Here is a 144179-nt window from a genome sequence, read left to right as displayed (position 1 = left end):
GAGAAGGAGATGCCAGCTGCTCTAATGTCCTTTAGGCCAGCAATCCATAGTGAGGTCACTAATCTATAGAGGGGCCATAACAAAAAGCAATCCTAGCAAGCTGATGTCAAAAAGGACTCTTAATCTGTCTTTTCCCATGCATAAGTAACTGCACACAGCACATCAATGAGTTTTCCCTAAGCAGCCAAGTCACTGAAAACCATTTATGTGATGCTGGGTTTGTATTCTAATGGTTTTAGTCTAAAGGTCAAGCAATGCACAGAAAAGCAGCCAGGAACCAGGCCAACAGCTCAGGCAGCTAACTGAGCGTGCAAAAGCACTCGCCACTGTAGTGACTAGTCATCTTTTTGTTTATTTCTCTACTGCGTGGTGTGGAAGTTGGTGTTTTTTATTTTTTCTTCTCTATCTATGTTAGAAATCAGCCATCAAGATAAGGATTTCTAGAAATAATATTACTGTTGGTGATAACGTATCAGCAGAAGTTGGGCTTTCACTTGGGAAAAGAGAGTCAGGGAGACACTGGTATCAGTTTCTAAACTAAACCTCAGGTATCCCAGTGAATATTGGAATAAAACAAAACTGAATATTGGAACAAAACCATTAAAAATATGGAAATCCCCAACTTCCAGTTCCAGTTTGGAGACCTGGTTGACCAGATTGTTGGGGAAATCTTTTATAATTTATTTCAGTGTCTGCCTGCAGAAGATGGTGATTCCCCTCCATCTAGCCATCTGTCTGGTCCCTTCACCCAAAAAGCATATATTTAGCACGTAAATAGTAGTGACAGTAATGAGTAGCTAGAATTTAATTTATTCCTCATTGTCACAGAAACCAAACTCATTGACTTATATATTTTAGCTCCTTCAGAATGCTCCCAGCAGATCACAATTTACTAAAGGTTATCCCAAACCAGTGTCTTACAGGCCCCATGTAGAAGAGCTCTGTGAAGTGAAAGTCACTCAGTCATGTCCGACTCTGTAACTTTATGGACTGTGGCCTGCCAGGCTCCTCTGTCCATGGAATTCTCCTGGCCAGAATACTGGAGAGGGTAGCCGTTTGCTTCTCCAGGGGATCTTCCCAACCCAGGGGTTGAACCCAGGTCTCCTGCACTGCAGGTGGATTCTTTACCAGCTGAGCTACCAGGGAAGCCCAGAAGGGCTCTCTACATGTGAACAAAAGAGAAAAGCTGGGTGATAAACAGCCAAGACAAGGAAAACATGTCATTGAAGAACTAATGGATGGGAACGATTCTTCTCCTCAGACTCAGAGGTCAGATGAGCTTGTCTTCATTAAATTATCTCAGAGCACGCACACTGAAGAAGTATCAGCCCAGCCTGAAAAGGCCTTCTAACTATTGAATGGTCCAGGAAGAGAAGCAGAGAGGTACTCATTGACCTGTGGATCCATATTTTGGAAGAATCTTTGCTGGGGAGATTCTCTGTCTCTCTTTCTCATTTCCTCCCTTCATGGCAGGTTGGTGGCCAGGACCCAGGCTGCGTTTCACTCCAGTCTCTAAAGCTTTGTCCCAAGGCCCCCTCCACTGGCTTGCACAGCGACTGGATATGCAACGCCCAGAAATGGATAAGGATATTCCTGGAAGTGCCCACTGTTTTGCTCTGGTCCCACTGCTCTGGTCAGGTGTTGCCAGAACAACCAGCCTCAGAATAGATGAGAAAGATAGAAGAGTCTGCCTAACTAGCCAGAAAATCTCGCCTCTTCTGCTACCCCCGTCCCATATACTCCCTCTTGCAGGGTGCAGGCCTCTGGCAGGCTGACTGTTCTGCTGGGACCCTTTGCCCTACTTCCTTCATTCACTCTGCTACAGAGCCACAAAAACAAGCAAAAAAATGCTTGTCAAACCGGGACAGATGAGAACACTAAGTCCTAATTCCCTCAAATTTCCATGTGCGGGTAAGGGAAACACAGGATGACACACTAGAGCCAGAGAAATGCCCCTAGGTAAGGCCTGAGCCCGACAGTAGTTTGGTACCTAAACTCTCAGTACTTCTCTGAGATAAAAGTGAATGCCATTAAGAAATGGGGGCAAAGACAGAGAAAGAAGTGTGGACTTTTATTATCAGTTATTGCTGAATATTTGCATCCTATGTATCACTGATTGTTGGCTATGAAAAAACCGGGTTAAGACATTTGGCCACCTGAGTGTCTGGGGCTTTCGATCAATAACAAGCAAGCCTATCAGAGGGCCCCATTTCTGACTGCTCAGACTGAGACAAAGTTCCTTTGTAAATGTAATGCCCCAGAGCGCAGGCTTAGAGCTGTGTTGGTGCAAGCCAAAGGAACAGGGAGACAGAAAAGGAAAAGAAAATCTTTTGCTTTTCTCAGTAGAAACTTAATATTGAGAGCAGAGACTTTATAAAGGAAAAGGCTGTTGGGGAATGATGAGAATCCGGATATGCTAACATCTTTTACAGATTTCCTCCCTGGGTTGATGATACAGGTTTTTAATAAAGCTGTATAAAGTGCAGAGCTGGATATTAATGTCCAAGTATGCCAGTTTGATGTACCTTTGCTGCTGTCTTCTCTCGGATCTGGAGAGGTTACCTACCTTTCTTATTCCTTTTATTTTTTTGGAGGGGAACTGAGTAGAAGGGAAGAAAGAAGCCAAATGGGTGCATGTTCAAAATAAACCCAGGACTCTAAAGATCGTTTTTAGTCTGGAGAGAGAATAATTCTTTTGTAGAATAATTAGTTTTCACTTACATAGATTTCCCTGATTTGGGGATTCCCCAAAGTGCAAATCATTTGCTGGGGACACTTAATTGTGCCATTCAGGGTCTACTTTTATCTCTGATTGAATGGGTTGTCCGGAATAAAAACAGAGCAGTCAAGTTCAGGCCAAAGAATTAGGAGCAAATATGAGAATTTAGGAACTATAGTCTCTAACCATGAGTGTAAAAGCTAAGCTGGATTCAGCTTCATTCTCTCATCATTTTTATTCAGTTCAGTTCAGTTGCTCGGTCGTGTCTGACTTTTTGTGACCCCATGGACTGCAGCATGCCAGGCTTCCCTGTCCTTTGCCAGCTCCCAGAGCTTGCTCAAACCATCAAGTCGGTGATGCCATCCAATCATCTCATCCTCTGTCGCCCTCTTCTCCTCCTGCCTTCAATCTTTCCCAGTATCAGGGTCTTTTCCAGTGACTCAGTTCTTCGCATCAGGTGGCCAAAGTTTGGAGTTTCAGCTTCAGCATTAGTCCTTTGATGAATATTCAGGACTGATTCCCTTTAGGATTGACTGGTTTGATCTCCTTGTAGTTCAAGGGACTCTCACGAGTCTTCTCCAGCACCACAGTTCAAAAGCATCAATTCTTTGGTGCTCAGCTTTCTTTATGGTCCAACTCTCACATCCATACATGACTACTGGAAAAACCATATTTTTGGCTATAACCTTTGTTGGCAAAGTAATGTCTCTGCTTTTTAATATGCTATCTAGGTTTGTCATAGCTTTTCTTCCAAGGAGGAAGCGTCTCTTAATTTCATGGCTGCAGTCACCATCTGCAGTGATTTTGGACCCCCCCCAAAATAAAGTCTGTCAGTGTTTCCATTGTTTCCTCATCTATTTGCCATGAAGTGATGGGACCAGATGCCATGATCTTTGTTGAGTTTTAAGCCAGTTTTTTCACTCTCCTCTTTCACTTTCATCAAAAGGCTTTTAAGTTTCTTTTTGCTTTCTGCCATAAGGGTGGTGTCATCTGCAATATCTGAGGTTATTGATATTTCTCCCGGCAATCTTGATTCTAACTTGTGCTTCATGCAGCCCAGCATTTCACATGATGTACTCTGCATAGAAGTTAAATAAGCAAGGTGACAATATACAGCCTTGACGTACTCCTTTCCCAATTTGGAACCAGTCCATTGTTCCATGTCTGGTTCTAACTGTTTGTTCCTTGACCTGCATACAGATTTCTCAGGAGGCAGGCAAGGTGGTCTGGTGTTCCCATCTCTTTAAGAATTTTCCACATTATTTTGTGATCCACACAAAGCCTTTGGCGTAGTCAATAAAGCAGAAGTAGATGTTTTTCTGGAATACTCTTGGTTTTTCTATGATCCCGTGGATGCTGGCAATTTGATCTCTGGTTCTTCTGCTTTTTCTAAATCCATCTTGAACATCTGGAAGTTCTTGGTTCACATACTGTTGAAGCCTCGCTTGGAGAATTTTCAGCATTACTTTACTAGCGTGTGAGATGAGTCTTGCAATTGTTCAGTAGTTTGAACTTTCTTTGGGATTGGAATGAAAACTGACCTTTTCCAGTCGTATAGCCACTGCTGAGTTTTCCAAATTTGCTGGCATATTGAGTGTAGCACTTTCGTAGCGTGATCTTTCAGGATCGTTTTTATTAACACCATGCTATAGTGAAGGAGGAAGTCTGGTGTGCTGCAGTCCATGGAGTTGCAAAGAGCCAGACACAACTGAGTGACTGAACAACAACATTTCCTGGGAATAATCTGCAATGAGAAGAAATGGGAGGTTTCAGAGCTTTTTTTTCTCAGGGTCATCAGTGGAGCTGGAAACACTGATTCCATGTGACACTGGACCAAGTGGAGGGAAGAAGCCCAAAGGAAAGGCTCGGGTAGTGTTAACCAGGAGAGGATCACGAGTAGGCTGATTTGGGGGCTGCAGGAAGGTGGGAAAGAAGCCCACCTGCGAAGCTACCTTGGAGTCTCCAATAAGGGCAGCAACATGGATTCAAGTCTCCTTGTATTAATTAGTCACTCAAATCATCACCCACTGGACTGTTCCCCAGAATGAGTACCAGGCATTTCTTTTACTCAAAAACTCTAACCCTAGTATAGCTTTTAAATTCACATAGTATAACTAAAGTTAGCCATCCTCTGCCACACGTCAACCCCTGGAGGCTTCTTTCTCCCCAGAGGCAACCACCCTTACTCAATCAGCTCCTGCCTCTTCCCGACACCCCTGTATTTGTGTAATATAGGTAACTACACAAGGTAGCATGCTTACCTTGCTGTTTCTTATTTATTCATTTTAAGCATTATTTATTGGATTCCTGAAAAGAAGATGGGAACGTTGCTCTTTTACACACACACACATATCCACTTTCTTTCTCCCCTCACCCCCAAATAGCAATACTATAATATTGTTTCTTTAACAGTGAGTAGTCAGTGTTCCCTTTAGATGGTGCAAACATGGCTCACCATTGAGCCAAGCAATACCTTGAGCTAATGCCGAGGTGCACCCTTCATATCTCCCAAATGACTGCCTTTGGGAACTCTGCTAAATTCCTGGAGAAGAAATGTCCAGTTTAGTCTCTCCATTAACTCATAAACATGACTGTCCACTCCCAGCATGCTGCCTTAATTTGCATTGGTCCGCTGCCTTCTCTCTATCCTTTCAACTCCCAACTGTAAAGACACCTCCTGGACCATTTTCTCCAAGAAGCTTGAATCCCACTCGCCCCTGTTGATTTCTGTTGCTTCTAAACAGCCAGGACTAAACAGAGTTCTAAACGCAATCTGGACTACACAGAGGGGAACCAGACACCCCAGGTAAGAGGGAGCCCATGTTCCTCTGTCACTGTGGGGGCTGGAGCTGGGCTGCCGGCTGAGGCCCCCAGGTCTTCCTTGACATCTGGACTACACGATTGAGCTGTTAATTAAATTTGTTCTTATAATATCTGATGCCATTTTTTATGTTGTTCTTGCCTCCCCAACTGTAAGTCCTCTGAAGGTAGGTCTTCTTTTGTCTTGTACCTCCTGTGTATCTACCCACCTCGGGAAAGTCCTTCCATAGCGTAGTCCTCAATACTTTCTCTAAGGGTACTTCTCAGACATCACTGAATTCTTTCTTTGGGGAATCATTATTTTTGCAACCATGAGTTCTTGACGAATTCTTCATGGCAATCAGTTTTCTCTTAAGCCCTCCTCCCTAAATAGAAATGGTTTGACCACAGCCCCGGGGGGCATTACGACCAAGGTAAAAATCCTCAGATGTGGCCTGACAGTGCGTTCTGCCTTACTTAGTCCACATCTAATCAGCTACGGTTTTACTGCTGTAGTCCTGTCTCATTTTGTTCCTACTGCCTCTTTCTGGTCCCACCCCCATCTCCCACCCCCCAGTTCGGGCTTTCGTTTCCTGTTGTCTGCACTGTTGGATTAGCTTCCTGAATCACCTCCCCCTTCCTGTCTTTCACCTCTAAACCCATCTGCCAGATCAATTCTTCTGCAGCGCGGTTCATCTCTGCAGCGGTTTCCCATTGCTGTCCTGTCCTACGGTCTAGCCTCCCTGCCTGGCATGTATAACCTTTCATTCAGCCTAAGCTCTTGTTCCTCTCATGGCATTCTCTACATTGCTTCCAACTGAGGATTCACTGTTTTGCAAACATAGTTCCGTGCTTTTTGGCCTTCGCATATGTTGTTCACCATCGGAATGACCTATCATCATGCCTGCTATCACCTCCATCATGAAGCCTTCCCTTTTCCCCTCAGCTCAGCAAGATTCTGCTTGACTCTAGATTTTTATAACTTTTTATTGCTGTCTTTCTAGAGGAGGTTGTTACATTCCACTTTTTAAAAATTGAAGTACAGTTGATTAACAGTGTTGTGTTAATTACTGCTCTACAGCAAAATGATTCAGTTATATACACACATATATATGTATACACACACACACACATTCTTTTTTAGAATATTCTTTTCCATTATGGTTTATCTTGGAATATCGAATATAATTCTCTGTGCTATACAGTAAGATCTTACAGTAAGATCTTGTGTCTCTATTCTATTTACATCTTCTAACCCCAAACTCAAACTCCATCCCTTCCCTAACCCCCTCCTTGGCAACCACTAATCTGTTCTCTATGTCCATGATTCTGTTTCTGTTTCATAGATAGGTTCTGCTGCTGCTGCTGCTGCTAAGTCGCTTCAGTCGTGTCCGACTCTGTGTGACCCCATAGACGGCAGCCCACCAGGCTCCTCCATCCTGGGGTTCTCCAGGCAAGAACACTGGAGTGGGTGCCATTGCCTTCTCCAATGCATGAAAGCTGAAAGTGAAAGTGAAGTCCCTCAGTTGTGTCCGACTCTCAGCAACCCCATGGACTGCAGCCCCCAGGCTCCTCAGTCCCTGGGATTCTCCAGGCAGGAGTACTGGAGTGGGCGCCATTGCCTTCTCTGATAGATAGATTCATTTGTGTCATATTTTAGATTCCACATACAGATGATATATATTTGCTTTTCTCTTTCTGACCTATTTCACTTAGTATAATGATACCTAGTTGTAACATTCCATTTTTTATTATCATTATTTGTGGATCTGCTGATTTCCATGACAAGTATGAAAGATCATGGAAGGCCTCGAATTGATCACTTAATGTTCTGTTTCTCTACAAACATGGCAAATTGCACAGATTAGGAGACACTAGGATTGAATAAATGTTTCTTAAGCAAGTGAATAAATGAAGTAAAACCACATTCTACTCTCTTGAACCTATAGGTGCTTCAAAAGGTCATTCTAGTACTCTTTACTCTCTCTCTGGTAAGTGGCAGAGACGTTTCAGAACCCTACTTCCAGTGAGTGGAAGGGTCTAGCTAAATACAGTGCTTGCCAGAAAATAATGTTCTAGTGTTAAGTCAAGTGCCTTCTACTCTTACGCGTGGCCCAAGAGGTCATGCTATTTCCCAACCCAAAGAACCTCTTGGGGATGGGGTTTAAATTCAGAGAGACTATAATTCAGAGCTGTCAACACTCACCCCACTTGCCTCAACCTCACAACTCAGCTCTAACTACAAAGCAGCGCTCTCCCCATCTGTAAGTGGAAAAGGAAGTTTCTGTCTATTTTTACAGGATTGAGGGGGAGGCAAGAGGAAGCATTTCATTTAATTTCTATTTCTTGTCTTGGCCTCTAACTCTCTGGCCAGGGTTTTCTATTTCCAAAGCTTTGTATTATGTAAACATAGGAGGGCCCTTCTCAAAAACAGAAGCAAGCTCTGCTAGTTTCCAGTCTCCCTTCTGGCATTCTCAGGAGTCCTTCTAAGCACCTTGATCCGCAGAAAATACGTCTTTGGCTACAAGTCACTTGTAATGGCCAACTGTGGATTAAGAGATCCAACTGACTCCATGTACCCATGATATTTGCAGTACTCTCTTGGATGAAAACTTTCCTAGAGAAAAAATGATACTGCCCATCACTTTTCTCTTAGGCTGTTTCACACAAAGCCAAACATGCTTCCATTTGTTCCTTTGAACAGAGTCTGCCAAAGCCAAGAATAATTCTTAAGGAAGCTGCTTGTAACCCATTCCAAAATTACACCAATAATTCAGGCAAAATGTGACTGGAGAACTACATTATCCCTGTCTTGATGCTGTATAGAATATGTAGCCTGAACTCGTTCTATCCCTACCCACCTCCCATGTGAAGGAGAAGAGGCTGAGGGTAGAAAAACACACAGGTGCAAACTCCAATGAGGACTATGTCATTTTTAAAATGTTCCAACACAAACATGCCTTTGAGGTTGCTACCAAAGCTGGACAATCTTCATAGCTCTGTGCCAAGCACGGAGTACTGGGCCAATGCCCAAAAGAGGTGAGATAAAACATTAGGGAGCTCACCTTGATGCAGCAATGAACCAGATGAAATTATAAGAAAATAAGAATGATTTTTATTTTCCCTACCTTTATCCCACATCACTCTTTTACCCTCAGGGAAAGAATTTCTGGAGCCAAGATAATAATGCTGATGAGGTACATTAGATGGCTTAGAACTATTCTAGACTCTCCATCTTCCAGTCTGCAAAGGGTGGTAGCAGATGGCACAGGACCCAGCCTGTTTTCAGACGTTGCATTTGTAAGTGGAAACAGGCCCTTTGGATAGATTCCAGCTGGTAGATTCAATGAAGAATAACATAAGCCTCAGATTCCCCGCCGGTAAAACAAAGGAGATTGGGTGAGATATTCTCTCCAGGCCCTTCCAGCTCTAATATTTTATGATTCTCAGTGGTAAAAATGCAAGGATTTGGAATGACCAGTCTCATTTCTCCCATTAAGCTCTGGGTGAACTGAGGGCCAGTATTACATTGCATCATCTCGTGTACAGTAATATGTGAATGACATTACACAATGCCCTCTTTTATTAATGGGAACAGTCTTCCAGCAATAATGCAATATGCTTGAGCTCATTCTGGCCTTCTTTGTTAGTACCCAACCCAGCTGCATTGTCAGGAGCTACAAGAACATGACATAGAGGCTGGAAGTAGGAACACTTGAAGAAGGCAGGGATATCAGGGAATGACACAGACTAACAGCCTGTAGCTCACAGTGGATTCTCAGTGAATGCCTGGTGACTAAGAGTGAGTAATATAGAAACACTAGTAGATTTGTTAGCTGCCCAGAGTCAACACCTTAGCACCTTGCTAGTTTCCTGGGGCTGAGTCTTGCTGGGGGTGGAAAGGAGGGAATTCACATTTGGGAGTGCTTTTGAAGTTCCCCTATGTAGGGGACTCTCATTCATGAGAGTTCCATCTCCTAATTATATAGGATGGGATCTCATTAGATAGACGTGCCATTCCGAAAAGGCTTGGCACAGGCACATGTTGAGTGAAACCTACACGCTTCATTCCTGAGTTGGGCTACTGTCCTAAGGCTCTGACACAGGGTACACTGGAATGAAAATCAGAGTTAAAGTAGCTCATCATGTCCCTTTCTGGAATGAGTCTAAGTAGTTCTCCTTGCTTTCTTCCCTTGAAAGCCCTCTGGTCCCATAAATCTCTCAACACTCCTGGCAAAGGGCAAAGACCTGAAGCGTCTGAAATTAAAGAAGGAGCAGTCAACATGCTAAGACAGTACAACCCTTTTTCTTCTCTTTACAAATGTCTCACCTGCCTGACCCTGACCTTGATAAGGTGTTGAGCTCAGCATTGTCCTTAAATAGTCCTGTTATGCCATTTGGCTTTGGGAAACACGGGTAGCCAACACCTATCCTATGAATAATACTTTTCTCAAAGAGAGATTAATCCTCTATAGAGCCATTTTCACAAGCCCTTTCCTTGAGCTCTTTACTGAAGTTAATCCATTATTGTTTCCTGGAACCATCCATTCTTTCTCCTTTGGTCCCTGAGTGCCAGAGAACAGAATAACGTTAAGAACAAGGTCAGGGGCTGTAGGGCCAAATAAAACAACTGGCCACATAGAAATTATGTTTGAGGCGTAATAAACTTTGATAATCAGTTTATTTGCTATATGGAATAAGAAGAATGTTAGACTGGACTAAGTGTTCAGTCCATTTGGCCCTACTGTCTCTCCAAATCTTATCACATTCATAATGTCAGAGGAAGAGCTAGTTAACATTTATAAAGTGTGACTACTCAGCACAGCTCCTTCCTCTGAGATTCTGACTGATTTCTCTCTGTGCTCAATCCTTCTTTGTGGGTGTTCTTCTCTTGTCAACTTATATTTTACTGTTTTCCCTTTAAATATGTTGAACAGGTTGATATTCCTCATGCTGTAAAGGTGTGGGGTGCATTTGGCCTTGGACAAGGTTGGAGGACTTTTCCTTTACAGGGAACTTAAAGTTGACACCTTCCATCAAGCCAGCCATTCTTTCAGGAAACCTTTCACGTCTCTTGCAATTGAAAAGGAGCTAACACTGAAGTCTCTGCTTAGAAGTCCTTACAGATTGCCTCATTAAGAGAGATTTGAATTCCTACATGGCTAGAAATTTAAATAATTTCCAAGAAGTAGAAATATAAAACCTAGAATGGCCACTTGGGTGATGAGGCTGAGATGAAAGCACCCAGATGAGAATTTTTATAATTTTAAAGGTTGTACAAATTCTTAGAAATTCCACAGAAGTATTGAATAAATGGACCTTGATAGATCCTGTAGTGAATATCTAAGGCACATGTTATGATTATCTTTCAAACTACTGGGCCATGCAGAGAGAGCTGGGTTGGGGTTACTGGTATTCTCCAGGAGGTCTGGAGGTCTTGTTACCGTCTTTGGACATTTGGTCTGTTTTACCCACAAATAGTTTTTAGAATCATCTCCAGGAAATGTCAAGTGTGTGTGATCATCCAGGCTCCTAGATGTGACTGTGAGGTGAGGTTCCAGGACCTAACCATGTTATGAGGAAGGTTGTTCAGCCAACTTGTGCTTAAAGTCATCTAACGTATCTGATAGAGCTTTTTTTTTTTTTTTTGATTAAAGAATTCTTCATTCTAATACGACTCAAAAACAAACTATTAAACGTTTTGGTGTGTCTTCTTACCAAGGAAGATGTACTACACACCTCCTCATCCCATTCCTCAGGCTCACCACTTCCCTGAACCTTACCCCGTCGTTGTCCCTCACGTCTTTCCTGTATCCCTAGGTAAGGCTTAAGTGTGGTGAGATTCTGACAAAATAGGACCAGTGATAATGTGTAACATGAGGCTATGGAGGGGATGCTATTTTTATTTGGTAACAAAATATAGAGATGTCTGTTGCAAAAATAACTTGCTAATAGAAAGCAAGGCTTTTTCATTTTTTGCTACAGCCAAAAGGGCACCATTAAGACACTCTGCTTCATGCCACACAACGTGAACACAACACTGATTAAATAACAGCAGTGTTCAGAACCAGCACTTTGTGACAACAAAACCCAATGTCCAGGCAACCGTCCCTTCCCCACACCACCCGCCTGCAGGAGCGTTAGCAAGGCAATCAAAAGCCCTGCTTCTCTTCCCAGATTGTGGATGGATGGAAATATATTGACACTAAAGTCTATTTTGTTATGGATGAAAGTTAGTCTGAGGGTTATGAATTAACTGTACAGCCACAGTGGTTTTTTAATTTATGCCTGAGTGAATCAGACTTACCCACCCAGACACTGGTGGAGCCGGACAACCTGAAGCTCATAGCCCCAGACAGACTCAGGTGCTTCACCTCAAGGAAGAGTAGAAAACAAGTTTGACCTGAGGACAGGCTTTTCTGAGAATGTGAGGGAAAAGACACACCATCCTGCTGCTACTGCTGCTGCTAAGTCGCTTCAGTCGTGTCCGACTCTGTGCAACCCCACAGACGGCAGCTCACCAGGCTCTGCCGTCCCTGGGATTCTCCAGGCAAGAACGCTGGAGTGGGTTGCCATTTCCTTCTCCAATGCATGAAAGTGAAAAGTGAAAGTGAAGTCGCTCAGTAAGTGTCTGACTTTTTGTGACCCCATGGACTACAGCCTACCAGGCTCCTCCATCCATGGGATTTGCCAGGCAAGAGTACTGGAGTGGGGTGCCATTGCCTTCTCTGACACACCATCCTAACAGTACACAAAAGAAAGCTGAAGTGGCCATATTTGTATCACAAAACTGGTATCAAGTTAAGGAATATTTCCAGGGATAAAAAAGGTCTTTCATAAGTATAAAATGGTCAATTCATCAGAGGATGTAACAATCCTAAACATTTATGTACCTAATCGGTTCAGTTCAGTCCAGTCGCGTCCGACTCTTTGCAACCCCATGGACTGTAGCACGCCAGGCTTCCCTGTCCATCACTAACCCCTAGAGCTTACCCAGACTCATGTCCATTGAGTTGGTGGTGCCATCCAACCATCTCATCCTCCATCGTCCCCTTCTCCTACCACCGTCAATCTTTCCCAGCATCAGGGTTTTTTCAAATTAGTCAGTTCTTCACATCAGGTGGCCAAAGTATTGGAGTTTCAGCTTCAATATCAGTCATTCCAATGAACACTCAGGACTGATCTCCCTTAGGATGGACTTATTGGATCTCCTTGCAGTCCAGTGGACTCTCAAAAGTCTTCTCCAACTCCACAGTTCAAAAGCATCAACTCTTAGGCATTCAGCCCTCTTCATAGTCCAACTCTCACATCCATACATAACTACTGGAAAAACCATAGGCTTGACTAGACGGACCTCTAGAGTTTCAAATTTACATGAAGTGAAAACTGACAGAATTGAAAGGAGATAGACAAATCTACAATTATAGTTGGGTATTATAACATTCATCTCTCAATAACTGATAGAACATGTAGACTGAAAATCAGTAAGGATATAAAGCAGGGGTCACTACACTCTGAACATTGGTCCAAATTAAGCTCATGGTGCATCAAATACAGTCATATCTGTTGAAGCTCTGACTCAATAGAACTTCAACTTTGAGTAATTGTGACAAGGAATGTATGGTCCACAAAACTGAAAATATTTACTATCTGGCTCTTTACAGAAAAACTTTATAAACCTCTAGATCTTTGATGTACAAGATAATATTATCAACCAACTTGTCATAATTGACTTTTTGTTGAACACTCCATGGTATAGAAGAAAATACCTTCTTTTCAAGTACACATGGGACATCAAACAAGATACACCATATTTGAGCCCTAAAACAAGTCTCAGTAAGTTTTAAAGGATTCAAGTATGCAAAGTATATTGGAAGTAAATTACAAATCAATAACAGAAAGATCTCTGGGAAATTCCCAAATATTTGAAAACTAAAAAGCTCACTTCAAATATTTCACGAGTCAAGGAATCAAAAGGAAAATTAGAACATATTTTGAGTTAAATATGCAAATTAAATACATGCAAAAATACAAACAATGGTAGGCTACTGCTAACACAATACTTAGGAGAATATATATTGCACAAAATACATAATAGAAATAGAAATTAAAATTTAGTAGAAATTTTTAAAGATCTCAGCTTTCACATTAAAGAGCTACAAAAAAGGAATATTAAATTGATTCTAAATCAAATGGAAAGAAAGATTGGGTCAGAAAGAAATAAAATGCAAAATCAAAAAATAATTTTTGTAAAATGAAAATGTTCTTTGAGGAAATCAATAAAGTTGATATATTTCTAGCCCAGTTCAGTTCAGTTCAGTCACTCAGTCGTGTCCGACTCTTTGCGACCCCATGAATCGCAGCACGCCAGGCCTCCCTGTCCATCACCATCTCCCGGAGTTCACTCAGACTCATGTCCATTGAGTCCGTGATGCCATCCAGCCAGCTCATCCTCGGTCGTCCCCTTCTCCTCCTACCCCCAATCACTCCCAGCATCAGAGTCTTTCCAGTGAGTCAACTCTTCGCATGAGGTGGCCAAAGTACTGGAGTTTCAGCTTTAGCATCATTCCTTCCAAAGGAATCCCAGGGCTGATCTCCTTCAGAATGGACTGGTTGGATCTCCTTGCAGTCCAAGGGACTCTCAAGAGTCTTCTCCCTCCAACACCACAGTTTAAAAGCATCAATTCTTCGGCGCTCAGCCTTCTTCACAGTCCAACTCTCACATCCATACATGACCACTGGAAAAACCATAGCCTTGACTAGACAGACCTTAGTCGGCAAAGTAATGTCTCTGCTTTTGAATATACTATGTAGGTTGGTCATAACTTTTCTTCCAAGGAGTAAGCGTCTTTTAATTTCATGGCTGCAGTCACCATCTGCAGTGATTTTGGAGCCCAAAAAATAAAGTCTGACACTGTTTCCATTGTTTCCCCAGCTATTTCCCATGAAGTGATGGGACCGGATGCCATGATCTTCGTTTTCTGAATGTTGAGCTTTAAGCCAACTTTTTCGCTCTCCTCTTTCACTTTCCTCAAGAGGCTTTTTAGCTCCTCTTCACTTTCTGCCATAAGGGTGGTGTCATCTGCATATCTGAGGTTATTGATATTTCTCCCGGCAATCTTGATTCCAGCTTGTGTTTCTTCCAGTCCAGCGTTTCTATTTCTAGCCCAACTTATAAGAAAAAAAAAAGACACCAATTACTAGTTTTAGGAATGAGAGGAGTGACATCACTCTGGATTTTATATGTATTAAGAAGATAATAAGGGAGTATTATAAACAACTTTATACCTATCAATTTAATAACTTAAGGTGCAAAAATCCCTTGAAAGATACAAAATCCACAACTTAAGAAGTTGAATAATAATCTATAATCTAAATAATCAATAATCTAAATATCCCTAAATCTATTAGAAAATTTAATTTTAGTTTAAAACTTTACCCAAAGAAATCTCCAGGCTCAATTGACTTCACTAGTGGATTCTATCAAATATTTAAGGAAGAAATAATACCAATTCTATATAAGCTCTTCCAGAAAACTGAACTAACTTCCTAATTCATTCTACAAGACTAGTCTTACCATGACACCAAAACAGACAAAAATATTACAAGGAAAACAACAACATCTACAGACCAATAACCTTCATGAGTATAATTACAAAAATTCTAAACAGAAGTTTAACAAATTCAATACAGTGATATATAAAAAGAACAATATATTTGACCTAGTGAAGTTTATCCCAGAGAGGTAAGACTGATTTAACATTCAAAAATTAATCCATAGTTCACCATATTAATGAACTGAAAAAGTAAAATGATATTGTTATCTCAATAGATACAGAAAAAGCATTTGACAGGATTTGATATAAATTTCTATTGAAAAATTTTTAACAAACTAGAAGTAGAAGGGAAATTCTCTAGTCTTATAAAGGGAACTCATGACAATCTACAGCTAACATCATACTGAACATCATGCTGAAATCAGGAATAAGTTAAAGATATCCACTTTACTTCTTTATGACATTGTATTGGAGGTACCAGCCAGATCAATAAGGCCAGAGAAAGAAATAAAGCATCTAGATTGCAAAAGAAGTAAAACTGTGTTAATTCATAGATGGCATAATCATGTATAGTAAATTGTATGGAATCTGTAACAGAACTCCTGAAACCAGTAAGTTTTGCAAGGTGATGGAAGGCAAGATGAACACACAAAATCAGTTGTAGTTCTATAAACTAGAAACAAACAATCAGAAATTGTATTTAATAATATTATTTACAACAGCATTAAAAATATGGAAGTCTAATAAAAGATGTATAAGCCCTGAACATCAAAAACTATCGGGAGGTGGGAAGGAGGTTCAAAAGGGAGGGGACATACCTATACTGATGGCTGAGTCATGTTGATATATGGCAGAAACCAACACAATGTAGTAAAGCAATTATCCTCCAATTAAAAATAATTAAATTAAAAATATATCACTGAGGGAAATTAAAGAAGACAAATAAATGGAGGAATATACTTTGTTCATAGGCACAAGTCCTAATATTGTTGAAATAAATTTTTCTATGATTGATCTATAAATTAAATGCAAACACAGTAAGAAAAAAACACACACAAAAGAAACCCAGCAGGCTTCTTTTATCTTTCTTTTTAGAAATTGACCAGCTGATTCTTATTTTTCTAAATTAATTTTTTGTTGGAGTATAGTTGATTTACAATGTTGTGTTAGCTATACACACACATATATCTACTCTTTTAAAAATTCTATTCCCATATAGGTCATTTCAGAGTACTGAAAAGAGTTCCCTGTGCTACTTAATAGATTCTTGTCAATTGTCTATTCTATGTATGGTGGTGTGTATACGTCAATCCTAATTTATCCCTGCCCCCTTTTCCATTCTAATAACCACAAATTTGTTTCCTACATCTGTGACTCAACTTCTATTTTGTAAACAGTTTCATTTGTACCATTTCTTTAGGTTTCACATATAAGTGATATCATATATTTGTCTTTCTCTGACTTACTTCACTCAATATGGCAATCTCTAAATCCATCCATGTCACTCTACATGGCATTATTTCATTCTTTTTATGGCTTAGTAATATTTCACTGGGCTTCCCAGGTAGTGCTAGTGGTAAAGAATCTGCTTGCCAATGCAGGATACATAAGAGATGTGGAAATCACTCCAGTATTCTTGCCTGAAAATTCCCATGGACAGAGAAGCCTGGTAAGCTACAGTCCTAGGGTCATGAAGAGCTGGACATGACTGAAATGATTTAGCATGCTTGCACACACAGTATTTCATTGGGTATAGACCACATCTTCTTTATCTGTTCCTCTGTTGAATGATATCTAGGTTGCTTCCGTGCTTTGGCTATTGTAAATAGTGCTGCAGTGAATATTAGGGTGCATATATACTTTCGAATTATGGTTTCCTCTGGATATATGCCCAGAGGTAGGATTGCTGGACATAAGGCAGTTCTACTTTTAGTTTTTTCAGGAATCTCCATACTATTCTCCATAGTGACTGTACCAATTCACATTCTCACCAACAGTGTAGGAGTATTCCCTGTTTTCCACACTCTCTCCAGCATTTTATGATTTTTTGTAGTTTTTTTTTATGATGACCATTCTAATTGGTGTGAGGTGATATCTCATAGTTTTGATTTTCATTTCTCTAATAATTAGTGATGCTGACCATATTTTCGTGTGCCTTTTTGGCCATCTGTATGTCTTCTTTGGAGAAATGTCTATTTAGATCTTCTGCCTGTTTTTTGATTGGTTTTTTTTTTTATTTTTTGACAGTTGTATGTGCTGTTTGCATATTTTAGAGTTTAATCCCCTGTTGGTTGATTTGTTTGAGAGTATTTTCTCCCACGCTGTTGGTTTTCTATTTTGTTGATGGTTTTCCTTTGCTAAGGAAAAGCTGACTCTAAAGTCCATGTGGAATTTAAAAAATCTAGAATAGCCAAAACAATTTTTGAAAAAAGATGAAGTTGGACAGCTGACACTACCTGATTTCAAGACTTGTATACTAATCAAAACAGTGGTATCAACATAATGATAGGCATCTGGGGTCAGTGGAATAAGACTAAAAGTGTAGAAACACATCCATACATAATTTTCAGCAAAGATGAAAAGACAGTTCAATGGAGAAAGGATAGTGCTTTCAACAAACAGTATTTTTTTCAACAAAGAGTGTTATCTATCACATTTAATCCTAAGAAGTCTGTGAGGTCAGAGGTATTATTATTCCCATTTTCAGATGAGGAAACTGAGGTCAAGTTAACTTGCCCAATATTTCAAACAAGTAAGTGGTGGAATTGGGATATGAACTCTCTTTGACCCCGTAGTCCATGCTCTTAATCACGCCACCATATGTCGTAATGTTCTCTCTAGGAAAACAAAACACCATATGCCCGCAAAACCATTTTTAAGACATCTGATTATTTACTAAGTAATTTAATATTTTTAAATTATAGAGATGAAGATTTAAAAATAACTTTCAACACTCTGGAAGCACCTACATATTTCAGTCATTCATTCATGAAATATTTATTGGGTATAAAGGACAAGACGATGCTTCTTTATGCCCTAGTAACTGCTTACGTACCAACAAGTGATATGTGACCATCAGATCATTGAGATCGTCACTTAGAAACAAAACTTTCACATTTGGCATAAGCTATTTCATGCACTTTGGAGTAATAAAATGGCATTTCTTTGTTTTTAAAAAATCCATTTATTTTATAACCTCAAATTGGCTTTCTCCCATTCTTTCAATTACTTTCGAGCTCTGATGTACAAGATTGCATAAGATGCAGTCTTAATGTAATAAAACATAATGCTGGCTAAGTCATAGGGAAGAACTCTTTCTGCCCAACTCATTGGACATTATCACAGCTTTGTGCTTAGTTTAAAAATATATAGAATTTAGTATGTCAGAAACAGAGCTTGAGGCATTGAAGTGTAACATACTTCACAGAGTAATAGTAACTTTAAATTTCTAAAACCCTACTCTATATTATAGAGTAATATGCAATAGAAGATTTTTTAACCAACCTCTACTTTAACCAGCTCACCGAACTAACTCATGATCTCTACAAAACACACTGCTAGACAACTCCGCAGTACGCACTTCTAATTAAGTTGTCTGCACTGAGACTTAATTGTATTTTTCCCCAAATCTATTTACACTGGTTCTATTTGTTCCTTGTTATGTAATTTAATCAAGTAGTTTAGAAGTCCTTATGAGTACAAGAAGAGAATTGTTTTTATAAAAACTTAGTTCAATGAATTACTTTTGAGTCAAGTGGATAAGCTAAGTGGAAAATTTTAGTTTTTCATAAAATTATAGATTCTAAAAGAATTCTGTACACATCAGACAGTTTTGCAAATATCTAAATTCCTTAAAGAACTCACTAAAGTTAATGAAACTTGAAAAGTAGATGAAGTATTATAAGTGTGGTTTTTGCAAGAAAGATGACAGGAAACTCACATAAGCCAAGGTGCAGAGTCCAAGAGGAGGCCATGACTGCATAAAAGATTGACTAAACAGTTCATGTTTATACATCTGAAGTTTAAATAAAATAGTGAAAGTTTCCACATGTATTGTTATTATTCCTTACTCACTTTTAAATTTCACCCACCAATCACTGGTTTTAAGAGCACAGAATAAGAACACTTCTACTTAACAGATTCTCCCTGGGCCAGTTCTAAATCAAATTGTAAATTAGGAGAATTTTTCCTTTGCTCTTAGAATCACACTTCATCTAACCTGCCTGCTTCTCTCCCCAACCCTGCTCCCATTGGCAATCAGTACTATGGGGTCTAATTTAGTGGTGTCAAAACTAGATTGAGAATCAGGATTATCTGCGGAGCTTTCGAAATAAAGATTTCTCCAGGAGCCAGTCTCCAAAGGTATGCTTTTAGATGGAAGATAAGGTCCAGAGATCTGCTATTTATAAAGCTTTTTAGATGATTCTCAATACCAGCCAGGTTTGGGGGATGCTGCCCAATTGCACTGAAGAATAAGTGACAACAAATTGAGTGAAGTAAATCAAAGACAGTATCATATGATATTCCACTTATATACAACATCTAAAAAGAATTGATACGAATGAACTTACGTACAAAGACCTTATTTACAGAAACACATTTACAGACTTAGAGAATGAATTTTTGGTTACCAGGGAGGGAAGTGGAGGGATAGGATAGTTGGGGAATGTGGGCCTGATATACACATACTGCTTTATTTAAAATGAATAACCAGCCAGGGCCTATTGAATAGCACAGATAACTCTGCTCAGTATCATGTAACAACCTAAATGGGGAAAGAATTTGAAAAAGAATAGGTACATGTATTTGTATAACTCAGTCTCTCTGCTGCATCTCTGATTAAGAATGTATCACAACATTCTTAATCAACTATATTCCAATATAAAATAAAGAATTTTAAAAAAGAATAAATGACAAAGAGTAGCTTTAAAAGTTACCTGGTGGGACAAAATGCCAGAAGAACTGCAGATATGTATGACTGACATTTCATCATAAAATGTTAGTGCTTTAAAAAGACAACAACAACAACAACAAAACTTCATAGAGAGGGGAAAAAAGAGCCTGGAAGGAAAAAATAAGCCTCTTAACTCACATTTTAAGATGGTGCTCAACAAAAGTTAAAGTGCATTTTCTTTAAAGCAAATAGATTCTTTAAGGAATTTAGACATTTGCAAAGCTGTCTAATGAGTACAGAATTTTTAGAACCTATAATTTTATGAAAAACTAAAATTTCCACTTCGCTTATCCATTTGACTTTAAGGCAATTCAAACGTTCAAACAAATTTTAATAAAAACAATTCTCGTTTTATACTCACGTGGTTGTTGTTGTGTTTTAAATTCCCAATTATTTAAAATTTTTTTCATTTTATATTAGACTATAGTTGATCTCTATATCCCTTCTCCTGTATCTCTGGGTATCTCTCACATTCATATGCCTGAAGAATCTTATTGTGTTGCCCAGTCAGCATTCAGTATGCTGTGTCTTTGGGGGCAAGCTCTTGTATCAAGTTATCTTACGGGTTACAGGTCAAGTGTAAATTATAGATAAGTGAGCATCTTTGAGTCATTTGCCACTCCCTAGAATATTTTGTTAATGGTACCAGGGTAATGAGGTCATGTGATATAAAGTACAGCGACATATTCCTAGGGAATCACTTTACATTGCTTTTTTCAGAGCTGGATTATGCATGGCGGATCCTCAGGTTATTGTGATAGTACATTGGAATATCAGAATCAATCAATAAATACAAATTTAAGCTGGAATATATAAAAATAATTATAATACAGTTGCTTATATAAACTTATCTGAGTTTATACTAATAACATGACCAAATTTGAGTGAAAGGATAAAATAGGAGGAAAAGCATAGATGTATAATTGTAAGTTTTTGAATGGATAGAGATTCCTCCCTTTAAGTCATCATTGCAACATGAATAGCTTTTAAAATATGTACTCACTTAAAAGGAGTCTCTCTCCATTTATTCCTACTCTTTCCATCTATTTCCAAAAATCCAACTATTTTTGAAACAAAGCAAAAAATTTACAAGCACACATTATGAAATATGAAGAATCCTGGGACTAACTGACCGCTTCAGTGATTATGAAGACTGTAAACTATTTTTAAAAGCAGATTTTTCACTGTTCTTCATTAAGGTCTGATTACCTCGCCCATTAGCATTTGGCTCTTTTATTATTATGATTGTGAAATACTGTAGATGTTACCACTAATGGGTAAAGAAAGTTGACATGGTGATCTTGATTAACTCATCAATAATCATTTGGAATAATTTTTCTTCATTCAGTGAGTGAATGGATCATTCGCATGCCCTATAATAATTGTGTACATTGAGGTGCAGGAAATTAGCATAAAATTATCTACCCTGGAGAGCTAGTTTCCACTTCTAATACCACTAAAATTTGGTTCAGACTAACATTTGAAAGCTTTATCAAATGAGTGAAATAAAGAGATGATGCCTTGGCCATTTTCTCGTAATGCTGTGATTAGTACAGCCTTTCATTTTTAGGGTTCCACACTAATTAAGAGCAAGATTAGATGTGTAACAGAACACCTAAATCTTCTTTCTTGCTACTTTGTTTTTGATAAGGGGAAAATATCTAGAGGTCTTATAAAACAATATAATAAGGACTCTCTATAAATAAAAAAATGAAATAAGGAAATCATTCCACTCTTCTTCCACTGATTAAGAATAAAAATGGTGGCTTTTCAATTCCAATTCTTAGAATGGAATTGAGATTCTTAAGGGGGTTTAATGTAGTTTAGCCTTCATGTCTCAGCTACTGCCAAATAACTTAGAAATGCAAACTTGGTGCTGCTGCTGCTGCTAAGTCGCTTCAGTCATGTCCGACTCTGTGCGACCCCATAGACGGCAGCCCACCAGGCTCGTCTGTCCCTGGGATTCTCCAGGCAAGAACACTGGAGTGGGTTGCCATTTCCTTCTCCAATGCATGTAAGTGAAAAGTGAAAGTGAAATTGCTCAGTTGTGTCCGACTCTCAGTGACCCCATGGACTGTAGCCCACCAGGCTCCTCTGTCTATGGGACTTTCCAGGTAAGAGTACTGGAGTGGGTTGCCATTGCCTTCTGGGAAACTTGGTTCTACAAGTGTCTTAACAATCACCTAATCTAATCCGGAATGGAAAACTGAGAGACTGATTTACCCACAGTCATTTATTCAGTAGACAGCAAGATGGAACCTCTTACCCAGATCTTCTAAGACGTCATTGCCACGAACACCTTGAATCTGGCATGAACCCAGACAAGAAGATAGTATGGAAAAGTTGGCTAGGGGACACAGGGAGAGATGTCCACATTGTTTTCCCCTTCATAGCAATCTCTCCTTAATCAGCTCAGGAATGTATTGATTCTGGCTCCTCTGTTCTTTTTCAGGAACTTAGACAATGACTTCAGCTGTTATCTTATCTCATTAAGATCTTGGCACTATACATCCATTTGTTTTCAGGTACAGGTGAGCATATAGATACTGACTGACATAATCTGCAGGATTTGATTTCTGGTTATCCTTCCAGTCATGATTTCCCTCGGTTGGTTCAAGCAAATTATAACCAGTCTGGGGTCACTGGTGCCATTCCTCTATGACAGGCTGTATTTTGTTTCGTGGCCACAGACTGGACTTTGAACTCTCGCCAGGCATCTCACAAAGAGATGGCCTACTCTACAATGTGGGGAGGGTGTGAGGGGATCAGTGACTTACAAACAACTTGATGTTCATTACATGACAATTGGCATTGATTTGAGTGCTGCCATATATAACTAGATACAGATACCCTATGGCATTTTGGCAAAATGCATATTACCAGGACTTTGGGACAAGTGATGGGCAACAGAAATATAGTGCAGGCAACAGATAATTTAAAATGTGTTAGTTGCCACATTAAAAAAAAATAGTTTTTACTATTTTTACAGGAAATAGATGAATTGATATTAATAATAAATTTTATTTAACCCATTATGTCCAAGATGTTATAATGTCAACATGCAATCAACATAAAAGTTATTGAGATATTCTTATATTCATACTGTCTTCAAAATCTAGTATAGATTTTATATTTACAGAATATCATGTCAATGTATGCATAATATTTACAATTAAAAAAGATTCCTATACCCAAGCTGTTCCAAATGTACTTAAAAGCTTTACAACAACTTAATCAATTATCTAAAAATCATTTCCTTTAATATTTTACATCTACATTGACAAAACTGCTTTTTAAGAAGACTTAATTTGACTTTGAAGCAAAAGCATATCAGTTTCAAAGCTACATCTGTCCAAGATAAATTGACTCCTTCCTATATCCTTTCAGGATTATTAACATCCCATTCAAAAAAGTATTTAATAAATTGAAATACAACTTTAAATTTATCATGTGTTTAAATTTTTTTTTTACTTTTGGCAGCCAGTTTTCATGAAAATACTCTACATATTGATTCATGTTATTAAAAATCATCATTAATTTATATTATGAAAAGTTTTCATTTCAACATAAATTGTTCTGTCTAGCTTGAATTTTCCTTTTTATTGGAGTTTCAAATTTAACTCATTCATATGCACTGTAATAACAGGGAGAAAATGTAAATTCCACTGGCCATTTTTTCCTTTGATTATTGAATACTTGGAAAGCATTCCTTTTTTCCAAGACAATCAGAGTTAATACAGTAAATGTGTAAAGCTCATCCACAACTCAACCAGTGAGCATTGGCAAAGAACATAAGATCATTAAACTCATTGTCTTCTATTTCTTTCAACAGTTTCATAAACCTCTGATGATTCATAGCATTTGCACATATATTAAAAGATTTTAACAACTATATCGGTAACAGTCATAGAGTCTGCCTCAGTAAACCGAGTACATGAATTTTCAATAGATATCTTACATGTCGTGTAAGGAAAATTTTAGTCACTTGTTTTAAAATTCCAATAAATTCAAATTTTTTACCTAATGCAATTGGAGCACCATCCAGTATGATTAAAATGTAATTTTTTTTTTTCTAAATCTAGCTGAAACTCCTCTTTGACAGATATAGAACACTCAAAGATGTACATCATGAGTTTGATTTTAGGTCACAAACTGACAACATTTCCTTAAGAAAAATGTAACTGCAGAATTAACTGGGCAGTATCTCTCATGTAGCATGGTATTTTAAGTTAAAGAAAAACATTTGCAGCTTTTCAAAATTTGAATCAAATGATCTTATTGTTAGAATGTTCACATTTGGGCATCTATTTGGCATCGTAATTAAAGATCTCTCACCTTTTGTAAAATATTGTTTTTAGTCTTTTCCTTATTCTATCAAAGTCCCCATAACTGAAATAATAATTTTTTACTATTGATCTATTGTATGTGTGTGTATGCACATGCGTTTGAATGTGTTCAAGAACCTAAGCAGTTTTACAGCTGGCCAAAGTTAAAGCTCAGGTTTAAAAAACTTTATCAGGCAACTTATTTCATCAAGCTATTTGACTGCTAAGAGGAAACTTCTTATCAATTTCACTACAGTTTGCTAAAAATATCTCTGAATACTGTCCATTTTATAATCTTAAAAAGTAATTTTTTACACAAACAGCAGCTTTTTCACTTTGCTTTGCCATAGCAAATAGCAAATGCCTTTCACTGTGAAAATATGTAACTTACCTTCTTCCAGTCTTTTTTTTTTCTTCACTGTTGTACTGCTTCTGCATCTCCACTCAGTTCCCCAGCACTATGCCTTAATTTTAAAGTTGGTCCACATTTATTAATTGTTGTTGTTCAGTTGCTCAGTTGTATCCGACTCTTTGCAACCCTGTGGACTGCAGCACGCCAGGTTTACCTGTCCTTTGCCATCTCCCGGAGTTTGCTCAAACTCATGTCCATTGAGTCAGTGATCCTATCCAACCATCTCATCCTCAGTTGCCCTCTTCTCCTCCAGCCCTCAATCTTTCCCAGCATCAGGGTCTTTTCTAGTCAGTCAGCTGTTCTCATCAAATGGCCAAAGTATTGGCGCTTCAGCTTCAGCATCAGTCCTTCCAGTGAATACTTGAGGTTGATTTCCTTTAAGATTGACTGGTTTGATCTCCTTACTGTCTCAAGAGTCTTCTCCAGCACCACAGTTCAGAAGCATCAGTTCTTCGGTGCTCAGCCTTCTTCACAGTCCAACTCTCACATCCATGCATGACTACTGGAAAAACCATACCTTTGACTAGATGGACCTTTGTCGACAAAGTAATATCTCTGCTTTTTAACAAGCTGTCTAGGTTTATTATAGCTTTTCTTCCAAGGAGCAAACTTCTTTTGATTTCATGGCTGCAGTCATCATCCACAGTGACTTTGGAGCCCAGGAAAATAAAGTCTGTCACTGTTATCATTGTTTTCCCATTTGTTTGATCTATTTGCCATGAAGTGATGGGACCAGATGCCATGATCTTCATTTTTCCAGTGTTGAGTTGTAAGCCAATTTTTTCAGTCTCCTCTTTCACCTTCATCAAGAGGCTCTTTAATTCCTCTTCACTTTCTGCCATAAGTGTGGTGTCATCTGCATATCTGAAGTTGATATTTTCACCTAGAAAATTAATTTAGTTATATTACAATTAAAATAGTAAGCATTTCAGTTTGTATCCCTGTAATGTGCAATCTGAATACAATAATCAAAGAAATGTGTTATTGTGTTACATTGATGCATAGAAAAAATAATTTTAATCAATCCTTTGATTATGCGTTTATGTATAACACTAGGGAGGACACATGTGCTCAACAAATCCACTATAACACAGTTAATACATGATACAAGAAAGTAGAATAAAGTCCTACCAAAACAAAAGTATTTTGCACTGCTTCATTTTTAAAATTAAAGGTAATTAAAACCAATCACTTAAACATTCACTTCCTAAGTCATCCTAGCCACATATGTCTAGTGGTTACCATAATGGACAGCATAACTGTGGAACTTTGTGGACTGTATCCAGTTTGTAAATTTACCCATGTTTGTCGTGTTTGTTTGTCTTTGTTATTTCAAATTTCAGGTTACATTTTAGAGGTCCTAAACTCTTTCCTACTGACCTTGCTCGCTTCTCTAGAAACTGTTGCTTGTTGAGGATTAAGCAGTAATGAGACAATAGACATGGCATTCAGGCTTTCACAGCAGAAATGGAAAGGAATGAGAAAACATTTACATTCTCACCTGTACTTTCAATTTTTAAGAACATTCAGAATTCGTTATATTTTCTTTAAAACCTGCGGGGATAAAAACCGGAAAAGATTTTTTTAATGTAAGGATACTTTTTTTGTTAAATTAGTAAAAACCTTTTTATTTTTCTATAATTTCCATTCCTACCTATTTCTAATTCATTCATAGTCCTTCCTTGCAAGTAAATAAGTTAACCGTTTTTATACCTAGGTCCCTTTAAGGAGTCAAGCCTTCACCATTTCTGGCATTTTGAAATCATCAGATAGACACAGGTCAAAAAATATTTAGGTGGATTTTTCCACAGTATCTTAACATCTCTGTTCTATGTACATAATGAGATATTGAGAATTACAAGTATAATATGTCATTTCCCAATAATGATGCTTCTTATGAGTCTAGGCTGGACAGTCAAAGCAAAGAAGCATCTTTTAAAATGACCAAGTCCCCAGTTCCATGTGGGTTCCTAACCTCCCAGAAGCCCAATGTGATATCCATATTGAAGAAAATCCTCTCTGCTGTGGATCAGCTCTTATCGAGGACCTCAGTTCTTGGCCTCTGTGGTCTGCCTCCTTCTCTCTACTTTTCTCTCAGGTCTCTCCATACAGAATAGACTGGTATCTTCTTCTCCTTTACAAGATTCATCTCATGACTCAAAGAAGTTTCTCAGCCAAAGGACCCTGCTATACCACTTTAATCAAGGCCTCAGAAATTAGTTAATGAGGACATGAGTAGATAATAAAGGACAATAAAGATATTACATCATTTGACAACAGGATGCCAGCCCTCAAGGAGGTCACAGACCAATTAAGAAAGACAAAGGACATCCTTGTGACCTGTCTTAAGAAAACTTACGTATCAGCAAGCACAAAGTAGGGTGTAGAATGGACTAAATTTTCAAAACGCCGAGGGAGACGAGATAAAGGTGTAAAGGCTCAATACCAAAAAACTTTAACTGGGGACATTGAAGCTGGCCTTATGCACAGATGTTTTTTCCATAGAACAAGTTCAGGGAAATAGATGTTTACTCCATGTCCCTCTCCTCTGGATACTTCTTTTAAAAATACAATTTTTAAAGATTATGCTCCATTTATAGTTATCACAAAATGTTGGCAATATTTCCTGTGTTGTACAATCCATCCTTGTAGTCTTACACCCAATAGTTTATACCTCCTTACTTCCCCGCTCCCCTACTGCCATTCCCCTGCACTAGTAACCACTACTTTGCTCTCTGTTTCTGTGAGTCTGCTTCCTTGTTTGTTCTATTCACTAGTTTGTTGTATTTTTAACTTTCTTTTTAAATATGTATTTATTTATTTACTGCACTGGGTCTTAGCTGCAGTCCATAGGACCTTTGATCTTCACTGGGGCATGCAGATCCTTTTTTTTTTTTTTTTTTGCAGCATGTGGAATCTTTTAGTGGGGGCATTTGAACTCTTTAGTTGCTGCATGCTAACTCTTAGTTACTGCATATAGGATCTAGTTACCTGAGCAATGACCAAACCCAGGCCACCTGCATTGGGAGCACAGTCTTAGCCACTGGACCACCAGGAAGTCCTTGCTGTATTTTTTAGATTCTACATATAGAATACAGTATTTGTCTATTTCTGACTTATTTCACTTAGTGAGCATACTACCTGCCCAACTTTCCCAGATAAATAATTCCTCTGAGCTGAAGTGCTGAAGGGTGCTATTTAATTAGAAATGTTAATAGACAAGATTAACGTGTTGTTTTGTTACCACCAATGATATAATTGGATTATTAGATTAGTTGACCAGTCAGCTGGTTCTGAGGGAATGGGACCCAAAGGGAAGCATTTTGACAGGAGAGTGAGGTGAGACAATGGAACCCTGGTCTGCAGGGTGCTCAGGATGGAAAGACAGCTCAGGACTCAGAGCTGAGGGAGGAGCCAAAAGACCTACAGTGCTACAAGGCAAGGCCATCAACTGGTGGGCAAGGCAGGGAAGAACGGAAAAGCATGTCCCAGCCTGCTAGAGGCCTTTGGAGTTCACAGGGCCACTCATTCGCCACCCCAATTAAAGATGCTCTGCTCCCTGCCTGGCCTTGCTGTGGTTTTCCCAAACAAAAGCAGCTTTGTTATTGGGTGAGGACCGGGGCCTGGAAGCAGCTGTGAGTGTGTGGACTTCCTGGTTGCAGCCTTTCTCCTCTGAATGCCTCGCTGGGACCTCTTGGTCCCAAGCCTTTCATCTCCCGTGTTTCATCTGATTCTCATTGGGTATATTCTGTAATTTGCTTTGTCAACTGCCTCTCCCAAGGAACTATTCCCTCTTGATCTTTCCCTCTACAGTCCCTTTTTTTGTTGGGTTCAAAATGTAGTTTTCAATTAATCTTTTAGCTTAAACACTTATCAAAAGTCAAAGACTCTAAAACGTTTGTCACTAGGAAGAGCAGTTCCTTGCCTTTCCCACGTCACCCACATGCAATTATATCTTTTAGTGATTTTTTTCCCTCTAATTGACCCCCAAATTGTTACATAACATAAATATACTGTTACTTAATTCTTCAATTATGGGCATTGTCTATTGGCTTCTTATTATAGTGCAGGAAGGCTTAGCTCTCTCTTTCATATCCTTCTCCTCCCTCATCCTCTCCATTAGATACATGATAATGTTTGGGTATTAATGTATTTTAAGTATTTTAGCTACTATGATTAAGCAAATACTGCTTACTGATAAGCCACACAGTACATACTAGGGTTACATTCCTGATGTAATTTTGTATCTCTCCTGGAGTTAATAATTACTTCATTTTTTAAATTTGCTTAGTTTAAAAATATGACCTGTTTCATGAATTTGCATGTCCCTTTGGGCAAGGACTATGTTGAGCTGCTTCTTGTCTTTTCAGTTGTGATACACATGCTTCCAAAGTAAATACTTTCATGCTGCTTTGAGTCTTGATGGCTGTTTCTCTTTTATTCAAAACCCCATAAAACCTTGTCCTTGATGACAAAAGTTACCCCAGATCACAGGACCAAAACCAAGCTGTACACACAACTGATGCTACATAAATATTCCCATTTCATTTGTTGTCCGTGATTTTGTCTATATTCAGCTCCTGCCAACACCTTTGCATATTGTAACAAACCAAATTTTACTTCTCAGTGTTGCACACAATGAGGCAAAAGTCACACAGCTCCTGTGAAGTGAGACCAGCCCTTTACACTGACTCTCATAGCCCTCAAGATGCAGTATAATTCTAGCAACTGGAGATAAGACTTGTGGAAACCTCATCCTTTGGAAGATAATCTTAAAGTTAGGAGCAAACAGGTAGCATCTTAGAACCTACAGAGGAAAACAGCTTGTCCCAAAGTGTGGGCCCTCACTCAGAGCTTATTGGATCTCATTTGGCACACAGTTTTATAGGAGACATGGTTATTTCATAGTCTTAAGTAAGTTAAAAGTAGTGACAAACTAAAAAGAGGTGTTAATAGAGATAGACACAAGAGCAGCAGGAGAAAGAAAGTTGCTTGACCTTAAAGAAAGGAGGTGACTGCAGCCATGAAATTATGGAGATCAGCCCTGGATGTTCTTTGGAAGAAATGATGCTAAAGCTGAAACTCCAGTACTTTGGCCACCTCATGCGAAGAGTTGACTCATTGGAAAAGTCTCTGATGCTGGGAGGGATCGGGGGCAGGAGGAGAAGGGGACGACCGAGGATGAGACGGCTGGATGGCATCACCGACTCGATGGACATGAGTTTGAGTGAACTCCGGGAGTTGGTGATGGACAGGGAGGCCTGGCGTGCTGCAATTCATGGGGTCGCAAAGAGTCAGACACGACTGAGCGACTGAATTGAACTGAACTGAAAGAAAGAATAACAAAGAAAACAAAACAAAGAAAAACCAAAAAGTGAAAATCAGAATTGCGTTTAGTTAGTATCTAAGCAGATGTTTGTAATTATGACTTCCGTATCATTCAAAAGGCATTCTAGACATATTTCTCAAATATGAAGTCCTGGTACTAGAGTGCATATGTATTATCTAGAAATACGTGTAATATTTCACCCTTTGTGATGTCAAATAAACAGGTAGGTTAAGTTCCATTTGACCTTAATTTAGTGGCAATGCTAATGGCAAACTTCTATGGCCTGGAAAAGACCTTCTTTTTTTAATATAAATTTTGGAGGCTAATTACTTTACAATATTGTATTGGTTTTGCCATACATCGACATGAATCTGCCACGGGTGTACACGTGTTTCCCATCCTGAATCCCCCTCCCATCTCCCTCCCCATACCTTCCCTCTGGGTCATCCCAGTGCACCAGCCCTGAGCATCCTGTATCATGCATCGAACCTGGAATGGCAATTCATTTCACATATGATAATATACATGTTTCAGTGCCATTCTCCCAAATCAACCCACCCTCTCCTACAGAGTCCAAAAGACTGTTCTATACATCTGTGTCTCTCTTGCTGTCTCGCATACAGGGTTATCTTACTATCTTTCTAAATTCCATATATATGTGTTAGTATACTGTATTGGTGTTTTTCTTTCTGGCTTACTTCACTCTGTATAATAGGCTCCAGTTTCATCCACCTCATTAGAACTGATCCAAATGTATTCTTTTTAGTGGCTGAGTATAGTTCTCAGAAACTTTACCTACAGGATTATAAGAAATACATTTGAGTAAAACCAAAGGGATTTGTTTTACTCTTTGTCAACAGAACCTGCAATAAAAATTTTGTTTGATAGTGGCATCCTCTCCTGAGCTTTCATGTAATGAATAAAAATGTCTAATATCTTAGCAGTTTGTGAAGTAATCAGAACAGACCTTCAGTTACAGAAAGCTGATGGCTATATATTATATCCCTCTTTCCAACCAAAAAATCAGAACCCATCAGTAGAGGAGGAAGTGACTACTTTGGAACCGAGTTAGAAATGGAGAGTCACAGTCTCATGGTCACACTTGGCCACCAAAACCGGGTTGGAAATACTCCACATTAAAAAATCTATCTGGAGTGAAGTTCAGAAAAAACTTTGCTTTCCCTAAGGAGTTTACATTTTCTTGTCCAAACTGAAAAACACATGTGTGATTATGTTTTTCGTCCCTCTTGACTATCAGTTTCATGGTGTAGAGAATGTATCTGCTCATTATATCCTTAGAACTTAGTACAGTGCTTGATATCTAATAGACACTTAATAAGCTGCTATGGAATTAATGCTATTGAATGATATTTCTTTTTCATGTCATCGCCAGGAAACTCTGGGCTAAATGTATAACTTACCACTACTGTGTTAATAGGTTGAATGGTGTTCAGTTCTCTATTTTTTCATTGTCCTTACTTCCTATTTTAATATTAATTCCCCCTGACATATGTTTTTATCTTTGGTTATTTTATTGCATGTTTTTCACCTACAAGCCACCTTAAATCAAGTGTTGAACAGAGCATAAAATAATTTTTATTATTAAGAATGAGTTATTTGCTACTACCAATAGAAACATTCTAGTAAGTCTGATAAGAATTGCCTAATTCTAAAAAGACTAATTATAATTACTGTCATCTAATTTTTCCTAGATTAAAATACTGAGAAGGACTTGAGATTTTCCTTGGAACTTATACCCACTTACTCTAATGGTAGCCAACAGTTACTAAATATTAGTCTCTATGCCAGACATCTCACTTGTACTAACTCATTTAATCTTCACAACTCCTCTCAGGCACTAAGAATGTGTCTCAAAGAAGGAAAGACAGTGTTACTAAAATTGGATGATTATCTGATTTATCAATAAGGAATTTATCAGTCCATAACACAGTATAACAAAAGTCCATTACAATAGCAGATTGGATAAGTAAAGGCTTATTTTTCTTTGGCCAAAAAAAAAAAAAAATCAACTGGAAGGTATTTCAAAGTTGGCAAAGAAAATCTACAGTGCTGTCAGACTCTTATCTTTCCATTAAGCATCTTTTGTACATCATCATGCCCTTTGCTTCATGGTCCAAGATGGCAGCACTATCTCTGCTCTTACATCTGCAGTCTGGTAAGAAGAAAGGGAAAGGCAAGAAGCAAAATGTGTTTGCTAGCTGAGTGTGTTTCCTTTAACACAAGAACAACAGCTTTTCCTAGATGCCTCACCAGATGACTTTCACTTATCTCATTGGCCAGAATGAGGCCACATCACTATTCCTTTTGCTTATAAGAGAAGTTGGGAAACGTGGTTTGACACAGAGGTAAAGAATTTGCTGCCAGTGTTGGAGACATGGGTTTGATCCCTGGGTTGGGAAGATCACCTGGAATAGGAAATGGCAACCCATTCAGTATTCTAGCCTTGGGAACCCTCTGGACAGAGGAGCCTGGCAGACAAGACTGAGTGACTGAGCACAGATGGGAAATGTGTTTCTAGGCAAGGCATATTGCTATCCCAAGTAGAATCAAAGTCCTGCGTCTCCCCTCTCCCTCGCCCCTCTCCTCCCGCCTCTCTCCCTTCCCTTCCCTTCCCTTCCCTCCCCATTTTCAACCTCCTAACAGGAATCTCTGGAGAACTCCTCTCTCCCCTCTCCCCTCTCCCCCTCTATCAACGGTATCTCTAATGTTCTCAAATATGAGTAAGCAATAGTAATATATCACGGAAATTAAAAGAAGGTCAGACTGTATAGAAATAATAGAGTTGAGTCTATTTTTACTTAAGCATAAGAAAAAATTTTGGTTTTCACTGTGCTAAAGGTGTATAACCAATGTCTTACATATGATCATATATGTTATAATGTCTCTGTGCATTGAGATATCACCAGATATTCTCTACTAAGAGAATTTTTGATGTGCCTTGCAGATATCCTCATCCAAAAAGGCTTAAAATTCATCAATGTATTTAAATCTTCACACACACACAAAGACAAAAAAAAAAAAAGTAGTGTTAAGCAGTCAGGACTCAAGTAAGTGAAGAACATTTAGTGATAATCAGGATTAATTTTGAGGAAGATGATACTGTTGGGGTTTTAGAAAGAATAAACAACAGACATAATGAAATATCTGCAGCATTTTTTTTTTCCCACTTATGTGGAGGGAGTTGTTTTCCCAACAAGATGTGATATCTTGTTATATAAATATTAAATATAATTCTTATAATGACAATGGGGAAGAAAACTTCAAACACTCTATAGCTTAAATTAAGTTTATCTCCTTCATCCAAATCCCTCTTTAGCTAGATACTGCTGCTGCTGCTAAGTCACTTCAGTCATGTCTGACTCTGTGAGACCCCAGGATGGCAGCCTACCAGGCTCCCCCATCCAAATTCTAAAAGATTGGAATCTAAGAATGGGTTGAAGAAGTTTTTTTTGAATGACATCGTGATGCAATATAAGTGCTCAGTAATATTCTCTATAGAAAAATAACTTAAAATACATAAATGTTAACAAATAACTTTCAAATTGTCAGACCTAGATAGCTGAAATAAAGGCATTGGGTCTCTTAGAAGATGTTAATTGCATTCTGCTTTTCATTTTATCTTCCTTGGGTGTGATTGGTTTTTACAGGAGCATGGTTTGACGGAGAATTCTAGGTATTTGGTTTCTGTGAGGCCAGCAGTTCTGTGCTTTTATCACGTCCCAATCAGGATGCCTTCTCTCCCTTGTTGAAAACCTGTCTTCTTCAAGCCTGCACCTTCAGAATCTTCCCTGATACCTTCTGTCTACCCCTCTTCCCTTCCCTATATCTAGTTGAGTTCATCATGGTGTTGTCTGTATCATGAACTTTTAATTTATCATACAAACTAGGACTATTAAATATTATGCTAGCTCAACAAAAGTCAATCAGGAGTAACCCAGACAACCTAGATGTGTGGTCACCCTACTTAGTTGGTCCAGAAACCTCTGACATCCATAAGGGAAATATTCCTGTAACTGTCAAGAGGTCAAAATCATGAAAGTGGGTTCATAGTTCTTCTGGAAAGTTCCTTCTCAGTCATGTCTGACTCTTTGTGACCCATGGACTGTAGCCTACCAGGCCCCTCTATCCATGGGATTTCCCAGGCAAGAATACTGGAATGGATTGCCATTTCCTTCTCTCAGGGATCTTCACAATCTGGAGACCGAACCCAGGTGTCCTGCATTGTAGGTTGGTACTTCACCCACTGAGCCACAAGAGTTGTCTCCTAAATTCTATTTGCATTTAGACACATACCTGTCTGGACATCACCTGTACACTAAGAAAACTTCCTTTTTGAGTTTTGTCTCTCATTTGATGGCCATGTCTTCACCAAAAAACAAAACAAAACACCTTTAAAGACTTCACATGACAGGGTGTGGGAGAGGATTTTGGTCTGTCTGCTGGGTTCACAAACCAGCTAAGAGGTGAACCCCCTCTTGGTAGCACCAGGAACACAGTTAAAATTCCTACCTCAGCAAAGTCCCGAATTGATGTCATGATCCTCCTTGTCATTTCTCACAAGGTAAATCATGAATGTTGAATGTATAGTAATTATACAGTGCCTGGATTCTTTGAGATTCAAAATGTCATGGTTTCAGTGAAGTCCTTGTTCAAGCATTTGAGCTGCTGTCCTGCTAGTTCTTAGAGAGAAGCTGTAGACTAGTCTGCAGGAATCCCAGTGACCCATTTCCTCAAAGAGATAGAGTGGCTTTTTTCTATGTGTTAATATTTAAGACTATTTATGCCCAGGACTCCAACTTTCTCCTCACCACCAAATTTCTGGAAGACTTGTCTACACTCTTGCTGTACATTTCTCACTCCACAACCTTCTGGCTCCCTCACCCTCTGTACCATGAAAACTGTTCTGACAAGGGCCAGCCGTGCTTGGGAAAGTCACTAGAAACTTTTTAAGGTTTTATTTTATATGAACTCTTCCCACTGACCAATTTCTCTTTGATGTTTTCTTCCTTTGGCTTCTGGCATGTCCCTTTCTTCTGGTTTTTGGTCTTATCTACTGACCTTCTTGGAGAAGGCAATGGCACCCCACTCCAGTACTCTTGCCTGAAAATCCCATGGATGGAGGAGTATGGTAGGCTGCAGTCCATGGGGTTGCTAGGAGTTGGACATGACTAAGCGACTTCCCTTTCACTTTTCACTTTCATGCATTGGAGAAGGAAATGGCAACCTACTCCAGTGTTTTTGGCTGGAGAATCCCAGGGATGGCGGAGCCTGGTGGGCTGCCATCTATGGGGTGGCACAGAGTCAAACATGACTGAAGTGACTTAGCAACTGACCTTCTATCTTCAGTCACCTCTTGAGCATCAGTGTTCTCCAGGTTCTGTTTGGGGCTATCTTTTCTCCCCACCCTCACATTCTTCCTTGGCAAACACAGTGATTCCTACAGCTTCAACCACTACTAAAAAACCAGTGATGATGAGTTGTAGATTTTCTAAACAGCACAAAATTAATCCACTTTACTTCTATTGTAAAAATTGCTCTCATTATACAGGTAAATGGGATTTAATTTTTAGAATTTCATGGAATTTCTCCCATGAATATCAGACCCCCCTGTCTGCATAACCTGTCACATTGTCCTTTGTGTATGAATTTTTGGTTAGGTAATTTATCTGAGTTCAAATCTCAACTCTACCACTTACTAGTATGAACTTGGACAATGAATTATGTAACCTCTCTGTGCCTCTCTGGCTTCCTTGCCCTGTAAAATGGGGTTAATAATAGGAAATCCTACCTCGTGTAGTTATAGGGAAGATTACAAGAGCTAAACTGAATGCAAAGTATTTGGAACATGCCTAGCACTTGAAGTCCTGCTAGCTGTTGTTATTTTATGTGGTCACCTTACCTATATAGTGAAGACTCCTATGATTTTGTGTGAGATCTATCATCTTTTATGAGCATTAAATGACCTGTTCACATGGAGATCCCATAGATACCTCAACTGCAACATGTCAAATCAACACTGAATTTGTCCTTTTTTTCCCAATTGGCCCCCTCTTCTTTTCCTTGTTTGCATGAATGGTATCAGTTATCACTCTCTACCCAGTCATGAAATATCAGTTTTACTCTTGACTGCTTGCTTTCTCCATCTAATTGGTCATGTTGCTTCTGCCTTCCAAATTGCAGAGACTGGACCCATTTCTCCTCTGTCACTCATCATCTCCCTTCCTTTTCTAATTCAACATACTTCAGGTCAGTAGGCTGCTCACATTGTTGTTGTTGTTGTTTCAGTCGCTAAGTCATGTCTAACTCTTTGCAACTCCATAAACGGCAGCACTCCAGGCTTCCCTATCCTTCACTATCTCCTGAAGTTTGCTCAAACTCCTGTCCATTGAGTTGGTGATGCCTTCCAACCATCTCATTCTCTGCCACCGCCTTTTCCTCCTGCCTTCAATCTTTCTCAGTATCAGGGTCTTTTCCAGTGAGTCAGGTCTTTACATCAGGTGGCCAAAGTATTTGAGCATCAGCTTTAGCATCAATCTTTCCAATGAATATTCAGAGTTGATTTCCTTTAAGATTGACTGGTTTGATCTCGTTGCACTCCAAGGTCACATTACTCCGCTGTTAACAGTCTTTCAAGGCACTCCGCTGTCTGTAACAGGGCTATGCAATATAATTTTCTGCAGTGATGTTAATCTGTGCTCTCCAGTACGGTGGCCACTAGACACATGTGGTTACTGAGTACTTGAAATGTGGCTCACAGAACGGAGGAGATGAATTTTTAATTATGTTTAATTTTGATTAGTTTAAACATAAGTAACCTCCAAAACGTGTGGCTACCAAATTGGACAGCAGAGCTCTAGAGGATAGAGTTCACCCAACCTGGCTTGGAAAACCTATATTTCCCATCCCCTATACCCTACCCCAATAGTCTGCTTATTTTGTGCTTTTATACATCTGTGGTTTTGTGTATGTTGTGCCCTTTGTCTACCAGGTCTTTCTTACCTTCTCAATCTGATGAACTTTTTTTTTTTTTTGACAAACCTGATGTTAATTTGCTAATGATTTTTACCAAACTTTTAAGTTTTAGTTTATGAGACAAGATCATAATTACTTTCCTCCATTACTAATACCCTGACTACTTCAAATTCCAAAAATGGAAGTCCAAAATATCATGCTGTAGAGTTTCTTAGGAGTTAGCTTCTATAGTGTTTTTCTGCAAAGGAGCCAGGATAATCCCCAAATGCCTCTCTTCATGCTGCAGCTGCTGCTGCTAAGTCGCTTCATTCATGTCTGACTCTGGGTGACCCCATCATCGGCAGCCCACCAGGCTCCACCATCCCTGGGATTCTCCAGGCAAGAACACTGGAGTGAATTGCCATTTCCTTCTCCAATGCATGAAAGTGAAAAGTGAAAGTGAAGTCACTTAGTCCTGTCCGACCCTCAGCGACCCCATGGACTGCACCCTCCAGGCTCCTCCGTCCATGGGATTTTCCAGGCAAGAGTACTGGAGTGGGGTGCCATTGCCTTCTCTGCTCTTCATTCATAGAGCCATACAAATTATATATTTCACTAAACAAAGCTAGTGGAGGTGATGGAATTCCAGTAGAGCTATTTCAAATCCTGAAAGATGATGCTATGAAAGTGCTGCACTCTATATGCCAGCAAATTTGGAAAACTCAGCAGTGACCACAGGACTGGAAAAGGTCAGTTTTCATTCCAATTCCAAAGAAAGGCAATGCCAAAGAATGCTCAAACTACCACACAAGTGCACTCATCTCACATGCTAATAAAGTAATGCTCAAAATTCTCCAAGCCAGGCTTCAGCAATACATGAACCGTGAATTTCCTGATGTTCAAGCTGGTTTTAGAAAAGGCAGAGGAACCAGAGATCAAATTGTCAACATCCGCTGGATCATCAAAAAAGCAAGAGTGTTCCAGAAAAACGTCTATTTCTACTTTATTGACTATACCAAAGCCTTTGACTGTGTGGAGCACAATAAATTGTGGGAAATTCTGAAAGAGATGGGAATACCAGACCACCTAACCTGCCTCTTGAGAAATCTGTATGCAGGTCAGAAAGCAATTGTTAGAACTGGACATGGAACAACAGACTGGTTCCATATAGGAAAAGGAGTACGTCAAGGCTGTATATTGTCACCCTGCTTATTTAACTTCTATGCAGAGTACCTCATGAGAAACGCTGGACTGGAAGAAACACAAGCTGGAATCAAGATTGCCGGGAGAAATATTAATAACCTCAGATATACAGATGACACCACACTTATGGCAGAAAGTGAAGAGGAACTAAAAAGCCTCTTGAGGAAACTGAAAGAGGAGAGTGAAAAAGTTGGCTTAAAGCTCAACATTCAGAAAACGAAGATCATGGCATCCGGTCCCATCACTTCATGGGAAATAGATGGAGAAACAGTGGAAACAGTGTCAGACTTTATGTTTTGGGGCTCCAAAATCACTGCAGATGGTGACTGCAGCCATGAAATTAAAAGACGCTTACTCCTTAGAAGAAAAGTTATGACCAACCTAGATAGCATAATCAAAAGCAGAGACATTACTTTGCCGACTAAGGTCCGTCTAATCAAGGCTATGGTTTTTCCTGTGGTCATGTATGGATGTGAGAGTTGGACTGTGAAGAAGGCTGAGCGCCGAAGAGTTGATGCTTTTAAACTGTGGTGTTGGAGGGAGAAGACTCTTGAGAGTCCCTTGGACTGCAAGGAGATCCAACCAGTCTATTCTGAAGGAGATCAGCCCTGGGCTTTCTTTGGAAGGAATGATGCTAAAGCTGAAACTCCAGTACTTTGGCCACCTCATGCGAAGAGTTGACTCATTGGAAAAAGACTTTGATGCTGGGAGGGATTGGGGGCAGGAGGAGAAGGGGATGACCGAGGATGAGATGGCTGGATGGCATCACTGACTCGAAGGACACGAGCCTGAGTGAACTCTGGGAGTTGGTGATGGACAGGGAGGCCTGGTGTGCTGCGATTCATGGAGTCACAAAGAGTCGGACATGACTGAGCGACTGAACTGAACTGATGGACAAGATCTGGTACCAAGTAATGAATGCTCTGACTCCTTCTGAGGGCTTGCTGGGTCTTTGTGGATGAGATGTCAGTAGTGATCTGCTCATTCACCAGCTGGATGTTGTTCCAGTGTTTCCACAGCACATCAGGTTCATAGTAGAATTTCTGAGCATCATTTCTAGCCCTAGTAATACATAAGAGCTCATAGTTTCCCACAATTTGGGTGAAATCCTCATTCTTCCACAGATCGAGAACACCAAAGGACTCTGATGTATCTGCCACATACAGCAACATTACCTTTGGAACACCTTTTGGTTTTGGCCCCAGGGATTTCTTTTGACTAAAATCTTGACTTTGTTAAGCTCACTTCCTCTTCCATTCAGGTCTTTCTAGCACAGATGAACTTTACTGGGGATCATAGCTACTAGCCTCCAGTTTTTCTTGGTGGAGTCTGAGCACCTTAGCAGTCTCTAGTCACTCCTTCTGAAGACTTTTCTGTGTTTCCACTTCCACTCACTTTAAGTTCTTAGTAGCCAGTGATCTGATGAACTCTTATTCAGCTTTGCAAAGTAGATAAAATGTCACTTTCTCTCAGAAGCCTTTTCTGACATCAAATACAGAGGCACACAGATTTACTTTTTCTTCTGTGCTCCTTTGCACTTTGCACTTATCACTGTTGTAATAGTTTTACCACATTATGTTTTAGCTATTTCTCTTCTCCTGAAAAAATTGTTGATCCTTGTAAAACAGTCCCTAACTCAGTATCTCAGACTTATTAAACATGCAAATATGCTGCTGGTTAATCACTTAGTTGTGTCTGATTCTTTGCCACTGCATGGACTGCAGCCTGCCAGGCTCCTCTGTCCATGGGATTTCCCAGGCAAGAATACTGGAACGGGTTGCCATTTCCTTCTCCAGCCAACACAGGGATTGAACCCATGTCTCCTGCTTGGCAGGTGGATTCTTTACCACTGAGCCACTTGGGAAGCCCTATTACACATGTGTTGAATGCATAAATAAATGAAATATTGAAAACTATACCTAAACTTTGGGTTCCTGGGCATTAGCAGTCTCGTATTTTTCTCATCTTTAATCTCCTTCAGTCATTGGTACAGTGCCTGTCAAAATACCAGTTGAAACAACTGATTTTGAAATGGGTTGGCCAGCACTCCAGTGTTCACAACAGCACTATTTACAAAATTACAAAAACCAAGGCATAGAAGAAACCTTAGTGTCTGTCAACAGATGATGGATAAGGAAGATATGGTATATATACACAATGGAATATTTCCTCAGCCAAGAAAAACAATGAAATAATGCCATTTACAGCAACATGGATGGATTTAGAGATTATAATACTAAGTGAAGTAAGTTAGACAGAGAAAGACAAATATCATATGATACCACTTGAGTGTGGAATCTAAAAATATGATACAAATGAACTTATCTATAAAGCAGAAATAGACTTACAGATATAGAAAATAAGTTTATGGTTGCCACAGGGTGGGGAAAGTAAGGAGAGAATGATAAATTGGAAGATTAGGATTAAAATGTATACACTACTATGTATAAAATAGATAGCAAGGACCTCCTGCATAGCACAGGAAACTATACTCAATATCTTGTGTATATGTATGTATGTATGTGTCTGTGGGGGTTTAACTGAGTCATTTTGCCATACAACTGAAACTAATACAACATGAAAATGAATTATATTTCAATAAAAAAATTTTAAATGAATTGGTGAAAGATTTATGAGTAATTCTGACTCTAGATTCGGAAGGCTCTAATTCTTTACTAAATCAGATCATCAGAAAGGCATGTGTCTAACTTTTTCAGAAATATTAATACTAAGGACTACAATGTAATACTATGCCTTCGTCTTTGTTGTTGTTACAGTAAGAAACGATCATGCTGATAAAAACTGTTGTTGTTCAGTTACTAAGTTGTGTCCAACTCTTTGTGACCTCATGGACTGCAGCATGCCAGGCTTCTCTGTCCTTCACTATCTCCTGGAGTTTGCTCACACTTATATCCCTTGAGTCGGTGACGCCATCCAACCATTTCATCCTCTGTCACCCCCTTCTCCTCTTGACTTCCATCTTCCCCAGCATCAGGATCTTTTCTAATGAGTCAGTTCTTTGCATCAGGTGGCCAAAGTCTTGGAGCTTCAGCATCAGTCCTTCCAATGAATATTCAGGGTTGATTTCCTTTATGATTGACTGGTTTGATCTCCTTGCTGTCCAAAGGACTCTCAAGAGTCTTCTCTAACACCACAGTTCAAAAGCCTCAATTATTCAGCACTCAGCCTTCTTTATAGTCCAACTCTCACATTCATACATGACTACTGGAAAAACCATAGCTTTGACTATATGGACCTTTGTTGGCAAAGTGAGGCCTCTGTTTTTAATATGCTATCTAGGTTTGTCATAGCTTCTCTTCCAAGGAGCAAGCATCTTTTAATTTCATGGTTTCAGCCACTATCTGCGGTGATTTTGGAGATCAAGAAAACAAAGTCTGTCACTGTTTCCATTTTTTCCCCATCTATTTGCCATGAAGTGATGGGACTGAATGCCATCACCTGCTTTTTTGATGTTGAGTTTTAAGCCAACTTTTTCACTCTCCTTTTTCAGCTTGATCAAGAAGCTCTTTAGTTCCTCTTCACTTTCTGCCACTAAAGTGGTATCACCTGCCTATCTGAGGTTGTTGTTATTTCTCCCAGCAGTCTTGATTCCAGCTTGTGCTTCATCCAGCCCAGCGTTTCTCATGATGTACTCTGTATAGAAGTTAAATAAGCAGGATGACAATATATAGCCTTGACATACTCCTTTTCCAATTTTGAACCTGTTGGTTGTTCCATGTCCAGTTCTAACTGTTGCTTCTTGCCCTGCATACAGGTTTCTCAGGAGGCAAGTAAGGTGGTCTGGTATACCCATCTCTTTAAGAAATTTCCAGTTTGTTGTGATCCACACAGTCAAAGACTTTAGCATAGTCAGTGAAGCAGAAGTAGATGTTTTTCTGGAATTTCCTTGCTTTCTCCATGATCCAGTGAACATTGATGATTTGATTTCTCATTTCCCTGCCTTTTCTAAATCCAGCTTGAACATCTGGAAGTTCTTGGTGCACATACCGCTGAAGCCTAGCTTGAAGGATTTTAAGCATAATCTTGCTAGCATGTGAAATGAGTGCAGTTGTATGGCAGCTTGAACATTCTTTGACATTATCTTTCTTTGGGATTGGAATAAAAACTGACCTTTTCCAGTCCTGTGGCCATTGTTGAGTTTTCCAAATTTGCTGTCCTATTGAGTGCAGCGCTTTAACAGCATCATCTTTTAGGATTTGAAATAGTTCAGCTGGAACTCCATCACTTCCACTAGTTTTGTTCCTAGTAATGTTTCCACTTGACTTCAGACTCCAGAATTTCTGGCTCTAGGTGAGTGATCACACCATCATGATTATCTGGGTCATTAAGACCTTTTTTGTTCAGGTAAAAACTACTATATATAAAATAAACAGCAAAGTCCTACTGAATAGCACAGGGAACTATATTTAATAACCTATAATAAACCATAATTTAAAATAATATGGAAAAGAATATGTATAACTGAATCAGTTTGCTGTATACCAGAAACTAATGCAACATTGTGTATCAACTGTGCTTCAGTTTAAAAAAAACAAAGAAAAAGAAATTGTAATGCAAAGACAGGATTTTCAAGAAAATTCTATTGAAGACTTTGTTCTGTGGTTCAAGACTTCTTAGAGAATCATACGTGTGAGGATTCTTCTGCTAATATAATACTGGAAAGATTTGATCCTTCGTAACATACTTACACACATCCTTTCATTAGTTAATGACAGCTACATGGCACTTCACATTTCATTCTGGCTGCCAAAAAGCTCAGAATTAAGTCATATGTATCATAATTAGTAACCTCGATATTTTTAGTTTAAGCTCAAAGTAAATTCCATTCTTCAATCTCTATCTTAGCGGTTTTTGGACCTGTGCTATTTGTTGTTAGTCGTCTCAGATCCTTTTGTATTATTAATATTCTTTTACATATTATAATATTAAACAAAACATACAAGGTTTCCAATTTTAAATGGTCTGTTTGTATGTATCTGAATCTTCTGTCCAGCTGGTCATTTTCTTAGAGATAGGAACTCACTTTTTCTCCTCTGCTCCATCCTCTCTGTGGCTGTCACAGTTCTACAGCCAGTCAGGGCTCAATAAATAGTTGTTGATTAACAGTATCTAAGCTAATTAATTCAGCCAAAACAAGAGTGTTGTGATCTAATTCTAATACTAAAAAGACTACTTGTAAAGCTGAGTTACTATATCAATAAATCTTAAGACTGAAAACAAACACATGAAATTATGTTCAACCTCATTAACAATCAAAGAATACAAATCAAAACACTGAACCACTGTTCTTGGACAATCTTATTAGCAAAAAAATATTGAATGATAAGTTACTGGCAAGCATCCTGAGAAATAAGTGGAATTCTAATCACTAGAGGTGAGAGTGAATAACCTTTCTAGAAGGAAATTTGGCAATATGGGTGAAATCTTCAAACATGCTTATATTTTTGATACTGCAATTGTATTTACCCTATAAAAACGGTAGGTATGAAAAAATCATGTTCAAAGATCTTTTTATAATATAAGTTACGATAGTAAAAAAACTGAAATAACTGTCAGACAATAGAAAAGTGAAAATTGGTATAAATGTTATAATTTGGCAACCTTTATAGATACCTTCCATCTAGAAATCATTTTTCTATGAATTTACCCAAAAATAATATGTGAAATGACATATATGAAAGGATATTTATTTCAGCATTATTAAAAATCTTCAGCTCTGTGGAACTGGATAAGTAAAGCATGGAACCTCTGTGACAGAAGACTAGGCATCTTTCAACTTGCTGTTGTCAAAGGAAATTTATTGACATAGGAAAATGAACACAGTACATTGAGATACAAATGTAGTTTTCAAAACAGCATTTATAGGATGTAATCATTTTTTAAAATAAAAGCTATGTTAACATTTAGATATGCCATTGTGCTTTTATATATTTTTCAAATGGTCTACAATGAACAAATAGTACTTGTTTAAAATTGAAAAACCTAGTGGAGGCAAGTATGCATTTGTGATTTTAAAAAATTCAGTTGGAAGCGGCACACCATAAAATGGCACACCCTTCTGAAGAAAGCAGTTCTCTAGCTGTCGGTCAGGCACTTTATACTGTCTGGACTTAGGCACATTCATAGAAGCTCGATTAGGGCTTTCTGAAGTGCACCGCCTAATCATCTGAACTGTGTTAGGAAGCTGGGGTTACGGAGGCAGAAGGCTTCCATCACCTCAGAGCCTGGACACCAACCAGATGCTGCTCTCCTAATCACTGTGGGGTCCAGCATACCATATATGGTTTCTCCACTGTAGAAGCTCATAGCTAGAAGCCTCTCTCCAAAAAAGAGCCTGGCCTCTAGGACTAAGGCAGGAGGACGCAAGAGAAAATGGCCTCATCACACTTTCTGTTTGGTTGCTGCATCCCCGTAAGTGGGCCTCCACCTTACAAAAAAAAAAAAAAGTGTAAAACATTATGTTTTGTTTTCTAGCCAATTTTGTAAATTAGTGTTTTGATGTACAGGGTAGTACTAAGAGATCTGAAAAGAGTTAACATTGCCAGTAAAGTCCCAAACCTAATCCCTTTTAAAAATTTATTTTTACTTATTTATTTGACTGTGTTGGGTCTTAGTTACAGCCTGCAAACTCTCAGTTGTGGCATGTGGTAACTAGGGATTCCCCTAGTTCCCTACCCAGGGATTGAACCAGGGCCCCCTGCATTGGGTCCAGTCTTAGCCACTGGACCCCCCAGGGAAGTTCTCCAAATCTAATCTCTTGTTCATTTTAATTCAGTTTGGAAAATGTTATTGAGCACCTTAACAGTTCAGGGACCCATACTAAATGATGCAGAGAATACAAAAAGCAAAATCCCATTCAGTGAGCACCTACCTTGAAGTTACGGGCCGAACTTGGACTTCATATTCTTGATCTCTTGTATATTCCCAATTACGCTGAAAGGGAAAGTCAAGTGAACATCAAGTTGCTCAGTCGTGTCCAATTCTTTGCAATCCCATGGACTATACAGTCCTTGGAATTCTCTAGGCCAGAATACTGGAGCAGGTAGCCTTTCTCTTTTCCAGGGGATCTTCCTGACACAGGGATTGAACACAGGTCTCCAGCATAGCAGGCAGATTCTTTAACAACTGAGCAGCAGGGAAGCCCAAGAATACTGGAGTGGATAGCCTATCCCTTCTCTAGAAGATCTCCCCAACCCAGGAACTGAACCAAGGTCTCCTGCATTGCAGGCGGATTCTTTGCCAGCTGAGCTATCAGGGAAACCCCACTGATAATCACCCCTCTGGAGATCATTAATTTGATCCTCATTTAACAGATGACATAGAGGAACAGAGCAGATACAGAATTTGCCCAAGCCAAATACTAGCTGGTGAAGCTAAAATCTGAGCTCAGATCAAGCTGATCCCAAAGCCCACATTTCCCCCACTATTTATCAATATATCAGCATCTACTTTAGAGATTTACAAGTCATGCACGCAAATATCTTTTAAAAAAGTGGTTAGGCAGGAGGAAGGAATGTCCTATAAGCTCATTTCAAACATCTAAAGTAAGACAAAGGAAAGAGAGCACCCCTTCAGGGATACTGAATGAATGAACATCTTCACAAAAGGGAACAGCAGCATATAAGCCAGACAGTGGAGTTTCCTTAAGATTCTGGCAGGATGGTATCGAAATGTCTTAGCAGCTCATAACAGCAAGAGCACAGGCACAGAGATGGGACCTAGGAGCTCTGCCTGAGAAATGGTGTCTGTGGGGTACGTGGAGGCAACAGGTGGAGACACAGCTGGGAAGGCAGTTCTGAGCCAAGCCTTAGAGAGGCCTGAATTTATCCTATGGACAGATTTTGAGCAGAGGAACAGCATACTCAGAACTGTACTTCAGAATGTTTACTTAGAAATATTTGGTCCAGTTGATGTTTTCCCCCTTTTTAATTTCATAAGGCAATTCTGATTGTTGGAGAGCAAATAATGGCCATCTTGAAAGGTTGGGCTTTTTTTTTTTTTTTGGTCCTTTTCTGCTTTTTAGTATGTAGATTTCCTTAGGGAAGTTCTTAACGACAGTGTAAATTTAAGAACTCACTGTCTGAACCTCACATATTAGTCTTTCATCATAGACCAGTGTTATTTTCCCATTCACCAAATTACTTCAATACAGCAAATGTGGATTGGTTGCCAAGATATTTCAATCAGCTCCACTTGGTTAATAAAGACTATGAATGCTGATAGATAAGTAAGCCCATCAGTGTCCCCTCTAGAGGCTGTCATTATAACCTCACCTCTCATTGAAATCAGCTCAAGTAGATCCAAGTTTTAGGATGGGAAGCCAAGTTAACTGGCCAAAACCAATAGAGACTTAATTTGGAAGCAGGAAAAAAAGAATTCTAGAGATGAATAAAAAGCTAGAGATGAATGTGGTCCTCTTTTTTGTTGTAACTCTTCAGTGAGTGCTACCTGACAATCTATTCAATTTAATGTAACCCCCTGGGAAGCCCACTTTCTTCCTAAGCAGGAAACTGTAAAATGTCAGAAATACATAAAAGGTAGCTTATATCTGGAAGAGGAAAGACAGGTACACTTCTAGAAGAAACACCTGTGAGATGAACCCTGAAAATTAGGCAGTTGGCACTGCTCGTCTATTACCTTTTCTTTATTCCCTGCACAAAGACTGCAGCTTAGGGATCTGTTGAAAAGTCCTCACTCAGTTTTCCAAAGGAGATTGTGAGCACCGCTGGTAGAAATGAAAATCAAGGAGCAGAAGAAGGTATAATGATCAGTTCTGGAAAACACATGGGAAGTAGGACAGTGACTGTTTCCTCTCTCTTCCCTCTACTTGCCCCTCCATCCCAGGCTGAGATGCACCATCTCACACCTGAATTCTTTCACAATCGCTGCTTTCTCACCATCCCTGACTGTGACAGCCCTCTACTTTCCAATGCTCCGGATTTTCAAGCAGCTAACTAAAGGAAAACCTAAGTACTGTGGACAAGCCTCAAGGGTAGGGAAAGGGGTATGGCATTTACCAGGTGGGTCCCAGACCCACTCCTCCACTTCAGCCAGAACTAATCATTTTCATCGATTTTGTTCACTGAGCTTCCACTTAAGATTTCTTAATAAGAAAATGGTTTCACTCTGCGCTTTCACTGCCAAGGGCACTGGTTTGATCCCTGGTCAGGAAAGTAAGATCCTGCAAGCCATGTGGTGCAGCCAAAAGTAAATAAGTAAAAAGAATAAAGTTTGGAAGTTTCCTGGTGGTCCAGCAGTTAAGACTCTGTGCTCCCAATGTAGGGGGCCCCGGTTCAATCCCTGGTTAGGGAACTAGATCCCATAAGCCACAATTAAGACCTGGTGCAGCCTAATTAATTGATTAATTAAAATAAATTTTTAAATACTTTAAAAAAACAAAACAAAACCTAGTGTTCTAATGGGCTCCAAAATTACTGCAGATGGTGACTGCAGCCATGAAATTAAAAGGTACTTACTCCTTGGAAGGAAAATTATGACCAACTTAGCATATTAAAAAGCAGAGACATTACTTTGCCAACAAAGTTCCGTCTAGATGTATGGATGTGAGAGTTGGACTATAAAGAAAGCTGAGCACTGAAGAATTGATGCTTTTGAACTGTGGTGTTGGAGAAGATTCTTGAGAGTCCCTTGGACTACAAGGAGATCCAACCAGTCTATCCTAAAGGAGATCAGTCCTGAGTGTTCATTGGAAGGACTGATGTTAAAGCTGAAACTCCAATACTTTGGCCACCTGATGTGAAGAACTAACTTATTTGAAAAGGCCCTGATGCTGGGAAAGATTGAAGGCGGGAGGAGAAGGGGATGACAGAGGAAAATGAGATGGTTGGATGGCATCACCAACTCAATGGACATGAGTTTGGGTAAGCTCCAGGAGTTGGTGATGGACAGGGAAGCCTGGCATGCTGCAGTCCATGGGGTCGCAAAGAGTCGGACACGACTGAGTGACTGAACTGAACTGAACTCAATGAGCGACTGAACTGAACTGAACTGTATGTTCAAATGCTTAAAAGAAAGAAGGAAGGAAAATGCTTTCATTACCAAAATAACTTTAAGAACAATGGTTGTATATCACTGCAAGCCTGGGTTCACACTTTTCATCATCTGACCCCACTGGCTGTACCAGCCTCATTTTGAAACCATTCTCCTGCCCATCATTTCTCAGTACAGTCATTCTCTTCCAAACTCCCTCCAAGTCATAAATAACTCTTAAGACATATCTTTGACTTCTGGCCATGTCTTGCCTTGCATCTGTCTCAGAAGCATTTTCATCTCTGTGTGTCTCGTCTGCCCAGTGGACCAGAGGCTTGGCGTCAGGGGGGTCCCATCTACAGAGACGCTGAGCACTCACACATGCATCCTCATCCTTGGCTCCTTCCTACCTCCCTGCCCTTGCTGAAACCCTCCTCCACCCCAGTTTAGCTACCCATTCCAGAGATTGAGCCCTCCTTTCTTGAAGCTCACCTCTTGCCTCTCTCATTTCTGAAGTTCCAGTCTGTTCCAACCTCTTCTTCTCAGATCAAATGCCCATCTAGTCAGCACCCCGTGATTTAGCTAGCACTCATTACCTGCCTTGAATTATTCTCTGGTTGTTTCAGGTTTTGTATTTGTCTCCCTCAACCTAGCTGCAGGCTCAGAGAGGCAATGGGTTGGCCCTTAACACTTCTTGATATGGGCAAATATCATGTTTTGCTTTTAGCAAACGACACTCAAAAGTCAGTGGATGAGTCGACTTCTCCTTAATTCCAATAGAAAGGAATTTTCTCTGTCTGTTTTAAAAGGCTAGTCCTGCTTTCATATTTAATGCTGCAATCACTGCTGTAAAAGTCATGACCATGTATAAAATTTTCTAAAAGGAGAACCATAGCACTCTTAACCTGATTTCCATCCTGATCAGCCTTTTGTAGTTACAAATAATGCAAGTGTAGTCACACCAGGCAAACAAGTAGCAAGGTGTTTGTAAGGATTCAGGGAAGTACACAGAATCCGCAAACAGCAAGTGAAGTGACATCTGGACCCAACCCTCACCCCCTGCCCACTGCAGAACCAGAACTGTGAAGTAGAAATGGACTCTCCTGCCCACTCCTTGCATCCTCGCAGAGATAGAAGAGTTGACTTTTCAAGCCAGGGCAGCTTCTTTGTTTCCTCAAGGCTTCTAAAATGACTTCTTATGACTCCACAACATTATATAGACACATATGTCTTCCCACAGTCCCAAATGCTGAGAAACCTTTCAGTTAACATCTGCAACTCTCTTTCCCAGGTCCCTCTGTTCTCATCTGAAGAGAGAAATCTGATTGACTCAGCCCAGTTGTGGGCTGGGATTCCTCATCTGTTAGGTGTCCAGTAGGGAAGAAGGAGGCATGTTGTACAAAAATGAACAACCTAGGAAATCTGGGGGAAAGAAATAATATTGAAGAGGAATGACTGAGAGACAAGGACTGACCTTTAGGGATGTTTATTATTACTTGTAACACATTAAAATGTGCCATTGGCTCCCTCTGATTTTACCTCTTCTGTTTTTCAAATATGCTTGTTCCTTGAAAAGTGTCCTTAATTTCAAAGTGCACAAATAGAAGGAAATCAGCAACCTGGAACCCACCTGGGTTAGCCTGAGTGTGTCTGATCGGTCAAAATGAAAACCAGCAGGGTTTGTCTCAAAGAAGCCACTGTGTCAACCCTCTTTAAAAATCCCCTAAATCTATTTATTTTATTATTATTATTTTTTTTTTACTTTACAATTCTGTATTGGTTTTGCCATACATTGACATGAATCCACCATGGGTGTACATGTGTTCCCAAACACGAACCCCCCTCCCACCCCCTTCCCCACAACATCTCTCTGGGTCATCCCCGTGTACCAGCCCCAAGCATGCCGTGTCCTGCATCGGACATAGACTGGCGATTCGATTCTTACATGATATACATGTTTCAATGCCATTCTCCCAAATCATCTCACCCTCTCCCTCTCCCTCTGAGTTCAAAAGTCCGCTACACACATCTGTGTCTTTTTTGCTGTCCTAAAAAAAATCCCCTAAATTTAAATAGACTCAATTTTGTATCCAAATTGGAACACTCTCTTGTGCTAAAAGATTGCATTCTATTTTTGTATTTGAGTCCATTAGAAATGGTCTTCCCTGGTGGCTCAGACGGTAAAGAAGCCACCTGCAATTCAGGAGACCTGGGTTCTATCCTTGTGTCAGTAAGATTCCCTGACGAAGGGAATGGTTATCCACTCCAGTAATCTTGCCTGGAGAATTCCATGGACAGAGGAGCCTGGTGAGCTACAGTCCATGGGATTGCAAAGCGTGAGACAAAACTGAGTGACTAACACATACTTTCATTAAAAATGAAATTTATATGTATACATAAAAATATTTTTATGTATATGTGTTCCATGAACTTTCCCCAGGGAATATCATTATATCATGGAATTTTTGACTGCTGAACAACATAGTGTTTGTTGTTCAACAAAGAATACTTTAACATGAGCTTAGTGTCTGAAAATCAGCACTTTTTTTTTTCAGATGAGGACTTCAAGGAAGCATTTTTTTTTAAACTTATGTCAGGTTTTGAGGTTACCAATATTGTTTTCATTTTAAAAGTAAGATAGAAAACTTGTTGCCATATAATATTATTATCAGTCTATGGTTCTCCACTCTGCAATTTTTAACATAGAAAATTTTCCCATAAGACCAAAAATAAACGAGAATTCCCAGCAGACCTCCAACAAAAACATAGTCAAGTAGTAAACTTCAGAAATAAGAAACTTAATTAATTCTCCAGGAGAGAATTATGGAGACACAGCTAGCATTATATGGACTAAAGGTGTATAACACCAAAACAAAACTAAACATTTTTGAGACTACTTTTACCTTCAGTGATAACAAATTATTGAATTTTCTGCCAAAGGAAAGACTTATAGAACCTGCAAGACTCAGATTTAACAGAAAACAAATCAGTATTATTGGACATTAATGATTTTTGAGTCTTTGAGATGGATTTTATAGTCAACAACAATGATTCTGTCTTCCTCACATTGAATCATGTAGGAAGAAGGAATTTTGAAATTGGCATTTCCCACACAATTTATTGCCTACAACTAAAGGCAAACACTGGTTTCTCCTGGTATCTCTCAACTTCACCATCACTATTTCTGCATAAGAGCAGAACTCCTTTAACAAGGTTTGTGGGTGAAATCAGAACTCTGCTATAGGGAAGAAGCTCCTCAGATCCTTCCCACTACCACTTTCTTCCTGAGCCTGTAGATATGCTTTGCTGGATACAATATTGTCTTTGTTGATATTCTCCCTGATAATCTGCTTGATGCAATATACACATGACAGGATTGTTATTTTTAGCAGACAAGCAGATCCTTTTTTTCAGATTCTGAATTAGAGGTAACACATTATCTAAGAATTAATTGCTCCCTCCTCTGTGCTGCCACAGCCAAGGATATTTCTGTTCTAACATAAGTAATGTAACCAGTGCGTGTTAGTCACCCAATCATGTCTGACTCTTTGCGACCCCGTGGACTGTAGCCCGCCAGGCTCCTCTGTCCATGGCATTTTCCAGGCAAGAGTACTGGAGTGGGTTGCCACGCCCTCCTTCAGGGGATCTTCCCAACCCAGGGATGAAACCCAGGGCTCCTGCCTTGTAGGCAGATTCTTTACTGTCTGAGCCACCAGGGAAGCTTGAGCAATGTAAGTTGCATTATATATGAGTAGCTCATCAAACCACAAATATCTCCCTTAATTGTATTCCTTGAGGGAAAAAAAAGTGTCTCCATCATCATCGTATCTCCCAGGGTCCTTGGTATAGTATTTGGTGGAACCAAGGGACAGCTTGCGGACGTTCATTGTCCCATTCTCAGCCATCTCAAATAAACGCATTATTCAAGGGAAGTTTCACTGAACAAATGTATTAAGATAATTTCTCTAGTCCACTCCTCTTCCTCCTCCAACCTGATTGCATAACCTAAGCATCCTTCCTAAATAGAATTTGAACTGCCTGTCACTTAGGAGAAAGGAGTAGGAAAGAGGGAGATCAGGAGATAAAGAGAGAGAGGAGACAGAAGAAGAGAGACAGTTAACACTTTTTGAGCCCCATCTGCCTGGAATGATGTGAAATACTTCACCTTGTCTCATTTAATCCTAACAGCCCTGAAAGGGGAATATTATTATTATGCTATTTTTCAACCTAGAAAATTTAAAAGGTTAAACAACTACCCAGAGTCACCAGTAAAGAAGCAAAGCCAAGTACTCAGAAATTGTTAGAGGCCTGAGTAAATGATCTTATCACTGAGCATCACCTTCCCCCGACACTTCAATGGGAGCAGTTGAAAACTGGAGTAAGATAAAAGCAGCCCATCGTTTCACTCCATAGCATTTCAGGAACAGACATGTCCACCCACCTATCAGATTGAATGAAGTCTGTAGTGTACTTAGGCAAGGATGCAGACAATTGTTGGAAGAATGGAGGCCACAGAGACAGGGGCAGGTCAAGCATAGCTCCAGTGTATCTTCTTATGGTTCTTAGAACGGCCAACAGGATCCCAGCCAGGTGTTGGTGAAAGAGCATCTACAGAAAGTAAGATCTAATATAACCTGGAAAGCCCAGTTTTTGCTACACTATAGCCTTCCATACTTAGAATTCCAGACAAACTGTGTGCCTGCAAGCTGTGTGCGTGCATTCAGGGAATGTTTACAAATATTGAGTACCTCTGGTTCTTTTTTTTTAGTTGGATTATAGTTGCTTTACAATGTTGTGTTAGTTTCTGCTGTATAATGCAGTGAATCAGCTATATGTGTACATATATCCCGTCCCTCTTGTACCTCCCTCTGACTTCCCCAACCCCACCACACTAGGTAATCACAGAGCATCAAGCTGAGCTCCCTGTGCTATACAGCAGGTTCTCACTAGTTATCAGTTTTACACATGGTAGTTATATATGTCAATCCTAATCTCCCAATTCATCCCACTCTCCCTTTCAAATTCAGCTTTAGCAAGGCCACACATTTCTCCAGAAAGAGAAAACAGTTCAAGAAACCAGAAACAAACACCATGCTTAAGTGCCCTGAACAATCTCTTGGCTTCCAGCTTCCCCAGATGGGGCAGCCAGTTCCCTGCACCCTCAATAAACCTCAAAAAAAAAAAAAAAAAAAAAGAATTCTAGTTTACTATTTTGAGAAGTGTGCCCCAGTGTAAACCATCACAATATTGTAAAGTAATTATCCTCCAATTAAAATAAATAAAATTTAAAATTTTTCTTGGTACATTTGTTGGAAAAGCTCCTGTCTCACCCACCATGGACCTACTGAATCAGAATATTTAGGACTGGAAAAGAAATCAGCATTGTTAACAAGCTCTCAAGGAAAGTCTCATTTATGTGAGAATAACCTTCCATTTAAAACATTCAAAACCCATTAGTGTGGCAAACTTTTCATTCCAGTGTCTGGCTTTGTAGAAGCAGCAGGGGGCCTCAAGTTTCAAGCTTTCTTGAAATTATACTCATTAAACCTCATGTTAATCATGGATCAGGGAGTGCACATAATAAAACCCATTAAGCTTTTGTGTGTTCCTGGAAGACTGCATATTGTATAAAAATACAAATGATCCAGTGGTTAAAGTCATTGGCTATGAGGAAAAGCAAAATTAATTATCAATGACCACATTGCTTACCCAGTTGACCTAAATCATTAGCAAATGTAATGGATAGCATAAAAGTAAGACATATTTGGCTTTTATAAGCACTTTAAAGTGCTCCACAAGCATCTACCATAGTCCCCAGATCTTGTTGCCAGCTTGGAGGATAGTTATGGGAGACTGCGTATGTGAGGTCAGTGATGGTCCTCTAGAGAAAATTCACTATGAATTCATGATGACATAATCTGTTATGATAACCTGGATTTATCATGGAGCAGGAAGGAAACTGTTCCCTTTTTTCAGTGAAATTAACTCTTTTGTACCAAGACCACCAAGATGTCTTCTTATTTAGCTAAATCAGCATTTCCACCAGTGTGTTCCATGGAACACCAACCCTAAGAGATGTTGGCAGGGAGATGGAAAGGGGTGTGGAGATGGATCTTCTGGAGCAAACACTTTTGGAAAATGGCACACTCTTGAGTGCCTTTTGGAGAATCACAATGCAAACTAGAACTTTAAGGTTCTGAGAGTCCAGCAGTAAAGAAACTCACATAAGTTTTGCATTACTCAATGACCTAGGCTGTAGGAAGTAGGATGGACTCTGCTTATCATAAGTAGAAAAGGGAGTCAGAAAATATGAAGTAGCCTCCAGAATATATGCAAAGCTGGAAAACTAAGGATGTTAAGTACAGAAAAACACTGGAAAAATCTGTCTCAGGCACTGCCATGGCTGCCATGAATCATCTCATTTATTCCTTTGACTTTGTGTCATTCCCCAGATGAACCATTTTAAGAGGAAGCATCTAGACAGACAAGCCTGAGGCAGAGAAAATTATTATCTGTCCTGTCAGATTCCTTGTAGAGCATAATAAAGGCCCTCATTTCAGGATTTACACATAGACAGTACCCTCTTCCAGACTGACATATATCTAGTAATACTTGTCTAGCTCAACTTTGCTTAACCCAGCACTTTCCCAAATTATTCTATACCATTTCTTCACATAGCACCTATTAATAATAGAACACACTTTTGGAAATGGAGGTAAATAGTAGTAAATAGCATGTTATTTGGGGTATGTGATTAATATGTATCATACATGATTAGGGTATCTCATCATTAGTCTCACCTAATGATGAGGGGCTTTCCCAGGTGGCGCTAATGGTAAAGAATATGCCTGCCAATGCAGGGGGTGCAAGAGATGTGGGTTCAATCCCTGGGTCAGAGAGATCCCCTGTAGCGGGAAATGGTACCCACAACAGTATTCTTGCCTGGAAAATCCCATGGACAGAGGAGCCAGGTGGGTTACAGTCTTTGGGATCACAAAGAGTAGGACACGACGGAGCATAGTTCAAGAGCAACTGAGCACCCATCATTAATCATTAGCATGGTTAATTTTGAAGATACACTGATCTGTCATTTATGTTTGCAATAGGACTCTGAACAGGTCACCCCTGGAAAGGAATAGGTTCTGAGGCAAGTCATTCTAAATGTTTCAGTCCCCCCATTTTTGTTAACCTACATGAACTTTGGTTAAAATAAACCCCAAGAGCAGCCTAGATGGAAAGAAAGTAACAAAAGGGCAACTTGCAGTCTCTGGGTAGGTTGAAGGGGGTCAGTACCTCATCATCTCAGTAACAGTGGTGAATACAGTGTTTTTGTTGTTTTTCTCCCCATTAATACAATAATCTGTAGGGCACTTTGTATTTCACAGCATGCTTCCACCCACCTTACCTCATTGATAATAAAAGCTCAAAGCTGATAGTTCTCATATGAGCCCAGGATCCTCTGAACTCCAGCACATAGACCTTCCTCCCTCCCAGAGTCACTGTCTAGAAGTGGCTCTGACTATGAAGTCACTGCAACAAGACCACATTCCAGGTCTTGTATGATACTAAGCGAGGGCAAGACGCTACTCTCTGCCCCTGAGCACTGAGGCTTCACTTGTTTGTGTCTTCAGTTTTCCCACACTTTGGAGTCCAGAGTATTCACAGTCAGATTGATCCCATGGGAGTAAATGAGCTCAATGCAGGGAAAATGAGGACCAGTAAGGACGCAGCTGGCCCACACATGACAGAGAGAGAGGAGCAAAGCTGGGTCTCACAAGTGTGGATGTTAGAGAGTCATCCAGCTGCTTTCAGCCCTAGAGAAGAGAGATGTCCTGCATATCGTTCTGCCTTAATTGTGTCTTAAAGAGGCATGGGTTAGGTCGACTCTGCTTGTTTCTGCCTGGGTCCAGCCTATGTCAGACACTAAAAGCCTAACCCTTGCAGACCCAGCTGTGCCAAAGCCGTGAGTACCTGCTCTGGAAGCATGCTAGCTGCTCCTCCCCACCAGTGATCAGGGTTCATACACTGACCTGGAACTAACTCCATTAGTGACCCTGACTGGTCAGCCAGGTGTTGGCCAGGAAGCTAATACTTCCGCTACAGTTTCTCAGCCAGATGAGACACAAGCCCCATGTCCCATGTCTCTGGGTTTGACCCATTTTTCCTGTACCTTCTCAATAACTCTAATGAACTGCTCTATCAGATAGGATTAGATTTGGCTGCACCTAACAGAAGACCCAGAATGCGTGCATGCTAAATCTCTAAGTTGCATCCAGCTCTTTACAACTCTACACATTGTAGGCCACCAGGCTCCTCTGTCCATGGGTTTTCCCAGACAAGAATACTGGAGTGGGTTATCATCTCCCCCTCCAGGGAATCGTACCAACCCAGAGATCAGACTTGAGTCTTTTATGTATCCTACGTTGACAGGCAGGTTCTTTACCATTAGTGCCAAATGGGAACCAGAATAAAGTGACTTAAACCCAGAAAATTTGTTTCTTTGGGTAAAAGAAGTCCAAACATAAGTGGTCCAGTACTGGTTAATTGGCTTCACAAAGTCATCAGGGAACATTGGAAAAGACAGAGGAACACTCATCTTTCTGCTCCTCAGAGACTCTCATGATCTGGAAGAGCCCTTGTAGCTCCATCCATCGCTTTTACATTTCAAACAGCAGGAAGTGAAAAGGAAGGGATACTCAAGGGCCTTTCTCCAGCTGTCTATGTTTCTTGCAGTGAAACTTCAGAATTCTTTCATAATCTTGACTATTTCAGTGGCTAGAACTTAGACATATTGCCATGTACAGCTTCAAGGGAGGCTAGAAAACACAGCTTTATTACTGAAAGCATTGCCACACCCAATAATATAGGGGGTTTGTTAATATATTAGTGTATTAAGTTTACATTAATGTAAGCAGTCCAAGGTTGGTTTCATGGTTGCACAATTACCAGGATCTCAGGTTCCTTTTACCTTTTGGTTCTACCATCTTTAACATGGGATTTCTATGTTGTCTTAATCAGTTTGGGCTGCTATAACAGAATACCATGGACTTGGTGCTTAACCAACTGACATTTATTTCTCAAAGTTCTGGAGGCTGGGAAGCAAGAGGAGTTCTGGAGGCTGCTAGCAGGTTTGGCTCTTGGCGACTGCCCTCTTCCTGACTTGCAGGTGGTCACCATCTTGCAATGCACTCACAGGGTCTTCTGTGTGTATACAGAAAGAGAGAGCTCTGATCTCTTTCCCTCTTATTATCGGAACACTAATCCTAGGATGGGGGCTCCACCCTCATGACCTTATCTAAAACTTCCTAAAGTCAGCTCTTCTAATCCCATCACAGTAGAGTTAGGGCTTCGACATATGAATTTTAGGGGATACAAACATCCAGTCCATAACACACTACAGATGCCCCCTTTTCAGCATTCATATCTTTAGTGCAACTAGCTAGAAGAAAGAGAAGCTGGAGACCTTAAAGACACTTTCTGACAGTTCCATGTATCTCTCTGCTCACATACCATTAACTAGATCGTAGTCACATGGGCACACTTTGCTGAAAAGGAGGCTGAGAAATACATTCTAGGTGGCTATTACCAGCTAATTTGGGTGCAATTCTAATTCTTGAAGATGAGGAAATGCATATTAGAGATAATTATCCAATTATATCACCATCTACAAGTAAGAAAGACATAAAGAATATTGGATAAGCAAATAATAATACCTATATGACTTCCCTAACTCCCCTGGGATGTCTTCTAGATGGTGAGACGTGGACTGGCTGAGCTCTGTCACAGCCCTGACCCGTGTCTAATTCTTGCTGTATTGGACCAGATTTTGCCTAGACCAGATTTCCCTTGAATTTGAAGTGATGGTGTCACCTTCAGTTCAGTTCAGTTCAGTCGCTCAGTTGTGTCTGACTCTGCGACCCCATGAATTGCAGCATGCCAGGCCTCCCTGTCCATCACCAACTCCCGGAGTTCACTCAGACTCGCATCCATTGAGTCAGTGATGCCATCCAGCCATCTCATCCTCTGTCGTCCCCTTCTCCTCCTGCCTCCTCTGATGCCAATCCCTCCCAGCATCAGAGTCTTTTCCAATGAGTCAACTCTTTGCATGAGGTGGCCAAAGTACTGGAGTTTCAGCTTTAGCATCATTCCTTCCAAAGATATCCCAGGGCTGATCTTCAGAATGGACTGGTTGGATCTCCTTGCAGTCCAAGGGACTCTCAAGAGTCTTCTCCAACACCACGGTTCAAAAGCATCAATTCTTCAGCGCTCAGCCTTCTTCACAGTCCAACTCTCACATCCATACATGACCACAGGAAAAACCATAGCCTTGACTAGACGGACCTTAGTCAGCAAAGTAATGCTTGCCAAATCATTATATCCTATCTGCCCTTACCCTCCTCCTTAACCCTGTCTAAGAGCTCCTAGTATGTTTATGCTATAGGTTAAGCCAGTTTTAACCAAAAAAAAAAAAACAAACAAGAATTCTTGGTTACTTTAAAAAACTGTTTTCTACCCATATCTGATCATAGTGTAGGTCTAGTACCTACCTCTTTGCAAATGGACCTTTTGACAGAACCAGATGGATTTGTATTTGTAACTAGAGGCATGCATATGAATGGGTGACTGAAGTGAGGCTTTAGCTTTGACTCAACCACTGAGCATTCATACTTGTCCTCTGCAAGATAATACAGGAAGAAACTAACCAATTTTAACCAATAAAATTATGAGTTCAGCCCACCATCTGGAAATAAAAAATTAGCCATTTTCAAATAGGCATGCCAAGAGTAATAGTTATTTTTGTCAAGTTCAGGGAAACTTTATAGAAGTTTAGAGTTTATAGGCATGTCTAGCTGGTCCAGCATGAGGTCCACAGATCTTGGCATTAGACTCAGGAAAGTTGGCACTACCATGAAAGTGAAAGTGAAAGTGAAGTCGTGTCCGACTCTTAGTGACCCCATGGACTGTAGCCCACCGGGCTCCTCCATCCATGGGATTTTCCAGGCAGGAGTAATGGAGTGGGTTGCCATTGCCTTCTCCAGGGGCATCTTCCCCACCCAGGGATTGAACCCATGTCTCCCACATTGCAGGCAGATGCTTTTACCATTTAAGCCACCAGGGAAGTCCAACCTGGACTACCATAATGGTACCCAAATTCCCAGCACCCTGACTACAAGAGTATCGACTTCACAATAAGGAAATCTGGTGACATAATTTTAGCACTGTTAAAACTTAGTAACTCTAGGCAAGTTTCTTTACCTTGAAGAGCCTCAGATTATTATTTCTAATGAAGATACAAGTAGTCAGTTGTTAGAAGATTGAGTACATCTGAAGAAGCTAACACAGAAGATGGTCAGTAAATGGACTCTGAATCTGAATTTAAGTAGAGAAAAATTTCAGTGCTGTTAATTAAATATTGCGCACTTTTTTTAAGTGGACTTGAATCTCATTCTAAATTTCTCATTTTTGAAAAACAAACTGAATAGTTTCAAAGCTCTGTATAGTATTTAGTACAATGAGCTAGTCAATTATTTTTCATTAAAAAATATAAAAGCTTGTATTGGAAATTATACCCATAAAGTCCATTTAGTTTTACAACTTAATTATATGTAGTAAAAATTTACTGCCACATTTAACAGGTATTAACCTAATTCTTTTCAAGCAAAAGCAATATTTGACTGGAAGTGAACCCTAAGGTGAGGGAGGGAAAGGGACTCCCTTAAATATTTCCTTAATATTTATTTTTCAAGAAAGGTCAACTCACCTAATGCATGAGTTTGCTTAATGTCTTATTTGCGTTATCTCAGTATTTTTAGTAAAACAAATTTGTTACCATGGTGTTGAATTTTAGCATTACTGTGAAATAGGCCAATATCAGGAGGGCAAAACCAACTGTGAGTTTTGCAATAACAAATTTTAGTCAGCTGAGTTTATACCTTGGTTAAAACAATTTTTAAAACTCAAGGAATACCTAGGAAAGACGAGTCTTTCAGATTAATCTCTTCCTGTATTCTGGAGAATTTGTCTCTTTCTTTTATAATGAAAACAAAAAAGAAAATGAATCTGCCCAAGTGCACATTATTTTTTATATTAATATACTTCAGAGTGAAATCTTACTAGAATTTCCATCTTATTTAATGTGTGGATGTATAAAATAAAATATTCTTTAATGTTGTCAATAAAAATCCATGACACCATAAATATTCTGTATGAAACCCCAATATGTTTCATACAGAATATTTACATCTCATAGCTTCACAAAGTGTCAGCATTCATGTGCATAAGTAATAATACAGACTTCTTGGGTTATTATCTGAAATTCAATTAGATTCTACAACTATTCTTTAACTGGTGTATAACCAGAGTTAAGTTTATATAATGAATGAGATTCATACTTCATATCAGCATCACCAACTACCACTTGTGAAGCCCCTTACAGATATTTATCCATGTGGTAGTTTGTACAGATATAAAGATATGTAAAAATACAGCCCCAAGAAGTATATATTTATTATACATTATTGTATTATTCTTAATGTTGATAATGCCAGCACATTACATTTGTATAGTGCTTATAAAATTGTCAAATATAGTTATATCCATTATTTCACTTAACACCCTCAATATCCTTGTAAGGTAGTTGTGGAGCAGGTAAAATCATTTCCATTTCATAAATTAAGTGAGCCCCAGCAATTAGGCAACCTGCCCAAGGTCACAAAGCTAGCCTGATGGCAAAAGTAAGATTAGAACCACATTTACATCTAAGGACTTTTCCACTTAATTAACTTCTTCAAAACATTTATTTAGGAAGACCAGACATATTTATAAGATTTATAAAACACCTGGGCAGTGTGATTCATGGCAAATAGATGGGGGAAAATTGAATTCAGTGACAGACTTTATTTTCTTGGGCTCCAAAATCACTGCAGATGGTGATTGCAGCCATGAAATTAAAAGATGCACACTTCTTGGAAGAAAAGCTATGACCAACCTAGACAGCATATTTAAAAGCAGAGATATCACTTTGCTGATAAAGGTCCGTATAGTCAAATCTGTGGTTTTTTCCAGTAGTCATGTATGGATGTGAGAGTTGGACCATGAAGAAGGCTGAGAGCCAAAGAATTGATGCTTTTGAACTGTGGTGTTGGAGAAGACTCTTGAGAGTCCCTTGGACTGCATGGAGATCAAGCCAGTCAATCAACCCTAAATATTTATTGGAAAGACTGATGTTGGAGCTGAAGCTCCAATACTTTGGCCACCTGATGCAAAGAACTGACTTGTTGGAAAGACCCTGATGCTGGGAAGGATTGAAGGCAGGAGGAGAAGGGGACGACAGAGGATGAGACGGTTGGATGGCGTCATTGACTCAATGGACATAAGTTTGAGCAAATTCCAGGAGACAGAGAAGAACAGGGAAGCCTGGCATGCTGCAGTCCATGGGGTTGCGAAGAGTCAGAAACAACTGAGCGACTGAACAACAATAGCTAGCATCTAGTGAGATGAGACCAGGGGTACTGCTAAACATACTGAAATGTGCAGGAATGCATTTGAAAAAGAAACCCCAATAAGACAGAATTATCCCTTCTAAACAGACAAGGCGATGGCACCCCACTCCAGTGTTTTTGCCTGGAAAATCCCATGGACGGAGGAGCCTGGTGGGCTGCCGTCTATGGGGTCGCACAGAGTCAGACATGACTGAGGTTTACTTTCACTTTTCACTTTCATGCATTGGAGGAGGAAATGGCAACCCACTCCAGTGTTCTTGCCTGGAGAATCCCATGGATGGAGGAGCCTGGTGGGCTGCTGTCTATGGGGTTGCACAAGTAGGACACGACTGAAGCAACTTAGCAGCAGCAGCAGCAGCAGCATCCCTTCTAACATTTCAGTAGTGCTGAGGTTGAGAAATTTTATTTTATAAGTGCTAATAAAGATTTTGGTTTAGTGCTGGAGATGTTTCAGTTTCAAAACAGACTTATTATAGATAATAATAATTATAAATGGTATATACTATGGAAAAAAATTAGGAAATATCATGAAAAAAATTATTGGGAAATTCTAGATACCTATTGTTTCTGAGCAGGAAGAGATAATGGTCATTTCCAGAGAACAGCATTCTGGAAAATCTCAGGCAAACTAATTAGAAACCCAAAGACATCAGAAACCCAAAGATAGATTTGGTACCTTTCTGAGAAAACAATTTCAGTGCCTAAGGCAATTGTTGTGCTATTTTCCCTCTGAAATGTGGTATCATCATCTCCAACAACACTGTCAGCGTAAAGAAATTAAAAATAAATAGGATAGTGTTTAAGACTCAGATTCTCATGTTCTTTAAAATACAAATTTTAAAAAATAGAGAATTATTTGGGTTTAAAATGAGGTATCTTTCTGGGCTACCTTTCTTGGAGTCAGCCCTTCTCCATTTCTTCACATTCTGGGAGACTGACAATTAAGGACTCTCTTGTCTCCTCCGCTGGAGTGGTCACATGACACAAGCTGGACCAATCAGATTCTTTTGGGAACTCAGAGCAAGGACAATGAAGTAAGTTCATTTGGTGTCTCACCCTGAAGAACTTGTCTATGCATTCCTGCAAACGTGATTCCCAGGGCTACTGTGACACTTGTTTTCCACAGCCCTTGTTATTCATCTGTCTTTGGCTCCTTGGAGGAACTCCAGCATTCTCCAGATAACTCGTTTTCTTTTTCTTCAGACTTTTTGAGTCAAAACCCTGGCTTCACCACTTACATCATGAGTAAACTTACAAAATCATTTAACATCTCTGTGCCTTAGTTTTCTCACTTGAGAAACAGGGATAAAAAAATAACCCATCTCTCAAAGTTGTGGGGAGTAAATGAAACAGTATAGGTAGAACTCTTAAAACGGTCCCTGAAAGAGAGTAAATGTCATCTTTGCTTGAACCAACAAACCCCAAGTGATATAATTGGGTATTTTGTTTTAGGAATGGTTAGTGGCTCAGAGAGGGAAGTAAGAAGAACAAGAGCCTTCTTTTTTCTAATCACTCATCCGTCCTTCCAACTTCAGCAGCATCACACTTGCCCTGGAAACCTTCACTGACCATTTCCATGCAGGCTCACTCTCAGTAGATAATGTTGCCTGAAATGACCAACATTTGTTTAACATGTGTTGTCTTTGACAGCTAGTGTCTTTTCCTAGTCTCTATGGCCCTATGAAAGCAGGACCACACTTGGTATTTCTTCCTATCTGTCACACTGACAATATTCAATTAGGAATTGTTAAATGAATATCTGTGGAAGTCAGTCTCCAAGATGCCACCAATTCTCACCTCTTGGTGTTCATGTCCTTGTATAGTCCTCTCCCAAACTAAACAGGGCTAACTTGTATGTAAAATAGGATATTGTGTAAATGAAACATTATGACTGGTTTTAATTGAAGTGCAGTTTATTTATAATGTTGTGCCAATGTCTGCTGTACAGCAAAGTGACTCAGCTACACACATAGATATTCTTTTTTAATATTCTTTCCATTATGGTTTATTCCAGAAGATGAGATATACTTCTCTGTACTTTGTTTATTCCTTCTAAATGTAATAGTTTGCACCAACCCTAAATCTCTAGTCCGTCTCTCTCCCTCCACCCCTCCCCCTTGGCTAACACTAGTCTGATCTCTATGCTGTGAGTCTGTCTCTATTTTGTAAATAGGTTCTTTTGCGCCATATTTTAGATTCTACATATAAGTGATATCGTATAGTATTTGTCTTCCTCATTCTGACTACTTCACTTAATATGATTATCTCAAAAAAATATGATTATCTCTAGTTGCATTCATTCTGCTGCAAATAGCATTATTTTATCCTTTTTAATGGCCAAGTAGTATTCTTAATGGCCGAGTAGTATTCCATTGTATATATATACCACATCTTCTTTATCTGTTCATCAGTCAATGGACATTTAGGTTTTTTCCATGCCTTGGCTATTGTGAATAGTGCTGCTATGAACATAAGGGTGCATGTATCCTTTTCAATTATAGTTTTGTCTGAGTATATGCCCAGGAGTGGGATTGCTGGATCATATGATAGTTCTAGTTTTAGTTTTCTGGGTAACTGAAGGTTTGTAACTTCTGAGACTAGATCCATAAAAGATGTTTGAGTTCCTGTCTCATTGTCTCTTAGATCACTGTATCTGGGAGAAGCCTGTAACAGCGTCATGTGAACACTTTAGTAGCCTTGTAGAGAGGCCCCGATGGTAAGAAGTTAAGTCTCTTGCCTACAGCTAGCACTTACTTGCCATTTTGAACCATCTTGCAATTGAATCCTCCAACCCCAGTCAAGGTTTCACATGACTGGTACCCTAGACAACATCTAACTCTAACCTCATGAGAAATCCTGAGCCAGAACCATCTCAACAAGCCACTTCCAAAATTTCTGACCCACAGAAACAGTGAGATAATAAATGTTTGTTGTTATTTTCAGCCACTAAGTTTTGGGATAATTTAATACAGAGCAAAAGATAACTAAAACAATAATTGATTCTCTCCTGGGAGAAATGCACACTCCACATTTATTTGAACTATAATAATTAAAGAAGGGGTGACAAATTTATTTGTTTCCTTGATGAAACTGTTCCTATAGATAAAATCACTTTAATGTATGGTGACTCAGTTCCACTTGGAGCCTGAAGGCAAAACCGAAAACAACTTGCATATTGTAACAACTGTAATTCTTAACATGTCAAATACTTAATAATACTACCTTTTTAGGTACTTAGCTACTAAGAGATGAACAGAGTGGATTACTCATACAGAAAAATCTTCCTCAAAAGATGCTGGAGGAAAAAAAATAACAATATAGTCACCAGGTTTTCTGATCCCAAAGTAGAAAATATAGTTGGTTTTTATGAAAACAAGGAACTAGTGAAACCAAGATAGTCTTAGAAAATTCGAGAGATATGATCTCACTACTGAGCCTGCACTGGATGCTTAAATTGTGCTAAAGACTGAACTTAAACCATGGAATTAGACAGCTACTATTTAAAGATTTATTCACAATATTTTGATTTGTCTGTGAGAAGAATAGCAGCTTTGAAAAGACCTTGTACCATCCTGAGAAGGCTAATTGATTTTAAAAAGTAATACTGACTAGGGAAAATCCTGTTAGATAATGAAGAAAATAAGTGAGTCATATGCACTTAGAAAATCAAGGTATAGTATTTCTTCTCAGAGTCAAGATTTTGATAAACCAGAAGACCTGAATATTAAGTCTCAATAACTATATTTTCTTGTTTCTTTTTGACAGATAATAGAATATAAACTTGAATCTATCTAGCAAGTCCCCCACAATTTACTCTTTATGTAGAGATATTACAGGTTTTTAGCTTATATGTACGTGTGTATATGTACATATGAGCCTGAATGCTCATTCACTTGGTCCGTGTTCTAGTCTTTGTGACCACATGGACTGTAGCCCGCCAGGCTCCTCTGTCCATGGAACTTTCCAGGCAAGAATACTGGAGTGGGTTGCCACTTCCCACTCCAGGGACCTTCCCAACCCTGGCACTGAACTTGTGTCTCTCTCATCTCCTTCATTGGCAGGTGGATTCTTTACCACTGTGGCACCTGGGAAACCCCATATATATACATACATATATGTGGTGTGTATTTCCATAACTGGAATATTTCTATACACACTGCATCTAGAATAAGATTCCAAGCTCTGGACCTGCCACAGTGCCTACCACTCACAACTGTTTTATGCAAGCCTGCCTTTCTCATTTACTTTATTGACCTCAACTCTGTAGACATTGGAGTTTAAGACTCCTAGTTAAACCCTTCACTAAGATACCTTTTTCCTCTAAATTAGATGAATCTGTATGCCTTCAGTGATAAAATCCCATGAGTTAAGTTTCCAAAGATACTATCAAGGAACCAGAATCACAATTGTTTCTCCCAAGTTTCCCTAAAGCCTTTGGGACAGTGAATGCATATGAGGTACACAACACTTGGAAAGAGGGGGATCAGGGCTTCCGGAAAAGCGTGACAGCCTTCACTCCGATCTTCGTTCCTTATCACTGCAAGGTCCAAGTGTTCTCGGGATTTAAAACAGAATGATGGAGTGGCACATCATTAGACCACAGTGTTCAAGGCTAATTCTGTGAGCCTCTGCATTAACAGGGTGATATTGTGTTTGGCTTTATTCTATTAATATTTATAGAGTACTCATTGCCATAGCAACTAAGTGCTTTCCACAGAGAACTGATCAAATTATTAAGAAGAGGTGAACAGGAGAGGCGAGGACCGCTGCAGGAGTTGAAAAGAAGCTTCTGATCTCCCTCTAAAGAACGCTTTTTCTGTGACCTACCTGAGAAAGTGAGTGTTCATAGAGAATGGGTTCCATGCGTTCCCTCTCAGAATCCCAGAAACGTCCAGTCTTGATCTCCTGCAAACCTGCCACGTGACGTGTTGGGCTCATCTCTGGCAAAAACGACAAAACAGAGGTAGTTCATTTTCAACCCTATCCTGCCTCTCTGTGCCCCTTTTCCCCTGACAGGGATGCAGTAAAGCATAGTGTTTCAGAGCCAGGCTTTGAAATTGAATTGTTTGTTTGGTTTTGACTTTTTTAACCTATTCATTTATTTCTGTCTGCGCTGAGTCTTCCTTGGTGTACAGGCTTTTCGTTGCTGCACTCGGGCTTTCCCTAGCTGGGGTGAGCAGGGGCTGCTCTCTAGTTGTTGTGTGTGGGCATTGCAGTGGCTTCTTCTGCTGCAGCACAGGCTCCAGGGCGTGTGCGCTTCAGTAGCGGCAGCACGTGCGTTCGTTCAGTAGTTGCAGTGCACAGGCTTAGTTGCCCTTTGGCATGCAGGATCTTTCTGGACCAGGGATCAAACCGAACCCATGTCCCCTGCGTCGGCAGATAGATTCCTGACCACCGGGGAAGTCCCAAATTGTCTAAGCTTGAATTCCAGCCTTTCCACTCACTAACAAGGTCTCCTTTGGCAAGTTATTTAATGGTTCTGCCCTTTGGTTTTCTCATCTATAAAATGGGGATAGAAAGAAAAACTTCATAGGGTTACAATGGGAATCAAAGAAACTAGTAAATATTAAGCACACTAAAGAGTTCCTGGTACATAGTAAATGCTCAATAAATGTTAGCTTAATTTCAACATATCCTCATCTTTTATTCCCAGTCACCAGAGTGCCCATGCTGTCCTGCTCTTCCTGGTTTTCAGCGACTGAACAAAAGTTTTTTCTAAGATGAGATTCCTCTCAGACGTTACATAGCGGAGTGGAGGAGGAAAGTCGCCCCTGTTTGGCCAGATCAATTGGGCAGATCAGAAATGCTTAGACTTCTGCCACTGAAGACTGATGTCTCTCTGTGAAGCAATTCCTTTATGAGTTTGTTCTCCTGCTGGATTTAACGTTCATGATGGAAAGGAGCATGCTTCAGTCATTTGCCTCCAAATACAGAGCCACATCCCCCCTCACATCCTATTCATACTCTGGTATGAATGAATAATTTGCTATCCTTCTCTGAAAACATGTGCACAAGTATGCATAAAGTCATAGCAACCCTACTAGTTCAGGCTCTACAACAGGGAGTAGGGGCTAACAAACAATGATGGATGCATGCTGCTTGCTTTCAGGAAAGTTAGATCCAGCAGGAGAAAATACTAGTACAGGACATGTTTTAGCCAAAAAGTAATGAGTGTCCACAGTGAAATTTGAGGCACTGATTCAGGAGGAATGTAGTGGGGTCTTTGTGACCACATGATGGAAAAGTCCACCAAGCCTAGCAGACGTAAGCCCAGCCCCAGTGTGAAGTCAGATGGCATTCCTCTCCTTGGAGGTTTTCCTGCCTGGTGAGGCGTGGCAGCGCTGATCAATGCTACTGACTCATCTTTACACAATCACAGAGAGACTATCTCAAAGTCGGAAGCATCAACACCCAAACCCAAGAGTTAAGATTTCAGATAAGCACCCTTGAAACTTGGAAGAGGTCATTGTAGGATAAATAAAGGGACACATTCCTTTACACTGTGGGTAGTAAATGTATTGCCCCATCTGCAACTTGTTACTGCAAGAGCCTATATAAACCATAAAATTAGGTTCAAGAAGGTTGAGATAAATGCATAAATGAAGAGTTACAAAGAAACTCTTGAAGTGCAGGAGGTTTCAGTTCCATAAGAATCTACTAAGGATCTACTTCTATGTACTAACCACTACTTTGGACACACACCTGATTTTCTGAAGGTCCCACTCTCTTTCATCAAATGATCCTTGGTGTCAGTCCTGAAGCAGGGGTCTGGAGTGAAAACAGCTTGGTAACCATGGGAAATTTCCTATATCCTAATACTCTTTATTAGCACCATTTGCTTACCAGGTCTTAATCAATACAAGTCCCCTTTCTCCCTAATTCACACCTTGGATAATTGCTCACAAAGGACAATGATTCAACTCCAGAAGAACAATTAGAAATTCCAGTCTGAGCACTAGAAAAAACAAAGCGAAACCACATCTGCTCAAGTTTTCAACAGTTTGCTTTTCCGAAGTTGAAATACTCTGGCTAATTAAAGTTCTGGGCTCCTTAGTACCCTTTTGCCTCAACTCGTTGACAAATGCACCCAAGTACTAGTGGATCATGGCTTGGTCTCTTAAGGTCAGTGTTTCTTGAACTGTATCATACATCAGAAATACCTGGAGGGCTTGTTATAATAGATTGCCAGCTCCCATCTCTCAGTTTCTGCTTCAGTAGGTTTGTGTTAGGGCTCTAAAACTGCATTTCTAATGATTCCTAAGTGATGCCAGCACTGCTGGTCAAGGGACCACACTTTGGGAACCACCACTCCAGTTCATGATGTCCAGTCAAAAGCAATCTTCACCTGAGACAGATCACACTCAAGCTGTCATCAGCCTCATACATACAAGGGTGGAGAAAGTCTCCAAGAGGGGGTAGATGGGGGAAGAGGATTAGAAGGTCAGGAGGGAACACAGAGGCTTGTGTACAGTACTTTGCTGTTTTCCCAGAGGAGGAATCTGGGCTGCTCCTTGAACTTACCCCTGCCCCTCACACACCTGGCTACTCTTGACCCATTTTCTTCAAGAACCCATCCTCCACCACAGGACTCTCAGCTACCACCTCCCAGACTGGCAGCTCAGCATGGCTGTCACTCTTGTCTAGTTCCCTGTCAGGCAACATCTGCTCCCAGTTCTCAGAACCAGCCTGTCAAGAAGTGAGTGGCTGAGGCTGTGAATTGCAAATCGCCCCAGTACCGGCCCAAGTTCCATGCCCAAGAGGCAGCTGTATCCTGGAGGAGGGGCCCTCCCCATTTTATACACACAGACAAAGAAACCCCTTCCCCACTTCACACACACACACACACACACACACACGCACACACACATATACCATGCGCACCAGCAGGCCACTGTTTACTCCACCTACACAGAAATCCTTCCGATATTGCTCCTGGGCTCCAAAAACCAAGCTCAGCCTCAGACCAAGAGAGCATAGATTGAAGGGAAATTTTCAGTCACCAGCAAAATGTGGCAAAGGGGAGGGAGGGTGCAAAAAAGATCATTTGTTACCCAAAGTAAGTAAGTATTTGGTTCTAGAATCTCAATATATTTAGTCTCCTCTACCCAGACATGTCAGTTGAGAGAAACTCCACTTTAGGAGAGGATGAAAACAAAGAATAAATCCATAAAGCAGAATCTGGAATCTCTGAATAATTTGCCCACAGGAGTAAGAATGAAATGAGTAATTCTCTCTGAGTCCACTTATCCTTCTACTCACACTGATCAGCTAAGAAGTGAACAAAAAAAAGTTCACACACACTCAGACTCTTTTTCACTCTCCACTGAAGGACTTATTCCTCTGGTTCTGGAAACCCTGCCTGCTCACTGGGAAATCACATAATAATAATTATGTGATTGCATAATAATTAGAAAATGCATATTAATTGGTGGGGAGGTTGGTCGGGCTGGAAGCAGGTTGAAGGACACTCCACCTTCCTCCCCACCTCCCTGGGTCTCTTACTTCCCTCCACCAGTCAAAAGTGTGCTGACTTCCTCACTGCTTGCATTTTGCCACCACAAAAAAGACACCCCTGCTTTCTACAGAGCCCAAGTCTCTTTGGAAAATTTTGTAGCATGTCCATTCTTTTCAACACTTTTTTTTTTAATGGAAGCAGTCATCTTTAAACCATACAACTGAAATTTTTGTTGGCAGAGATATTTTTTCCTAAATAAATAACATAAAAGTGTAATACTGCACCAAGTTAAATACCAACATTATCCATCTTGTGGCTGTCAAAAACATTAAATATATTACTTCAGTGAGAAGTGATTGCTGATACACCATTAGATAGCTCATCTTCCACAGAGTTATTTTTAGGCATTTAAGTTGGCATGAACGTGCATCTTAATGCCTTAAATGTAAAATTATAATAATGGTAAGACTGTAAGCAAGTTGTGATTCTAAAGGTGCTTTAGCTGAAAACAGTGTCTCAGGGGACACTTTTAAAAGACCCACCCAAATGTTCTTTGTGCAATTAAGTTTATTTCCCAGGTTTATAAAATTCAATTGCATTTCTGCAAAGGAAAAAGAATTCACTGGCTTCCCTTCCTTGTGACAAAACCCCAGCAGCAAGTCATTATCTCTTCTGACTAATCAGAGAGAAACCACCTGCAGGAATACTCCCCTTTCTGTTGACTCCCAGCAGAAGCTTCCACATGATGATTAATCACTGAATAAACGGCGGAATTGACAACAGCATAATGACAAAGAGAAAGCAGAGACGGGGCCTGAACGGTGGGTGCATGTGGTCCAGCCCCAGTGGGTGGAAGGGCCGAAGAAGATGGATGACCCTGTAAGCGCTTGACACTTGAGTATCTTGTCTTTTACAAGGGGGTCACTTCTGCCAAATTCAACAAATAAGGCAGCAGGCGTCAAGTGGACATGCTTCCTATGACTGTCGGAAGCAAGGAGGAACACCTCAAAAATTAAACTAAGGAGCTTAAATTGACATCCTAAGCTCAGATGATAACAGAAATAATAGATACTACAAATGACAGCCTAATCCATTATTGTGGAAGGCATTTAGAAGGTTTTACTGATTACAGACTCAGATTACCCTAACCATGTCCGTACTAATTTGAAAAATGATGAATCACTGAGTTCAAACAGGGCTCAGAAGAGTCAATTATACTAAGTTGTACTAAGCAGTGATATCAAAAGCTCATATTTTCTACTCTAAGGAATAAAACATGTTATGCCTAGTAATAAACAGAAATGAAGTCTATTACCCACTCTCAGTTGACCAAATCATTAGTAATAAGAATGTTTCTCTAATTTTTCAATATTCTTTTCAGGATACATACTCCCTGCCCCCAAGGAATCCTACTAGCCAAAGTTTATTAACATGAAAAATATTTGTAGTAAATGAAATATTGGTTTGCAACCAGCTTAATGTCCTTCAGATACTGTCAGTTTTCAGGCTCTCTGTGCTCAAAAAAAAAAAAAGAACAGTTACTGGCCAGACTCATTATTTCCCAGTTATCCTCAATATCATCATCCATTTCATCAGGATAATCTTCATCTTTATCAATTTTTCTTTCTGTAAAATACAGAGAATTTAAGTTCACAAAAGAGAGTCATTTACATCTTTTCATTGGTTCTAACTTAAACAAATACCCCTGGTCAGTACCCTATTCCACCTACATGACACTCTTTGACACTTATCAATTCTGTCCTATCTCATGGACCACTTTCCATATTAATTCATAGCAACGGAAAGTATCTTGTTGTGTGGCTGTGATATCATGTATCAAGATTTCCCTGTTTGTCTAGTTAGACTTTTTTCTGCATATGTCTTGTTCTCAGCCATGTCTAGAACAAACCTTCGCGTGTTATAGATGCTCAGCAAATCTCTGTTAAGTGACTATCTTCTGATTCTTTTTTCCAGATTCAACCAATACGATACCCTTTATGTGAGATCTTTGAAATCCTTTCCAAGGAGAGTTCTCAAGCATGCAGGTTTCATTCAGACCTTAGTAAACCAGTCTCATTTAAACAGCAGAGGAATCTGGAATAGATGATTATAGATGGACTTTGAAATAGTCAGTGAACAACCCCATTTCTCACTACTTATCATATGGCTGCATTGAGAATTTATTTTTCCCATCAAAATCCAATCGTACCATCCTCCAATGGCTGGAGAGGTTAATCTCATATTCAAAATCTGACTTCAGATTCAAACTCTTTGGTCTGGTTTTCAAGTCTTTACCGAAACTCACAGCAGTGCTTGCTTAGCTAAGTTCCCCCACCACCTCCATACTTACCTGTCACACCACACACACACACACGCACACACTTACACACGACTCACCAAGTTCAGTCCTGCCTTTGCCTCCCCGCGTCGACAGGCATGATCTCCCTTTCCTCTACTCTTCACACTTTCCACTTTCTCATTCTTCTTCACTTCCCTACCCTTCTCTGGACCACTTCTAAAATATTACAGTCTTGCCTTAGATTCTTTGGGAGGCTATAGCCGGTACCGCTAGCATGAGAGAGTATGGAATTTGGGGTCATCAAGCCATTCCAAGTTCTCCATTTACTCACTACTTGACCTCAGGCAAGTTGCTTAAATTTTCAAAGACCATTCTTACATCTCTGAAATAGGGATAAAGATATATACCTTAGCGTATTATTGAAAAAAATTAAATGAAACAGTGTTTGGAAATGCCTGGCCTAAATACTGCAAAGACTATGTCATTCATTTCTGAATCCTCAGTATAAAGCCTTGAGCCTGACATATTATAGTAAATTTTATTCAATGTTGAATGAAAAGTGAGCAGACACAAAGAGGAATAAAATACATACACACAAGATTCAAAGTTTTTAATTTAATAAAATGTGACGGCTTTGTTTTATTCATCTTTTCATTTATATTTAAATCATTTTATCTTTATTCTTTTAATCCCCTATTTCTCATATCTACTCAATAGACAAGTTAAATATTAGATACCATTCATTAATGAGCACCAGAAACCAAATGTTTAAATTTTTATCCTAGTGTGGAGTTCCAGTTTTTCTTCTCTACTCCTCCCACAGCTCCAAAGGGACACCAGGGAGCAGGGAGCCAGGGAGCTCCTATATACATGACAACTATGAATTTGCTGAAGGCCAGGAAGCACAAGACTCTCCCCACTATTTCCTCTCTGCTGGGGAGATGAGAGGCTTAAAATCAAAAAGGACACAGAGGTCCCCCTGAAGGCAACTAAAGGGAATAGGTACTTAGGTCAAATATTAGGGAAAAATGCCACAGAAATTACTAAGTCATTAGACAAGTAATAAGTAGAAGAAAACTAAATATGAAATGAAGGAAAATAAAAGAATAAGACAAGGTAGGTTTAATTTGATAGATTTAAGAAATTCTCAGGAATTTTTGGGGTTTTTTTTTTTTGTGTGTGTATGTATGTTTTTGTTATTTTTTCCCCCAACAATCATATTTTTTATCCAGAGCAATCTGTTAAAGTTAATGAATAACTACAAAAAGGAATTAAATATAAGTTCTTAGAGTAAAATAGCAAAATAAGTCAGAAAAAGATACTTCTTTCTAAACACTTTTCTGGGAGAATTTCTTTGTCCCATATCTTTCTAGATTTTTCACTTTGGATTTAATCTCCAGGAACACGCAAAACATGACCACTTTATAAACAAAACCAAATTGCGCAAAATGCATCTTTTGTTCCTAAACTAAGTAAGTTCAGATTTATAAATGGTGCTTTTAGCGACTGTAACATCAGTATCTATATTCTACAGTTCTCAACTCTTTCTCTTCTCGCCTTATCTTCAAGAAAACAGGTTTCCCCCCTCACTATTATTTATCATTTTAAGTTCATATCTTGGGAGTAGGTTTGTCATGTAAAGTTTTGCACCACCTGTTAGATATCTGGATTTGGCCCTGCACATAGTATATCAGTAAAATGTATTTCATTATTCTCGAGTGTTCAGTGGAAGAGAGAATAATATTCCTCTTGACTTCTTACTATTGCATTTTACTGTCCAATGCTCCAGACAAAGCAGAGCCGTAACTCCAGGCTGCCTGCATGCAATCTAGGAGCAGTCTGGGAGTGGACTAGGCCTTCTCCCTGAGGGCCCACGCCTCCGGAATGTTCTTCCCTTCCTGATCAGACACAGGCTGATATCTATGAACTTGTCTGCTTGGTCAGGCATTTTCCTGAAGCCTGTGGGTGGACTGGGATCAGAGATTAAAGTGGTTCAAGTCTTTATTTATTATTACCACAGAGTAGTCTACCCAAGCCATCCACTTATAGGGACGGGAGATGCTCCTATAACTGCAAAGAACATCATTAGTGTTTTATTTCCTCTCCCAACTACCTGGGTATGGTTGTTATGCCAGCTTTGACCCAATCGGGGCCCAGAAAGAGTTCCCTGGCCTAGGGGATGAAATGTGAGGTCGCTCATCTCCCAGGCAAGGCTGGACACAACGAGACAGCATGGTCCAGTGACCCGAGCAACGGGCTGGAAATTCCAGACTAATTATGCCTCGTTCTGCATCAGACTTGCTGTGTGGTGCCAGGTGAAACACCTGCCTTCTCTGGACCTCTATCTGAATTTGTTTGAATCATGATGGGAATAGCTGCTATAAGATAACATGCAACTACAGCCTTTCTGAGCCTGGGTTGCTTCATTTATAAGACAGGAATGACTAGCTAGTGACTTCCTTACCTCACAGAGTCAGTGTAAGGCAAAAACATAACTAAAAATTCAAGTAATTTGTACAGTGCTGAACAACTTGGTTCTTCCTAGTGCCATTATTTAACAACAGGGCAAGTCTCAGACTCAAACCCAGATTGCTCATTCTTATTCCAGGATCCAGCATAATCTACATGGACTAAACCTCCTTTTCTTTCAGTGAACATCCAACAAATATTAGACCCAATGGACTATGGTTTCATGACACAAATGTCCCTGCAAGGGTTGGAGCAGGTTCCAATAGTGGCTAAATTGAGAAATATTTTGATGCCAGCAACCTCTTAGGAGTGTGATGGCAGCTGTTAGGTTGAAACCAAAAAAAACATGGTGTAACAATTTTATTTAAAGCAGATGTCAAAGTGAGCCACACTTCTAAATTCTCAAATGTATAGAAAGTTTTCACTTGAGGATAGAAACAGGATGGCAAGACTACTTCCCTCTGGGCTGAATCACACTTGGCCCTCCCTCATTATATCCCTAGTTAATTCTTCAGTAATTGGGGAGCTATGGTCTTTGCAAATGTCACAGTTTTACCACAGTGTATTTACTTCTGGGTGGATTAGCATGAATGTGTCGATTGTCTTGGATTGCCAATTTTGTGGGAGTGATTTGAAAGCCTGCAGAATAAACTGTTATTTAACTTGGGGAAATGGGAAGGAAAAAAATGGAAGTGCCTAATGTTTTGCTCCCTTCGGTTCATATTTGCAAAAAGTCCTCATAACCCAAAGCAGCTGGACTCCCAAGGATAATGATAACATTGGTAGTGAGAGATTTGGACCTGGCTGGAAGGTGGGGCTTGTGTAGGAGGCAAATTTTCCATGCAGATGTAAAGCATAAGAAATATTTATTTATAAAGATTGCATATGAGGATCAGAAAAATGGACTTGTTTCTGAGGAACCTTGTTCACAGTATGAGCCAAAATTATTCAGCTAACTTGGTCTCCTTGTAAAGATGGTGCCTATCAGATCCACCTGCAAACATTTGTCATTCTGTAGGGCATTTGCTTGTCACTCTTTATCTAGAAGAAACTCTTGTTTGGAGCACCAATGCAACTAGATTATTTCTAAAAATCGGTTAACTCCAAGTTGACAGAAATGACTCTCTTTTTTCTGAAATCACCTGAATTAAGGGTGGGATAATTAGTGAAACTGATATAAAGAGACTGTTGAGTTTTCACACCCAGGCCCTGCTAACTAGCATCCTGTGTGCTTCTGTCTCTGGATAAACAAGCCGAGGGCGTTACTCTTCTCCTTGGCTCACATGTATCCTTTCTGCCTTGCTCCTCTGTCCTGTTTAGTCTCTTGAACAAGTTAGTAATGATCTCTATTATGACATAATGTTCATTGGCAAGCAGAGACACACAAACACCAAAACGGTGGCCACCCCACCTTACTGCTGCATATGACTTTTGGCCATAGCCTATTGGTGAAGCCTGGATTCTGATAAATTGCCCCCCTACCCCTGCCCCCCGGAGAACAGGACATCACTGCTGGATTGGCCAGGGGGTTATGTGAGCTTGATTAAGCAGAATCTAAATTACAAGAATGACCAATGATTATTGTTGTTTGTCACCTTTTTTGTTTTTCAAGGAGAAAATAGAAAAACATGATGAAAGTGTACTATAGTAAAAGAAGTACTTTGGGGCTAAGAGACTAGAAACTTGGTCAATAGTCCCAAGGCCGCTTCTGTAAGTTCAGAGTTTGAGCATGTCACTTATCTCTGTGGGCCTCAGTTTTCCAATCTGAAAGTGAGTGGATTGAACTAGACATATAAACTTTTTCAGCTTTTAACCTCAATGATTCTGTTTTACCAATGTTCATTTCTTAGTAACTATTTTCCTTATTACTCAAGCAGTTTATGTCCACTATGTAGTTATAACAAATAAGTAAGCTGAGTTGCTTCAGTCATGCCCAAATCTTTGCAACCCTATGAACTAGCCTACCAGGCTCTTTTGTCCATGGGATTCCCCTGGCAAGAATACTGGAGTGGATTGCCATGCCCTCTTCTAGGGGATCTTCCCTACCCGGGGATCGAACCTGCATCTCTTGAGTCTCCTGCACTGGCGGGTAGGTTCTTTACCACTGTTGCCACCTGGGGAACCAATTAAAATCATCTGCTACCTTACTACTCTGAGATAACTGGATTTGCAAATATATCGTGATGAACCTATACCAAATATAGTGAAATATATTAAACATTAAAAATATATTAAAGCAAGCAGATACCGAAGTTTTTTCCCCCAAAAGTTAACACTAAGCTTCTTTCTTATTCCTGGGACATACTTGGACCCATTCTCTTTTACTTCCTCTGTCTGATGCTGCAGTCCTGGATATGAGCTCATATTGGAATGATGATGTCCCTGGCCATCAGAAAGAAAGCATAGAACTATAAAAGAGCACTCAAAGGAATCATAAAAATTATTTGGAACTACCCCTTCATTTTAAAGGGAAGATAGTTGAGTCAGAAAGAGCCTAACTTAGTTGTCACACATCATAGCATTCACTGGCTGGCAGAGGCAAGGCTAGAACAATGATCTCCTATCCACAGTTTTAAAACTCTTTGCAAAGGGAGGGAATATATGTATAATTATGGCAGATTTGAGTTGTTGTATGGTAGAAACCAACACAACATTGTAAAGCAATTTCCTTCTAATTAAAAAATAAATAAAATGCTTGCACTCCTTTATTATTCTTGTTTCAGGCTTCTTGGGTGGTGCAGCAGTAAAGAATTTACCTTCCGATGCAGGAGACACAAGAGATCCAGGTTCCATCCCTGGGTAGGAAGATCCCCTGGAGAAGAAAATGGCAACTCACTCCAGTATTCTTGCCTGGAAAATTCCGTGGACAGAGGAGCCTGGTGGGCTACAGTTCATGGGATCGCAAAGAGTCAGACACAACTGAGCACACACACTACATTATTCTTATTTCAGGTTTTATTTTTTTTTTAATTTAAACAGCAGAGTCAAAACCATTTTTTTTCCTGATTGGACTTTGTTTAATAACAAAACTTAATCTAACCAATTTTCCTAGTTAATTGAGGTCTCCCATTACCACAACCTGTCCTCATAGCTGGTCACAGACAGGCTGCAAGAACTGCCTGGAAGGGCAGGAATGTGTCATGATGAGAATTGTGTTTAGTAGAAAAAACAGTACTGAGCCCATATCCCTACTACCCCTCCCAGTAATATGAGACAAGCAGTAGAATCTTAATTTTCCTTTAACTTGTTGAGTTTTCCTTGGGCTAAATGAAGGGACCATCCCTACACATGCCTTAAAAAAAAACAATGTCAGATACTTAATAAATATTTGTTTACTGATGGTGCTTGCTCCAATCAAAGGCAGTGGCTTTCCTGGTGTTCCTGTTATACGATGAGATGGGGAAATAACACCCACCCACGCCTATCTCACGGAGAAGCTAAGGGAGTAAAAGAGACAATGGAGATCAGATCCTTGGAAGAAAAGTACTGTGTTTATTCAGATCTTGTTTCTATTAACCATCCAGCCGAAGCACTTGGTCCCTGGGAGGCTACTTCTCCAGCAATGAGTCTATAGGGCTAATTTTCAGTCTACAAATGGCCCCATTCCCCAGATCATTCCACCTAACCTTGAAAACTCTTCATTCACAATTCTCCACCCAGTCTGCTTCCCTAGACCATACCTGGTCCTGGCCAAAGTCAGTTGACAGACCTCAAGTCCAGCTGTCTTTCCTTTCTCTCTTCCCCACACCCCCCCCCCCCCTTTCCTCTCTCTGTTGTTGTTCTCTCAATCCCAGCTCATGGAAAGGATATAGTACTTTTCTAAAGACAAGGTGGGAGAGACATTTCCTTGTTTTGAATAAAACCTTCTAGATGATTTTGATATGCCCACCACCTCTTAATTTCTGGATGAATCTCTGATTCTGGTTCAGCTACAGAAACCATGATCCAGAGAATGAAGATGGTATGTTCAGGGTTTCATCACTGGTTAGAGGAAGCAGAGGGGTGATCTCTTTCTGATTTTAACTTTTGATGATCCTTTTTTTCCCTAGGCTCCTGTGTTGTCAATCATGACATTTCATTTTATTTCAGAGTATATATCTTGTTACCTCCCTACACAATCAAGCAAAGTGATTTTTATATTCATTACTATTGACTAATTTTTGGCTGAGTCTTCATTCCTGCACGAGGTCTTTCTCTAGTTTAGCAAGCAGGAGCTACTCTCAAGTTGCGATGCTCGGGGTTCTCATTGCAGTGCCTTCTTTCATTGCAGAGCACTGGCTCTAGGGTGCATGGGCTTTTGTAGTAGTGGCACATAGGCTCACTAGTTGTGGTTCCTGGGCTCCAGAGCACAGGCTCAGTAGTTGTGCGCACTGACTTAACTGCTCCGCAGCTTGTGGGATCTTCCCAGACCAGAGATCAAACCCATGTCTCCTGCACTGGCAGGCTGATTCTTAACCACTGGACTACCAGGCAAGTCCTATAGTAGATTCTGAATAAATACATGAAGGAATTAATTAATCCCAAACTCATTTTTTTTCTTGCTAGTCTTTATTCAGTTTTTAGTACTTATCTAGACAAGAGTCTCTTTCAGTTCAGTTCAGTTCAGTCGCTCAGTCGTGTTCGACTCTTTGTGACCCCATGAATCGCAGCACGCCAGGCTTCCCTGTCCATCACCAACTCCTGGAGTTCACTCAGACTCGTCCATCGAGTCAGTGATGCCATCCAGCCATCTCATCCTCTGTCGTCCCCTTCTCCTCCTGCCCCCAATCCCTCCCAGCATCAGAGTCTTTTCCAATGAGTCAACTCTTCTCATGAGGTGGCCAAAGTACTGGAGTTTCAGCTTTAGCATCATTCCTTCCAAAGAAATCCAGGGCTGATCTCCTTCAGAATGGACTGGTAGCGGGTATCAAATGTAAGCACACATCAGAATCACTTGGGGGGTTTGTTAAACAGATTGCAGGGCCCCACGCTCAGTTGGTTTTTGTTTTTTTGTTTTGTTTTTTAAACAGGACAGATATAGCCTGATAACTTATATTTCTAACAAGTTGCCAGGTGATGCTAATGCTGCTGGCCCAAGAACTGCACTTTGAGGACCACTGATCTATCTTATTCAAGGACTGCCTTCTCTAAAAAGATTGGTTTTCAGCTACTTAAGTATTCCATGCATACTTTCCACTACGCTTGAGCATATTCCTAATCAGTGGTCTGATTTGCTTATCAAGGATTTCCCTGGTGACCCAATGGTTAAGGCTCCATGCTTCCAATGCAGGGTTCGATTCCTGGTCAGGGAACTAAGTTCTCACATGCTGCAGGGCACCGCTAAAAAATATTTTTTAAGTTGATTTGCTTATCAATTTTATTAAGTAACACCATCAGTGGTAATCTGAAATACTATTAAATACATGTATATACACACTTATATTAATCTTTCTGTCAAAAATTTAGTCTGGAATTTTTTTTTCTTTTCTGTTATTATCTTTTCCTATACATATAAATGATGTTCATTATCAGTGGCCCATGTCTTCATCCTCACCTAAAAGAAATTAGTACTAGCACAGTATTTTGACCATTACTTGTAATAATATTTTGGGGCTTCCCAAGCGGCTCAGGGAGTAAAGAATCTGCCTGCAATGAGGAGCCCTGGGTTCAATCTCTGGATCAGGAAGATCCCCTGGAGAAGGGAATGGCTACCCATTCCAGTATTCTTACCTGGAGAATTGCATGGACAGAGGAGCATGGGGGGCTACAGTCCATGGGGTTGCAAAGAGTTGGACATGACTGAGTGACTAACACTTTAATAGTATTTGTTATAGATGATCATCAAGTTTAGAACTGGAATAGGATACAGAGTCAAGCACCAATCCACTTAATAGCTGAAAATACTGAAACCCATGAAGTGAGTTTTCCCAGATTTAACAGTTACATTGTAACACAGCCAAGACAAGACTCTAGCTCTCCTTTCTTTTTTTTTAAGCCTACCAAGATGTCTCTTTGACATTGTGTATCAAGCTATAATTGTGTGCAAGGCTAAACTGCCTAATTCTGTACTTTTTTTCATGCCTCTATCAATGGAAGTCTTCCAATAGTTAATAATAATTCCTCCAGTGATCTAGATTTTTTACAAATAAGCTTGCAAAAAAAATATTCTCTATTTCCAGGAATATCTCATTGTTCTCAGGTATCGTGCTAAGTACTTTGGATGAAATACTCCATTTAATCCTAGAATGAATTCTAGGGTTATGTACAATGCCAGTTTTTTGACGTAAAAATTCATATTCAGATGTAAAAAGACACAAGAGGTTCCTTGCCCATACTACTGGGATTAGAACTTATTACTGCCATTTTCTCTATCTTTACTAGGCAATGAACTTTGTAAGGACAAAGACTATATGTGTTTAATTACTATTTCCAACCCAGTGCAGAGATCATAGAAAGAATTCAGTAAATATTTGTTGAGTGAATGAATAGATGAAAATCTCTTTTACTATTTTTGGCCTTACCTGCTGCTTCTGCACTTCTTGTTCTACCATGGGGTACATTTAATAATAAAAAATTACAGGGACTTCACTGGCAGTCCAGTGGTTATGACTCTGTGCTTCTACTGCAGGGGGCCCAGGTTCAGTCCCTGGTCAGGGAACTAAGATCATACATTCTGAGTGGAGTGGCAGAGTAAATAAATAAAAGCTCTCAGTTATCCTGGAATGATGTATTCAAGCTTGAAGGATGTATTTCCTTGTACAGCAAAATCTACAGTTTATTATTACGGCCTTGAAATGTGTACACTACCAATTTTTTCCCAACTGTTTTAGCAAAATTGGGCTCCCATGGAAGCCCTTGCTTGCAAAGGGATTTTTAGTTATTCACAATTAATAGTCTCAATGGTAAAAGTGACTCACCATCTCATCATTCCCATTGAACAGAGGGAAACACATAATCAAGTCACAGCCAAGGTCAAAGTCAGATGAATGGAGGAGTCATGACGGAACCAGTGACCCTGGCCCTGAGTCTAGTTAGTTGTGCCTCCGGCTCCTGGTTTCTTCCAAGATTTCTACACAGTTCCAACCTCTCCCCACTTGCCAGATGTTTACTGCGTCTTTCAAGTGGAAGCAAGTCCTTTCAATTAGGCTCACCAGGGGAAACCCACTGTACTCTTCTGAAAGAGGAACGGCAGAACCAGTTCGTCTAAAATAAGAACTGACGTGATTCTTTGTCTGAATTCTGAAGCTGTTCGGACAGCATTTTCTTGTTGGCTAAGGTCCACCAGTAATGAACTGGAATATAAAAACAAAGACTGTTCTCATGTCATTTCCCAACCAAAGAGGGCTAAGCCCTGGGTGAATATTGTAGTGCCGGCATATTTATCTGAGTCTTGAGCTTGACTTTTTCCTACCTAAATATTCCATCAAATTCCCACCAGGATGTGCTCACACAAAAACTGTGTTTCCATGTCTCTAAAAGAGTCCCAGAAAACAAACCAATTTCTACAGTCATTTAACAATTTCATCCCTGCTATCTCCAGGTTTTGTTTTCTCTTGAGGGAATAAGGGAGCAACTGAAAATAAAATCAATGAAAACTTCACTTTAAGTTAAATTTAAATGCTATGACTTGTCTTTATTCCCAATTTCATAATCTAATTTCATGCCTATACTAGCATTTTAAGGGTGCCACATGTGTGTAGTTCCTTTGAAATTTTCATAATCTCATTAATTAAAGAACTGCAGAACATAAAAGGTGAGAGAAATAAGGTCACACAAGAACAAGAGCATAGCTCAAGACTTGGATATTTAATTAGATTCACTATTAAGCTGTTCCTTCTGGAGTGATCAGGTACTGTGGATCTAGTCTAAGAAGTAACTAATAAAAGTTCCTTGCAGCAGTCTTTCCAAGTTTTCCCAAGCCCTTCAGAATTTGAGACAGCAAACCTCAAACCCCAAAATATGTCTCTGGAGAGATTTCCAGGTTAAAGTGGGAACCACAAATAATTAGAGCAAGCTGAATTGTGGACAGTAGCTGCTCTGGCAAATTTACCACAAGGGCATTCCTTGGCATCCTTAGTGAGCTGGCTCCCAGGCAAGAGGAAGAGTCTCCACTCCCATATCAGTGCCTTGCTTGCCTCCTGCCTGTACTTTCTTCCCCAGCTCTCACCTACAAAATAGGGAAAGTGAAACAAAGAAAGTGAAGTCACTCAGTCATGCCTGACTCTTTGCGACCCCATGGATAGTAGCCTGCACCAAGCTCCTCTGTCCATGGGATTTTCAAGGCAAGAGTACTGGAATGGGTTGCCATTTTCTTCTCCAGGGAATCTTCCCAACCCAGGGATCAAACCCAGGTCTCTCACATTGTAGACAGACACTTTATACTGCCTGAGCCACCAGGGAAGGCACAAAATAGGGAAGATCTCCAAAACTCTAGCCCTGACTGCTTCAAACTGGTTAAGGAATCACAATCCAATCAAACGTATATTTCAATGGGGAAGAGGATTTCAGCTAATATTCTACACTCTGTGCTTCTCTAATTCAGCTGGATTTTTTTTTCTCCTTTGCTGCTTATGTCAAAGACAGAGCTTAAGTTAGAACAAGGCTTCAAAATTCAGTTATTTGCAGGAGAGAGGCATATAACATAAGATCTAAAGCAGAGAGGGTATAAGAAGCACACATCCCACCTAGCCTAGATTTAGTATTATTTTTTACTGTGCTGGGTCTTTGTTGCTGCACACGGGCTTTCCCTACTGGCCAGCAGGGGCTGCTTTCAAGTTGTAGTGTGCAGGCTTCTCATTGTGGCAGCCTCTCTAGTTGTGAAGAACAGGCTCTAGAGCCCGTGGGCTTCAGAGTTGCAGCTCTCGGGCTCCAGAAGACAGGTTCAGTAGTTGCGGTGCACAGGTTTGTTGGCCCGGGGCATGTGGGATCTTCCCGGTCCGTGTCCCCTGCATTGGCAGGCAGCTTCTTAACCACTGGACCACCAGGAAAGTCCTGTATTCTTTAAAAGAAAACATGGATATAAGGAATAGATTTTATTTTTTAACTTTACTATCTGAAAATAACATTCCAAGAAACATGGTAAATGGCAACTGATATTAGGCCTCAGAGTTGGCAGTAGAGAATCATGGGCAAAATAGGAAGACAATAAGCCCGTATGAAAGTGTTAGCCATTGCACACCTCCAGCAACTTGCTGACGTGCTGCATTTCGGGGCGCAGGGTTGCCAAACTGAGGTTTCAGGAGAAACCAGATATCTGGACTTTTCCCAAGTTGGCGACTTAGTCTGGATTTTTTTGTTGTTGTTTGTTTTACTTTTCTTAAGAAGCCCTGTTCCAGGTAATACCATGTGGTCCAAAAAACCCAAACAAACAACAAAACAAAAAAACCTGTGTACACCCTGTGTGTTCAGGTTCTGAGATCACAGTGAGGTTGGCCCCATAGTTTTTACTATCTGTATCTCTCTATATCACCCACTCAGCCCTCATCCTTTGTGCACAGCCCTCACTTTTGACTAAATCTAAATTCAGTACACCACTTTGGGATCAGCAAAGATAGCATTTGCTTACTTCTGCTTCCTAAATGAGGTTAATGGTGAATAGGACACACATTTTGAGATTTTTCTTTCAATTGTAGCAACTAGTGTGCCTTTATCTATGTGCAATCTCTGCTGTGAGTAGCACTTTGTATTAAAAGAAAATCTGTTTTTGTGAGGAGTCACATCCATGGACATGAAGTGTAACAGTGCCAATTGGCCCACATTGAGTTGAACCCCAGATACTCAGGAACAAGTTAATTAAACAATGAGAGCAAAAAATATGTCATAGCAGTAATACTGAAACTGTTAAAAGCAGAGGATCATTCAGATGTGGAAATAGCCCTAACCATAAGCTCACTTCAATCCATTCATTTTACACCAGAAAGAACTGAGACCCAGAGAGATTCAATATTTAAGGGTGGCCAGAGACCTAGCTACCTGGTCAAGAAACTGGATCTAGGACCCGAGTCTCCAGTTTCCACATTCAATGTGTCTTTTGTTACTATCCATTAGCAATTCGAACAAGACTATATGTGCCTGGAAATTTTATTCACCAAGTTGAAAATGAGCAAAATAGTAGCGTACCTTTTGTGAGTCACACTCATAGACTTGGGGATCTACTTTTGGATGCATGTCACATAGCTCTTTAGCTCCAGAGGGGGTAGAATGATCATATTATTTCATTTTTAATTTCTTTTTAGTTAGCAGTAAATCAAGGTTTCCTATTCAACCACCTTGCTACTCTTCCTGTGATTAGCAGGTTCCACTGTTCTACACAGAAGAGCAGTGTACAAATGAACTCAGCACATTATGACTCAGCTCTGAATATGTTTTTTTTCCCCTGAAATTACTCAGTCAGAAGATGACAGTACCTCACTCTCAGAAATACACAATTAAATATTTTCTACAGGCAGACTGGAAGTGGAAGGTTGGAGTGGTCCCTTGAAGCCATTGTTTCTAGCCCTCGAGATTCCAGGGTAGATGTGGCCCCAAGTATCTCAGCTTATGAAAAGAGGTTCTACCCCAAGATTCCTATAGCATGAAAGCATAGCATTATAGGAAAAGCAGTGGGCCCCAGCAGTAAAGAGTACTGGCAGTAGGTATGTCTACTCTGGAATTCAGTTTTCTCATCCTTAAAGTGACAGGATTGAACAAGATGATTCCACAAGTCTCCAAGTTTCAACATATGCTGCTTTTAGCACAGCAAGTAGACTTATTTGAGGTTTTCTGATGGAAACACATCCACACAACACACACATAATTGGTGCTTTTAGGGCTGCCATATTGTACAGTGTCATTTGCTTCCGTGGTCAAGCATATAGCCCAACCTGATATAAAATATCTGAATTTTTGTTGCGTTTCTGCTTCTACTGCTGAATATTTAAATTTTTTTATATTATCTTTATATGCCAGATATGTGTTTATAAACTTTCTAGAGTTTCTGCCTTCATAATTTGGCAATTTGTTAAACACACACACAAAAATGAAGATTTTTGTTTAAGCCTTAATCTTTTAAGAGACACAGAAGCAAAAGGGGAGGAAATACTTGCAATTTGTTGACTTTTGTCTCAAGAGGGAAACCTTTTTCATTTTTTAAAAATCTTTGATTTTTTTTTTTTCAAAACTAACATCATAGGAAGGAGAGGAAATCGTAGCAGAGACACTAAAAAGTCCATACACTGCATTTCCACCCATCCTTTCAACATTTCTACATCTTGTGGTGCTTCTTTAACAATTAGTTGAAGATTGATGCTTTTCAAGATAATGAACCATGGAACTACCTTAGAGACATACAGTTCCTTTTCAGCTTCTTCTCTGCATGGGCCAGGATATTGGAGAAAATCAGCAGATTTCTGAGTGTTAATGTTCAACCAGGTACAGTAATGGGTATAAAGCACAGAAGGCAAGACAGATTCTTTTGACAGATCCACCACTCCAGTCTATTGAAGTTGGCATGTACTAGCCTTGTACCTTGCCTTGTCTAATTAGCTGCTGAGCTGGGCCCTGGCTCCTCACTCCTGATGGAAACTTAGTGGGAAAACTCCTGTCACCAGGCATGATGAAGTGGTGCTTGATTGTGCTACAAGATGTCCTGTGGCTGCAGTCCAGACGGTTTTGACTAATCATCAACTTTGCAGATTCCAACATCAGGGCTTGTCTACCAGGGCAGGAGCTTTGCAAAGTCAGCCTGAATGATCTGTAGCTGCAGAAAGAGCATAAGGAATTGCTTTGTTTTATATATTTTTAAAGGACTGACTGAAATAGGCAGCACCATGAGTGTACCTGAGAAACTGGGGGTCCACTTCCATGTAAAGACTCCCCACAGCTTAATAAGAGGGGAGCAGCACCAGCGTTTGCCATCTGCTAATCAGACTGGTTTCAAATAGGAAAAGGCGTATGTCAAGGCTGTATATTGTCACCCTGCTTATTTAACTTCTATGCAAAGTACATCATGAGAAATGCTGGGCTGGAGGAAGCACAAGCTGGAATCAAGATGGCCGGGAGAAATATCAATAGCCTCAGATATGCCGATGACACCACCCTTCTGGCAGAAAGTGAAGAGGAACTAAAAAGCCTCTTGATGAAAGTGAAAGAGGAGAGTGAAAAGGTTGGCTTAAAGTTCAACATTCAGAAAACAAAGATCATGGCATCTGGTCCCATCACTTCATGGGAAATAGATGGGGAAACAGTGGAAACAGTGACAGACTTTATTTTTGGGGGCTCCAAAATCACTGCAGATGGTGACTGCAGCCATGAAATTAAAAGATGCTTACTCCTTGGAAGGAAAATTATGACCAACCTAGATAGCATATTGCAAAGCATAGACATTACTTTGCCAACAAAAGTCCATCTAGTCAAGACTATGGTTTTTCCAGTGGTCATGTATGGATGTGAGAGTTGGACTGTGAAGAAAGCTGAGCGCCAAAGAATTGATGCTTTTGAACTGTGGTGTTGGAGAAGACTCTTGAGAGTCCCTTGGCCTGCAAGGAGATCTAACCAGTCCATTCTAAACGAGATCAGCCCTGGGTGTTCTTTGGAAGGAATGAGGCTGAAGCTGAAAGTCCAGTACTTTGGCCACCTCATGCGAAGAGCTGACTCATTGGAAAAGACTCTGATGCTGGGAGGGATTGGGGGCAGGAGGAGCAGGGGACGACAGAGGATGAGATGGCTGGATGGCATCACAGACTCGATGGACGTGAGTCTGAGTGAACTCCGGGAGTTGGTGATGGACAGGGAGGCCTGGCGTGCTGCGATTCTGGGGTCGCAGAGAATCAGACACGACTGAGCAACTGAACTGAACTGAACTGAACTGAACGGCCACATCTATCACTGCCTTCAAGTCATTTTATAACTATGTAACTATTCAGTTAACTCCTCACTTTCTTCCCCTGAATAGGAGTTTACATTCCATTTGCATAACATAGTTGCAGCTCTGTGCCTTTGAACAAATTACTTATCCTTTCCTGGTCTCAGTTTCCCAATCTAAAAGAGCTTACAACAGTGCCTGACACATGGTGGGAGGTCATTAATGTTAGCTGCTTATATTATTATTTTTATGGTATTTGAACCCATCATTCTAAAAGTAAACATGATAAAACAACATCTGTTGATAAGCATCATCTCTACGTTGTAGATTCTAAAATTAACTACGTTTTTCAAATGATAGTTAAGAGTTTAACTAGAATCATCTTTAGAGGATTTCAATAACTTTGTAATAACAAGACTTCCAATGCAGCTTTCCTAGCTGGCTACAAAAGGAGCAGGCTGTCTGTTTCTCTACCAGTTGGTTAGCATTATCACACCTTGGTGCTGACAAAGGTCATCCCAAGCAGTGTATTCAAGGACAGAAGCATATGCCCATTAGGGGTAAAAATAGACCTGAATGTTCATACTTAACATTTTGAATGTCTGTCACTAGCACACAATTATAACTAATCCCAGAAGAATTACCCCCTGTCAAAAATGCAGCTTTTAGCTCAGGAAACAAAGATAGAGGATATAAAATTTGGACAGGGACGGGACCAAATGAGGCCCAATCCACCCAAGCTCCCACTTTTCAAATGGGAAACCTGATACCCAGAGAGGTGACCTGCTCATTTATGTCAGAGCCAGATTCCTACCTGATCTGGGCAGAATAAGGAGCTCAGGTTGTTTCTGAGCATGGGATGAGTTTCCTCTTCGGGTATGGTCAGAAGGGTCAGCTCAAGTCAGACATTCAACTAGGTGAGCCTCAAATTGAGGTTTTCCTCCAGTGTATCTACTGTGTCTGAAGGAGACTTCCTGAAATACAGCCTAGTATGAAAGAGCAAACCCTATTTCACAGAGTGATATAATAGTTAAAAATAGGCATGTCCAATTTTTAAAAAGAAGATTCATATATATATATGCGTGGAAAGACACTCAAAACATATTTTAAGTGAAAAAATAAGTTGCAAAACATTCTATGTAATATGCATAACAGTCCATTGAGGGGTTGTGTGTGTGTGTGTATGTGTGTATACATACTTGTACATAAATGCATAGAAAAAAAGCTTGGAAAGATATGCACCAAATCGTTAGCAATCCTCGGAAGAAAGGAATCGGGATTGAGGAAAGTAAAATAAGTAGAAGGTAGAAGGACTCTTTATTCTACCTACTTCAGCACTGTTGAACTGTTATTACAGCAATAATTTTTTTACAATAAGTTAGCTTGTATAAATGGGCTTCCCTGGTGGCTCAGATGGTAAAGAATCTGCCTACAATTCAAGAGACCTGGGTTTAATCCCTGGGTTGGGAAGGTCCCCTGAAGAAGGGAATGGCAACTCACTCCAGTATTCTTGCCCGGAGAATCCTATGGATAGAGGAGCTTGGCGGGCTACAGTCCACAGGGTCGTAAAGAGTCGGACACAACTGGGACGACTAAGCACAGCACAGCTTGTATAAATATAAACTTGTTTAATGTGTTCAGTGTATTAGCCATGGTCTATCAACGTCTAAAGCATCCCCAAAGCTTTTTGCAAAACCTGTTATAAGAAAAAGGAACATCTGGCTTGTGAAGTTATTTAATTCGCTTCTGTTCTCAAACCAAGGCATGGTGTAGTGAAAGTGCATCTCTGCTGTGGTCTGGTAATAATATACCAATCTTAATTTGGTTATTAGTGGTGCCAGTAATATAAATACTATCTTAGAATATTGATTGTTTCTATAGCATTTTAGAGACTTCATAAAAATATAAATCCATCAGTATACTGATTTTTTAAGGTTTGCCCATAAACATAAAAACCTCCTCTCCTATTTGTACAGATAAATTTTGTTATTTTAAGAATTAACCATAAGCTATGCTTTCTTTACTTAGAAATTCCATCAGAGAAGAATTTTAATTGATGACAACTTTACTCCTCTCCCCCAATTCCATGGTTAGTCCAATCATTAGCAACAAACTAAAAATCAAGTTCATTAACCTTTTCCAGCAAAATTATCTTCTAATCCTACTTTTACTTTTCTCTAGGAAATACTAGATTATTTCACATTAAGGAATTTTCTTCACATTAAGAAAATTTTATACAATGGTGCTTATCTTTGACTGTCAATGGAAATTTTAAAGTTCTTAAATTTTAGGTCAAATTTTCCCATAAAGCAGTAATAAAAGATGCAAACTGTTTTGTTGCTTATGTAGGGAAATCATCAGAGAACACGACTGAAACTTCTGCTCGCACTAATAATGACTAGGTAGCCGTCATTTTTAAAAACAGTGTCACAAAAGCTATTTCGATGCTGTCATGCTTAAGAATAATTAGTTTCCATCAAAGCAACAGATTATCTGTTCATGTTGTCCACTGGGTCATTACAATGAACAACCAATACAGATAAATGATATCTAATCTTTTCTGCTCTTCTATTGGGCTGATGGATGGTTATAACATCTCCAATATTATAAGGCAGAAAAATTATGCTGACATTTAGAAGCAAAAGCACGGAAAGATAAAACTAAGTACAAAGCATGCCCAACAGTGTTGGGGTAAAGAAGAAATATCTAAAGACAGATAGAACTGAAAGCAGAATGGCAATTAGGCCAAAGGAGAATTATGGGAGAGAATGACTATACCTTGTGGGTGGCAGGCAGCTCAATTAATTATATAACAAGAAGGGGGAACCCAGGCATTTCCGTTAAGACACATTATTAAAAGGAATATTGACTTAAGCGTCTTTTAAATTTTATGCCCTAAAAGAAGACAAAAGGGTTTCCCTAGTATTGATCTGCCCCTGAATCAGGTTGACTTTAAGGGATCATATAGTGAGAAATGGTTGGGCAGCAAATGAGACTAAGAAAGAACTGCAATTACTTACAACTCACATTTACTGAGTTCAATAGATTACAGCTTTTCCATGTCGCTTTGTGTCCATGTTTTATTTGTCAAGTAGATGGAAAAGAACCATTCAGCTGGCCCTAAATATGAAACAGCAGTTTAGGACTGTACCTTTAGTCCACTCCATTAGCATTTATTTAAAAACTATGAAATGATGGCCTAGACTGAGAGTCAAGACAAAAGCTGTCTTTGGACTATTTATTTTTCAGAGATTTAAAAACTATGTATCATTACAGCTATTTTTGCCTTGGAGAGTGTCAATTCCACTTTCTATTTTAAGCAGAAATAAGGGAACTTTTTAGCTCAGTGAGTGTTACTCCAGATAAACATCCTACTTAGAAAACGAAGGAGGAAATGGCTACCCACTCCAGTATTCCTGCCTGAAGAATCCCATAGACAGAGGAGCCTAGTGGGTTACTGTCTGTGGGGTCACAAAGTTGGACAATCCTGAGCAACTGAACATGAGCATGTAGAAAATTATGCTCACTGTCAGCATCTGAGAATCAGCAGTTTTCAGAATAAATTCTATTCTTTTCATGAAAAACAAACAAAAAAGCAAACTACGCTCTCTTTAAATGCAATGACTGATCCCGGATTGGACTCTGGAGCAGGAAACAAAGGTTTATTGGAAAATTACCATGATTATATGATGTCAATATAGGACGAAATTGGGAGGCATATGTACAGGAATATTCTGTACCATCTTTGTGACTCCTCTATCAATCTAAAATTATTTCAAAGGAAAAAATGCTTCCCAGGGACCAATCCCCTACCTCTATCACACTTCAGAATTAACAGTAAACAGGCAAGTGAGCGGATGCACACACAATGGCGTCATTGTAGTCCGTCGGCAAGCATTCATAGCAAGATAGAAGAGTTATTAAAAAAAAGTCCTAAACTTTGTGAATGTTGTTCCTTAACATGCACACACACACATGCGTGCATGCATACTAAAATAAAATAATAAAATACCAGGTATGATCTTTTCTTTAAACAATCGGTTCTCAACTGTCGCTGATTTTGCTCCCCAAGGGGACATTTAGCAACTGGGAAGCATCTGGCGGGTAGAGGCCAGGGATCATGCTAAATATCCCACAATTCACAGCAAAGCCTCCACAACAAAGAATTATCTTGCCCTTTTGTCACTAGTGCTCAGACTGAGAAACTCTGCTTTAAGCAATTAAGATTCAAAAGCAAAATGGATGAGAAGAAATCAGACTTACACCAGACTTTATTGTTTTTAAAAGAATAATAAAGGTGGGAGAGGTCCCAGTAAGGAATAAGTAATCAGAGTAGCCACACAGGTAACCGTACCACAATTTCTCCAAGCAGGACATCACACTGGCAGGATCTCTCTTCCTGGAATCTCTACACGTCTTGGGGCTCATCCAAATCGACTCCTTCTTTAGCAAGTTAGCTCAAGTCTGACCTTAGCAGTCCTTTATAACCTCACTGACTTGAGTCACAGATTTCTCCAGCGGTTTTTCCATTTTCCAAATTCATAGAATTGCTTCTAAGGATTATGTTTGATAATGCTTTATAAGCATCCATCCCACCCTTTACCTGGTCCATGGTAAATATTGTTTTAAATGTTGCATATCATCACTTACCACCATATTTCATTGAATCTGAGACACCATCAGTTATGAGATACACCATTATTTAATATGCCACTAAAAAATGAAAAGATACTGTCAATGACTAAGTAAGTCACTACTGATTATTAGGTACATCCCAATAATGTAGACATAAAATGTGAAAAATTCTTTGGAGTAATGTCATATAGTTTTATCACCCCTTTAGTTCTGTATATTTTATTACTGTGTATTTTCACTATTATTACATGGAAACATCTCCTTAAGCAGTTGGAAATCCCCATTTTTCTTTTATTTCTATGTTCATCCTCAGCACCAAGATCAATACCTATAGCAGTGGAATCAGTACTAGAAAAATAGAAATAATAATACACCATTACATCCCACACACTCATGCTACACTGTACATTCTTTTTTTTTTTTTTTTTTTAGAAATTTCACACATTGTATTTATCAGAAGACACAAAAGCTGAGTATCTGGATCAAAACTAGCATGTGGCAATCTTAAAGGTAAGACTAGCTCATTTCTTCCAGGAGTGGAAAGTGGAGTTTTCAGGCCTTCAGGTAAATAAGACTCTACACGGCCAAATAAGCCCACAGTTCCGGTTGTACATTAGTCCCCTGCCTTCTCATCCCCAACTCTCATGGGGATCCCTGTCTGCTGAGACCCATAAAGATATCAGTCCTGTTTCCACAGCAGTTATATTGCTGCAAGGAGTAGGGAGGATAGCCAGTAAAGTCCTATAGACGTGAAGTTGCAAGAAATGTCTATCCACAAATATTTACTACTTTGTTTTTTCCCTTTTTTTTGGCTGTGGCATATGGGATCTTAGTGCTCTGATCAGGGATCAAACCTGGGCCCCCTGCAGTGGAAGCACAGAGTCTCAACCACTGGACCACCAGGAAAGTTCCTTACCCTTCTTAATTACACAAAACATTCTAGAGGACTTGCATGAATTCTTATAATGAATGATATAGATAAAATTAAGATCTTATAATATGGTCAACTAGTATTTGTTAAGGGAGCCAAGAACATATAATGGAGAAAGGGTTGTCTCCTCAACAAATGGTGTTAAGAAAACTGAACACAGCAGAAAAATGAAACAAACGCCTTGTCTTAAATCACACACAAAAAGCAACCCGAAGGGGGTCAGACTTAAATGTGAGACCTGAAACTGTCAAACTCCTAGCAGAAAATATAAGGAGGAAGCCTCTCAACATTGCTCTTGGCAGGAATTTTAGGATTTGACACCTAAAGCACAAGAAAGAGAAAAAAATCAACACGTGGGGCTACATCAAGTTTAAAAGTTCCTGCACTGCAAAAGGAACAATCAACAAAACGAAAAGGCAACCTACAGAATGGGAGAAATGTCTGTACAACCACGGACAGATCTCCCCTACTTCTTGAAGATTTGCTTTATGTGATTTTAAGCCACTTTGCTTTTACAAAAGGCCTATATTAGTATCTGATTTTCCTAACTGAAAGGAATCAAGTTTTTCATTTTTATGGAAAAAGATAAAAAGCAGAGGCAGCATTCAGTATTTGTTTTGCTGCAAGACGTCCTAGGGGCATTGTCACCTCAAGAGCAAGATTGGCGTCACCAGGCCCCTCCCCCGGGAGCTACACTCTAGCATCTCGGCACCCCCACTCTATGGCTTTGCACTGTCTCTGAGCATTTGTGCTTTATCCCCATCTATCTGGACATTTACGAGCAACATGTGTCCTGAGGTAACTACTGCACTGTGCTCCGTTTTGGCTTTCAGAAGGTTTCATAGGAAAGCTCTGCTTTCAGAGAGTGGGGGAAATCTGTATCAGATAAGAGGTTAACGCCCCAAAATAGATAAAGAACTGACATAATTCCATAAAGAAAAAAACGAACAGTCCAATTTTAAAATAGGCAGAGAAACGAAATAGACATTTTTCCAAGGAAGACTTTCAAATGGCCAGCAGGTACATGAGAAATGCTCAACATCACTAATCGTTGTTGCTTTTTGTTGTCTAGTCGCCAAGTTGTGTCGGACTCTTTTGCGATCCCATGGACTGTAGCCCACCTCTGTCCATGGGATTTCCTAGGCAAGGATACTGGGAGTGGGTTGCTATTTCCTTCTCCATACATTCTTATAAGTGTTCTATCATTCAAAGAATGCTCTGAAGTAGTACTGTTATTATCCACATGTAGTAGATGAAGAAAGCAAGGTGATGAGCATGCCCAAGGTCACCTAGTTAGTATGCAGCAGAATCTCAGAATATTCAGCTTTTTGCATTGCAAAGCTAAGGTTCCCAACTCCAATTCCTCTCTGCCCTCATGAAACTTACAAATCACTGTGAGCTACAAAGGGCGAGTTTAGGGTGGGCAGGACCAACCATAATATGCTTTTAGGTCAACACTCCACATGAACAGTAATTTTACAATAAATGTCATTGCCTTCAAAAACAGAAACATTAGCAACAGTAACCAAATAATTAAATCAAATTTGTCTCTTTCCAACTGTAAGCCACTAGAGGGCAAGAATTAACAGCCTTCAGTCGTAAACAAAAGAACATCTAACAACATGGTGACGTTTTTGCTCGTCCCATGAGAAATTCTTTTCAGATTTTTCTTAGGACGAAATCATGGCACTCTTTGGGTTAAAGACCTGTAAGGTTTTAATTTTAATGTCACTGACAAGATATTCACCTTAAGAAACATTTCAGTAAAAGAGCAGCACAGTAAATTCTATTTGCCTAACCTCCTCCAAATTCTAAAGTCATAGTTCCATTCCCATAAGCTTGTTTATTTTATATGCTTTTGTACATGGATCAATTCGTATTCTGTTCTTTCACATGATATATTGTAAGCATCTTTCTATACCAACCTTATCAACTAGCATGTTAATCCAGGATAATATTTCTACAAATGTGTGAGAGCTCAGTTGCTTTAGTCATGTCCGACTCTTTGCAACTGTATGGACTGTAGCCCGCCAGGCTCCTCTGTTCATGATGTTATCCCAGCAAGAATACTGGAGTGGGTTGCCATTTCCTCCTCTAGGGGATCTTCCCGACCCAGGCATCAAACCTGCATCTCTCACCTTGGCAGGTGGATTCTTTACCCCTGAACCACCTGGGAAGCCCATTTCTAAATATATTTGGTTCTTAAGGCATTTCCCTAATATTAAATATTCAGATAGTTTCCACTTTCTTATTTTAGTTGAGCTTCCTCCAACTAGCTAACTAAAATAACACCATACTGAAACGGGGAGAGAGATTTTTCTTTTACTTCTGCAGAATTATTGATTTAGGATTCATCTCTGAGTTTGGGATTATTGAATCAAAGGATTGAATATCATTATGATATGATTTATCAGTGGTTCAATAGTATAAAACAGATATCCCCACATTGAACTCTTTCATTGTTCTGAAAAAAGGGAAAGTAAAAAATAGAATAATTGTACTTCAGTTCAGTTCAGTCGCTCAGTCGTGTCTGACTCTTTGTGACTCTTTGTGACTCTTTGCGACCCCATGAATCGCAGCACACCAGGTCTCCCTGTCCATCACCATCTCCCGGAGTTCACTCAGACTCACGTCTATCGAGTCTGTGATGCCATCCAGCCATTTCATCCTGGGTCGTCCCCTTCTCCTCCTGCCCCCAATCCCTCCCAGCATCAGTCTTTTCCAGTGAGTCAGCTTTTCGCATGAGGTGGCCAAAATACCGGAGTTTCAGCTTTAGCATCATTCCTTCCAAAGAAATCCTAGGGTTGCTCTCCCTCAGAATGGACTGGTTGGATCTCCTTGTAGTCCAAGGGACTCTCAAGAGTCTTCTCCAACACCACAGTTCAAACCATCAATTATTCAGCGCTCAGCCTTCTTCACAGTCCAACTCTCACATCCATACATGACCATGGGAAAAACCATAGCCTTGACTAGACGGACCTTAGTCGGCAAAGTAATGTCTCTGCTTTTGAATATACTATCTAGGTTGGTCATAACTTTTCTTCCAAGGAGTAAGCATCTTTTAATTTCATGGCTGCAGTCACCATCTGCAGTGATTTAGGAGCCCCAAAAAATAAAGTTTGACTCTGTTTCTACTGTTTCCCCATCTATTTCCCATGAAGTGATGGGACCGGATGCCATGATCTTCATTTTCTGAATGTTGAGCTTTAAGCCAACTTTTTCGCTCTCCTCTTTCATTTTCATCAAGAGGCTTTTTAGCTCCTCTTCACTTTCTGCCATAACGGTGGTGTCGTCTGCATATCTGAGGTTATTGATATTTCTCCCGGCCATCTTGATTCCAGCTTGTGTTTCTTCCAGTCCAGCGTTTCTCATGAGGTACTCTGCATTAAGTTAAATAAGCAGGGTGACAATATACAGCCTTGACATACTCCTTTTCCTATAGCATTAACAAAATGCCGTATACTTATCAAGGTGCTTTCTTTTTTAATTTTCCTTTTATATTGGAGTATAGCTGATTAACGATTGTGTTAGTTTCAAACAAATAGCAAAGTGATTCAGTTATACATAAACTACATGTATCTATACTTTTTCAAATTCTTTTATCTAGGTTATTACAGAGTATTGAGCAGAGTTCCCTGTGCTATACAGTAGGTCTTTGTTGGATATCTATTTTAAGTATAGCATTGTGTATATTTCAGTCCCAAACTTTCAATCTATCCCTCCCCCACCCCAACACTTCCCCCCTGGATCAAAGTGTTTTCACAAATGAAACAAAATGCTCTCCAAGCTATGAGGACTTGACTGCCTCAGAAACACCATCAGTGATGGAGTTCACCAATAAATGAAGTGTGTTTGAGAGAGAATATTACAAGATAAACTAATGTTTGTTACATTAAGAGACAAAACAAAGTCTGCCAGGGAGAAAAACAGCTACCTTTAGATTCTTCAAGTGAAATATTGATCTTACTGATCATAGACATGCTAAAGGCAAAATTACATCTATCATGTAAACCTCACTTAGTTCATAAAGTATTGAACAGGAATAATCATTGTTTTCCTGTTAATGAGGCTGTAGACTATGCTTTCAGAGTGACTTGTTTATTATTTAGTTTATTTCTAAATAAAGGGTGGCTCATCAGCATTCAGCTAAATTAGACAGATTACCACCACCACTTCCAATCTCCAAAGCTGGGCTCCTATCCAAAATGTGCAATGGAACAGTCACCAGGAACAAAAACCACAGAATTCTTTGAGTCATAAGAAGGCCAAACTGTACTCAAACCCACAAGGTACTGTTTCCCTTGACTTGATTTTTATAACATAATCCACAACTTAAAGTCATCCTAATAGAAGGGCTTTTAAGTAGGATGATAAAATTAACCAGATAAATTAGTGAATCCTAACCAGGATATTACATATCTATCTCCAGGCAAGACATACAAGATGACACAGTATAATGATAGACGTGTCACCGGAGTAACAGGATCCGCACTGTGGTTTTGGAATGAGCCTCCAGAATGAAGGCTGACTCTTATCTGTCAGCATCCACACACCACTCTATACGCCACTCACAGGTTTCCAAAGAACCTTGCTCTCATCACTTTGTACCTTTCCAAGTTCTGCTGCTGCTGCTACTGCTGCTAAGTCACTTCAGTCATGTCCGACTCTGTGTGACCCCATAGACGGCAGCCCACCAGGCTCCCCCGTCCCTGGGATTCTCCAGGCAAGAACACTGGAGTGGGTTGCCATTTCCTTCTCCAATGCATGAAAGTGAAAAGTGAAAGGGAAGTCGCTCAGTCATGTCCAACTCTTAGCGACGCCATGGACTGCAGCCTACCAGGCTCCTCCATCCATGAGATTTTCCAGGCAAGAGTACTGGAGTGGGTTGCCATCACCTTCTCCAAGTTCTAGTCTATCTTATTAAAATACCTATTGCTGCCCAACTTGGAAACAACCAAGATGTTCATTAGGTGAATGGATAAATAAGTTGTGGCATATTCAGATAATAAATTATTATTGAGTGCCAAAAAGAAATGAGTTATGAGGCTGTGAAAAGACCCAGAAGAACTTTAAATGCATATTACTAAGTGAAAGAAGCCATTCTGAAGACTACATATTGCATGATTCCAACTATATATGACATCCTGGAAAATGCAAAACTGTGAAAGCAGTGAAAGGATCACTGGCTTCCAGGTGCTGGATGTGGGGGCAGAGGGAAGGGATGAACAGGCAAAGCACAGGGGATTTTTAGGGCAGTGAAATTACTTTGTATAACGCTATAATGATGAATGCACGCCATTAGACATTCGTCTAACCCCACAGAATATACAACAGCAAGTGTGAACCCTAATGCGCACTGTGGACATTGGGTGAGAATGATGTGTCAGTGTAGGTTCATGCTGGCGTTGCTGTTCAGTGGCCAAGTCATATCCAGCTCTTTGCGACCACATGGACGGCATACACCAGGCTTCCCTCCCTATCTCCTGGAGTTTGCCCAGGTTCCTGTCCATTGAGTAGGTGATGCTATCCAACCATCTCATTCTCTGTTGCCTGCTTCTCCTCTTACCCTCCTCAATCTTTCCCAGCATCAGGGTGTTTTCCAAAGAGTTGGATCTTCACATCAGGTGGCCAGAGGATTGGAGCTTCACCTTCAGCATCAGTCCTTCCAGTGAGTATTCAGGGTTGATTTCCTTTACGATTGACTGGTTTGACCTCTTTGCTGTCCAAGGGACTCTCAAGAGTCTTCTCTACCACCACAATCTGAAAGCATTAATGTAGGTTCACGGATTATAACGGATGCAGTACTCCTGGTGGGAAATATTGATAGCAGGGAAGGTTTATGTATGTGGGGACAGGGGGCATTTTGGAAATCTCTGTACCTTATGCTCATTTTGCTGTGAACTGAAAACTGCTCTAAACAATAAAGTCTAAGGACTTCCCTGACAGTCCACTGGTTAAGACTTTGCATTTCAATGCAGGGTGTGTAGGTTTGATCTGGTCAGGGACCTCAGATACCACATACCTTGCAGCCCAAAAAGTAAAAAAAACATAAAATACAAAATAGAAACAATATTGTAACAAATTCAATAAAAGACTTTAAAAATGGAAGTCTTTAAAAAAAAAAAAAGAAAAACCCTACCCTCCTCACTCTTTTTCACCTAGGACTGCCTGATGCAGCAGGCCACCTATTGCACTCGTTCATTTTGTCATACCTCCCCTTGACTTCCAGCCACTGAAGAACCAGGACTTCATCTTTGCACAGCACACAGTAGAAGTGCAATAAAGTGCTGGCTGAACGAATGTGTTAGAGGAGAAATTTTTCCCAACCAGCTCGTTTTTCAAAGAAAATATCTTGGCTCCCTTTTATAATTAGCCAACATGCAGAGGTGCATTAGAAAAGAACAGAAAATCTGCCTAAGCTGAAAGACCACCCAGAATTCTGCCATCTTCCAGAAGTGCTGTGGGGTCATTTCAGCCATAATTTTAAGTGTTAAAATCCAAGCATCTTATTACAGTTTTGTTTTTTTTTTAATAAAACAACTGTTTGAATTCTGTTTTCACTTCAAGCCTCATAAGGATTAAAAGAAAGGGGAAATCAAAGCTCTTGTTTAAACCAGGTGAAAAGTGTATTTAAGAGTTCCTTCTGCCCTGTTTTCTGCCCACACAGTGCCGAAGTGTGTCGAGTGCCAGATTGTGGAGAATGTCTCACTGTGGTTCCAACCACAGAGAAAAAAGAAACTCTCCAGGCTCTGATTTACACAGTCACAAAACAAAACCCAACTTTACAGGCATAAGGGGCATATACATGGAGGAGAATAAGAGCCTGAGAAGGCAGTTGGCAAAGCAGCGTCCGCCTAATGCAGGGTTAGAAGTGAGTAATTTGCAGTGAAGAGGTGGCACTCTCATGGAAGGCCCCAGCTATAGTTTTCCTCCTGCTTCTCCAGATAATAATTTTTTAAATGCCTCTAGTTTGGAGCAGTCTAGCATACACAGAGGCAAACAACTGGTTCCTGAAAAAGAGCTTTCTAGTTTCGTCTGGATGCCAAGCTAGTGAGAATTGCTTAATTGTATGTAGACAAGCAACACGGGATTCATTTCTCATCAGTGCTTTCCTCTATTTATTATCTTTCCTGTCCGAAACATCCATCACCTCACCCCTCAGAGGACATTATTGCTGAGAGGAATTTAGGGTAGACTTAGCAGTCATCTTTTCATTCTCTAACCATGGCACCTTTTTTGCAGGTTGTTGTAAGTATTCAAGGTAATGTTGTAAAGTGTAGGAGAGAGAACTGGGCACGTAGAAGGTGCAAGTTGCAGGTGTGTAAGATGAAAGACAACGCCTGGGGGTGCGGTGGGTGGTGGCAGTTTGACCATGGGCCCAGGTCTCACATTCACTAAAGACCTCCAATTTAGACTTCTAAAGTTATCTCCAAATAAGAGTATACGTACAAATTACAAAAGCAAATCAAGAAATGGAAAGAAGTCCCTTTACTAGCTTTCAAATTGTCCTCTATAACTGGACCACATTACCCTAACTGCTCTGCTTTTTGTAGACCTTATAATTATCTTATGGCTGGTACAGCTCATTACATTGCAATATGTGTGTGTGGTTAGCCACTCAGTCGTGTCCAACTCTTTGCGACCCCATGGACTGCAGCCCACTAGGCTCCTCTGACCATGGGGACTCTCCAGGCAAGAATAGTGGAGTGGGTTGCCATGCTCTCCTTGAGAGGATCTTCCCAACCCAGGGGTCAAATCCAGGTCTACCTCATTGCAAGCAGATTCTTTACCATCTGAACCACCAGCAAGCCCACATTGCAATGTATTTTACATTAAAAGCAAAAGAATCCATCTGCCAATGCAGGAGTCTTGGGTTCAATCCCTGGATCGGGAAGCTCCCCTGAAGAAAGAAATGGCAACCCACTCCAGTATTCTTGCCTGGGAAATTCCACTGACAGAGGAGCCTGGAGGGCTAAAAAGTCACAAGAAAAATATAAAACCGTTTGTGTAACCCTACCTTTGGCATTTCTCTTTTTTTTAAATTTACTAAGAATTTTAAAAAGATGGAAGCAGCTTGGGTCACCTTTGATCTCTGAGATACAGACTGGAGAAGTCCATATTTGGGGTCTTTCTTGGGAAGAATTAGCAAAATGCACAGTCAACAACCTGTCTAGTCAGCAATGTCCCATAGAACTATAACCCAAGCTGTAAATAGGAGCTACACATGTGATCTGATTTGATTTTACTTTCTAATATTTATTTATTTATTTGGCTGTTCAGGGCCTTTGTTGCATCATGCAGGATCCTTTAGTTGTAGCATGTAACATCTAGTTCCTTGACCAGGAATCGAACCTAGGCCCTCTGCATTGGAAGTGCTTTAGCCACCGGACCACCAAGGAAGTCCCTATACCTGTGATTTTAAATTGCCTCATAGTCATACCTTAAAGCCAGAAATTAATTTTAATAATATACCTTAACTCAATAGCATTAAGATAGCATTTCAATTGATATAAAAATTGGCTTGGGTTTTTTTTTTTTTTCCTTCTTTTTTGGCTGTGCCACATGGCATATGGGATGCAGGACTTAGTTCCTCAGTCAGTGAGGGAACCCATGCCCCCTGCATTCAAAGTGCAGAATCTTAACCATTGGGCCACCAGGGAAGTCCCAATTAATATAAAAACGGTTAAGGAGATATTTTTACATTCTTTTTTTTTTTTTTTACTGAGTCTACTAAATCAATTGTGTACCTTATACTTTAAGCATATCCTTTTTAAAATTTGTGTTTAATTGGAAGATAATTGTTTTACAATATTGTGTTGGTTTCTGCCACACATCAGCATGAATCAGCCATCAGTATACATATGTCCCCTACCTCTTGAACTTCCCTCCCACCACCCACCCCTCCCCACCCCTCTAGGCTGTCACAGAGCACCAGATTGAGCTCCCTGCATCAAACAGCTAATTCCCACTGGCTATCTGTTTTACACATGACGGTGCATATGTTTGCATGCTACTCTTTCAATTCATCCTGCCTTCCCTTTCCCTCATCTTAATTTAAACTTGCTACTTTTCAAGTGCTCAGTGGTAGCCTCACATGGCTGATGATCACTACTTTGGACAGCACAGCTCTAGAAGCCACATCTTCAAGACCCTTCCCTTCAGGTTTGTTTGGATAAAGTGATATCTGGACAGTTGCCATTTTGATGGTTAACAGTGATATTTATCAGAGAAGGCAATGGCATCCCACTCCAGTACTTTTGCCTGGAAAATCCCATGGACGGAGGAGCCTGGTAGGCTGCAGTCCAAGGGGTCGCTAGAGTCAGACACGACTGAGAGACTTCACTTTCACTTTTCACTTTCATGCATTGGAGAAGGAAATGGCAACCCACTCCAGTGTTCTCACGTGGAGAATCCCAGGGACTGAGAAGCCTAGTGGCCTGCCGTCTATGGGGTCGCACAGAGCTGGACACAACTGAAGCAACTTAGCAGCAGCAGCAGCAGCAGTGATATTTATAAGAAGCAGGTTTAAAAAGATGTAAGAGATGGCAACTGACATCTAGTGGACCGAAATTGAACATTTTTAGCAAGAAAATCAATTAGTAAAGTAAGTAGTCCCTAATTTAACAAAAATTTGAGGACTAGAAATCATTTAGCATTTCTGATAGTTTTCCCAGGCAATGTCTTTCTCCTTTGGAAATGCCCCATGAACATGCCTGCAATAAGAAACCTACTTTGAAAAATCACAGAGGTTCTAAAGGAATTGTAACTGTGAGATACAAAGGATAAATACAATTTCATGAGCAAATTAGGGTGTCCTTCATCAGAGGGAGCCATGGACTTGGGTTTCTCACCATGATTTCATGAAAGCAATCTACTTCTATCTGTCTCAAATGTAAAGTTCCTGCATAAAAGTTTGTTTGAAGAAAAAATGTTCTTAGTGGAGGGGAAAATAGATTGAAATTCATTGATAAAAGTTATCTCTTGGTTAAATGAAAGAAGTCAGACTTGAAAACTATATACTATATATTTGCATTTATAGAACATTCTGGCAAAGGGAAAACTATAGTAGTCATATACAGATGTGAGAGTTGGACCATAAAGAAAGCTGACCACCAAAGAATTGATGCTTTCAAACTGTGGTGCTGGAGAAGACTCTTGAGAGTCCCTTGGATAGCAAAGAGATCAAACCAGTCGATTGTAAAGGAAATCAACCCTGAATATTCATTGGAAGAACTGATGCAAAGAGCTGACTCACTGGAAAAGACCCTGAGGCTGGGAAAGATTGAGGGCAGGAGGAGAAGGGGGTGACAGAGGGTGAGATGGTTGGATGGCATCATTGACTCAATGGACTTGAGTTTGAGCAAACTCTGGGAGAGAGTGAAGGACAGGAAAGCCTAGTATGCTGCAGTCCATGGGGTCTCAATGGGTCAGACACAACTCAGCAACTGAACAGCAACAACAATAGGGACAGAAATTAAACCAGTGTTTGCTGAGGGTTGGGGTTGGAGCTAGGGATGAGGAAAGGGACATGATGGAAATTTTTGGAACAAAGGGAACATTTCGTTTTTTTTTTTTTTTTTCTTTTTTTGTATATTTTTAAAATTGGATTTTTTATTTCTTTTTTTGGAGGGGGGTCTGGAGATCTTTTATATTTTGCTAACAGTGTTCTATACCTTAAAAAGATGAGTTTACTGTATGTAAATTACACCACAGTATACCTTATACTTTAAAATACCTCTGTTAAGCCTTTTTTGGGATTTCCCTGGTGGTTCAGCAGTAGAGAATCCGCCTGCAATGCAGGAGACATGGGTTTGATCCCTGGATCAGGAAGATCCCCTGGAGAAGGAAACGACTACCCTCTTGAATATTCTTACCTGGGAAATCCCATGGACAGAGGAGCCTGGCTACAGAGGGGTATAGTTCATGGGGTCACAAGAGTCAGACACGACTTAGAGACTAAACCAACACCAGTAAGTCTCCTTTGTCTGACTGTTATAGTTCATGGTTCTCAGGAAGAATGTGTGAAAAGTAATTTGGATATTCAAACTATCATTCCTTACTGTTTAAACTCTGTAGACTTCCCTGTTGGCTCAGTGGTAAAGAATCTACCTGCCAAGCAGAAGATGCAGGAGACACAGATTCGATCCCTGTGTCGGGAAGATTCCCTGAAGAAGGAAATGGCAACCCCCTCCAGTATTCTTGCCTGGGAAATCCCATGGACAGAGGAGCTTGGCAGGCTACAGTCCATGGGGTCTCAGAAGAGTCAACATGACTTAGCAACTGAACAATGACGTGAAAGGGAAGAGCAATATCTCTACAAGAAATATGAGTTGGTTTCTGTCATCTAGGTCTCCAAAGTAGCCCTGGATTGTCTTTTTTATTATGTTTCGTAGCCTACTCTTTAATTTCTGTACAGAATCTGCATAATGGCTCATCCAACATTATCTTTAAGCCTATCTGCATGTACTATAGATGCTGGAAATTAAGACATCGTTTCCCAGATGCATTTGCAGCTAGAGTTCTATGTGCTATGACCCAGCATGCCCTCTTCCAGATATGTTCCCAAGGGAAATGAGAGCACTCACCTACCCAAAGACATGGACAGAAATGTTTGTGGCAGCTTTATCATAATAGCAAAAAATTAGATAAAGCCAGAATATCTACGAACAATAGAATAGATAAACAAATGTCCTATATTTGATATATTCATATAATGGAACATTATATAACAATAATAAGAATAAATTATTTCTATACTCAGCGGCACTGGAGTTGCTGTGAGAAGCTACCCCACGTTCAAGGGCAAAGGAGAAGCCCCAGTAAGACAGTAGGAGGGGCAGAATTGTGTTTAGAATCAAATCCCATGCCCACCAGGGATGCTCAGAGTTGTGTGTACCAGGATGCAGAGACCCCACAGAGACTGAGATAGAACTGTGTTTGGGTGTCTCCTGAGGAGGTACGGGTCGGCAGTGGACTGCTGAGGGGGCAGGGGCTCTGGGTGTAGTAGACCTGCATATGGCATAAGCCTTCTTGGAAGGGTTGCCATTAACCCCACCATAGAGCTGCCAGAACTTACACAGGACTGGGGAAACAGACTCTTGGAGGGCACAAACAGAACCTGGTGCATACCAGGACCCAGGAGAAAGGAGCAGTGACCCCACAAGAAACTGACCCAGACTTGCCTGTGAGTGTCCAGGAGTCTCTGGCAGAGACATGGGTCAACAGGGGCCTGCTGCAGGGTTGGGGGCACTGAGTATAGCAGTGCATGCATGGGACATTTTGAAAGAGGTCGCCATTATCTTCATTACCTCCACCATAGTTTGGCCTCAGGTCAAAAAACAGGGAAGGAACACAGCCCCACCAGTCAACAGAAAATTAGACTAAAGATTTACTGAACATGACCCCACCCATCAGATCAAGACCCAGTTTTCCCCTCAGTCAGTCTCTTCCATCAGGAAGCTTCCATAAGCCTCTTATACTTCTCTCTCAGAGGGCAGACAGACTCAAAACCACAATCCCAGAAAACTAACTAATCTGATCACATTGAACACAGTGTTGTCTAACTCAATGAAACTATGAGCCATGCCGTGTAGGGCCACCCAAGATGGACAGGTCATGGTGGAGAGTGCTGACAAAATGTGGTCACTGGAGAAGGGAATGGCAAAACACTCAGTATTCTTGCCTTGAGAACCCTGTGAACAGTATGAAAAGGCAAAAACATAGGACACTGAAAGATGAACTCCCCAGGTCAATAGGTGCCCAATACCCTACTGGAGATCAGTGGAGAGATAACTCCAGAAAGAATGAAGAGACAGAGCCAAAGCAAAAATAACACCCAGTTGTGGATGTGACTGGTCATGGAAGTAAAGTCTGATGCTGTAAAGAACAATATTGCATAGGAACCTGGAATATTAGGTCCATGAATCAAGGCAAATTGGAAGTGGTCAAACAGGAGATGGCAAGAGTGAACACTGACATTTTATTTACTTATTTATTTTATTTATTTCAATTGGAGGCTAACTACTTTACAATATTGTGGTGGTTTTTGCCATACATTGACATGAATCAGCCATGGGTCTACATGTGTTCCCCATCCTGACCCTCCCCATCCCATCCCTCAGGGTCATCCCAGTGCACCAGCCCTGAGCACCCTGTCTCATGCATCAAACCTGGACTGGCGATCTATTTCACATTTGATAATATACACAACATTGACATTTTAGGAATCAGAGAACAAAAATACACTGGAATGGGTGAATTTAACTCAGATGACCATTATATCTACTACTGTGGGCAAGAATCCCTTAGAAGAAATGGAGAAGCCATCATAGTCAACAAAAGAGTCCAAAATGCAGTACTTGGATGCAATCTCAAAAATGACAGAATGATCTCTGTTCAGTTCCCAAGGTAAATCATTCAGTATCACAGTAATGCAAGCCTATACCCCAACCACTAATGCTGAAGAAGCTGAAGTTGAATGGTTCTATGAAGACCTACAAGATCTTCTAGAACTAACACCCAAAAAAGATGTCCTTTTCATTATAGGGGACTTGGAATGCAAAAGTGGGAAGTCAAGAAATACTTGGAGTAATAGGCAAGTTTAGCCTTGGAGTACAGAATGAAGCAGGGCAAAGGCTAATAGAGTTTTGCCAAGAGAATGCACTGGTTATGGCAAACATCCTCTTCCAACAACACAAGAAAAGACTCTATACATGGACATCGCCATATGGTCAATACCAAAACCAGATTGATTGTATTCTCTGCAGCCAAAGATGGAAAAGTTCTATACAGTCAGCTTAAACAAGACTGGGAGCTGACTGTGGCTCAGATCATGAACTCCTTATTGCCAAATTCAGACTGAACTTGAAGAAAGTAGGGAAAACCACTAGACCATTCAGGTATGACCTAAATCAAATCCCTTATGATTATATAATCAAGGTGACAAATAGATTCAAGGGATTAGATCTGATAGAGTGCCTGAAGAACTATGGATGGAGGTTCGTGACATTATACAGGAGACAGGGATCAAGACCATCCCCAAGAAAAAGAAATGCAAAAAGGCAAAATGGTTGTCTTAGGAGGCCTTCCACACAGCTATGAAAAGAAGAGAAGTAAAAGGCAAAGGAGCAAAGGAAAGATATACCCATCTGAATGCAGAGTTCCAAAGAATAGCAAGGAAAGATAAAGCCTCCTCAGTGATCAATGGAAAGAAGTAGAGGAAAACAATAGAATGGGAAAGTCTAGAGATCTCTTCAAGAAAATTAGAGATACCAAAGGGACATTTCATGCAAAGATGGGCACAATAAAGGACAGAAACGGTATGGACCTAAGAGAAACAGAAGATATTAAGAGGTGGCAACAATACACAGAAGAACTGTACAAAAAAGATCTTCACAACCCAGATTATCATAATGGTGTGATCACTCACCTGGAGCCAGACATCCTGGAATACGAAGTCAAGTGGGCCTTAGAAAGCATCACTACGAATAAAGCTAGTGGAGGTGATGGAATTCCAGTTGAGCTATTTCAAATCCTGAAAGATGATGCTGTGAAAGTGCTGAGCTCAATATGCCAGCAAATTTGGAAAACTCAGCAGTGGCCACAGGACTGGAATGGTCAGTCTTCAGTCCGATCCCAAAGAAAGGCAATCCCAAAGAACGCTCAAACTACTGCACAATTGCACTCATCTCACATGCTAGTAAAGTAATGCTCAAAATTCTCCAAGCCAGGCTTCAGCAATACATGAACCGTGAACTTCCAGATGTTCAAGCTAGATTTAGAAAAGACAGAGGAACCAGAGATCAAATTGCCAGCATCCACTGGATCATTGAAAAAGCAAGTTCCAGAAAAAACATCTGCTTTATTGCCTGTGCCAAAGCCTTTGATTGTGTGGAACACATCAGACTGTGGAGAATTCTTCCAGAGATGGGAATATCAGACCACCTAACCTGCCTCCTGAGAAATCTGTATGTAGGTTAAGAAGCAACAGTTAGAACTGAACCATGGAGCAATAGACTGGTTCCAAATCAGGAAAGGAGTACGTCAAGGCTGTATATTGTCATCTTGCTTATTCAACTTATATGCAGAATACATCATGAGAAATGCCAGGCTGTATGAAGCACAAACTGGAATCAAGTCTGGGAGAAATATCAATAACCTCAGATATGCAGTTGACACCACCCTTATGGCAGAAAGCAAAGAAGAACTAAAGAGCCTCCTGATGAAAGTGAAAGAGGAGAGTGAAAAGGTTGGCTTGAAACACAGCATTCAGAAAACTAAGATCATGGCATCTGGTCCCATCACTTTATGTCAAATAGACAGGGAAACAGTGAAAACAGTGACAGACTTTATTTTGGGATGCTCTGAAATCTCTGCAGATGGTGACTGCAGCCATGAAATTAAAAGATGCTTGCTCCTTGGAAGAAAAGTTATGACCAACCTAGACAGCATATTAAAAAGCAGAGACATTACTTTGCCAACAAAGGCCCTTCTAGTCAAAGCTATGGTTTTTCCAGTAGTCATGTATGAATGTGAGTGTTGGACTGTAAAGAAAGCCGAGTGCCAAAGAATTGGTACTTTTGAACCGTGGTGTTGGAGAAGACTCTTGAGAGTCCCATGGACAGCAAGGGGATCCAACCAGTCCATTCTAAAGGAGATCAGTCCTAAATTTTTACTGGAAGTTCTGATGCTGAAGCTGAAGCTGAAGGTCCAATACTTTGGCCACCTGATGCAAAGAACTGACTCATTTGAAAAGACCCTGATGCTGGAAAAGATTGAAGGTGAGAGAAGGGGATGACAGAGGATGAGATGGTTGGATGGCATCATCGACTCAATGGACAGGAGTTTTAGTTAGCTTCGGGAGTTGGTGATGCACAGGGAGGCCTGGCATGCTGCAGTCGATGGGGTTGCAAAAGTCGGATACGAGTGAGCGACTGAACTGAACTGAACTGATAGTCAATAACTTGGATGAATTCAAAGATATAATGTTGGGAGAAAAAAGTCAGACACAAAAGAATATATACCACATGATTCTATCTATGTGAAGTTTAAGAACAAGCCAAATAAATCTATAGTGATAGAAATCAGAAGGTTCCTCTCTTCCTTGAGCTGGCCTGCTGTTCTAACATTATCTCCTACTCTAATAAACTTTATTCTCCTCTTAAAAAAGAAAAAAAAAAAGAAATCAGAAGTGTGGTTACCTGTAGAAGGGTCGAGTGTTTACTAAGAAGAGGCCCAAGGACACATTCTGGTGTGTTGGAAGTGTTCTGTATCTTGACCTGGGAGGAAATATATGAAAAATCATCAGGCTGTGAAGTAATTATTAGTGCATTTCAGATATGTTGTGGTTTAGTTGCTGAGTCATGTCCAACTCTTGCTACCCCATGGACAGTAGCCTACTGGGCTCCTCTGTTCATGGGATTCTCCAGCCAAGAATACTGGAGTGGGTTGCCGCTTCCTTCTCCAGGGGATATCCCAACCCAGGAATTGAACCACAGTCTCCCACGTTGCAGGCGGATTCTTTACCAACTGAGCTACGTGTGACTAAATAGGGGGAAAGAATTCTAAGAAGCTTACAGTCTAGCTGGACAACCAAGGAGCTTAGATGGCAATGACATTCAAGGAAGGTCACTTTGGGCTAGTCTGTGAATGGCCTTGATTACTACGACAATAAAAATGCTTTTTTTAAAACCATAACATGTGGCCTGCAGGATATTAGTTCCCCAGGTAGGTATGGAACCCACACCCTTTGCAGTGTAAGTGAGGAGTCTTAACCACTGGACCACCAGGGAAGTCCCCTGTCCTTTTTTTTTTTGAAACAGTTGATTTGTTTCTAAAGAAGAAAAAATAATTTTATTGTCATATTATCTCCCAGGCTTTTATAGCATGCAATTCCCTTCTATGAATAACTTGAACTATTTTACATTCAAGTTGCCACTGGAAAAAAAATAAAATTTTAATCAAAAAACAACTACATATGGAACCTTTAGGATCTCTCAAGTATATGATGCTTAAACTAGTTTTGTTATTGGTTTTTCATATTTAAGGTTTCCTTAAAGCAACCTGAAAGGATGAGAACCAAAAGAAAATACTTTATTTACCATTATTAGAAATCTCTCAACTTGCCTACTCAGTTCTTAAGTGGGTATTATGTAATCCCCAAACTCAGTTGAATGATAGGTGGATATGGACATTGACCTTTTAAAAGATTACAGTATAATTGTAAATGAAATTAAGGTGTTCCTGATGAGTGGCCAGTAGCTTTTCGGCTTTTTCCATATTTGTCCTATATTTTAAAGAAACTACTTCCAAGTCCAGGGGATTCTCCCCTTTACTTCAGTGCAAGTATACACTAGATTTTATTTGGCTGCACTGGGTTGTTGCCGTGGACAGTCTTTCTCCAGTTGCAGACAGCGGGGGCTACTCTTGGTTGTGGTGTTTGGACTTCTCCCTGTGGTGGCTTCTCTGGTTGTGGAGCACAGGCTCTAGGCAAGGGGCTTTAATCGCTGCACTTTGAGGGCCCTAGCATGGGGGCTCCGTAGTTGTGGCGCACAGGCTTAGTTATTGCGCAGCAGGAGGGATCTTCCCAGACCAGGGATCAAATCCATGTCCCCTGAATTAGCAGGCAAATTCTTTTTTAAAAAATTTATTTATTTTAATTAGAGGATAATTACTTTACAATATTGTGATGTTTTTTGCCATACGTCAGTATGAATTGGCCAAGGGTAGACATGTGTCCCCTCCATCCTGAACCCCGCCTCGTACCTCCCTCCCCACCCTATCTCTCCAGGTTGTCACAGAGCACCAGCTTTGGGTGCCCTGCTTTATATTTATACATCAAACATACTGGCTATCTGTTTTACATATTGTAATGTATGTTTCAATGCTGTTTTCTCAAATCATCCCATCCTCTCCTTCTCCCACTGAATCCAAAAGTGTGTTCTTTACACCTGTGTCTTCTTTGCTGCCCTGCACATAGGATCGTCAGTACCATCTTTCTAGATTCCATATATATGCATTAATATCCTGTATTTGTCTTTCTCTTTCTGACTTACTTCACTCTGTATAACAGGCTCTAGGTTCATGCACCTCATTAGAACTGACTCAATGTGTTCCATTTTATAGCTGAGTAATATTCCATTGTGTATAGGTACCACAACTTCCTTTTCCATTCATCTGCCAAAGGATATCTAGATATGTCCTAGATATTGTAAATATCTAGCAGGTGAATTTACTATTATAAATAGTAGCAGGTGAATTCTTACCCCTTACACCACCAGGGAAGTCTGAATACATACTATATTTTAAAACTATCAGAAAAAAAAAAAAAACAAACTATCAACTGTTGGGAATTCCCTGGTGGTCCAGTGGTTAGGACTCAGCTGTCTTACTGCCAGGGCCTGATTTGATCCCTGAAGGGGGAACTAAGATCCTGTAAGCTATGTGGCAAATAAGTAAGTAAAATTATCAACTGTTTTCAACCCATTTAAAATAAGATGGAAGTGAAAGTGCTGGTCACTCAGTCGTGTCCTACTCATTGTGATCCCATGGACTATAGTAGCCTGCCAGGCTCCTCTGTCCATAGGTTTCTCCAGGCAAGAATGAGTAGCTTTTCCCTTCTCCAGGGGATCTTCCCAAAACAGGGATCAAACCCAGGTCTCCTGCATTTCAGGCAGATTCCTTCTGTCTGAGGTACCAGGGAAGTTCCCAGAAAGTGGGATGGGATATAAGTAAATAGGCAGATCTTCATGGTGCTCTCTTTCCATTCCAGAAAAACCTAAAGCATTTTAATGGCATGGGTTTATCCAAATTGTTTCACATCCTGGTAGTTAATGGAAGGGATGCTTACCAACCAGATTCTGAATTAAAGATTGTTGCAAAACCCAGAAAGATAGTTAACAAAACTGTATTGTATACTTGAAATTTTCTAGGAGAGTAGATCTTTAATGTCCTCATCTCTCTCTCTTTCTCTCTCTCTCTCACACACACACACACACACACACACACACATAACTCTGTGAGATGATAGATGTGTTAACCTTATTGTGGTAATCATTTCATAATATATATATGTATATCAAATCATCACTTTGTACACCCTAAGTTTACACAATATTATTTGTCAATTATATCTCAATAAAGCTGATGGAGGGAAGCTAATATGGAAGGCTTCTCTACAACATAAACAAACATGTAGAGGGTGTTTATAGAAGGGGTGGGGCTGGGAGGAAAAAGAAAATATAATTTTGCAACAAGGTTTTTAAAAATTATTAAAATTGTGAACAGCCTACATTTATATCACAACTACAGGTTTCTAAATTCCATCTTATATTGGCATTTCTTTCTACTATGGAATTGTGACACACAGATCAAATGCCATTTCAACAAATATAATTATAATAAATAGCAAATTTCAGTTGTGCTTCACAAAGACAACAAGAAGACATCCTGCAAAAGGAAGTAATTTAAACAGCCTTTTGGAGTTTATTCAGTCATTCACCTCTTCATTCAGTGAATATCCATTATATAATTATTATGCCAAACATTGCACCAGGAACTGAGGAGACAAATAGAATATAGTGTTTCCTTTTTAGGGTCATATTGACCAGTGAGGGAGAGAAATGACTGAATAATTACAGCAATTAGTAAATAGTATCTTAGAGGCACGCACAGGATATAGACATGCAGTGGGGACTGAGGTTGCTTGTGCTGGGGTATCATCAGAGGAAGTAATACTCAAGTTTACTCTTTAAAGATGGAGAAGAGGACTTCCCTGGTGGTCTAGGGGTTAAGACACAGTGCTTCCAATGCAGGGGACACAGTTTGATCCCTGGCTGGGGAACTAAGGTCCTACCTACCACATGGTGCACCCTGAAAGATGGAGAGGAGTTTGAGGTAAGAGGGGAGATACGGGGAAGAGTGGCAAAAGATGAAGTTGGATAACTCAGATGGAAGCAGATCCTGAAGGACTGCATATGCCTTGCTGAAGACTATGGAGTTAGTTCTGCAGGCAATAGGGAGCCAATGAAGACTATTCAGATAAGGAGTTAAGTCAGAGTGGTTTTTTCATAAGGATGACCTGTGTACTGGCATGGATGGGGTGAGACTGGAGGCAGAGACACCGAGTAGGAAGCTGTAATGATTGTACAGACAAGAATCATGAGGACAGTAGCAGAAAGAAAGAAGAAATGGGGACAGTTTTGAGAACTATTTAGAATTTATGGGAGTCAAAACATTGGGATAGGTTGAATGTTTTGGAAAGTGGGAGGTCTCTAAAATATCTTGCACATTTTCAGCTTGACTGACTGAATGGATGGTGATATCATTAATAGAAATAAAAATGTAGGAGGAGGGGGCATTTTAGAGAAAAGAAGCCAAGTCTGGTTTTATAACCAAAGGTTGAGCATTGACTGTGGGATACTCAGAGCTCAAGTAGGCAGTTGAAAATGTAGAACTGGAGTCAGATTGGCCTCGTTATTTTTGTGCCCATGATTTTTCTTTTTTTTGACTGCACCCGTCTTAGTTGTGCCACACAAGATCTTCGATATTTGTTGCAGTATGAAGGATCTTTTAGTTGTACTGTGAATTCTTAGCTGCAGCATGTGGGATATACTTCCTTGAACAGGGATGGAATGAAGGTCCCCTGAATTGGAGGGGTGCAGTCTTAGCCCCTGGACCAGTAGGGAAGTCCCTTTTGGTTCTCATTCTTGCAAGAAAACAAGAACCCCTGGAAATACCATTCTCAGTGTCTTTTAGAATAACTTCTTGATAAACTAATGTTCCCTTCTTCTTGGGACTTTGTTATCAAACTATGTAATTTGTTTAAAAGGGTGGAGATATTCAGTGCCTCTCAGAATTGTCAGCTCAAGGCCAAGTCTTCATAATTCCATACAAAATTATTCATATTTTTCTGAAGGAAAGGCGATGAGAAATGAGATAATATATTAAAGGAAATCAAATAAATTTACAATAAAAGATCATTAGGAAATGAAATCTTGTCAGCCTAGATAAATGGGCTTGATTATTACATTTAAGTCAAACTAAATTACTGTCCATGTATCTATTAAAGCATTTATAAGTGTCGAAAATCGAGATGTTAGGATCCCGACCGTAGGTGTAAAATCAAAGTGATTTTGATAAGTTTAAACAATCTTTCACTGTGAAGGAAAGGAGAATTAAAAATCAGAAAATAATGTAAATATCACAGGAAGGTTTACAGAGTTCCTTTTCTTAAACACTGCCAATGATTTGAGAGGGTTAAAAAAGAGACACTGTTTGCACAATTAAGTGTGACCATCAAATAACTTTAGCTACACATAAATGAGTATGAGATTTTAAGTTGGCAAAATGTTTATATTTCCTTCTTGAAGAACTAAGAGGAAACTGCTGAGGTAAATTCAACATGTAGAGGTAAAAGCAATTTGCTCACTCGCTAAAGTTCTTTCTTTGTAGCAGAAATCTTGTCATTATTGCTCTGATTTAAATAAAATCTCCCTTAATTAGATTCTGTCTAACCAGATCCTTTAATTAAGCAATTAATCTCATATTGTTTACTCTCTCCTTTGTAGGAGAAAAAGGAAAAGGTAAGAAACATCTGTGTGTGTGTGTGTGTGTGTGTGTGTGTGCGCGCGTGCGTGTGTTGTTCTTGAATTGAATTGAATCCATTATGGAGTTTTCCAAGGATGACTCTGACACTAGAGAAAGCGTCAATAAAGAAAGCTCTAGATCTGTAAGCTGAATGATATGTTCACTTGTACCTATTTACCCCACCTGAAATATGGGGAAAACACTCCTGTCGCTTAAACCTCTCATGTTTCTGGTTTCTCTCATTAGCAGAAAAAAAAAAAAAAATGACTAGACTAGAAGAAGTAATTGCCAAATCTTGAGAAGTGTTTTTTAAAACAGATTCCTTGGCCTTATACCAGATCGATAAAGCAGGATATTTGAGGAAGGGAGTTTGCTCAGTTTTGTATTTTGCTGGATTCTGTTGGGTTCACGTAAATAAACAACCATATATGGGTACAACAGCACTAAGCTACTGGTTTTAAAGGCCTATGAAGTTATGAATCAGACATGTTAAGATTCTTGAAAGCAAGAATTCAACAAAACAATATGTATGTCTATCCATTCAATTAAAGACAAATGCGGTGGCCATTGCAGTTGCCGTTGCAGTTGGCATTCATGATCATCCTGTTCCTCACACCCATGACCCAGTCCTGGACAGTGAGATATCGGGGCCCTTCCTTGTTAGAGCTATTCAAACATTCTGTGCCTCCTCTTATTGCCCTCCTAGCCCATAGTTTGATTACCAGCTGTGCTTAACTCAATCTGGGAACCTACTACGCAGGCTCTTTCTATGTAATCTCTGATGTCCTACACAGCTCACCAGCTCTAGTGTAAGGCCCTATATCATTCAGGATGACTGTTGCTGCCTACATCAGAAAATCCCAACTCGATTTGGTTTAAACAGTAAGGAATACTGTTATCTTGTATACCAAGAAGTCTAGATTTGTTGCAGGTCTGAGGCTAAATGGATCTGGGGCTCAATAATATCATAAAGGACTGAGGTTCTTTTCCCTTTTCTACACCTCCATCTTTGGTGTATTGTCTTTATTCTTAATGCTGGATCATGGAGACTGAATACTGGGACTGAATGCTGTAGAATGACTGAAGGCTAATGAGAAGGGACACTTGAATAAAATTAGTATGTAAAGATCAACATGTCAGTATTTAGGACAAATATGGGCTGAAAGAAAATGAGGGGCCAACTAGGAAACTATAGTAATAGCTTGCATAAAACAGGTGCTTGAGTTGGATTAATGGCACCAGAAATGGAAATGAAAGAAAAAGAATATTCCAGAATGGTTCCATATGGAATGATTATATAAGATATGGAATTATATCTGGATATAGACATAAAATAGAGTAAAACATTAATGAAAAACTACTGAAGTTATGAGAAAATATTAAATAAACATAAGAAGAAAAATTTATTCATTGACTACTTGCTTTCTTTTTAAAAAACACGGTAATATTCATTATTATGGTAGATTTCTTTTTAGAGCTCTGCTAAAAGATAATGGATGTTATATTCTCTGCTAAAAAAATTTCAATCATAAATATACAAAAAGGCAGTATTTGTATTAAGAAATCTTTATTTGACAAATAATTTGACCATCAAAATGGAATTTATTCCGATTAGGAGCTATGTTGTGTTCCTGAATGGGATATGGAAGACTTGTTATTGTAAGGATGTTCATTTTCTACAAATTATGTTATATATTGAATGTAAGTTCTGAGAAATATTCCCAAAGAGCACTTTAAACCCTAAATAATTCTAAATTTTAAAATTTCATATGAAAAAAAAAAAAACAAGAAGAGGATCTTTTAAAAATCTTTACAGAAAAATACTGAAGTGGTATCAAGATGACAGAATTTTTATTAACCATGATGAGGTGGAGCAGGTTACATGGCAGGAGGTGGACATGGGGGTTGAGATAGGAATTAGGACTTGTGTTTGAGACAGGTTAATTTGAGAGGGCTGTTAAACATCCAGGAGGACATCCTAAGCAGCGGCTGGATATACAAATCCAGAACTTAGGGGAGGGGTCCAACCCAAGCTAGGAAGTGAACGAGAATAGAAAACCAAGTGAAGAAAATGTTTCAAGAAGGAGAGTTGGATCCTCTGTGCCAAATGAAAGCTATAGGTCTATAAGTTAGAATCCACTGAATTTAGCAACATGGTGGTATGGGTGACAATGAAAAGCCATTTGGATCATGTGGTGATGTCAATGAATCATTATCTTCACTAATAAAATGCAAGAAAGTAAAAATTCTTGCTCTCTCTTCCTGTGGATACTGCCATGTGAGGATGTGATGTCTGGATCTACAAGAGCTATCTTGCAAACATAAGGGGACAAGATAAGGGAAATCAAAACACTGACCAGGCACAGTGAAACAATGGAAAGAGCCTGGGTCTTTGTTGACATTCAAAACCACTGAATGAGCCCTGGAACTACTCTGCCTCTGGACTTCTTTAAATGCAAAATAGGAAATGTGGTTTTTGTCTCTTTAAAAGTCTTTTGGGATACTGAAAAACTCCTAACTAATAATACACTCTATGCAGTCCCTTACCAAATGCATGCATACACTGATAAACACATCTGACAAAATGGACAAAGACACATCTTTCTCAAATAAATTGTGAGCACTGGATGAGAATTATGGGAAATTGGTGTTACTTCTTGGGAAAAAATTCTTTAAAATATAATAGGTCTCCCATAGAAAAGGTATTGATATGTAAGGGAAATGATTCTACCACTACTCGCAGAACCTTATGGTAGCCTCCCAATCTCCCATTTTGAAACTATTACCCAGATGAGCCCTTCATGTCCCCTCCTCCACAAATCCTTTATCCTTATGAATTCACTTTTTCCTTAAAAAAACAAACCAAAAAAACCACAATTTTTTTTTTAACTGAGTGAAAGGTAACCAAGATCTTATTGCTGTGTTTGAGTGTTTTTCAAAACTTCTTTTTGAATTAATTAATTAATTAACTAATGAAAAACATTTTAAGTGCCCCAACCCTTGATCCCATATAATGGAAAGATCAGTGCCTTTCCCAAGACTCACCTCTCATGGTCAGTTCTCATTTTAATTTCCTGCTCCCACTTGGTCTACTTGTTTCCAGTGTTTAACATCATCCCAAACATTGCATAAGGCCCTTGTTGCTTTAACTTCCTAAAGACACCTCTAACACAAGGTCAGTATGTATAGCCTACTTGTAATAAAAGCTTGGGGCTAAACACTTCAATAGTTAATATTAGGCATCCTTGTAAAATTTCTGTCATTAATCATCCTTTCTCCTTAGGCCATGACCTCCCAATAGGCTTCTGAGCCCTCTCTCCTATCAAACCACTCAACTGAGTTCCCCACTGAGTTGCTTTTCCAGGCCCCCTTTGCTCCTCTTCCCTGGAAAATTCAAGAATCCCTCACACTTATTCAGCACAACACATCAGCACTCTCTTTGTTTCACCTTCTTGCAGAACTGCCAGAATCACCTTTTCAAACGAAAGCTATTCCTTAGCTTATTTTGTTAAGTAAACAAAAAAAATTCATCTTCCCTGAGATGAACTACGATATTTCCCTGGTAAGATAAAGAGAAGTAGTAGATGCAGTTAGTTTTTATAAATTGCAGTATTTTCCTTTTCACTGTGTCGGAATGCATTCAATAGTCAATGCAACAAGATGTTCACATGGCACAATTTTTGCCTTGATTTTGGATAAGGCCCCATGGCCAATAAGTGTCAAAGTTCATGGCATTCCTAATTAAAGCTAGACCATCCAGGAAGGATTTGACAAAGCAGTAGCTAAAAATACTTTGTGGACCCCTAACCCACAACTTCACCTAAGGAGATATAAAAAAATTGAAGTTGTAAAGGAAGATTTATTTGGAGAATTGTTAATGTGCTATGCATTCTGTCTTCCTCTCAATGAGGGAAAGGATGAAGGAGGCTTGTGCTTCAGTTAAATCAAGTGAGAAACGGAGTTTCTTTACCACTGAGAAAGCTCAGCATGTTTCCTGGAGATGTAGAAGCAAAGAACTGTGTGGTTGCATTGAAAGAAAACTGAACCCCTGTTACCAACTCTCCTGAGTTGGTCCCCAGCAAAGGTCCTTCCGCCCAGTGTCATTATAGCCAACAGAACAAGACTTCAGTTTGTTTCAGAAGCAAATAAAAGCTTAATTCTTTAATCAAAGAATGGAGAGATGCAAGCTCCTGCTCTAGAGAATAGGCTCTCAACAGGCTGTCAACGCAACTGTTTTACTGGATTCTCAGCGGCAGCAGGGAGTGGAGCTCTTGCAGGTGGGGCGCCGCTGTGCTGCTCAGGCTCCAGATCTCCGTGCCAGGAGGCGTCTGCACGTGAACTTGCCACCGCCATCTTGAATTGAGTGCCGGTGCAGCGTCTCTACGTGCTCGCAGAGCTGAGGTGTCAGCCCCGCCATTTCATGCTAGGAAATCTCGTCTGAAGCCCTGGGGAGCAAGGTCTCTGCTTGTGGCATCCTACGAGCAAGTGAACTGGAGGAAGCACAAAGGAAAAGAAGAAAAGGTTAGACTTTATTACCCAGGTTCTGTTTTTATACCCCCAGGAATTATTCATAAGCTTCACCAGTGACAAATCCCTCCTCTGTCTCTTGTTCTGCTTCTCATCCTTGAGGGGCACTGAGGGGGTGCAGGTCTATCTTTGTAACTGTTTTCTGCAGATTTGGGTGGTTGTCATAGCCAAGTAGAGGAGCAGAGCTTCTCCCAGCTGCCTTTATATGTGTATATCATCAGGACTCAGCTCTCAGTGTATTGCTGAGGGACCACTGTTTCTCTAACTTCCTGGAGACAACGGACGCTGGACGATTTAAGATTCACGTTTCAAATATTAGCCAGAGAATATTGGTCATGTGTCAATTTTTTTCTAAAAATGCAGGTTTCTAGGTCTTTTGTCCATAGGGGAAAGTGTGCCCTGGTATGGAGGCTCACTGCTGTGGCTTGAATCTCCCTGGTCAACACTTTAGTTGTTTTTCAGAAGAGAAGCTTCAGGGAAGAGAGGGTAGTCAAGAGGTTCCTTGCTCCAGGTTGTCTCTCAGGAGGTTGGGATGCTCTTCACTTGAGTGCGAAGCACCCATGAGGCAACCCTTTGCAGCTTCAGAGCAGAGTGGGTGGTTCAGATCACCCAGTGGCATCTGCTCCACTTAGGAGTGAGCTGGTCTTGTAGGCTGGTCTTCCAGGTTCTTAGGTTCACCTAGCCTCCTGGCTGGAAGGGATATGGAGGGCAAGTTGATGCTGATTGCCCAAAGTTAGCATATTTCATCAGAGTTTTCATGATTTCTCCTACCTGGAGGCATACTGAATTGTTTCATTTCAAGGGGTTTAAGTGTCTCTTCTCTCAGGTATGGGGAATGGGTCTACTATACAGGAGTCCGAAAGCACTTAGCTTTAACCTCTTGGGGCTAACTGCATGCAGAGCAGGACAATCAAAAGCAACTTAATCCAGTTTTCCTGAGTTTCCTGATGCAGAGTTTCCTTAAACAAGAGGCTTATTTCAAGGTCTGACTGGATCTCTATACTTTCCCTAATAATTGGGGTCTCCAGACTGAGTGCAAGGTCCAGAATAGGCCCAGGGCACTCATTATCCCCTTAGTGACTTGATACACAAAGGCTGGACCATTATCTCTTTCTAGGGATCCTATAAGCACAAACATGGGGATTAGTTCGTTTAGCAATGCTTCAGCCACTTCAGCTGCCATTTCAGTTCTAGTGGGAAATGCTTCTATCCACCTGAAAAAATGTCCACTAGCACCAGGAGATTCCTGAAGTTGCCCATGCTCTCAGTATGACAGTGATCAATTGCCAGTCCTCTCAGGATATGTCCCTTTAGTATGAATGGGCCTTATGTGGGGGTTTCTCATGTTGGGGTTGTTACTTTTCATGCCAAGAGTTACCATGACCTCAACTAACCAATTAAATAGGGCTTCCCTCCCACAGTGAGTTTCTTTCCTCTTTTTTTTTTTTACACATACATTGGAAATTTATTCTGAATACCGTCCTTGAATTGTCATAGAACATAGGTAAGATGAGTCTCGTCAATAAAGCACTCAAATCACTTTATCTCTTAGTAAGTAAACACTCTGGGTCCAGGAGGATAAACACATTATAATAATAAATACAGCTCTTATATCACAGAAATGTTTTAAGATAGATATCTCAAACAAGTCCTTTAGGTTCCTAAAAGTTATCAGTAGGTCACCGCTCCCACAGTGAATTTCTTGATGAGCCTTCCTCATGGCTTGACAGGCTGAAGCTGGGGCACAGTATTTCCCATGTTCATTAAATATCCACTCATGGCTGCCCACTCCAGTATTCTGGCCTGGAGAAATCCATGGACTGTATAGTCCATGGGATTGCAAGGAGTCAGACATGACTAAGCGACTTTCACTTTCATGCTCTCCTAGATCTCTATTGAAGCCCCATTTTCAGGCCTTGTCTAAGTCTTCCCTTGTGTAGACTGGGGAATAATTATTCAATTATTAAGGATCTGGCCTTCAAGATGTAAGGAATAGTTGCCTAATTACTGTTCCAGGGTCACCCTCTTGGCAGTTGTGTCCACCTTCTTGTTTCTCTTTATTATCTCTGCATTCGCCTTTTAGTGTTCCCTATGATGCTGTGAAAGTGCTGCACTCAATATGCCAGCAAATTTGGAAAACTCAGCAGTGGCCACAGCACAGGAAAAGGTCAGTTTTCATTCCAATCCCAAAGAAAGTCATTGCCAAAGAATGCTCAAACTACCACACAATTGCACTCATCTCACATGCTAGTAAAGTAATGCTCAAAATTCTCCAAGCCAGGCTTCAGCAATACGTGAACCATGAACTTCCAGATGTTCAAGCTGGTTTTAGAAAAGGCAGAGGAACCAGAGATCAAATGGCCAACATCCACTGGATCATGGAAAAAGCAAGAGAGTTCCAGAAAAACATCTATTTCTGCTTTATTGACTATGCCAAAGCCTTTGACTGTGTGGATCACAATAAACTGTGGGAAATTCTGAAAGAGATGGGAATACCAGACCATCTAACCTGCCTCTTGAGAAATCTGTATGCAGGCCAGGAAGCAACAGTTAGAACTGGACATGGAACGACAGACTGGTTCCAAATAGGAAAAGGAGTACGTCAAGGCTGTATATTGTCACCCTGCTTATTTAACTTATATGCAGAGTACATCATGAGAAACGCTGGACTGGAAGAAACACAAGCTGGAATCAAGATTGCCAGGAGAAATATCAATAACCTCAGATATGCAGATGACACCACCCTTATGGCAGAAATTGAAGAGAAACTAAAAAGCCTCTTGATGAAAGTAAAAGAGGAGAGTGAAAAAGTTGGCTTAAAGCTCAACATTCAGAAAATGAAGATCATGGCATCTGGTCCCATCACTCCATGGCAAATAGATGGGGAAATGTTGTCAGACGTTATTTTGGGGGGCTCCAAAATCACTGCAGATGGTGATTGCAGCCATGAAATTAGAAGACGCTTACTCCTTGGAAGAAAAGTTATGACCAACCTAGATAGCATGTTGAAAAGCAGAGACATTACTTTGCCGACTAAGGTCCGTCTAGTCAAGGCTATGGTTTTTCATGTATGGATGTGAGAGTTGGACTGTGAAGAAGGCTAAGCGCCGAAGAATTGATGCTTTTAAACTGTGGTGTTGGAGAAGACTCTTGAGAGTCCCCTGAACTGCAAGGAGATCCAACCAGTCCATTCTGAAGGAGATCAGTCCTGGGTGTTCATTGGAAGGAATGATGGTAAAGCTGAAACTCCAGTACTTTGGCCACCTCATGCAAAGAGTTGACTCATTGGAGAAGACTTTGATGCTGGGAGGGATTGGAGGCAGGAGGAGAAGGGGACGACCGAGGATGAGATGGCTGGACGGCATCACTGACTCGATGGACGTGACTCTGAGTGAACTCTGGGAGTTGGTGATGGACAGGGAGGCCTGGTGTGCTGCGATTCACGGGGTCGCCAAGAGTCGGACACGACTGAGCGACTGAACTGAACTGGACTGAACTGATGATAAGTCCCTTTATTGTAAATCACTTAGGCTTCCCTGGTGGCTTGAATGGTAAAGAATCTGCCTGCAATGTGGAAGACCTGTATTTGATCCCTGGGTCAGGAAGATCTCCTGGAAAAGGGCATGGCAATCCACTCCAGTATTCTTGCCTGGAGAATTCTATGGACAAAGGAACCTGGCAGGCTACAGTCCATGGGGTCCCAGAATCAGACACAACTAAGCGACTGACACTTTCACTTTTCATGATAAATCACCATCACCTTTTCTAGACTCTGTACTGTTTCTGAGAACGTCAGTATGCTTCAATCATGTTTCATCTATTTATTCTCCACAGTCAGCATAACAGGTGAGATCTTCCCTGTCCTGATCTCTAAGGCTCAGGTGAGAGCTCTCAGCTCCATCTTTTGGGCAGAAGTCCCTGGGATAGGCTTCTTGCTTCTATGACTTGGGTCTGGGAGGTTACTGCATATCCCAGCAGGATTTTTCCCTCTCCTAAAACTGCTCCCACTTGTGAACCATTCCTCTTTATTGTTTGTGAGAGGCTTACTTCTTAGATTGGGGGCAACTGGAATAGGTCATGTCTGTGGTTTTTATACAGTCATGCTCCAGGGATCTGTTTCTAAGGGTAGCAAGGTGGCAGGATTTAGCATGTGACAGGTTTTTATGGTAGCCACTGGGATGTCTAAAAGCATAGCCTGAACTTGAATCGACCTTCTGAGGGATAGCCTTTCTGTTCCCTTGTTGTGTATGTCTCTCAGTCACATCCGACTCTTTGCGACCCCATGGACTGTAGCCCACCAGGCTTCTCTGTCCATAGGATTCTTCAGGCAAGCATACTGGAGTGGGTTGCCATTTCCTCTGTTTCCTTAGAACTTATTAAGACTTAGCCCTGGCATGAAGTCCATATAGTGACTGTTAACTTTTCGGCCTCTAACAGATTGCTGCTGTCCATAGGCCATCCCTTAGTAGGTTGATCAAATTGTTTAAAGAAATAAAAGTTATGAGATCTACTTAATGGTTCATCCAAGGCTGGAAGAAAAAAATAGTCTATAGAAAGTGTTTGATGCACTTGTGCATAGTAATCTATACTTAGCTAGTATCAGGAATGGAGTTTCTAGGCTAGGCTATGACAAACACAAAGAAAAACAATGCTCAGCAAACCAGGAATAATGAGAAGATCACTGAATCTGGCCTAAAGAAAAGTTCTGTTTTGCCAATATTCTTGGGTTTATTTTGTTCACTGGTGGTTGATGTTGGTTTTTGTTATGGTTGTCACTTAAGTAAATATATTGTGGATATGATTTCATATCTGTTAGTCTTTTAAGCCAATTTTTAAATCTAGCTTTTATTATAAAATGCATAAGTGTAGCTACTGAATGGGAGAAGGAAATGGCAACCCACTCCAGTATTCTTGCCTGGAGAATGCTATGGACAGAGGAGCCTGGTAGGCTGCCATCAATGGGGTCGCACAGAGTCAGACATGACTGAAGCAACTTAGCAGCAGCAGCAGCTACTGAATAGAGTGACCAGAAATTTGTAAATAAAATTCTATCTAATTATTTTAGCTACTTCAAATGGGTAGATTTAGTCATTATAAAAACATCTATAAATGACTAGTGAAAATTTAGAAATGAATAAGGACAATTAAGATGACCAAATACAGCCTTAAGACAGACAGATAACCAAAACTGTCATCTAATGAATGGTCTTATAGTAACTTTATAACATAAAAGTGTTGTTTTGTTATAGAGTAAATTTAAAAATTGAACATTAATAATGTTGCAGGATTTTAAATAGGAAAATTATGTATCTGAAAAACACAAATATTAATTTTTCAACCTTTGGGTTCTAATGATGCAATTTGGACCACCCATTTTTCTGGGGACAACTAGAAAGGAACAAAATAATGAAAAAAGACTACTTGAAAGCATTGAAAAGCTAACAAGGAAGTAAAACTATAGGCTTTTGTTAAAGAAAATGTGTAAATCAATAAAAAGCATAAATACAGTAAAAGCAAAATTTGTCCTTAAATTTAATCTTGTTAAAATTTCATGATTTTTATGTATGAATATGCATTTGATTTATTTTTGCCTAGTATCAGTTCAGTTCAGGTCAGTCATTCAGTCGTGTCTGACTCTTTGTGACCCCATGAATCTCAGCACGCCCGGCCTCCCTGTCCATCACCAACTCCTGGAGTTCACTCAGATTCATGTCCATCGAGTCAGTGATGCCATCCAGCCATCTCATCCTCGGTCGTCCCCTTCTCCTCCTGCCCCCAATCCCTCCCAGCATCAGAGTCTTTTCCAATGAGTCAACTCTTCTCATGAGGTGGCCAAAGTACTGGAGTTTCAGCTTTACCATCATTCCTTCCAAAGAAATCCCAGGGCTGATCTCCTTCAGAATGGACTGGTTGGATCTCCTTGCAGTCCAAGGGACTCTCAAGAGTCTTCTCCAACACCACAGTTCAAAAGCATCAATTCTTCAGCACTCAGCCTTCTTCACAGTCCAACTCTCACATCCATACATGACTACTGGAAAAACCATAGCCTTGACTAGACGGACCTTAGTTGGCAAAGTAATGTCTCTGCTTTTGAATATGCTATCTAGGTTGGTCATAACTTTTCTTCCAAGGAGTAAGCATCTTTTAATTTCATGGCTGCAGTCACCACCTGCAGTGATTTTGGAGCCCCAAAAAATAAAGTCTGGCACTGTTTCCACTGTTTCCCCATCTATTTCCCATGAAGTGATGGGACCGGATGCCATGATCTTCATTTTCTGTATGTTGAGCTTTAAGCCAAGTATACATACTTATAAATACTTTATTTTCTGTTTTCCTTTTTGGTTACACTAAACAGTATTATGAGCAATTTTCCATGAATACATAATCTTTCATCAGGTGGTAATACCATAATTTACTTAATCATTTATTGATAAACTTCAGGTTTCTCTTAATTTGGGGATAATATATATTGTTTCATGGCATCATGAAACAAAATCATGTTATCCGGTCCCATCACTTCATGGCAAATAGATGGGGAAACAGTGGAAACAGTGGCTGACTTTATTTTTCTGAGCTCCAAAATCACTGCAGATGGTTGATTGCAGCCATGAAATTAAAAGACGCTTACTCCTTGGAAGAAAAGTTATGACCAACCTAGACAGCATATTAAAAAGCAGAGGCATTAGTTTGTCAACAAAGGTCCGTCTAGTCAAGGCTATGGTTTTTCCAGTGGTCATGTATGGATGTGAGAGTTGGACTGTAAAGAAAGCTGAGAGCCGAAGAATTGATGCTTTTAAACTGTGATGTTGGAGAAAACTCTTGAGAGTTGCTTGGACTGCAAGGAGATCCAACGAGTCCATCCTAAAGGAGATCAGTCCTGGGTGTTCATTGGTAGGACTGATACTGAAGCTGAAACTCCAATACTTTGGCTACCTGATGCGAAGAGCTGACTCATTTGAAAAGATCCTGATGCTAGGAAAGTGAGGGCAGGAGGAAAAGGGGACGACAGAGGATAAGAAGGTTGGATGGCATCACCGACTCAATGGACATGGGTTTGGGTGGACTCCGGGAGTTGGTGATGGACAGGCAGGCCTGGCGTGCTGCGGTTCATGGGGTCGCAAAGAGTCAGACATGACTGAGTGACTGAACTGAAGTGAATATATTGTTTCACCATCCATAGTCCTGAGTGCTTCTTTATTAAAAGAGATTAAGCTCCTAGAAGTAAAATAACTGGATCGAAGGGTATTAAAAGCTATAAACCTGGTATACGTTATAAAACTTCCCTCCAGAAGAATAATACTAATTTTAAATTGCTAGCAGCATTTTTGAACAGTGCTTGTTTTATTACAGATTTGTCAACACTGGGTGTTAACTTTGTTTTATCATTCTCAATTAATTATAAAGTAATAATGTTCATCAATTAATTAGGCAAATATTTATCAAGTGTCTATCTAGGTATAACTGGCAAGCAAAAGCAGATCCAGTCTCTGGTTCTTGGAGTACATAATTTGATATAAGAGATAGATATTGAATAAATAATTATAACAAATTAAAATATAATTACAAACAGATACATGCACTGAAGAAAATGGAGGACTGTGAAAGTGGTTAGAGATAAGGGCCAAGAGATAACTGGGGAGCTTGGCATTATTGAATCTGAATTTTGAAAAGCACCCTCTTATTGAAATATGGAGAGTTGAGTCAGGGAAGACCAGTTGATTTGTTACCACAGGAAAGAGAAAACGATAGTTCCACCTAGAGTACTTCAGTAGGGAGTTGAGAAGTTGAGGAGCATATTGTTGATATTTTAATCTGAATGTTTTTAGTATGATTGACTACTTTTGCATGTGTTTATTGGCATTTTTGTGTTTTTTGTCTGAGAAAGCAAATAAGAGTGAGAGAGCACTAGAGAAAGAGAAGAAGAGGAAGATTAACCTATTTCTTGTTTTTCACTCATTTTCAATTGAGGTTTTGAGTATTTCCTTGATTGATTTGTGAAAGTCTTTATTGATGACTTTATTGTTTCCATTGTAATGTTCTAAACAATGAAAACCTAGGGGATTAAACTACAAGCACCCATTTCTCCTATGCGGGCCCACAGATCTGGGGAGGCTCTGCTTCAGGCTTACATGGGTCCAGGTGTGTTCCATATCTCTTACTCAGACCAGTGTAGTCTTATGCCCAAGACAGATGGCCGAAGCATGAGGTCAGACCAAACCATGCAGGTCTATGAAAAGCCTCTGTTTTTCTCATGTCTGCTAACCTACCATCAGCCAGAGCAAGTCAGGTGGTGAATCCAAGTGGCGCTACTTATACCAGTAGAGCCAGGAAATTACTCCACCTATTTTACTTGGAGGATCAGCCAAGTACAGGGCAAAATGCATAACGTGTAATCCTATTACAGAAAGGGTTTAACTGAGAACAAAGCACAGAGAGGAACTGGGAACAATAATCTGATCTACCAAAGGACACTTGTCATTTGTTCCTTTTTTTTTCCATTTTGAAGAAATACATTATTTATTTATTTTTATATTTAAATTTTACTTGAGTAAAGTGGATTTACAGTGTTGTGTTAGTTTCAGGTGCAAAGTGATTCAGTTATGTATATATATACAAATATTCGTTTTTCTTTAGATTCTTTTCTCATATAGGTTATCACAGAATACTGAGTACTATTTCCTATGCTATACAAATAGGTCCTTGTTGGTTATCTGTCTTGTATAATGTGTCTGTGTTCATCCTAAATTCCTGATTTATCTTTCCCCGCACCGGGGGGGCCAGTTGGAAAGGATCTGCCTGTCAATGCAGGAGACTTGGGTTCAATCCCTGAGTCGGGAAGATCCCCTGGAGAAGGAAATGGTAATCCAATCCAATATTCTTGCCTGGGAAATCCCACGGACAGAGGAGCCTTGTGGCCTACAACCCATAGGGTTGCAAAGAGCAGGACACAACTTAGAGACTAAACAACAATCCCCTCTCCCCAGGTTTCCACTTTGGTAATCAGAAGTTTTTTGGATATCTGTAAGTCTGTTTCTGTCTTATAAACAGGTCTATAAGACTTGTTCATTTCTATTTTAAAATAGATTTCACATATAAGTGATATCATATGGTATTTGTCTTTCTCTGTCTGACTTCACTTAGTATAATAATCTCTAGGTCCATCCGTGTTGCTGCAAATGGCACTATTTCATTCTTTATGGCTGAGTCACATTCCATTGTGTATATGGGCCACACCTTTATCCATTCCTCTGTTGATGGACATTTAGGTTTCTTTCATGTCTTGGCTATTGTAAATAGTGCTGCAGTGAACACTGGGGTGCATGTATCCTTTTGGATTACAGTTTTCTCTGGATATTTACTCAGAAGTAGGATTGTTGGATAATAGGGTAGCTCTATTTTTAGTTTTTTAAGGAACCTCCATACTGTTCTCCATAGTGATTATAAAAGTTACATTCCCACCAACGTTTAGGAAGGTTCTCTTTTCTCCATACCCTCTCTAGCATTTATTGTTTGTAGGCTTTTTGATCATGACCATTCCAACCAATGTGAGGTGGTGGTACCTCATTGTAGTATTGATTTGCATTTGTCTAATAATTAGTGATGTTGAGCATCTTTTTATATGCTTTTTAGCCATCTATATGTTTTCTTTGGAGAAATGTCTAGTTAGATCTTCAGCTTATTTTTTTAATTGGGTTCTTTTTTTTTTTAAATTTAGAGCTGAATGAGCTGTTTGTATATTTTGGAGATTAATCCCCTGTTGGTCACTTTGTAAGTATTTTCTCCCGTTCTGTTGTTTGTCTTTATGCTTTGTTTATGGTTTCCTTTGCACAGCAGAAGCTTTTAAGTTTAGTTAGGTCCCGTTTGTCACTTGTTCTTTATATTTGTATCAATATTTTTCCACAGGATTTCATTTGTCATCAATTTTTAATGATATTCAAAAGTTTTAAATTTGTATTTGATTCAAGTTATAGATGCTTCCTTTGCATGTTACTGCATTACTTATAGGTTTAGAAAATCTTTGCCTATTCTAGGTTTGGATAAATATTTGCTTTAATCTTTTGCTAGTAGTTTTTATCATTTTATTTCTACGTACAGCTATTTAATTTATTTGAAATTTATTAGGGATATGTAATGTGAGGTAAAGATCTAATTTATTTTTCCCAAATAGGAAATCAGTTGCTTAAAAATGTTTTAATGAAAAAATTTGTAAACAATATGAAGAAAAGTACATTGCTGAAGGCTATTAATGAAACAAGCTTTAATGAAAAAATGTGGCATATTCCTGGCTGTGTGTTACTCTCTCAGTCGTGTTTGACTCTTTGCAACCCCGTCAACTGTAGCCTGCCAGGTTCTTCTGTCCATGGAAATTCTCTGAGCAAGAATACTGGAGTGGGTAGCCATTCCCTTCTCCAGGGGATTTTCCTGACCCAGGGATCGAAACTGGTCTCCTGCATTGCAGGTGGATTCTTTACCATCTGAACCAGCAGGGGAGCCCATATTCCTGGATGAGAAAGTTAAATATTATGAAGTTGTTAATTATAATTGCTATACAAATCCAGTAAAAATCCCAACAGGATAGTTTTATGCCTGACAAGAAAAATAGAAAGTGTCTAGAAGAATAAACAGATGAGAACAAATTTTGAAAAGAAGTAAACTAAATATTTTTAATTATAATTACTATATATTATGTTTAGATGTCAAAATAGAAAAGACCGGTAGCATAAAATGCTGCTGCTGCTGCTAAGTCGCTTCAGTCGTGGCAGACTCTGTGCAACCCCATAGTCAGCAGCCCACCAGGCTCCTGCGTCCCTGGGATTCTCCAGGCAAGAGCACTGGATGGGTTGCCATTTCCTTCTCCAATGCATGAATGTGAAAAGTGAAAGTGAGGTCGCTCAGTCGTGTCCGACTCTTCGAGACCCCATGGACTGCAGCCTACCAGGCTCCTCCATCCATGGGATTTTCCAGGCAAGAGTACTGGAGTGGGATGCCATCACCTTCTCCGAGCATAAAATAGGTAAAGTAAATAGGCACTAAATATATCACACAGGAGAAACATTAAATCAATGGGGGGAAAGAACATTTATTTTTAATAAAATAAGAGATAAGTTTCTTTAGGGAAATTATTTGGTCAATAAATTATCCGGGGGGAATCAACAACAACAACAAAATTAGAGCGATATATCTTTCATACACCAAAATAAATTCCAAGCAAGCTGAAGTTATAAAGTGAAGTTGCTCAGTCGTGTCCGACTCTTTGTGACCCCATGGACTGTAGCCTGCCAGGGTTCTCCGTTCTTGGGATTCTCCAGGCAAGAATACTGGAGTGGGTTGCCATTTCCTTCTCCAGGGGATCTTCCCCACCCAGGGATCGAACCCAGGTCTCCTGCACTGCAGGTAGACGCTTTACCCTCTGAGCCACCAGGGAAGCCATACTCAAAAATTAAACAGTGAAAATAGAAAAATATTAAAATATTTGTGTAAGTTCAGACCTTGGAGTCATTCATAAGGAAAAGAGAAACGCATATAATAAACAACTGAGAAATGTAGTTACATAAAATTTTAAAGGGTCTATATGGCAAACAGATGAAAAACCTCCAGAGACAAGGAATATCTTGGTGAAAACAATGGCAATATATGTGGCAAAGAGTTCATATCCTTTGTACAAAGAGAGCTTTAAAAATTGATCAGAAAAAAAGACCAAAAAAACCCTCAATAGAAATAAATGATAAAAGACTAAAAACGTAACATTATAAAATTTCAAACTTCATTAATAAAGAAAAGGTCTTTTAAGTTAAAGAAATCAGGACTCAGATTAGTATCAGCAACAACATTAAAAGTCAGAATCTTAGTTCCCTGACCAGGGATCAAACCTGCAGCCTTGGCAATGAAAGTGCAAAATTCTAGCAACTGGAGTGCCAGGAATTCCTATATCTCAATTTTAAAATGTCCAAAAAAAAAAAAAAAAGGTGGTACATCCATACCAGCAATTTGAAATAATAAACAATTGATGTACACACCATTCTGAATGAATCCCCAGAGAATTATCTTTGTAAATAAAATAGTCAACCCTGAAATGTTACATTAAGTATGTTTTCATTTTATACAACGTTCTTGAAATGACAAAATTATAGTGATGGAGAAAAAAGTTGCTTTCAGAGGTTCAAAATGGGGAAGGGACAGAAGGGAGGTGAATGTGCTTATAAAAAGACAACATGCGAGATTCTTGTCATTATAACAATGTTTTATATCTTGACTAGATCCATGTCATATCTTTTTGTGATATTATAGTGTAACTATAACTAGTATAGTATAAATAGTATAAACTGTTATACTATAGTTTTACAAGATGTTACATAAAAGAAAAAGGCTACCCACTCCAGTATTCTGGCCTAGAGAACTCCTTGGACTCTATAGTCCATAGGGTCGCAAAGAGTTGGACACGACTGAGTGACTTTCACATTCACTTTCACTCTGCATATAAGTTAAATAAGCAAGGTGACAATATACAACCTTGATGTACTCTTTTCCTTTTTTGGAACCAGTCTGTTGTTCCATGGTCCAGATCTAACTGTTGCTTCTTGACCTGCATACAGATTTCTCAGGAGGCAGGTCAGGTAGTCTGGTATTCCCATCTCTGGAAGAATTCTCTACAGTCTAATGTGATCCACACAGTCAAAGGCTTTGGCACAGGCAATAAAGCAGATGTTTTTCTGGAACTCTCTTGCTTCTTCAATGATCCAACAGATGTTGGCAATTTGATCTCTGGTTCCTCTGCCTTTTCTAAATCCAGCTTGAACATGTGGAAGTTCTCGGTTCACACATTGTTGAAGCCTACCTTGGAGAATTTTGAGCATTAGCTTGGTAGCGTGTGGGATGAGTGCAATTGTGTGGTAGTTTGAACATTCTTTGGCATTGCCTTTCTTTGGGATTGGAATGAAAACTGACCTTTTCCAGTCCTGTGGCCACTGCTGAGTTTTCCAAATTTGTTGGCATATTGAGAGTAGAACTTTAACAACATCATCTTTTAAGATTTGAAATAGCTCAGCTAGAATTCCATCACCTCCACTAGGTTTGTTTGTAGTGATGCTTCCTAAGGCCCACTTGACTTCAGACTCCTGGATGTCTGGCTCTAGGTGAGTGGTCACACTATCGTGGTTATCTGGGTCAATGAGATCTTTTTTTTATAGTTTTTCTATGTATTTTTTCCACCTCTTCTTAATATCCTCTGCTTCTGTAGGTCCATACCATTTCTGTCCTTTATTGTGCCCATCTTTGCATGAAATATTCCCATGGACTCTAATTTTCTTAAAGAGATCTCTAGTCTTTCCCATTCTATTGTTTTCCTCTATTTCTTTGCATTGATCACTGAGAAGGCTTTCTTATCTTTCCTTGCTATTCTTTAAAACTCTTCATTCAGATGGGTATATCTTTTGTTTCTCCTTTGCCTTTCATTTCTGTTCTTTTCTCACTTATCCTCAGAAAACTATTTTGCCTTTTTGCATTTCTTTTTCTTGGGGATGGTCTTGATCCTTGTTTCCTGTACAATGTCACGAACCTCCATCCATAGTTCTTCAGACTATGGATGAAGAACTAAGGATTATCAGATCCTTAGTTCTCGGAAGTTCTCGGTTCACACATTGTGGAAGCCTATCTTGGAGAATTTTGAGCATTAGCTCAAAGGGATGAAGAACTATGGATTATCAGATCTAATCCCTTGTATCTATTTGTCACTTCCACTGTGTAATCATAAAGGATTTGATTTAGGTCATACCTGAATGGTCTAGTGGTTTTCCCTACTTTCTTCAATTTAAACCTGAATTTTGCAATAAGGATTTCATGATCTGAGCCACAATGAGCTCCTCGTCTTGTTTTTGCTGACTGTAGAGAGCTTCTCTATCTTTGGCTGCAAAGAATAAAATCAATCTGATTTCGGTATTGACCATCTGGTGATGTCCATGTGTAGAGTCATCTCTTGTGTTGTTGGAAGAGGATGTTTGCTATGACCAGTGCATTCTCCTGGCAAAACTCTGCTAGCCTTTGCCCTGCTTCATTTTGTACCCCAAGGCCAAACTTGCCTGTCTACTCCTGGTATCTCTTGACTTCCTGCTTTTGCATTCCATTCTCCTATGATGAAAAGGACATCTTTTTTTGGTGTTAGTTCTAGAAAGTCTTGTAGGTCTTCATAGAACCATTCAACTTTAGCTTCTTTGGCATTAGTGGTTGGGGTATAGGCTTGCATTACTGTGGTATTGAATGACTTACCTTGGGAATTGAACAGAGATCATTCTGTTGTTTTTGAGACTGCACCCAAGTACTGCATTTCAGACTCTTTTGTTGATTATGAGGTCTACTCCATTTCTTCTAAGGGATTCTTGCTCACAGTAGTAGATATAATGGTCATCTCAATGAAATTCTCCCATTCAGGTCCATTTTAGTTCACTGATTCCTGAAATGTCAGTGTTCACTCTTGCCATTTCCTATTTGACCACTTCCAATTTACCATGTTTTATGGACCTAACATTCCAGGTTCCTATGCAATATTGTTTTTTACAGCACCAGACTTTATTTCCATCTCCAGTCACATCCGCAGCTGGGCATTGTTTTCACTTTGGCTTCTTCTCTTCATTCTTCTGGAGTTATTTCTCCACTTATCTCCAGTAGCATGTTGGGCAACTACCAACCTGGAGGGTTCATCTTTCAGTGTCATATCTTTTTGCCTTTTCATCTTGTTCGTGGGGTTCTCAAGGCGGGAATACTGAAGTGGTTTTCTGTTTCCTTCTCCAGTGGACCATGTTTTATCAGAACAAGGTCACTGTTATTATTTTGTAGAACTGCTTGTGAATCTTAAAATGCTTAAGTTTTAAAATGTACCTGATATGATTCCAGTTATGTGAATTTTTAGAAGAGGCAAAATTAACTTCTGGTTTTATAAGTCAGAGCAGCAATTGCTTCTGGGTGGAAGGAAGAGAGGAATTGACTGGGAGAAGGCATGGGGAAACCTTCTGATTTTCAAGAAAAACAACTGTATCTTGGCAATCACAGTGAGCTTTGTGGCATGATAATTTTTTAAGTTTAAAAAAATTTTTTTTGTCTATGCCATGCAGCTTGGAGAATCTTAGTTCCCTGACCAAGGATTGAACCTGGGCCCATGGTAGTGAAATCACTGAATTTTAACCTCTGGACCGCCAAAGAATACCCTGTGGTATTTTCACTTACCCTAAATCCACACACCACTCCCTAACTCAGTAGTAGCCTTGAAAATAATAGCCCATGTTCCCATTAACACAAGCAGCAAACAGTCTTCACTTACGAAGAATTATTCTTGGTCTGATCTGTCTGGTGGCTCCCTGGGAGACTCACTCAAAAGGCTTAGCTTCATTTTGCCTGATTGAAAACTCAGTGCTAAAGCTGCTAGTCAGGGGGCATTTGTCTAAAACATTTATAGACAAGTGTTTTAGTAATTGCTACCTGAGCCAATGAATAACAGCACAAATAGTAGATTGCCCAAAAATCTTAGGAGTAAAGGCTGGGGAATGAGATTTTCCTAAGACCTTTGAAAAGCTCCAGAATACTTCTGGAAATCTAGAAGGTTATGTGCATAACAGGGTTATCCACATGCTCAGGAAAAGACCAGAGAGGGCCCTAAGCTCTTACCTCTTGCTGAGCTCAAGCCTATAGACAAACAGGAAGTAAAGGCTAAGGCAGAGTTGTAAATTACCTGGCTGAATGCTGAAGGCATGCCATAACACACATACCCTGAGCCCTTGTGAGAACTGAGAGAATTTTCAATTCTAGGCATTTAAGAAAAACTCTAATTGTTAACCAATCACTAATCTAATGGAGGGCTTCTCTAATGGCTCAGACAGTAAAGAATCTGTCTGCAATGCAAGAGACCCTGGTTCGATCCATGGGTCGGGAAAGATCTCCCAGAGAAGGAAGTGGCTACCCACTCCAGTATTCTTGCCTGGAAAATTCCATAGACGAGGCTGGTGGGCTACAGTCCATGGATGTCGCAAAGAGTCGGACACAACTGAGCAACTAACACTTTCACTTCACTTTCAATCTAATGGAACAAACATTACAGTGACTTCACATGCCAAAGAATATAGACTTTATAAAATTGGTTTGGTAAAGTCACTAAACAAACAATTGGCAGCAAAAGATCTCGAAAAGGAAGCAGAAGATGATTTCCAGAGTTGCCACTCTGGAAATTATTCAGTTTCTAGTTTTCATTAACATATGTGTATATATATCAGTCAGTTCAATCGCTCAGTCATGTCCGACTCTTTGCAACCCCATGGACTGCAGCACGCCAGGCCTCCCTGTCCATCACCAACTTCTGGAGTTTACCCAAACTCATGTCCATTGAGTCGGTGATGTCATCCAACCATCTCATCCTCTGTCGTCCCCTTCGACTCCTGCCTTCAATCTTTCCCAACATCAGGGTCTTTTCAAATGAGTCAGTTCTTCGAATCAGGTGGCCAAAGTATTGGAGTTTCAGCTTCAAAATCAGTGCTTCCAATAAACACTCAGGACTGATCTCCTTTAGGACAGATATATATATACACACATATATATGTATATGTGTGTGTATATATATGTACAAGGCATTCAAAGATACAAGAAATATGGCCCTAGGGGACTTCCCTGGTAATACAGTGGCTAAGACTCTGCTCTGCCAAGGCAGGGTTCCACCCCTGGTCAGGAACTAGATCCCACAGGCTGCAACAAAGACCTGGTGCAGCCAAATTAAATACATAAATATTTTAAAAGAGAAAGAAATATGACTCTAAACAACAACCAAAAAAAGCAATCAGAAATTATCTCTGAGAAAACTCAAACATTGGATGTATTAAACAAAGACTTTAAATCAGCTATTTTAAGTTTATGTGAAAGGCTAAAGGGACTCATGTTTAAAGAACTCTAGGAAAGATCTTTAGAATAAGAATGATACCTAACATAATGGAGAATATTAATAAAGAGGTAGAAATTATTTAAAAGGAAACAAATAGAAATTCTAGAGTTGAAAATTATACTACCTGAAATGAAAAATTCATTAGATGGAATTCTCAAACATTGCGATGAGAATATAAAATGGTTCAGCTACTGTAAAAAACAGTTTGAAAGATTCTCAAAAAGTTAAACATAAAATTATCAAATAAGCCAGCAATTCCACCCCTAGGTATGTACTTGAGAGAATTGAAACATATGTTCACAGATAAGCACATATATCGATGTTCATAGCTGAATTATTTATAATAGCAAAAAAAGGGGGATAAATACAAATCTCTTCTGCTGGATAGACCACATTTATCCATATAATGGAACACTGCTCAGTCATAGAAAGAAACGAAGCAGTGATACATGCAACAGGGATGAACCTTGGAAACACTGTGCTATGTATGAAAGAATCCAGGCACAAAAGGGCAAATGTTCTATGGTTCCATTGGTATGAAATGTGCAAAATCAGTCAGTCCACAGAGACAGAAAGCAAATTAAGTGTTTGCCAGGGATGGGGGGAGAGAAGGTTGGGAAGGCCTGCTAATAGGCATGGGGTTTCATTTGGGGATGATGGAAATGATCCAGAATTCATCAGTGAAGAGTCTTCATAACCTTGTAAATATACTAAAAACCACTGGATTTAACATTAAAATGTTGAATTTTATATGAATTCTTAGTAAAAAATTGCAAAGAATAAAGTGAAGGAATTACACAGGATAGACATTTTCCTCACACTGAAAAATCTTGAAATATTAAAAGCTACTCTATAATTATCCTCAATGGCCTTCCACTCTTTGTATCCCTTGGCAGGGGCTCGTCCTCCTAGTTTAAATTGGCATTCTTGTTTTAGGTAACTGAATGGAAGACGTTTCCAAAAAGGGACAAAGAACACATACAAATTGTTTCTTAAGCAAAAGTCTCCATATGTTATATAGCGTGTCCATTTACAGCCTACTGGGCAGAATGAAGCGTATGGTCTCTCAATAAGGGAAGCTGGAAAATCCAGAGTTTCTTTCTAATATCAGCAGCAATATCACCAGCTAAAAACTCTGATAATTTTGCTATTGTGAAAGAGAGGAAGAATGGATAATTATTATTAAAGTAACTAATAAGAGATTCTTAGAAAACTAAGCATGTATTTTAAAGGCTGTTATTCATTCCAAGAATAGTAAATTCGTATGTAAAAAGGAAATGCAAAATTACTATACTACATGTATTATTTACATTGTTACAAAAATCAAACACCAAATACAGATTAAGAAAACTCGTTTACTTTACAACATTGTAGTGGTTTCACCATGCATTGACATGAATCAGCCATTGGTGTACAGCCTCCAATTAAAATAAATTAATAAAAAAAGAAAACTTTTGTATATTAGGAAGAGGAGTGTAGAGAAGTGACCAAGAGTGTGAATTCCTCATCTTGCATGATTTAAAATCAGTAGCCCATTTCTAACTTTGAAGAAACAGCACTGTAAGATTAATATTTAGAAATATGGAAGAAAATGGTGAAAGAAATAACCAAGTGAAAAATCATTATTTTGAATGGAGAGGGATAGGGAACAGGTGTTTCATGTTATAAGCTTTTGACTTTTCAGTTCAGTTCAGTTCAGCCGCTCTGTCGTGTCTGACTCTTTGAGACCCCATGAATCACAGCTTGCCAGGCTTCCCTGTCCATCACCAACTCCCAGAGTTTACCCAAATACATGTCCATCCAGTTGGTGATGCCATCCATCCATCTCATCCTCTGTCTTCCCCTTGTCCTCCTGCCCCCAATCCCTCCCAGCATCAGAGTCTTTTCCAATGAGTCAACTCTTTGCATGAGGTGGCCAAAGTACTGGAGTTTCAGCTTCAGCATCAGTCCTTCCAGTGAACACCCAGGACTGATCTCCTTTAGGATGGACTGGTTGGATCTCCTTGCAGTCCAAGGGACTCTGAAAGTCTTCTCCAACACCACAGTTCAAAAGCATCAATTCTTCAGTGCTCAGCTTTCTTCACAGTCCAACTCTCACATCCATACATGACTACTGGAAAAACCATAGCCTTGACTAGACGGACCTTTGTTGACAAAGTAATGTCTCTGCTTTTTAATATGCTGTCTAGGTTGGTCATAACTTTCCTTCCAAGGAGTAAGCATCTTTTAATTTCATGGCTGCAGTTACCACCTGCAGTGATTTTGGAGCCTCCAAAAATAAAGTCTGACACTGTTTCCCCATCTATTTCCCATGAAGTGATGGGACCAGATGCCATGATCTTCGTTTTCTGAATGTTGAGCTTTAAGCCAACTTTTTCACTCTCCTCTTTTACTTTCATCAAGAGGCTTTTTAGTTCCTCTTCACTCTCTGCCATAAGGGTGGTGTCATCTGCATATCTGAGGTTATTGATATTTCTCCCGGCCATCTTGATTCCAGCTTGTGCTTCTTCCAGCCCAGTGTTTCTCATGATGTACTCTGCATATAAGTTAAATAAGCAGGGTGACCATATACAGCCTTGGCATACTCCTTTTCCTATTTGGAACCAATCTGTTGTTCCATGTCCAGTTCTAACTGTTGCTTCCTGACCTGCACGTAGGTTTCACAAGAGGCAGATCAGGTGGTCTGGTATTCCCATCTCTTTCAGAATTTTCCACAGTTTATTGTGATCCACACAGTCAAAGGCTTTGGCATAGTCAAGAAAGCAGAAATAGATGTTTTCCTGGAACTCTCTTGCTTTTTCCATGATCCAGCGGATGTTGGCAATTTGATCTCTGGTTCCTGTGCCTTTTCTAAAACCAGCTTGAACATCAGGAAGTTCACGGTTCACATATTGCTAAAGCCTGGCTTGGAGAATTTTGAGCATTACTTTACTAGCGTGTGAGATGAGTGCAATTGTGCAGTAGTTTGAGCACTCTTTGGCATTGCCTTTCTTTGGGATTGGAATGAAAACTGACCTTTTCCAGTCCTGTGGCCACTGCTGAGTTTTCCAAATTTGCTGGCATATTGAGTGCAGCACTTTCACAACATCATCTTTCAGGATTTGAAATAGTGCCACTGGAATTCCATCACCTCCACTAGCTTTGTTCATAGTGATGCTTTCCAAGGCCCACTTGACTTCACATTCCAGGATGTCTGGCTCTAGATGAGTGATCACACCATCATGATTATCTTGGTCGTGAAGATCTTTTTTGTACAGTTCTGTGTATTCTTGCCACCTCTTCTTAATCTCTTCTGCTTCTGTTAGGTCCATACCATTTCTGTCCTTTATTGAGCCCATCTTTGCATGAAATGTTCCCTTGATATCTCTAATTTTCTTGAAGAGATCTCTAATCTTTCCCATTCTGTTCTTTTCCTCTATTTCTTTGCATTGATCGCTGAGGAAGGCTATCTTATCTCTCCTTGCTATTCTTTGGAACTCTGCATTCAGATGGGTATATCTTTCCTTTTCTCCTCTGCTTTTCGCTTCTCTTCTTTTCACAGCTATTTGTAAGGCCTCCTCAGACAGCCATTTTGCTTTTTTGCATTTCTTTTCCATGGGGATGGTCTTGATCCCTGTCTCCTGTACAATGTCACGAACCTCATTCCATAGTTCATCAGGCACTCTATCTATCAGATCTAGGCCCTTAAATCTATTTCTCACTGCCACTGTATAATCATAAGGGATTTGATTTAGGTCATACCTGTATGGTCTAGTGGTTTTCCCTACTTTCTTCAATTTAAGTCTGAATTTGGCAATAAGGAGTTCATGATCTGAGCCACATATATATAAATGCATGTTTAAGTGTATAAATGTATGTAAAAATGCAATGTATATAAGCATTCTTTGATAATTTTAAAATTTTATAAAAGATTAATAGCAATTTTCATTAATTTTTTTCTTCATTCATAAATCTTTTAATTCCCCAGTCAACACACTATAAACTTAATGTAGATAATAATAGTAATAATACTAAATGGCTTATTTACCAAACTGAGTTTCCTGTAAATTTTTTTCCTCTTCCAACTGTTAAAGTCTTTCATAGTCTCAAATAATAACCTCAAGTAGAGAAGAAACTTTATTTAAGGCTTGCATTTCTTTGACTGCCTTAAAGTTACTATTTTTTTTTTGGAATGTCTTTCTTAACTATTGTTTCAACTTCAAATTCTCCTTTGAATCAAACTCTATGAATAATTCATAGTGGCTAAATAAATGGGATTAGTGCTTTAGCTTTCAGAGTCTACAAATCTTATCATCAAGGAAGATGTAGTTTTCCAATGCTGGTCCCCCAGGAATAACAACCCAACTTGCAGCCAGCAGGTTCTCAGGTTCTTTGATCCAGTAGTTGTAATACCTGAAGGTCATGTTACCAAACAGGATGTCACCTCTCTCATCACGTTGCTAGCTTCTTTTTCCACATCCCAGTGCTCACCCTGTCATCTCCTAACCTGTAACTTTATTTTCAGCAGCCACAGCCCTGGAGTCTCAGATGCTTTTAGAAATAGCTCATTATCAGTGGTGTTGTAACAGCAGTTAGAAACTGAATGACATTCAATTAAAATGATATTAGCAGCTCAGGAGTGATTTTGTTTAATTTACTCCTACTCAGATGTAAAAACATTAGCGACTTTTTTAATTGGACCTCATAATGTCTAACTCCTACTCGAATGCAATGAAATTAAAGACTTTGGTGCCTAAATACCGCTTAATTTACTCCTACCCATCTATAATGACATTAAAGATGCTTTAGGGTAGATATTGTTTCCAATCAATTTTATTCAAAAGAAATCTGAGCTCACAGGTACTATTATTAAGCATATAATAAAATCACACAAGAAATATATCTTTACAACTGGGGATAGGGTGCTTTCTAGTAATATTAAAAAGTCATCATGTTCATTTTAATGCAAGGATATTAAAAAGTAATATCTTAAATACAAGATTTTGTAAAGTTTTCAATTGTTTAAGCAAATATATGAGTCACAGCCTGTTAAAGAAATGTACATTGTTACATATAAATTTGAAGTGAATTTTATTCAATTATGGCATGCAGTTGGCTTATGCCTGAAATTTTGTTTTCTTATGAAAGAAAATTTACCTTAAACATGATGAGAGAAAAACATTTTTTCAATTCACTGTTAATAATTTTAAAACTTCTTTCCCTATTGTCAGTTTTAAAAATGATTATTTTGAACCTTTATTTTCCTGAAAAGGGTATTTTTAAACACAGAAGCATTTTGAGTTAAAAATCCTGTAAGTAGATTCAAAAAATAGCTGTGGAGAGAGGAATAAAGATTATTGTCAATTATAATAACTAATATTTATAAAGTTCCTACTATGTGCCAGACACTGTTCTGAGCATATTAAATGTATAAGCTCACTGAGAATTAAGTAACATTCTAGTTTACAGATTAAAAATAACAAAATGATGAATGTTGCTGATAAAATTCTTTGGGTTGCCTTTAGTTTGAGGAGCTCCATAGGAACTTCTTAGCCTGTAATGTGAAATCCTCTCCCATAAAATTAATTAAGAAAATTTGACAATATAAATGAAAATTGAGCAACAAGTGTACACACACACACACACACACACGTGGGATATTTCAACCTGAAATACAGCTTTCTTTATTTATACACTTAGGAATAATTTCTCAATATGTTTTCTTTGGAGAAAAGAGTTGATGATATGTTAAAAGACTTCACACTAATGATACTGATGTGCCTGGATGTGTCCTGAGTGCACCTTCTAATTGTGCTCACAGATGCTCACAGTGTTAAAGGACAGAATTTTAGTCTTTCCAATAGTGATGCATTGGCTGAAATGCATGGCTCCTCCCAGGCAGGAAGGCAGGGCCTAAGGTTAAGAAATGTTTTAATAATGGATGTCAGGACAATTGTGCAGCTTCCTGGGTTTGAATCCTAGCTCTATCGCTTTTTGGTAGTTTGATCTTTAATTCTCTAATCCTCACTTATCTGTCAATGAGAATTATAAGTTCCATTGTTTTTCCCCAAAATACTACTCACCTCATGTATTTTATCTAGATGATTGCCATGCAATACATTAATAATTGCTTAATGTACACACTTGGGGGTCATCCTAGATCTGGTGATGTCTGTGTCTTTCTCTCCATGTCGATGAATCACCAGATCTTTTTTTTTTTTAATTTTTATTGAAGTGTAATTGATTTACAATGTTGTGTTACTTTCAGGTGTACAGCAAAGTGATCTGTTATACAAAATCATATATCTTCTCATTTTTACATTATTTTCTCATACAGGCCATTATATTACTGGAGTACTGATTAGAGTTTCCTGTGCTATATAGTAGGTCCTTATTAGGTATCTCTTTTATATATGTATATGTCAACCCCAGTCTTCCAATTTATCCTTCCCCCACCTTTACTCCCTGATAACCATACATTTATTTTCCATTTTATTTATTTACTCTATTTCTGTCTTGAGGATAAATTCATCTATAGCTTTTTTTTAGATTCCATATATAAGTGATATCATATGATATTTGTCTTTCTCTGTCTTCACTCAGTATGGCAAGATCTAGGTCCACTCATGTTGCTACAAATTGCATATTTTGTTCTTTTTGTGGCTGAATAATACTCCATTGTATCCATTCTTCTGTGGATCAACATTTAGGTTGCTTAGGTAGCTTCCATGTCCTGGATATTGTAAATAGTGCTGCAGTGAACATTGGGGTGCATGTATCTTTTAAAATTATGGTTCTCAGAGAGTTCCAGAAAAATATCTATTTCTGCTTTATTGACAGGCTAAAGCCTTTGACTGTGTGGATCACAATAAACTATGGAGAATTCTGAAAGAGATGGGAATACCAGACCACCTGATCTGCCTCTTGAGAAATCTGTATGCAGGTCAGGAAGCAACAGTTAGAACTGGACATGGAACAACAGACTGGTTCCAAATAGGAAAAGGAGTACATCAAGGCTGTATATTGTCACCCTGCTTATTTAACTTCTATGCAGAGTACATCATGAGAAATGCTGGGCTGGAAGAAGCACAAGCTGGAATCAAGATGGCCGGGAGAAATATCAATAACCTCAGATATGCAGATGACACCACCCTTATGGCAGAAAGTGAAAAGGAGCTAAAAAGCCTCTTGATGAAAGTAAAAGAGGAGAGTGAAAAAGTTGGCTTAAAGCTCAACATTCAGAAAACGAAGATCATGGCTTCTGGTCCCATCACTTCATGGCAAATAAGTGGGGAAACAGTGGAAACAGTGTCAGACTTTATTTTTGGGGGCTCCAAAATCACTGCAGATGGTGATTGAAGCCATGAAATTAAAAGACGCTTACTCCTTGGAAGAAAAGTTATGACCAACCTAGATATCATATTGCAAAGCAGAGACATTACTTTGCCAACAAAGGTCTATCTAGTCAAGGCTGTGATTTTTCCAGTAGTCATGTATGGATGTGAGAGTTGGACTGTGAAGAAAGCTGAGTGCCGAAGATTTGATGCTTTTGAACTGTGGTGTTGGAGAAGACTCTTGAGAGTCCCTTGGACTGCAAGGAGATCCAACCAGTCCATTCTAAAGGAGATCAGTCCTGGTTGTTCTTTGGAAGGACTGATGCTGAAGCTGAAACTCCAGTACTTTGGCCACCTCATGTTAAAAGTTGACTCATTGGAAAAGACCCTGATGCTGGGAAGGATTGAGGGCAGGAGGAGAAGGGTACAACAGAGGATGAGATGGCT

The 144179-nt window shown here is 39.7% G+C and overlaps 1 pseudogene; it reads right to left on the bottom strand.

Annotated features, from left to right (window-relative positions):
* Positions 1–37299: 37299 nt before the first annotated feature.
* LOC120865342 lies at positions 37300–119394 on the bottom strand (annotated as a pseudogene).
* Between the last annotated feature and the right edge of the window lie 24785 nt (positions 119395–144179).

This window comes from Oryx dammah, unplaced genomic scaffold (genome assembly GCF_014754425.2).
Source record: "Oryx dammah isolate SB20612 unplaced genomic scaffold, SCBI_Odam_1.1 HiC_scaffold_6, whole genome shotgun sequence".
Lineage (NCBI taxonomy): Eukaryota > Metazoa > Chordata > Mammalia > Artiodactyla > Bovidae > Oryx > Oryx dammah.
Note: the sequence above shows the minus strand (reverse complement) of the source record. Positions and strands in the feature narration are given on the sequence as shown.